Source organism: Zingiber officinale, chromosome 3A, assembly GCF_018446385.1.
Source record: "Zingiber officinale cultivar Zhangliang chromosome 3A, Zo_v1.1, whole genome shotgun sequence".
In the NCBI taxonomy this organism is placed as follows: Eukaryota; Viridiplantae; Streptophyta; class Magnoliopsida; order Zingiberales; family Zingiberaceae; genus Zingiber; species Zingiber officinale.
In genome coordinates, this window is record NC_055990.1 from 124377404 (window position 1) to 124521582 (window position 144179).

At 37.3% G+C, this 144179-nt stretch overlaps 3 protein-coding genes, 1 long non-coding RNA gene and 1 other non-coding gene across 5 annotated transcripts; 3 read left to right on the top strand and 2 right to left on the bottom strand.

The window, feature by feature from the left end:
* Positions 1–3853: 3853 nt before the first annotated feature.
* LOC122052387 (cytochrome b-c1 complex subunit Rieske-4, mitochondrial-like) lies at positions 3854–17810 on the top strand. The gene is made up of 2 exons (XM_042613884.1): positions 3854–4115; positions 16907–17810. Exons 1-2 carry the CDS (start codon positions 3947–3949, stop codon positions 17548–17550), a joined length of 813 nt encoding a protein of 270 aa, XP_042469818.1. The 5' UTR covers positions 3854–3946; the 3' UTR covers positions 17551–17810.
* A 2170-nt stretch (positions 17811–19980) lies between these two features.
* On the bottom strand, positions 19981–22195 carry LOC122050630. Its single transcript, XM_042611521.1, has 7 exons — positions 21976–22195; positions 21562–21837; positions 20807–21207; positions 20562–20721; positions 20285–20403; positions 20115–20201; positions 19981–20037 (listed from the first exon to the last, which is right to left on the bottom strand). The coding sequence occupies exons 1-7, from the start codon at positions 22193–22195 to the stop codon at positions 19981–19983; spliced, it is 1320 nt and encodes a 439-aa protein (XP_042467455.1).
* Positions 22196–55253: 33058 nt separating this feature from the next.
* On the top strand, positions 55254–64650 carry LOC122054001 (nudix hydrolase 16, mitochondrial-like). The gene is made up of 4 exons (XM_042615872.1): positions 55254–55723; positions 57643–57754; positions 63782–63865; positions 64238–64650. The coding sequence occupies exons 1-4, from the start codon at positions 55653–55655 to the stop codon at positions 64559–64561; spliced, it is 591 nt and encodes a 196-aa protein (XP_042471806.1). The 5' UTR covers positions 55254–55652; the 3' UTR covers positions 64562–64650.
* A 15516-nt stretch (positions 64651–80166) lies between these two features.
* On the top strand, positions 80167–81281 carry LOC122054002. The gene is made up of 4 exons (XR_006132501.1): positions 80167–80233; positions 80328–80464; positions 80561–80672; positions 81219–81281. It is a non-coding gene; the product is annotated as an uncharacterized LOC122054002 (long non-coding RNA).
* A 47015-nt stretch (positions 81282–128296) lies between these two features.
* On the bottom strand, positions 128297–128402 carry LOC122054385. Its single transcript, XR_006132705.1, has one exon. It is a non-coding gene; the product is annotated as a small nucleolar RNA R71 (small nucleolar RNA).
* Between the last annotated feature and the right edge of the window lie 15777 nt (positions 128403–144179).

Consider the following 144179-nt stretch of genomic DNA (forward strand, 5'->3'; position numbering starts at 1 on the left):
GTAAGAAACCATCTACCTCACAAAACATGCATTCGAAGAAATCATGCTTTCAAAGGATGCTTTTTGAAATACATGCTGATGATCATACTGAACATGCTAAAACATGGCATATTGACATACAAGTCATGACAATCAAAGACTGAACATAAAGCTATTTGTTATATCAATAAGAAAACTAAACTAAAGCTAAGCTGTATTCACATATCTGGTTTGTGATGTTTGAAAACTATTTTCATAAATAGATAAACATAATAATCATGCTGCTGATGGGCCCGGCAACTGTACTTGCTATGCACACATCCCTAACTAGACCCGAGGTAGCTAGTCCCGAATCAAATAGGGTTTACTAGGTTATCTAAACCTAGGGACGACTATGGGAGCCCAACCCAAGGATAACTACGAGTCTAGTATAGTGTCACTGATAAAGTAAAATACTGATTCATAAGCTAATTTATCTTATCTTGTCCTGTCTAGGTTATCTGAACCTAGAGCTAGGTTATCTAAACCTAGAGGCGACTATGGGAGCCCACCCATTGGATTGTAGTCCCATATAACTGAAACAAGGTTAAGCATGCTATTTAAAATGCTTCTATGGCATTTAACTGAGCTGTAAAAATGCCTACTGTATCGTATATTTGCACGAGTCATTTTATCGGGCACTTGGTGTGCTCTAACTCTCCTCAACTTAATAACCATGCATGTGGCTGAACTAAAAGCATAAAAACGCATGACTAACTACTTATGCTGCAGGTGAGGGGTTACTTACTTCCTACGCTAAGTTTTCTTACAATCCGATCGCTAGGTTTCTGGAGAAGAAGATCTCTTCGACGATCTTCTTACGTCTACGCGTTCTTCTCGTGGAGAGGAGCGTCCTCGTATCAGAGACGTCGCCGGAAGGTGCTCCTACGACCCTAGGGTGGAACCCTAGGTTTTCCTTAGGCTTGGTGTGCTGAGAAGGTGCGGGAGAAGAGAGAGGCGGCGTCTGAGGGTGAGGGTGAGGGTGAGGGAAGTTGTCAATCAAAATAGTAAATCCCCATTTAATTTTCCTATTTATATTAAGTAGTTAATGCGGCCCAACTAAATCTTAAATATAATTGCTCTCCTCTTCTTTCAGCACACCCCTGCTGGGGCTCCTTGGTTACTAAAGTCACCTTATAAGTCATAGGGTTCATAGTTCGCGGGTTCAATTCCCGCTTAGGGGGTTTTACGTTTTTATTTAATTTTGCTACTTCTGCTACTCCAAAAATTCTATAAAAATATTCTAAAATTCCAGAAAAATAATAGAATATTTCTAAAATTTTATTTGAGAATTTTCGGGCATTACAGTACTAAATTTATTAAAGTATTTGTTAATCTAAGTATTTTCAAAACTAAAATTTAGCTAAGTTTTCTTTGGAAAGGTTATAACAGTTTCAAAACTTACGTTTATCTAATTTTTCTTTTGAAAAAGCTAAGTATTTTTAAAAAATCTCTACTTTAGCTAAGTTTTTTTTAACTAAGTAATTTTTAAAGCTAAAATTTAGCTAAATTATTTTTGAAAAATTAACTAAGTGTTTTTCAAAGCAATTATTTTCAAAGCAATTATTTTCAAAGCAATTATTTTCAAATCTAAGCTTAGCTAAGTTTTTTTAAGTGCTACCCTTCAGGGGGAGCTTAAAGTTAAACGGAGTATATTTTTACATATTAAACAAATTTTTTCTCTACTTAGTATTATTTTTGATATATGTCAAAGGGGGCGAAAAAAGTCAAAGCTAAGAATTCAAAACTAATCTTTGTGAAAGGGGGAGCATAAGGGATTTTTTTTTCAAATTATAGTGTTTATGCTCATTTTTAAATTCTTTTATTTATTGTTATGTTTTACTTAATTTTGAACTGTATTATCATAATAAAAAAGGGGGAGATTGTTGGTGCGGGAAGCATCCGACGATCGAACCTGTGTTTTGATTATGTCAAAGGGTTCAAAGTTAGGTTGTCTTGTTATCTAACAAGGTTGAATGAGTTTGCAGGAAAGTCCTAAGTGTACTTAGGTAAAAATCCTAGCTACGGTTAGGCAGGTGGAAAACCCTAGGGGGTGCTAACCCTAGGCGGAAAGTCTTGGCGGATCGAGGGCTTCAGGAAAAAGTTCTAGAGTCGAGGACTCTAGGTGGAAAGTCCTGGTGTCGCAAACAAGGTGAAAGACTGGGCGAGTCATGGAGCGGACGTCCAGCAGAAAGTCCTGGAGCATCGGGCGATGAGCACAAGTTCAGTTGGTTTGGAGGATCAACTGACAACAAGTAAACTCTCCTGAGTGGAATAGGTGAGGACGCGCTCCCCGATGAGGGAATAGTAGGCGTCGGTTCGACCTAGGATTTCCGGTCCGGAATCTGAAGTCAGAACCAGACAGTCCAAAAACTGTCAAATATGTTATTTATCATGTCTAACTTTGTTTTGTAGGGTATGTTAGTTTCTTGGACTAACGTATTTTGCAGGAAGTGAATTGGACGTGTTTGCCTCGGGTGACCTAGAGAAGCAACCTCGCAACAAGGCGCGAGGACGCCCTCATGGAGATTGAGGGTGCTCTAGATACTTGTGCGAGGGCGCCCTGGACACTGGCGCGAGGGCCTTGGAGTAGGAGTCACCCTAGACTTTGAACCAAGTAAATCTTGGTGTCTGTGTTTTCAATTGTTTTTAATTTTCCACTGCGTATTTCTCTTAATCTTCCGAAACAAAAGTGAAAGCCACGAACGCTATTCACCCCCTCCCCACTTTCGATCCAACACTTATCTTTTTATACTAATTATGGACGAACTCATTATATACATTTAAAATACAGTACTATGGTGCATGTTATTTTGATAGATGAAACACGTGAAGGAGTAATTGCTAAACTAGAATATTGACGAGAAACACTAGAAAGGAAAAGTTTTATGCTTAGTAGAATAAAGACAGAATATATGAAATTTAAGTTTAGTAATATTAGACATAATGAGACAATTATTAAGATAGGAGATGACGAGTTGGCCGGAACTGAAAGCTTTAGATATTTAGGATCTTTTTACAAAATGATAGAGATATTGAGAGAGATGTCTTACATATAATACAAGCAGAATGATTGAGATGGAAAAGAGCATTGAACGTTTTATGTGACCGTAAAGTACCTCTAAAACATAAAAGAAAATTTTACAAAATCATAGTTAAATCTGCTATATTATATGGAACTGAATGTTGGGCTATGACTCGAGCACATGAGCAGAAGATGAGAGTTGCAGAAATGAGAATGTTAAGCTAGATGTGTGGACATACGAGAATGAACGGAATAAGAAATGAGAGCATTAAAGGAAAAGTCGGAGTTGCATCTATTGAGGAAAAACTCTAAGAGACACATTTAAGATGATACGAGAATATACTTAGACGAGAAATAAATGCTCTAGTTATATAATATGAAACATGACAAATATACATATCAAATGTGGAAGACGAAAATAAAAAAAAAACTTCATTAACAATAATAAAATATGATAAAATTTATTTAAGTATATATAAGGATATAATAGGAAATATAGTTCAATGACATAAAATGATTTATATAGCCGACCTCACTTAGTATGATAAGATTTAATTATTGTTGAGTTAGATAATTTTTAAAATCTAAAATATTAAAAAAAATTCTAAAGTTTTTGATAGTTATTCTTTAATCTCAATTATTATTTTTATGAAAAAAATTTCAATTTATTTATATCAAAATAAAAAATAAAAAAAAAATTAAAGATTCTTTTATCTATATTTTGGAACTTATATTTGCCAAATTATGCGGGGCATTGAGTTTAAATCGTGGCTTATTATAGGAGGTATAGAGTTAGATCGTTGCACCTGAGGCGCACTATATTACAGAAAGCATTAGTATATACTACTTCGTCGTCCCTTTTCTTCTCTGATCGAAGCCCTAGAAATCGCCATTTCTCGGACGATGTTGAGGCTCGCAGGAAGAAGGCTCTCTGAGCTCTTATGCCGGCCGACGTCGGCCGCCTCCGCCTTCTTCTCGCGCAATCCTATACATGGAGCTGTGGATCCATCCCCAGCCGACGATTGCCTCTCTCGTTTCGCCTATCAATCGCCTATTGTTGGGGCCATCAGAGGTGAAGGCTTCCTCCCCTGTCATCATTTTAAAATCAATTTTAGCGAAAAGAGACATCTTGAATCTGCTCACTGGTGATTTGTAGATTGCTGGGTTCAGGTTCGGTGAAATTAGATTCCCTTGGTATTCCTCTCATGGTTGTCTGTTTTAATTTGTTTCCTTCATTCTTTAGTAAGTAGGATTGCAAATTCGTTGATGCTGGCCCCCATCCCCTATTTTTTTCCTCCGGCGTTCATACTTGCGACTACATCAGTAGACAGGAATTCCTTCATGTGATATAAACTGATGAAAAAAATTGGATTTTTTATTATAGGTTTCTGTCTTGATCGCAACCAACCTCAGGATGCCGTCTTTACTGCCCTAGATTGACAGATCGTGTAGTCTTGTTCTAGTAATTCATATAATTTTTGTCATTTCTTTTTTTGATATTTAAAAAACCTTGAATAGTTTAATCCCCCAATGAGAAAGTTACCTGTTTGAGTGTTTGATTTTGAATATTTCACCAATTACTAGTATTTTCTCTCCTTGACCTCTTTTAATTTTTAATATTTGTTGTTGCAATCAATTTGTGAAGTCAGCCGTTGCAGTTTTGGAACATTTCAATGTTTTGCTCATCTGTATAAATTTAAAGTAAAAAGCTGTATCAGTGATCTTGGTCTATTTTCTTCAGCATTAATGCATTATGACATCCCTTTCAAGATAATCTTTGGATTTGAAAGTTGAAGGAGGAAAAGGGAAAGATTGTTTGGTGCTGTTTCATTGGTTTTTTTTTTTTGCACTTTGGATGTCATATTATAGTACATTTTGTTACTGAATATATGATGTCATTAAGTTGCTACTGAAGCAAGTAAACTATCTGATAAGTAACTATGTGAAATAAATTGGTTCAAACAAATGCTTCTTTGCATCACATTTTGTCTGATTGTTGAACTGATGAAATAATCTGCTTTTCTAGTTTGAATAGTATGCATTCATTTAAACCATCTTCATGCTTTTAGATCTGATCTAGCTGTTGACTTGGTGGAACAGACCATTTTGGTTGCATAGTGAATACAATATTTCAATTGATATATCTATGCCTGATATTGCAACTGAATGCATAATCATTTTGTTGAATATAACATGTGACTTGCATAATTATATTTGGTTCATCCATCAAGTTATCTGTCCATTAACTATCCACTGATTTAATTGCAATATATGGCATTGTTGATATATGTGATTTTGTAAGTTAATTTGGTATTCATACAATAACTATGACCTTCATAACACTTAGATGTATAAATCGTTTTTTAGTCGGCTAGATTCAGCAGTTGTCAATTGATTTGGTAGATTGACCCAGTTCATTTATTTGATTGTGTACTAAAGATTTGTATATCCAATTGCATCATAGAGCACACCTGCATTTATCCTTTTGTGCATAAGACTAGTATGCTATGTTAAAAAAATAATCTAAAAAACTGGGTTCAGTATGACGACTAGAGAAACTTCATTCAGTTTACTCAAATTGGTAAACAGATTATTAGATGACATTTATACTCTCAAACATGGAGAACATTTCTGGAATAGGTTGTTTTGAGTTTAGTCTGAGAAATTCAATCAATTTTGATTACTTGAAATATTTGTATGTGATTTTGCTAAGTAAAATATTAATAATCTGTAAGAGTCTTTGTAGGAAAATTCTAATTGGGAAAAGTTTTATATGATTAATCGATTCCTTTGGAAGTTCATTGTTTCAGTAATTGATAATGAAAATTTTTTCACCAAAGGGAACCATTAAATTAATTTTTTTTTTTCTAAAATCCTTTCAATATCGTGTCTCAAATTTTGCTTGATAGTTAGTGCTCACTCATATGCACAACAACCTATTTAGCCAATTAGGAAGTACACAAAAATTACAAGCTAATTATTTTTGCTCCTTTGGTGTTCCTGTTGTTTTCATATTCCACTTGGATATAACTTTGTTATTTCTTTTGGAAAAAACTAATTACTCTAATCCAACACTTGAATTTATCTGCAATCACACAAAAGTATGTAGTTTAGTGCAGTGTTTGAGGTGCTGCTTGTATCCACAATCCAAAAGATATGGCAAATTTATATGCAACCACAAGCAATGAAATTTGTCAACACGAGGTAATTAATCTTGTGCTGCCCGTATCACATGGGTATTCTTGTGGTTGGTCATGTGTGGTCTTGCGTGTTCATGACCAGAACAGAATGAGACAAAAGGAGTCTGAGTTTGATTCCTTTTATCAATCACGAGGAACGAATCAAAGAAAATGAGTTATAAAATGAGGAGGGTTAAGGATCAACACCAAGCAATGTCGGTGAATGTCGAACAGAGAGTGGAGGGCTACAATGAGCAGTGGCTGGAGGTGTTAGGATTTGGAGCAGCAGTGATGGGAGGGTGTGTGCAGACGAATCAGGTAGGAAGGTATGGTTGGTGTGTTCACTGACAGTTCCTGGGTAAAATCACGATTATCATTTAAAGTGGATTTAAGGATAGTTGGTTTCTAGTTTTAAAAAACAAAAAGAAATGGAGTTAAGGAGATGTGATGGTAAATGTAATAACTGCTTTTTCCTATACATGTAGGTTTTGGATTTGGTGAAAGAACTTAAGAGGGTAGTATAATTTTGAAGTTTGCTATATCTTTTGATTGTTAATACTCAACATGATTGTTAATGCTCATGTTATGAAGACAGAAATAATCAGTTGATTTTTTTCTCTAAGAGTGGGAATAATAAAAGTCAAAATAGTTTTTTTCTTACTAGGAATGTAGATTATGTGTAAAATTTAGGAGATAATACTTGAGAAATGCTTAACTAGTTAACTTGATTGATGGTATTTGATATAGATCTAAGAAAAGGTATGGGAAAAATTTATTAATTTTTGAAGAACTAGATGGGGTTTCAAGGACAACAATACGATAATATTGTTTTTCAAAAATGATAAGGTTTGGAATAAAGAGTTTGATGATATGAATGTTATGTGAACTTATAAGCATGATAAAGTCTAAACTGTATGGGGTGAACAGATTCCAAAGGTTAGAGATAGTAAATGTTGATTTTAGAAATGTTAAATTCATGCAAGATAAAATTGAAAGGTTCTTGCTGACCTAGTGCAATTAGAGAAAGATGATTTTTTGTAAACATTTTAATGAGCATTCTGTAGATAATTTTTTTTAGAGATTGCAAATTATGGTAGATTTAGGGATCGCAAATTATTTATAACATTAGGTTAACTAGGTTAAAGAAACTTTAGGAGAATAAAGCTATGTAAAAGTGCAGTTTTGTATAATGCTCCTATTGAAGTTTGGAAGAGTCTAGGAGATACCGAGATAGAGGTATTAACTAAGTTTTTAATAAAATTTTGAGAATAAAGCATAGTTGTCAAATTGTCAGTCTAACCAATTCGATGTGAGTCGGTCAAGTTTAACTAGGATTAGCAGAAACTGATCCTATCTTGGCTGGTACCATATATTTCTTTGGGAAATTAAATCATGTAGAAAGGATTCTGTTCAACTAGAAGGAATCAAAGGGAAGAATCTGATCTGTTTCCGCAAGCAAATAGATGAGCAGCATTAAAAGCTTATAGTACCTGTTCACATTGCAGTTGGGCGTGAGAAAAATGGGGTGTTGGAAGTTTGTACTGGCGGTTACAGGTATGGTGGTACTGGAGGGACATGTTGCAGGGATGCAAACGAGAAGCAGTGCAGACATGAGTTTGTTGGATTATGAGAAGGGTTCTTGCATAGAAGAAGGCACACCAAGAAAAAGCAGGTGCTGCTCGTGAAGAAGAAGCTGGATCTTTAGGGCATAGCCTTGGTTGTTAAACAGGGAAAGAGTTTTTTGTTTATTGAAGTTTTCTGTTAATAAGTTAAACAATTATTATTATTTTTTTTAAATTTTAAAGCTAAATTAATAAAATTGGTTGTGTGGATAAGTCATAGGTGGCCGAGACATTAAATAAGGTGAGCTTTTTTAATAACTAAGTGTTAGGGTTAGTAATTATAAGTTAAAAGTGGATGGTAAGGACAATAAACTTTTAGATCACTAGTTATAAGTTAAAAATAATGTTAATTATAAATTATTGGGATGAGGAAGTAAAATATAAATTAAAATATTAAATAAATTTATATTTTTAACTTTTATTAATTGTATAATTGTGTTAGATTAATAGGAGTTTATTTTTTATTAACAATTCTATAAAAGTGATCTAGGAAGAAGTGGAAGGGGACTTTTGGGCCTAGTGATTAAGTGCCCCCCTTTAAGCACTTGCTCTAAATGTGGTGTGTGGGGCTATCTTAGCAGAAATAGCGGGAAACCACTTTACCTAATGATTTATGGATTCATGTAGGTGTTATGAAAAGAGTCTGCTTTGGTGTGGTTCATTGAGAAAAAAATTGAGTTAGTTTTCTAATTGGTCCCTTAAAGAAAACCTTAATTTTCTAACCCTATCACTTCCCTCCTGTGTTATATATTCATGGAGAATTTTGAGCGCCTACCATAGAAATTATTCTTAGCACTTCTTTACGAGAGAATAAATGTATGCAATATTGGTTTAATTATAGAACTATCAAGTAGGAGCCACAAAATTTTGAAAGTTTTTGAGAGGTGAATAAGAGATAACTATTCTATAAATCAAATTGGCTTTAGGTCTTGAATATCTAGTATAGATATCTTTTATTAAGTAAAATAATTAATGGAAAAAATACAAAAAAGAGTAGTATTAATCTCATTTAATAGATAATATACCACAAAAGATTCATAAATGTTTCTTTATGATCAAACACATTGGTTTTGTTCTTCTTTATAGCTTGCCTAGCTTGTCTAATCATCCCAATCACCTAAAGAAACCATGCATTTCATATACAATGTTGTTCGTTGTCTTAAACACCTACATGGCTACCTAGGTTGCTAATGAGAACACTATATAATATTAGAAGCTTTTCTATTGTTGATGATTTTAGATTGCATTTACTTATATTTATTAGTTATTTTTAAGGGGAAATGATTCCTCATTAGAAACCCTAGGTACTCCACCTTATACTCCTTACACTATACTTCCTCATAGGTTAGTTTGAACGTATCTTTAGGAATCCAGTTTGTTACAAATAGATTCAATAGTAGGTCTTCCAATGATTTGGTTAGCAAATTTACTAATTAATTATTAGAACCAATAAAAGCAACGTGATGATGTCTTTATATTTACCTTTTTCTCTGATGAAATGACAATCATCTTCTATATGCTTTGTCCTCTTACAAAACACAAAATTTGGGTCACAGGAAAGCTTCATTGGCTACATAGGGGCAAACCTTAGCTCTGCTATCAGATGCTTAACCCAAATGAGCTTACATGTTGCTAAGGCCATGATTCTATATTTCGCCTCTGCACTCGATCTTTGTCACCTTCGTGTGCTTGTTACTTTACTAGGAAACAAGGTTATCATAAGAGAAGACAATAGTCAAATGTAGATCGTCTCTCTGTTGGAAAACCTACCCAATTTGCATTACTAATCCACAACTTGAAAATGACCTTATCACAAAATAAAATACTTTTTCTTGCACCTTCCAGGCAAAGTGCAATTCTCATAGTTGCTATCCAATGGTTTTGACAGGAACTCTTTAGAAAATCATGCTAATCAAAGGATGGTGACTCTGAGATTGTTCATTTCATCTATCAACTTTCTATACTTTCCCATGAGTTAGTGGCTCTTCTTGTCTCTTATTAATATGACACTAGAATTTATATGATTCTCTATAACATTTAATCCCTAGTATGTTTGCCTTATCATGTATATCCAATATATACTTGTGCTATGGGATATATTTATAGATAACAACATCTATATCAAGAAAATGCTAAAGGTTACCCAAGTAGTTTGAAATTGTCAGTGTTCCACCTAGGCATTGCCTAAGCGGGAGGCGGGCATAAGCCGTACCGCCTCAAGCAAAGGCAGTGCTTTCCTTCCGCCACGCTGCACTTGGAACCGCCACCGTCGTTATCGCTGCAGTCGTTTCACCATTGCGACTTGTTCGAATGCATCGCCTGTGCCCGGCGATGCATTGCCTGAGCCCGACGACGGGCTCGGACGTGTTGCCCTCCCAACGATGTGTCTTGACATGTCGCACGATCCGGGTGACACGTTGGACTTGTCGCTGAGCTGAAACAAGGTATGCAGTTTAATTAATTTTTATGTTAATAATTTTAATCAACGCTTCGTTATAATTGAGATAATTTAAATAGACTTAATTAAAGTCTAATAAAATTATTCCATTAATTTAATTATATATATATATTTAATTTTTTAAAAAATATTTAGATTAAATTTTTTATTTTTAATTAATATATTTTATTAAAAGTAAATATAGGAATAACGACTATTTATAATATTATATATAAAAAATAGTAAAAAAAATTCAATCGATGCCTAGGCAGCCGAGGCAGTAGGCGGTCCCCGCCACTGCTTATCGCCATTTATAACACTGAAATTGTTCATGAAAGCAATATTTCAATTTTACAATTTTGCTGGAGTCTTACATAATAAGAAGAATGCATCTTATAGATTTAAAATGAGTATGTATTTCACTCGTTCATGCTTGAATTCCCAAAGTAAGCTCTCTAAGATTGCTTTAGGTCATACAAAGACTTCTTTAGATTATGCACCAAACTAGCCTCTTTGAATGACAAACACCGGAAGTTGCTCTATATCTTACTATTTTATTAAAAATCTCTCCCTTTTACTAACTAATTTTGGTGAAGCCTAAAATGAATTTACGTTAATATCCTTTTTTCTATTCACACTAAAAATAATTCCAAGCTTTATTAGTAATTCCACAAGCGAAACAATCAGTGATCTAGAGTTCGAGACTTAGCTGCGGCAAATTATTATGAATTTTTCTCATCATTAATTTTCTTTGATTGTTTTATATAAAAAAAATATAGTTCTTTTTAGTCCCACATCTTAGAATTGATAATACCATGATCAAAGAAGCTTTTATAAATATTTTAGGCCAACAATATTAAAAAAGTATATTTTTCTTAGTTTTTTTACTAAGATAAGTATAATATCAAATTAAATTAATTTTTTTCATAGGGAAGCCATAAGGATGACACTCGAAAATCCAAACAATTCGGATTTTCAAAGACCCAAATAATTCAGATTTTCAAAAGTCAGGTACTTTACCCTAATGACTACTAATGACTCTACTTTAGTATTTTAATGCTAAAATGCTTTAATTAATATAATTTCATTATAAAGGGTCAATGTGATTTCAATGTATTATATTACACACGCGACGCGTGTGCACGATCACTAGTAGACTTTAAAAGATCTGATATGGAGTAGCAGAGCCTAGAGTTTTGTGACCATTTTGATTGGCGACCATGATAAACTTTGAGAGACCATAATTTTTGACTCGGGTTGGGACCATTTTGATCGGCGGTCATGATGAACTTTGAGAGACCATAACTTTTGACTCGGGTTGAATCACAGGACACAGTATATCAAATCGAAGCTCGTTCAGAGATCTAGAATTGGTTAATGCATGTAACCCGTAACAGCCATTCCAAGGCCCAAAAAAGCCTTTTCGGGGACTCCAAAGAATTTTAGTTTTTTAAAGGTTATTTGTCTTTTATATTGTTAGGTTTTTGAGACTATTTAAACTATTTGTTTAGCTGATGTTAGGGTAGTTGTTTTGATCAATAAACTTTTTTGAAGTTTCTTTTTTTCGAAATGGTGAGTTTTTGGATGCCTATTTTATTGGTATTATGCTGAATCAACATGTCTCTAGAAGATTATTTTCGACGTTCGTGTTCGAATCAATGATTCAATAGTTTCTGCTGCATCAAGATCACTACGAAGATAAACATTCTTTATATGAAGTTGATGAAGAAGCTAGTGAAGGATGACAATTTAAGAGAGGAAAAGGCAAACTGAAGTAACCATGGCTATTTGAGAGATTGTATCTAGGTTGTCAACACCATAAATTTGAATGTGTCTCTTTAACACTAGGCGACCTTTAAGTAGTTAATAGTACCATTGAGAGAATACTTAATGGAGAAAATTCATCTGCAATCTATGGCAGACTTCCTTGGACGAAGAGAACTACCTCTTAATTACCATTGTAGAGAATTCATCTTATCAATTATAGCATGTGGTCACCGTAGATTTGAAAGTGCCTTTGAAACATTCTTGAGAACTGGCTGGTGATAAAGAAGGCACAAAGCTAGAATAGTTGAGTAATAGCAAGTAATAGCTATGAGACATAAAATGAGAAAGTTGGTGAGAAGTGGAACATTGATGAGTTCCTTTGCAAAAAACATTGGAAATGTTCAAATCAAAAGGGGATCTAAAATGACAACACAATTTTAAAGTGAGAGTCTCAAGGAGTTGCTGGAGTGTCTTTAAGGTGCAGACATTGATTGTACTCCTCTATCGGGGTGTTGTCTCAAGTGGTCAACAATAGTAGAGGGTGGAGGGAGGTTCATAAATGGAGGTGGAAAAAATAATTCAGTAGGAACACAAAAGTAAGAACGAGAAGAATATTGTGCACTACCTCCAATAAAGATGAGGTAGAGCAAAAGAAAACAGTGGACTTTAAAAAAGTAACATCTTGATAGATTCAACACTGTGTTCCAAGAGAGTAACAACGGTAATCTTTTTATAACCTACCATAACCAAGAAAGGTGCACGTGACTTGGAGACAACTTATGCTAACTAAGGGAATCTAACTGAATAGAGCAAGCGCATCCCTAGACTTGTAAGATCTTACATTGTGGTGGAAGAAAATATATAATATATTGTGGAAGGAGAATAATAAAGAAAATATATTCATAAAGAGTAGAACATGATATATGAGTGATAAGATAATAGACAATGAGAATAACATCACCCCAAAAAGAAAAAGGGTATCACATGAGGAGTAAAGTTTATTAATCTCAATACCAATTTGTTGTGTTATAAGGAGATGAGGATGAATGAAAAATATTAACTCAATGATAAAATATATTAAAAAGAGAGACAAATATTTCTTGGCATTGCTATTTTTTTTTTAAGTTGGCATCAGGTATCCAGTTTACGTCGACTAATCCTGGGATGACCGACCTTGTCCCATGGAAGTTCCCATAGGCCATCAAGATAAATCAGGGAGCGCTCGTAGCGGGCGGCCCATTAGCCCAAAGTTCTTAGATCAACCGCTCATTAAGGTAAATTCATCCGTTAATTCACCGAAGCTGGGACAAGCTGGGACTCGATCCTTAGATGTTTGGAAATTGAGAAGGCGCTGCACCATTGCCCCGGGGGCAAAAAGTAAACTTCTTGGCATTGTCATTAAGTAGACACTTGATGACAATGCTAAATTGATTTTTAATTTAAGTATAACAGGAAGGTAGATAGAAACAAGTTTCGTATGGTCTTTCATAAGAAAACACTCATTTGAGAGTAATCATCAATAATAAAATATCTAAAACTAAAAGTAAAGTTGATTCAACTTGAACTCAAACATCCTAATTAACTAAAGCAAATGGGGCAAAAACCTACTTATGAATACTACTACTAGGAAAAGGTGACCTAGTAGTTGAAGATTGGAAAGATTGGGAAGTATCTAGTCCAAGTTTCAAAAAGAAGGATGACTAAGATTATTATGAATTTGGAGAGGTGAAGACATAGGAATAAGTTCCATTGATGAAGACTACTAGGAAAAGGTGACCTAGTAGTTGAAGATTGGAAAGATTGAGAGCTATCTAGCTCAAGTTTCAAAATGAGGGATGACGAAGATTATTATGAATTTGGAGAGGTGAAGACGTAGGAATAAGTTCAACTATGCTGTCCGATATGGTATGAGATTTCAAGCCATGGATATAGCAATTCAATTGTTTAGTATTTATATTGATAGATAATAAATTCAAAGGAAGCTTAGGAATATATTATATTGAGGATAAATGTATCTTTCGTGACAAGAGAGCATCTCCAACGCCCTTAATGGATGAGTGAAATCCTTGGCTATCATGACTTTGCCAACTCATAAGGGTGGTGTGAGGTTAGAGGAGTATATGGTACCAATGATATGTTTAAAAAAGTCTCCATGGATAGATGAGGTGACCAGCTGGGATATAACATTGACATCAACATGGAGCCTAAGAAGCCTCGAATACTCCTATATGGAACAACAATAATTAAGTTAGATTAAGTAGAGGTAGAGTTAACCTTTTTCCTTCACCTTTTTCCGAAGTTGAGAACATCTTGTTCCACTTTGGATAAATACATACAATGTAGTGCAAAGGGTATTTGCTTTTGCCTCTTTGCTTAAAATTCTAAAGAATTGTATTCTAGAACATTTTACATGAGATGGATAACTATTTTTGCAACTGCAAGTGAGGTGCCCTTGGGGGGCCTCGATGTCAACTGTTGGAGGACAAAGATGGAAGAGCAAGAGATGACAGTGAAAGTAGAGCCTAACACAAGCTTGTGAACTAGGGAAAAAGGAGGTTGGACACTTTGTTGCTTGATGCTGGACCGACTTGAGAGATGCAGGGCCAAGAGACAACAGTTTAAGCAGGCTGGATGCTGTTCGTTTTCTCTTGGAGATGGGACATGGAAGCAGTTGCAAAGAAGGCAATGAAGGCGGGCAGGCTTGGTTGCTGCAGTGGAGATGGTTGTGATGGCTAGGGCATCCTTAAAGCAACATGAACAGGTGGATTGACATGTGGAGGAAGACACCCAATGAAAATAAATGCATGAGGCACATGTGATTGAGATGCTATGGCACATGGAAAAAGGGACAAGGGCCTGTGAAAGTGCAGTGGCGAAGTAAGGAAAAGGAAAGAGGGATGTTATGGAAGGTCACTTGAGGTGAGCAACAGAGTTGCAACAATGAGAAAGGCGTAGAATGACTCTCATGACCTTATTGCCAGACCGAGAATGAATTTAGCTTAGGAAGAAGCTGGTGGCTCTTATACCATTTTAAGGTGAAAATGGTTCCTTGTTAGGCAGCCCCTCCACCTTTTATGTGTTATAATGAATAAGGAAATATTACAAATGAGCCCTTTACATATTTACCCCTTACATATTTACATATTTACATATTTGCTCTTTTCACATAATAACTATATGTTTTTGACTTTATATATGAGGTACATTTATGTAGTACATGTAAATGACTTGTTAACATTTACGCGTGTGTTAAATTTCTCCTAGGCATGCACAATGCCTATGCCATGACCTCTTAGCGGCTTTCATGAGCCAGCTGCTTTTATAAACATTGTGACTGCTTTGATTACATGGAGTGGTCTATAGAACTGAGCCAATATGAAGGCAACTTCTGCTTCCATTTGCACCTTTTTGCACTGTCAGGTGGTCAAGTAAGAGCAAACTTGGTCAAATCTAATGCTAATCCAGATTCAAAACGAAAGAAGTGTCTGTTGTCTTATAAATATGGTACAATGAAGTTTTACCATATTTGTGCTGAGATGAGGCATTGGTCAATATTCGTTTGTAGAAATGAGCCAATATAAAGGGAACTTCTCCTTTCATTTGCACCTTTTTGTACTTCTTCGGATGGACTAAAATAAGACCAAACCTAGTCAAATTTAGAGCTAATCCAGATTCATACCTACAGAATGGTTTGTTTTATCTTGTAATCATGGTGGCAAAAGGCGAATACGCTCGCCCCCGCCAACCCGTCCCAGGCCAACACAGAGGAGGTAAATCACGGGCGGCTACTAGCCTTTGGAATAGTGACTAGCACATAAGGGAGGCATTTACCTCGGGTTGTTTTATCTTGTAATCATGGTGCAATGTGTTGTGGTGAGATTGAGCAACTAAGTGATCAGCATCCTTGGGAAGTTGGTCAATAATTCACATATTAGAAGCATCAAAACGTGTAAAAATATGGCAAACTTGGTCAAGCCTAAACTTAATCAACCTTTATATCCAAAGAGGCTTGTGTTTTGTCTGGTCAACTTGATTCAATAATGTTTAATGCTGAGTTTGAGTAACTTAATATTTAGCATACTTGGCACTTTTAGTTGATTATATGATTCATATATTATGAGTATCTGTAACATGATAAGGATTTTTGTGTTCATTATCATTAGATGTATGTTGGACTGAACATTGATGGGAGCCAATTGTTTGCTTTTGTTTTGTTCTTATCAGGTTTTGTTCAGTGATTTAGTATAATTTAGAAGGAATTTTACACTTGATGCCAGGATCAGATTAAACAATGCATTCAAGAATTTACTGGAATATGAAAATGGTATTGCAGTCTGCAACTTAAGTTTAATGTGGCTACTGAGGAAATTACAAGAGCTACACCAAAGTTGTATTGGTTGGGCAGGGAATGGAAACTTTTATATAGCAGTCATATCTGTCTACTAGACTGAGTCTCTTGGAACTTCACCATCCTCATATGATGGGTCCTAACTCCTTCCTGCATTGCCATTCTGTGCAATGGGCAATACTGTTTGAGTATATTGCCATAACTTTTCTTAAGAAAGTATATTCTTAAAATATTCATCATCATTTGCCTCAACTATTTGGGCTATGCTGCATGGATATTCTTCCATTGAGCTATATGCAAGTCTGTATGATTAAAAATTTTCATATTTTAGAAATTAAACCTAAGTTATTCGTTTTTAAAAGAGTTGATCTTTATTCTCTGATATAACTTATGCCCTATGAATCAATTGAGGCATTTATGTTTCTCTATTTGTCAGAACCTAGTTAGCAAAACTGTCATTAACTTACTGCTTTCTGTAGCCTAATTTATTTAATGCTAACAAATCTGTAGGATTTGCTTCCGAGCCACTTATCCCTAGGCATCAAGATTTGGGTTTAGTGGATCTTCCTGCTACTGTGGCTGCTCTGAAGAATCCAAGCTCAAAGATTGTTTACGATGAATACAACCATGAGCGTTATGCACCAGGTGATCCAAGCAAACGAGCATTTGCATACTTTGTATTGACCGGTGGGAGATTTGTCTATGCTTCATTGCTTCGTCTCTTGATTCTCAAGCTTGTGTTGAGCATGTCTCCTAGCAAAGACGTGCTTGCTTTGGCTTCCTTGGAAGTTGATCTCTCCAACATAGAACCAGGGTCTACAGTGACTGTGAAGTGGCGTGGGAAGCCGGTTTTCATTAGACGTCGTACAGAGAAAGATATCAAACTGGCCAACACCGTTGATGTGTCATCTCTTCGCGATCCTCAGGAGGATGCAGATAGAGTTAAGAACCCTGAGTGGCTAATTGTGGTTGGTGTCTGCACTCATCTTGGTTGCATCCCACTGCCTAATGCTGGGGATTTTGGCGGCTGGTTCTGTCCTTGCCACGGTTCCCATTATGATATCTCAGGTAGGATTCGGAAGGGTCCAGCACCATTCAACCTAGAAGTACCTCAGTATACCTTCTTGGAGGAAAACAAGTTGCTTATCGGTTGACCCTGAGTTTTTATCTACACTCTTCCCCAAAATATTTTGGTTGATGAATGTTTACTGCTTGAACTCCTGGCAGTTGGATTCAAATAATTCTATTTCCCATGGAAATTTGGTGTGTATTGAAACAACCTTAAGTAGTATTTCACCATCTTGTTTCAGTCAGCAAAATCTGGATGAATGCTGTTGAATTGACTATTGTTTTTTATCTACCTGGTTAACATGCTACCCTGTTGATATCATCAAAAAGATTGATCATTACTATACTGTTTATGCTTTTTAATGTTCACTGATGGTTTTTGAGTCATTTTAACCACATTTACCAGCACTGTGAGTATGAAGAACTCTATTCTGTAATATTGGATTAAATTTATGCTCTAAGCTCATGAGCTATCATTACTATACAAGACATGGTCAGTTAGGTGATCATATTTTACTAATACTTGTTTAGCTGATCAAATTCTAAATTTTGAAAATTAAGAATAAGATTTTGTTTAAAATCCTGCAAAATTTGTAAGCATCAGATCACAAGGTTTTCTAAAGATTCTTTAATATTGAGATTGTAAGTGTGTCCTAAAATGGCTGCCAATGGATTTTAATGGCTTATCTTTGAATCAATTCCCCCTTTTTTACTTTAAAAAAACACAAACAAAACAATATTAAAATGCCCTACATCTCTACTCTCAATATTAATAGGCCATCAACTAGTTTTGCTTCGACACAACTTGGCAGTCTTAGCCAAATTGAAAACTAAGACAAGTATTCATTCTTGTAGGAATACATATCATATTTTTAATGACCAATGCAAACCAAGTAGGACAATCGTATACTTTTGAATAAGACTATTTGATGGTTAAATAATTCTTCTCAAAACTACTGAATGATCCTTCACAGTTTGAAAATGCAAAGGCCAAATATGGTCTTCCAATAGACCTAATTACAAATTAATTTCAGTTAAAATTACTTGGCCATCCCAAACAACACATTTTATTTAAGATTTAACCAAAATAAGTTTTTTTAATGAGTTTTTATATGAAAAAAATGGATAATTGATTTGGAGCGAAATTTGATATAACTGATTCCTAGAAGCTAAGTTAAAACCTGAATACTAGATTGTTCAAGGTGACTCAAAGAAGTATATGTATTTGGCAGAGCTAGATTTTTTTTTTTTGCACATCTTTACTCTCTATGGCGTTTAAGTTATGAACGTATCTGTTCCTACTCATTTTTCACTCTTTCTCACCCCCACATACATAATCCAAGCCATCTAGTCGAACAATTTCTCTCATCCACTCTCATTGATCTCCCCTTGACAATTTAGAATATGCCACAAATATAATTTTTCAAAAAATTCAAAATTTATAAGTACTAATGAACTACTCATGTAAATTTATAAAACGCTTTCATGAAACTATTTGAATGATTTATTTGATGAATGCTTATCCTTGTGCTAATATCATTGTGTATTCTAGTTCCTTAACAATTTGCAAAACTTCAAACACGATTCTCTAATCGACCCGGACCCTACACAATTTTATATTAACACAAATTCGATGATATAGCTATTCATGAATTCAAATATGGAGGATAGCGTGTTCGATTGCCTTAAATGAGTTATATTGGAAGTCGATATCTAATGTGATATAGTATAAAGTTTAAATTAGAGAAAATACTGAAATTAGTTTGATGATGAAAATTCAACTGACAAGATGATGTAGATGGTTGTTAGTCTAAAATCATCAAATACTTATGCATGGGTAATGCTCGCAACAAGCAGGGGTGGAACCAGAAAAAAAATTTCAGGGGAGCTGAATTGTATAGATATTTTTTTTACGACTAAATAAAAATATTTAATAATTAAAGTTTTACATCAACTCTTGCATAATATACGATACTACAGTCTACAGAAACTATACACATAAAGTCTGAAATTTAACGAACAAAGGAGTTAAGCTCTAGACTCTAGTCTATTCATTTTTACTGTGTTGATCCCTCCAAGGCTCCAACTCTTGTATAATATAGGTTGCTGCAGAAATTGCAGCCAAATAAACATGAACGTCACTCATATAAATCATAATATGCATGGAATTCTTATGAGATATAGTGTAGAACAGAGCAAAAAAAAGAAGTTCAGAATTTTGAGGAATCAATGATGAACAAAGAACACTTTAATAGCAAATGTTTCTGTCAATACAGAAGCAATAAGAAATAGGTCTACATCTCATTTTGCAACCCACTTGATGACTAACAACAGGAAACACTCTCTATGAAAAAGCTATTAGCCATTTAGCCTATTAAGTTAATCACAACCAAATAACCAATTGATCTTATTGAACACTTAGGATTCTCATTTAAATCATATAACAAGCTGCAATACTAATACTTGCAATATCTGATTGAAATGATATTGTTAGAGTTTACCAAGAGTCCAAGAGACTAGAACTCGAGAGCCTTTCCCTTGTCCCACTTAATACTAGACTGATTCTCCATAACCTGATAAATTAACATTGAGAACATTTAATCTAACTTGCAAGAGAAAAAAACTAGAAGTTTAGGAAAGATTAGTCTACCTTTCTTCCATAGGTGAGCTTCATTTCCGGGTTGGCACAGAAGTCTGCGACGACTGACGAGTCGGTACAAGAGGAGGCAATTGGATTCTACGAGACTGCATTTGTTGAAAATGTTGTAATATTTGCTCATTTTCAATTGTAGAAAAAATATCCTTTTCAATTTATACAACTAGACTGTCATTCATCCATTCATCTCCCATTCTATTGTGTAAATCAGTCTTCACAATTTTCATTGCAGAAAACACTTGTTCAACCGAAGCAGTTGCAACTGGTAAAACTAATGCCAACTCTATCATACATAAACCAATGGGAACACCAAATGTTTTTCAGTCTCAACCAATTTCTGAGCAAGAATTCCCAAGTCATCAATTGAAGAAAAGTAAGGATCATCCCGCAGATTATAAAAGTAACTCATAAGTTGTTGTTCCAAAAATAAATAATCAGTACCACAGAAGTCCTCGGGATAAAAATCAGCAAGATGGATGAGTTTGTGAACATCAAATTGAGAGAAAGAATTTCTTGGATGAAGACATGATATGCAACCAAGCAATTCTGTACTAACTTCTGAAAAATGATTATTCATCTCTTGTATAATTAAATCAACAACCTATCATTCAAATTTGCAATCATGATAACATTAATAATCAATGAAATATCTTTAACAAAAAAAAATAGATTTTTAGAAATAATACCTGACAAAAAATCTCCACACGATAATGATGAAAATTGGTGATGAGCTGCCCTCTACGCCTACCATGACCACGAGTTAGCATGTTGTCCTCCATATCAAGTATTGGAATCATATTCAATTCACAAAATGTGTTAACTTGTTCCAAAATTATCTGCCATCCATCTTCCCTGAAGTCTTGTAGTCGACATTTCACACTTCTAACCAAGGACATGGCTTGAACAATATTTTGATCCCCTTGTTGTAAGGAAAGTGATAACTCATTTGTAATTCCCAATATATACTTCATCAAATGTAACACAAAAACAAATTGATAACTCTCCATCTTCTCAATTAAACCTGCGGCAACACCTTTATTTGCAGAATAAGAGGCATCATCATATACATTTCCTAACACTTCTATCACTGAGGACCACATAGAGCATAAACGAAGTAATGTTAAGTAGTGTGATCCCCAACGAGTATCTCCAGGTCTTGCTAAACTAGTTTCTTGATTTTTTCCTTTTCCACTAGTAATTTCTCCACTTTCCAATTCAGCAATTATTTTATCATATTGAATCTTTCTAAGTTGATCTCTCCTCTTACAAGATGCTCCAGATATATTCACAATCATAGTGATATACCCAAAAAATTCACTCACAGTAAAATTATCATGGGTAACATCAACAAGAACTAATTGGAGCTAGTGAGAGAAACAGTGAACATACATTGCAAATGGATTTTCTTGTAGTATCAGAGATTTCAATCCATTGAACTCACCACGCATATTTGAAGCTCCATCATATCCTTGGCCTCTCAATCTAGATAATGATAAACCATGTTGCACAAATAAAGCATCAATAGCCATTTTCAAAGAATGAGAACTGGTGTCAGGCACATGCACAACTGCAAGAAATCGTTCAATCACACATCCTTTTTTATTCGCATACCTCAAAACAACTCCCATATGCTCCTTCACTGAACTGTCCCTAGCCTCATCAACCATCAAAGAAAAGAATTTATCTCCAATATCATTGATTATAGCAAGTGTAATCTCTGAAGCACAAGCACGTGTTAAATCCTTTTGAATTTTTGGGGAAGTCAATTGATTGTTTGCAGGAGCATTTTGTTTTATAACTTTAGAAACCTCTTCATTTCGTTGACTATACCATTCAAGCAACTCAAGAAAATTACCTCTATTTGAAGAACTAGTTGACTCATCGTGTCCACGAAAGGGCAACCCTTGCTTCAATAGAAAGTGTGTCACATCCAACATTGCTGTTAAACGAGTCCGATAATCAATTTCCATATCATGACTATGTACTCGTAAAATATTCCCCACACTATGCCTTTGATCTTGAAAAGCCTCAAATTGTATTCTAGCTTCATTGTGACAACTATTCACAGTCCCCATATGACGATTGAATCTTTCTAATGCACTTTTCCAATTGTTGTATCCATCTTTTATAAAGGCATTATCTACATTTTCTTTATTTAAAGGTTTGAAGAGATAACACCAAAAACAAAATGCAGCATCTTTTGATATGCTATACTCTAGCCATGTATATTTTTTATACCAAGTTCCTTGAAAACTTCTTTCTTGATTACCAAAAGTTGTTTTCGGATACACAAGACCATTTGGTTGACAAGGCCCTCGGAGCACATACTCTCTTCGAGCTTGATCTCGAATAGTAATATCAAATTCTTCAATTGGTTTTCGTAATCCCGGATCACTAACAATATCATCCAAATTCAATTCTACACGGGATTGATTTTCTACTTGTTCAATAACATTCGGCTCATTAGAGGAGCTAGAGCCGGAACTACGAGTTCGTTTAAAAAATCTCTCCATATCCTACACAAATAAATAACTAAAAATAAATTATGTAATGAACAACTACAAATATAATGGAAAAATATATGTTGAACTAAAACTTTAATAAACTACCATAGACCACAGTACTATTGCCAATTTAATAGAAATATAGAATACTCATGGAAAACTAAATAGTCTAAACTATAAATGTAATTCTGCATATTTTACAAAAAAATAAAATAAATAATAATGAAAAACTACCAATCTAATAGAAAACTAAACTATGGTAAATTCACTAAATTGTAATATGGACTGTACATTTTCAAAAAAAATCAAATAATAAAAAAATTTAAAACATAGCAAATCTAAGTTCTAACCTTGTGAAGAAATGGTGTTGAAGCTTGGATTTGGAGGCTTAGAGTTAGAGTTGAGAGAGACTGCGAGTTGGAGTTGGAGGCTGGAGACCTTGGTCCTTGGGTTTGGACTCTAGTCTCTAGAACCTTGGTTGGAGGCTTGGAGAGTTAGAGTTAGAACTTGGAGGAGAGTTGAGTAACTTGAGTGGGAGTGGGAGAAGAGCTGAGGACTGAGGAGGAAGAAGTGGAGTTAGGGACTTAGGGTTTGAACCGCCGTCTGCGAAATGCGAAGCAGCAGGCAGCAGCTGCAAAGCAATTTGGGGCTTTTACATTTTACAAACCCTGTTTAATGTTTTTTATTTTTTTATTATTTAATTTATTTAACAATGGGCCCCACCTATTATTGTTTAATTAAAATTGGTAAAAAAAAAAAAACAGAACAAAACTTCGTCTTCTTCGGCACAGCCGCACAGACGCACACTGCACACACGCTTCACACTTCACAGACCGGCGCACGCACTACGCACAACGGCACAGCCGTCGCGGCACGCCGGCACCAGCGCATGACGCTCCGCCACAGGGGAGGGCTATCGGCGTCCGGCAATGGCATTGGCAGTGGCCAGTGGGCGGCGCGCCAGCGTCCAGCGGTCCAGGTGGAGGTGGGGGGGCTGAAGCCTCCTCATTCCGGTGATGTATAGTGGACGGCAGCAAGCTGGGGGGGGCTGAAGCCCCCCCCCCCCCCCCCCCTCGCGTCGGTCCGCCACTGGGAACAAGTAGCTTCGGTTGATCTTAGTTATATTTTAAATTATCATGTACAAATCGGCAAGCTTTTAGCTGACCCAAAGGCTTTATTCAACAATAACAACTTGAAACCTTTATCCTTGAAACCTTTATCCCAATAAGTGAAGATGAACTACATATATCCTTCTACACCAACCGAAAGGCTTTATTAAGGAATAAAAATATTGCAAATCATAATTGATGGGGAGTGTATTTGTTCGACAACAAAGCACAAAAAGGATTTAGATATGAAGAAAGATGAGCATTTGGTTGCTTTCAAAATGATACAGGTGGTTATCCAATCCAATTTGAAGTTTTTAAATAAAATATCAAATTAGTTCAGTCAGGGACAATATCAATTGATACTGACCCATGTCTAGTCTACCCAAGACACAATTGTCGTTGAGCAACAAGTGTAGATCATCGTCTTCATTTGTTTGGATCATACCAAAAAACCAAGCCAACCAAATTTATATCTTTATTTAGTTTGGTTTGTTGACCAAAGCACAAACAAAATTCAATTTGAATTTTGGTTTGATCATTTGCACAACAAATAAAACCAAAAACCTGAAAATTGTAACTTTAAATAGTAAAATATTCATGAGATTCATGAATCATTTAGTATTTATTATATGACAATTCTACAATATGAAAACATAATTTGACATTTATATTTTATAAGATAAACCACACAATAGTCCAAAAGTCCTACCTCTCTAAATTTGTAGCACGTGCAAGGAAATTTTTTATGTTTCAGAAGATATTTATATATTTTTTTGTGAAGGGAGAGAGTAACAGAGAAGGCCATGGGCCTAGAGAAAATATAAGAACCAATCTTGATCTCCTTTAGCTCGGAGAGCCAATAATATAGAACATTATCTTGATCCCTCGATGTGAAAGACCGACAAAACTAGAGAGAGTGTAATATGAAGACTACCTCGATCCCTTAGTTTGAAAGACTAGTGAAGCCGAGGAGAGGATAATATAAAAAATTATCTTGATCTCTCAGCTTGGAAGACCAAAAAATTCAAGGAGAATACAATATAGAAGGTTAGGACATGTAGAGACGAAGATTCACCAATGTTAACATTTGAATTATACTTAGTATTCACTTCCTTTAGGCCACTAAATCAAAGATTCACTTTTCACATTCAGAACTCCATTATGAATGTTTCCTTCTTGGAAACTTTTCGGAAATAGAGAAACTTCGTATAAACTTGAAACAAGAATACAACAAGAACAAAGAAATAAATACACAATACGATGAAAACCTTGCTTGCTTGATCTTGTTACTCAAAAATACCTCTTGTTGACTTGGAAATGTAACAACACTTCGTCTCAGAATCCCCAAAAATTGATATGAACAACTGTTGCTTCAAATCTTCGCTAAACCTCCTTTTCTAGGGTTACTTCGACACATCCTAATCGATTGGCTTACCCCCAATCAATTGCCACATCAGCTTGACCATTCAAAACATTCATGACAGCTTTTTTTCACCCATCTAATCAATTGGTGAACCATACCAATCGATTCAGTAGCTTTTCATCAATTGCCCAATTGATTCAGAAACTTTTTATTCTCGTAAAAATCTCTTAATCAATTTCAATACTTACTGTGTTCTCGTGAACATGATTCCTAATTGATTGGTGAACTATAAATCGATTGCCCCAATTGATTCCAAAGCCTCCTGTTCACACATGAAAACACTCTTGATTGTCCCAATTGATTAACATAAGGCTTAATTAATTAGACAATCGATTTAGAGCCTTAATGTGCTTCGTAAAAACCTCCCAATTCATTAGGCAATCAGCCTAATCGATTGGAGCAGGCCCCAATCGATTAACCTAATCAATTGACACTGTCTTAATTAATTGAGCTAATTGATCGAGTAACTTTTTGTGTTGTCGCAAAAACATGGACAATCGATTCCCCTAATTGATTGGTGAAAGCTTGAATCGATTCCCCAATCGATTCCAATTCCTTCTACTCTCACAAAAACCTCTCTCAATTGATTACCTTAATCAATTGCTTGGGCCAATCGATTTCCCAATCCTAACTCCCTTAATCCGAGTTTATGGTTTTGTTGACCAACTTTCGGTCAACCTTGACCTGTATGAGCTTCTTCACCAAATGTCTAGTTAATCCTTGACTCACTTGGACTTTCCATCTCATGCCAACTTCTCATTGGACTTTCAATTACTAAGTGTCCGATCAACCTTTGACCAATTTGGACTTTTCCCTTTCCTAGTCTCACTAAGACTTTTACTGTATAGTTCTCAACTAAGTCTTTACTACCTAGCCCTACTAGGACTTCCACTGCTTAGCTTTACTCACTAGAACTTTCACTACCTAGCCTCGTTAGGACTTCTACTGCTTATCTTCACTCACTATGACTTCACAACCTAGCCTCACTGAAATTTCTACTACCTAGCTTCATTCATTATGACTTTTTTGTTACTTAGTTTCTAACTAGATATTCACTGCCTAGCCTCGCTAGGACTTCCAATGTCTAACTTCACTTACTAGGACTTTTCCATTGTCTAACCTCCAGTTAGGACTTCTCTAAACAAGCATCCATTCTTCCCTTGACCTAATTGACTTCTCTCTCACATATTGTAAAATATCAAAACTTAAACTCAAGCCAACTCGAACTTAGTCAAACTAGTCAACCTTGACCTGATGACGATTGCACCAACTAAAGTTAACTCAAGCTTAGAGTGAAATATTAAAGTTTTCAATGATTTTTAGTTTTGTATCATTCTTTTAAAATAAGATATATTTTTCATAGAAAATTATTTTTTTCTGATAATATATGATATAAATAATGTCTATGTGAAATTTCATGATTATTCAAATATGGTAGAATTATTAATGAGTTTCTGAAATTGGATTTCAAATTAAATTCATAAATCAAAAACTTCAATCGATTAGACACTATTGTCAATCGATTGAGATGTGTTATAATTGATTGACAGTGGCCACCAATTGATTTGGATGAACTGTGATCAATTAATAACTAAAACCAATCGATTAGTAGGACTATTTTTGATTGAAATGATCTGATTTTAGTCTATTAATTCACGTTTAGTCAATTTAACTATCTCTAACCTTTGAAGTGCCTAGGTAAATATTTAAGGATAATTTTCTGGATGAAAATGAGAAATGAATGGTTAAAGAGGACTAATATGAAGTTAAGGAAGAGGTTTAGATTCAAAGGTGAATTCTTAACCTCATGACTTTAAATTTTGGAACTTCTTAAATGTTTAGAAACTCCAAATTATTATTGGTGCAATAATAAAAGTTGGAGTATATTTTGAGAAGCAGATTCTCCTTAAAGGCATGATGATAGATGAATACTTGATAAGTATTAAGCAACTGTCATTCACTCACATCAAATTAATTCATTTTAATTTACCGAACCCCTTAACCTACACTAGATAGTATAGTAGAGGACCAGATCGTCTTTCACATGGAATCAATGATAGGACTTTTATTTTCAGACAGAATCAAACAATGGGAGTTTATTTTGAGATTTACTAAACCTAATGCAATAAATGAAATCTTAACTACTAGCAAAGATGAACTTATAGCACAATGTCACTCTACGTTATAAGGATCCAATCTACAGAAGAAACATACATAAAGAAATTAACACAAACATAAAATAAGCACAATTAACTCAAACATACATAAATGTAAGTATAATTAAACTAAACACAACCAAGAACAAAACCTAATTATACATAAAAACTAAACCTGTACCACATTATCATACAAGATCAACAATCATATATAAATGAAACTAAATAAAGTACGAAGCTAAACAATCAAATGTACATTAAACACAAATAGATCAAACACGAAATTATGCTAACTATTAAACATGAACAATTAAACAATAAAGTAAACTACACTATCCAAACCATTCTTCTCCGATCTAACACCAATCAACTACCCACCAATCAACTACCCTCGTTGTCACACGGAGACCCAAATATGGATCGTCATAACCGGTGCACAGCAACTCAACCGACTGATCGTTGATCTACAGCTTCCAATGCACAAACTTGATAGCTTAGATGAAATAAGAAACCACAAAAATAGCAGCATCAACAGCAACCAAAACAGAATTCCCTCTGCCGAAATTGAGGACTGAAGTTGCTGGGATCATGTTAGCCTTCGCAACACCATCCGCAGAAGTCCACAGCAGCCTCAGCCTTGGGATTCAGATGAAATGCTCGCCGGAGAAGAGATGAAATGGCCGGATTCCTTCCTCTGCTGAGATGATCTGCATTCGCAACGCCGTCCGCGAGAAGAATCTCCTCTGAGGAAGGGATGGAGAGGGGTGCTTGCCGGAGAAGAACGCTCCGCCGTCAAGAAGCCCTAGTTATGCGCTGCCGCCCTTTTGTCGAGAATCGGAGTGAAGGGACTCACCACCGCTGGAGCAAAACCACTCCGCCGTTGAAGAACCCTAAGATGAGGTCATTTCCTTCGCAAGAGCCGCTGGAGATGCCGCCGTCCATCGCCGCTTGGACAAAATCGCGAGAAGAAGAAGGATTGGAGGCGTGGGGCGTCGGGCGTCGGGCGTCGGGGCGAAGAGAAAGCATCTGACGCGCATATGATGAGGAGAGAAATCGAGCCCTAGCCGAGTGGCACTGTGCTCGCGTGCGAGAATATAAAGTGAAGGTTTTCCCATCGAATCTGAGCCATCCATTTGTGATGAGTAGAGTGAAGAAAATCTGATAATCAATACCATCAGATATTGAGATAAGCGGTCCAGATTACTTTAGATTAAATTGAGATTGATTTAATCTTTAGATCTGGCGGACGGTTCACATAGAGTTAAATCTGGATAGAGGGCTGGATGACTTAACTCTGATTGAAGGAATAAAATCTCTCTAGATCAGGATCAACGGTTCATATTGATTTGGCTTGATCTCCTTCGTTTGATCACCAAATAAAGCCAGATTCAATATGATCAAACCCTAATTCATGATTTTTTTGATTTCCTACAAAATCATAATAAAAATATGAGATTAAATTCTATAATTTGTAGGAAATTTATAATTAAGTTTAAAATGAATTCCTACTCATAACACATACTATAAACACAAAATTAAGCATGCGAAAAGGTAAAGATATCAAGAATAAGAGCAAAAAAAAATGCTAGTTATCAATGCTCAAGGTTGAGCATTGGAGACAATGAAAGTGTATGCAACCTTTATTATGAAGTTTGAATGATAAAATGATAAATCTTAGGGAGAAGATTTTTAATATGTGTCAAAGGAGGAGAAAATATAGGGTTCAAGTTAGCAAATCCTCATTTATATTTTGGCATGGGATGAAGAAGGGAGTTGGGATAATATGGGTTAGTCTAATTTAAATATATTATCAAATATCAAAAAGAGAAATATTGTTAGTGCAATCATTCTCGGGTTAAGGTTGACCAGTATAACTAAGCTCTAATGGGCTTGAGTTTGAGTTTTAATGTTTGACAATATATGAGAGAGAAGTCAAGTAGGCTAAGGGAGAATTGGATACTTGTCTAGGGAAGTCCTAATTGGAGGTTAGGCAATGGAAAGTCATAACTGGAGGTTAGACGACGAGAAGTTCTAACTGGAGATTAGGCAATGAGAAGTCCTAACTAGAGGTTAGGTAATGAGAAGTTCTAACTGGAGGTTAGACAAAAAAAACTTTAGTGAGTGAAGTTAGGTAGTGGAAGTACTACCAGGGCTAGAAGGTGAAGATCTAGTTGGGAACTAGACAATAGAAAAACTCTAATGAGCGGAGCTAGACAGTGGAAGTTTTAGCGGGGCTAAGTAGTAAAGGTCTAGTGAGTAAAGTTAGACAGTGTATGTCCTAGCATAACTAGGTAGTGAAAGCCTTAGTGAGTGAAACTAAGCAGTGGAAGTTCTAGCAGAGCTAGGCAGTGAAGACCTAGTTAAGAACTAGGCAGTGGAAGTCCTAACCAGACTAGGCAAGGGAAAAATCTAAGTGGCAAAGATTGGTCAGACACTTGGTGATTGAAAGTTTAATGAGAAGTTGGCAGGAGATGAAAAGTTCAAATGGGTCAAGAGTTGACTAGACATTTGATAAAGAGGCCCTTGCATGTCAAGATTGAGCAGAGGTTGGATAAAGAAACCCTAAACTTGGATTAAGGGAGTTAGGGTTGGATAATTGATTAACGTAATCGATTGACTCAAGCAATCAATTAAGATAATCGATTGATAGAGGTTTTTGTGAGAGCAAAAGGGTTTGGAATCGATTAGGGGAATCAATACAAGCTTTCACCAATCAATTAGGGGAATCGATTGGACGTGTTTTTGTGACAACACAAAATGTTGCTTGATCGATTAGCTCAATCAATTAAGGTAGTGTCAATCGATTAGGCTAATCGATTGACACCTGCTCCAATTGATTAGGCTGAATTGGGAGGTTTTCACTAAGCACAGTAAGGCTCTAGATCAATTGGCTAATCAATTCGGCCTTATGTTAATTGATTAGGACAATCAATTAAGGGTATTTTCACATAAGAAGATTTTGGAATCGATTGAGGCAATCGATTTAGGCTCACGAATCGATTAGGGCAATCGATTGAATTTTGTTCATGCGAGCACAGTAGGTGTTAGAATTAATTGGGAAATAGATTGAAAAATTTTTACGAGAATAGAAAGCTTCTGAATTGTTTAGGCAATTGATTAGAAGTTGTCAAATCAATTGGTATGACTCACCAATCTATTAGATGGGTAAAAAGAGTCATTTTACAAGTTTTGAACTGTTAAACTGACGTAACAATCGATTGGGGGTAAACTAATCGATTAGGAGGCGTTGAAATAACCCTAGAAAAGAGATTTCACAAAGATTTGAAGCAACAGTTGTTCATGTCAGTTTTAGGGATTCCAATGCGAAGTGCTGCTGTATTTTCAAGTCAACAAGAGGTATTTTCAAGCAATAAGAGATCAAGCAAGTAAGGTTTTCATTGTATTGTATATTTACTTTCTTGTTCTTGTTGTATTCTTATTTTGAGTTTGTTCAAGACTTCTCCACCTTTGAAATATTTTCAAGAATGAGGCATTCACAGCAAAGTTGTGAGTGTGAGGAGTGAACCCTTAGATTAGTGATCTAGCATTGGTGAGTCTTTGACTTTAAGTTTTCACAACAAATCAAGTTCGAAGAAGCAAACGAAGCTATCCCCGTTCCTAATCTCTACATGTCCTAACATAGAAGACAATCTCAATCCCAAGTTTGGAAGACCAATGAAGCTAGTAAATGATAATATAGAAGACTATCTCGATCCCTTGGTTTGGAAGACTAGTAAAGCTAGGGAAAGTATAATATGGAAGATTGCTTTAATCCCTCAGCTCAGAAGACCAATGAAGAAAGAGAGAGGATAGTCTATAATTATGCTAGGTGAAGATCTATTTTTTATAAAACAAAAAAAAGGAGGTAGGAGAGGAGGGTGTGGAGGGGCAAACCATCAACAAATGGAAAAATGGGAGTGCCTAAACAATGTTATTGTAATCACCATTATCTAGCAATGATTAGTTAATTTATATTATAAAAATGTTAAAATTTTACTCATTCTCAATTTTAAATTTCGTTTATATTCACAACCTTTGGATGAGCAAAATTTTTCACCTATTATGCATGTGATATAGGATTTTGACCCATTGCATAGCGCCTATTGGGTATGCAAACACATTAGTGGCCCATATTTAAAAAAAATACATTGAAAAAATAATTGATGTATGTATAGGAAAGTATACCAATCAACGTGCCTAACAAAGTACCACATAACCTCCTCACATATGGTCGTTGGATTAATTGTATGGGACAGTTGGGATGATGAATTCCATCTTTTACTACCATGTAAATAAATAAATGAAATTGATGTGGGTGCGACCTTTCCTTGCATGCATGAATCTACATCAATATAGTCTCCACCTCTAATCACCCAATATACTCCAAAGCCTGTTAGTCAACCCATGTCAGTGGGCGCAAGCGTGACTGATATGACCCAGCAGCACTAGGTTGAGAAAAAATGATACTGAAAGAAGAAGAATAAAGCTAGCCCCTTTATCATAATCTTTGCTATCCTATTTATAGAGAATGCTTCTAAGTTCTCATGGGCTATCAAATCTCGAGTCTGTTCCATGTGGGCTAGATCCATATGGGCTAGATCTGCTAGGTTAGAAGGAAAAAAGCCCCTTGGATCAATAGTCCCCCTTCGAGTCGGACTGAGGAGTAGAGTTGACTGAAGTTGGATTTAGGAAGTGTGGAACGTTTGAGTTGTTGAGTTATAAAAGTGATTCAAGAGGTCCCGTTGAGGAGCCAAGTAGCTGGACTGGATGAAGGTTAGAGCTGCTAAACACTCAGGAGAGACTTGGAAATCCAAGTACTTGCACCGACTTAGGATAGAAGCTTAATTACGCCGAGATCATGGAGAGTGAGAAATATAATCCTACGTTGACCAAGAAAAGAAACTTGGTCCCGCTAAGGTCCTGGGGAGAATAAGAATAGAGGGGCTGAGGGATGTTCCCATAGTGAATAAGTAGAGTGTGATATTTTAATGGATGTTCTCGTACTAATGCCAACTTCCAGACAGACAAGGATGACTCCAAGTCCTAGTCTAGATATAGTAATAAGTTGCAAAGTTCCAAATAGGGAACCGTTGTTGATTCTACCATTGAGGTGGAATACATTTCAACTTCTGAAGTGATGAGTGTTATTCATGCATGCTCTTTAGTACCATTTTGCATATGTTTTGTGTTATTTCATGAGCATCTTTTGCATTCATACATCTTCTTGTTGTTCCTTTCTATACTTTTAGTTCGGAAAATTGCTCCTTGTACTTTTGATTGACAGAACATAATCGTGGAGCAAAAATGGAGTAAAAAGTCTTAGAACGGGAAACTATAGAAAGGAATACACTTTGGTCATGATCTATGATATGGGTGTGTTCCTTCAAATGAATTTAGAGGAAAAAAAGAGAAGAAAAGGGTTCTGTAGTGCTTATTATGGTCATGCCCCTTGGCACGGTCGCGCCATTCTCCATAGAAACTAGCATTTCTAGAAAATTCAGTTGACATGGTCATGCCTCCCTGGCACGACCGTGTCAATCTGACTTGAGCAGCAGACCAAACTTTGAATGGGTATAACTTTTAGCTTGATTTGAGTCATGAATCATGCCACATATCAAAACGTAGACCATATGCTTGCTTATTATCTACTTCTCCACTACTGTAAACATAAGTACACATAAATCAAGAGGACTTATCATGTCCAACGAATCATGCCACATTTCCAAAGCACTCATGACATTGCACTACCATATTGTTGCTTATTTTCTACTTCTCCACTACTGTAAATATAAGTACACATAAATCAAGAGGACTTATCATGAATAATAATGAAATCTCACATGTAAACAATAGAACAAGGATAGACAATAAAGGAATTCAAAGAGAATATGAGAGCATTGGGGTATTCAACATGAAGAATATAATCAAACAATATACTCAAAAACTCATTCAAACATCCAACACTCAACTCTCTTTGCACATTCTCAATGTGATATACATCAACCACTATAACATCTCCAAAATACACGTATATAATAACAATTTAACTCATGAGTATTTCTCAATAACAATATTAAATGGATATACATCAATCTTTCCATGGAGATATTTCTTCTTGTTTATCACTAACAAAATAACAAATGCTTGAGAATTTTTTTCCTCTCTTTTTATTCCTTTTCAACTTTTTTTGATGTTCTTTTTCCTTCTTTGTTTTTTAGTACATAGAGAGATTTTTTTTTCCGACAAGCATTCGTCCATACAAATTTGCCTCCCCCCACACTTAAACTTGCCTGTCTCGGATAATATGACAAATCATTTAAAACTCATAACAATAGGGGTGTAAACGCCCGTCCTTCTTACCCAACCAAAGGCGGCGCTACGTTCTTATACTACTTACGTACATGTTTTACTATAACAGCGGAAGAATAAAAACTTTAAAGAATTTAATTTATTAAGCATGATATCACAGATGAAATATGCATATATTGATTCTATAACTAATCATATTAATCTGTCCGAATCGTTCTTTGCCGAGCCACCACCACACACATCCTTATCCGCTCCTCCTGTTGCTCCTCTAGTTCATCCAGTTCTTTGATCTGCGGTACAAGGAAAGTAAGCTGTGAGCACTCATGGCTCAGTAAGTTCCTTTCCTACTCACTAAAACCGAATCATCGTATATTAATATCATGCGTAATATCATAAGCATATAACATACAAAGGTATCATATTCATATCATCATGAAATTAATATCATCATGGCATCATATCAAATCATTAGCTAATTCAAGCACATATGCAGGCAATGCATCATGAATTTGAAAACTTATACTTGTAAGTACTTGAAATTAATATCATCATCATCATTGGGGATCCCGGTTTGTACCACATACATCATACGTAGGTCCAAGGTAGCAAGTCTTGAACCCTACCATACATACATACTAGGCCCGAGTCTTACTCCATCGACCTAGGGCATCAGAAGCCCATTACTGACGAGGCCCGAGTCTTATTCCATCGACCCCGGGGCGTTTACGGAGCCCACCCTTGGTACAAACCATACAAAGTAATTTATCATGCATAACTATCATATCATATCCTTAACAATCTTTCATGCATTTCATTTTTCATTCTTCTCATTATGTATAGCATTTCATATGTTATTACATATCATGGCATTCACATAATTTCATTCTTCTCATTATGTATAGCATTTCATATGCTATCACATATCATGGCATTTACATATATTTCATTCTTCTCATTATGTATAGCATTTCATATGCTATCACATATCATGGCATTTACATAAATCTCATTCTTCTTATTATGTATAGCATTTCATATGCTATCACATATCATGACATTTACATAAATTTCATTCTTCTCATTATGTATAGCCTTTCATATGCTATCACATATCATGGCCGAAACCTACCATTCTTTAGCTAGGTTTTTAAGTAGTCTAAAGCATGAAAACCTAAGTGAGTTTCATGGTAAAATTTACTAAGAAACAAACATATAAATTTAGTTCATGAACAACTTGGCCGAAACATACAAGTCTTTTAACATCTTTGTATCCTACCTCATGAGCATGTTTATTTAAATTTAAGGGTATTTCTAACCCTAAACCCCTTCTTGGCCGAAACATATGGGTGGGTTTCCTTTTAGTTCAAACATCTTCTAAGCAAGAAAACTAATTACATGGTCCCTAACATTTCATAGGAAGAACCTTGTACTAGTTGAGTAAAATAATGAATTTCTCTAGCCTCTTAAAAAATATTTTTGGCTGAAATTATAGGGTTAAGTGCTCCTCTTATCAAGCATCATATAGGTATAAAAACATGAAGAAGAATCCTTTTCCATGGCATAGAAAATCTATCATTTAGTGAAGACTAGTTAAACATCACTAGATTTCGAAAGCTCTTCTTAACCGAATTTTCTCATTCTTGTTTCTAGGTTTTAAAATTCTCATAAAATCATAAAAACATATAAAAAGCCTTGTACCACAGGTGAGGGGAAGCTTACCTTCTTCGCTTAAGTTTTCTAGAATTGAGAACTTGCTTGGACCTTTCTTCTTGCTTGCTAGGTTCGGCACCAATGGAGGGAAAGGAGTGGTTAGGTCTTTTGGTGGAGAGGGGAGGAAGAAGAAGCTTCTCCCTCTTGTGTTGCTCGGCAACAACAAGGAAGAAAGAAGAGGGAGGGAGTGAGGAGGAAGAGGAGCTTCCTTCCTCTTGTGTTGCTTGGCAACAAGAAGAAGAAGATAGGGGTCTCGGCACAAGAGGGAGGAGGAGAGGGAGAGGAGTGGAGGATGAATTTGAAGTCACCCCTCCATGCCTATTTATACTAAAATGAGGGGAGGAAATTTGACTTGATTCATCCTCCCCATTTATTCCTCTTCTTTATGATAGGAATATTCTAGAGATATGCCTTGTGAGTTCTCTCTTAATCTCTCTCTTTTCTCTCCTTTAATAAAATTTTCTATCTCTCCTCTTACAATATCCTCTCTTATCCCAATTGGTTAACACATGCATGCATCCACAAGAGAACCAAGGTTCAAAACTTGGTTATGCATATTTTTACTTCTTTTTCTTTTTAAGTAGAAAGAATCCTTTCTTATTCTTAACTACTTAATCCTTCCTCTCTTTACTAATAATTCTCCTATCCCTTTTGGTATCCTATACATGTTCCCTACAAGAGATCCAAGGTTCAATCTCTCTTCTAACATTTTATTTTCTTTTACACATAATAATTCATATATATTATGCATTATGCATAAATATTTCATACATGTACATATTATCTCTTATTTCTTTCTTTTGTCCACATTAATTCCATACATTTTAAATCATGTATAGATGATTATATTCTCAACTTTATTTTTCTTTCATAAAGTTTTAATCATCTAAATCCATCTTAATATTTAACATAGAGTATTTACATCCTCTTTTCATTCGTACTCCCATTACCCTTCTAGGCTTTCTAGGGGTGTTACAATCTCCCCTACTTATTGAAAGTTCGTCCCCGAACTTAGAATGACAATTTCTGCTCAGATTCCCTTAGATGTTGGTGGAGCTTCTAATCTCCCTTGACTTATTGAGGGTCCCTCAATGGAAGTCTGCAGTTGGTGTAACCTTGCGGGACCGCCTTGATTCGAAACATACTGTGGTGCTTTAGTAGGGCAGTCTCTAGATAGATGTCCTTCTAGTCCACAGTCGTAGCATTTAATTTTGCCCTTACGACAGTCTTTTGCTTTATGACCCTCTATCCCACAGTTGTAGCACCTATTAGTGCCCGTACGACATGTCCCTGGATGTTTCTTCCCACATGTATTGCACAGAGAAAACTTGAGCTGCTTGTTGGACGGACCAATCTCAGTGTCATTCCGTCGTTTTCCCTTTCCGCCGTGGTTCCCTTTCCAGTTGGCTTTAACATTTTCCAGTTCTTCCTTCTGAGCTTGCTTCTTGTCCTTGTCTAGTGCCTTCAGGTAGTGTTCAGTATTCAGGGCACTGCTAACTAACTCTTCTGTGGTCCGTGGTCTGTTAACTCCGCCGGCCACATTAAGTGCTATCTCGGGTCTGAGCATCTTTAGCATAAGCCTGACCCTTTCTCCCTCCGTCCTAACTAATTCCGGGCATAGTCGTGCCAGGCGGTTGAATCTTTTCATCGCTTCTTCTACCGTTAGGTCACCTTGCCGAAATTCGATGAATTCATCATAGTGCCTACTTGTCACCCGAGTGTGGAAGAATTCTTGAAAGAATTCCGTCTCAAAATCTGTCCAACTCATTTGGTTCACTGGTCTTTTCACTTTCACTCTGTCCCACCACATTCGGGCGTCTCCTGTGAGACAGAAGGATACGCATTTGACCTTTTCATGCTCAGGCCAGTCCAATAGTTCTACCATGCTCTCCATCGTCTTAAACCAAGCTTGTGCGTCCCATGCTTCACAATTTCCAGAGAATTTCTCCGGCCTCAGTCTTTGCCACTGGATTATATACGCTTCCGGACGAACTACCGGTGCCAGATTCACTGGTGGTACTGGTGCTGCCACTGGCTCCGGTTCCACTACTGGTATGTTTGGCGTATTATTCTGATTTGGGGTAGCGGGATTCCCTTGTTGATTTATCATGGCAGCAATCATTTGTTGCTGTTCCGTAAGCTGTCGTTGTAGCTCAGTAACTACTTGTGCCCAATCAGGTGGAGGTACTGTCTCCTCCGTTCTAGCATTTCGTCTTCTAGCCATACCTGATTTCCTAAATGATGACAAGATTAGCCTAAGTTATCATTCATGCATGAATATCTTAACACATCATGTCTAGGTTTCATGCCATTTTTGGGTCATCATTGAGGTATTCTTTCTTAGGTTGTCATATCACCTTTAGATTACCTTATCTTTCTTACACGTCAAGATCTAGCCGATGGTATTATCATCCTTATACTTAAATTGATACCATTTCTACTCTTTGTATTCATCAAAAAGCTTTTATTACATAACTTCTTCTCTTAAACAGCCAGGTAGGTTGCGACTACTCCTGCCATAAAGGACATGAGAGCAGTAGTCATTATCAACCCAACCTGTATCGACTTGCCCAGACCATCCTGGGGTGGATCAGGCATTATCGGAGGTTGAATCTCCGGTGCCTCTTCCGGGTCGATTATTGTCTCTTCATCCATTCCCTCGTCTTCTTCAACAGGTTCGTCCAGTTCCATCGGGTCTTCGTCTAGTTCCTCCTCGAGGTTGTTCAGTCCCCACTCGAAGTCTATTATATCGTTGGGGTTGAAACCCATTTCCATGTATTCAGCAAGGTTAAATTCATCCTCGACCATCTCAGGAAGCTCGTTCTCTTCTTCATAGTATTCCATAATTTCTTCATTTTCATCTTCATAATCGTTCAAATTTCCTTCCTCGATTTCCTCGAGATCTTCTTCTCCGAACTCGCCGTGTTCCGGAGATCCCGCGGCGAAGTATTCCAGCATCTCAGGTTCATCCGCGAACTCGAGGTATTCGCCAGAATATTCCACATCCTCGGAATCGTATTCGAACGGGATATAGTCCATTTCTTCAAGATTTTAAAGATTCATTATTCCTCATATGTTATAGCCTAAGGTTCTTGTATCTAGGCTACCATTCATGCATCTTAGCATATCACCTACTTATCATTATGCACCATTCTCTAGGGTATAGTTTAAGGTATCCTTCCTAGGCTACCATTCATGCATCCTAGAGTATCATACAAATATTTGCATATAAATAAATTAAGCAACTGTAATTACTTGGAGCGGCAGGAAGGAGCTTGATGTGTGTGTAGTGAGCTGGCAAAACCTCGCTCTGATACCAACTGTAAACGCCCGTCCTTCTTACCCAACCAAAGGCGGCGCTACGTTCTTATACTACTTACGTACATGTTTTACTATAACAGCGGAAGAATAAAAACTTTAAAGAATTTAATTTATTAAGCATGATATCACAGATGAAATATGCATATATTGATTCTATAACTAATCATATTAATCTGTCCGAATCGTTCTTTGCCGAGCCACCACCACACACATCCTTATCCGCTCCTCCTGTTGCTCCTCTAGTTCATCCAGTTCTTTGATCTGCGGTACAAGGAAAGTAAGCTGTGAGCACTCATGGCTCAGTAAGTTCCTTTCCTACTCACTAAAACCGAATCATCGTATATTAATATCATGCGTAATATCATAAGCATATAACATACAAAGGTATCATATTCATATCATCATGAAATTAATATCATCATGGCATCATATCAAATCATTAGCTAATTCAAGCACATATGCAGGCAATGCATCATGAATTTGAAAACTTATACTTGTAAGTACTTGAAATTAATATCATCATCATCATTGGGGATCCCGGTTTGTACCACATACATCATACGTAGGTCCAAGGTAGCAAGTCTTGAACCCTACCATACATACATACTAGGCCCGAGTCTTACTCCATCGACCTAGGGCATCAGAAGCCCATTACTGACGAGGCCCGAGTCTTATTCCATCGACCCCGGGGCGTTTACGGAGCCCACCCTTGGTACAAACCATACAAAGTAATTTATCATGCATAACTATCATATCATATCCTTAACAATCTTTCATGCATTTCATTTTTCATTCTTCTCATTATGTATAGCATTTCATATGTTATTACATATCATGGCATTCACATAATTTCATTCTTCTCATTATGTATAGCATTTCATATGCTATCACATATCATGGCATTTACATATATTTCATTCTTCTCATTATGTATAGCATTTCATATGCTATCACATATCATGGCATTTACATAAATCTCATTCTTCTTATTATGTATAGCATTTCATATGCTATCACATATCATGGCATTTACATAAATTTCATTCTTCTCATTATGTATAGCCTTTCATATGCTATCACATATCATGGCCGAAACCTACCATTCTTTAGCTAGGTTTTTAAGTAGTCTAAAGCATGAAAACCTAAGTGAGTTTCATGGTAAAATTTACTAAGAAACAAACATATAAATTTAGTTCATGAACAACTTGGCCGAAACATACAAGTCTTTTAACATCTTTGTATCCTACCTCATGAGCATGTTTATTTAAATTTAAGGGTATTTCTAACCCTAAACCCCTTCTTGGCCGAAACATATGGGTGGGTTTCCTTTTAGTTCAAACATCTTCTAAGCAAGAAAACTAATTACATGGTCCCTAACATTTCATAGGAAGAACCTTGTACTAGTTGAGTAAAATAATGAATTTCTCTAGCCTCTTAAAAAATATTTTTGGCTGAAATTCTAGGGTTAAGTGCTCCTCTTATCAAGCATCATATAGGTATAAAAACATGAAGAAGAATCTTTTTCCATGGCATAGAAAATCTATCATTTAGTGAAGACTAGTTAAACATCACTAGATTTCGAAAGCTCTTCTTAACCGAATTTTCTCATACTTGTTTCTAGGTTTTAAAATTCTCATAAAATCATAAAAACATATAAAAAGCCTTGTACCACAGGTGAGGGGAAGCTTACCTTCTTCGCTTAAGTTTTCTAGAATTGAGAACTTGCTTGGACCTTTCTTCTTGCTTGCTAGGTTCGGCACCAATGGAGGGAAAGGAGTGGTTAGGTCTTTTGGTGGAGAGGGGAGGAAGAAGAAGCTTCTCCCTCTTGTGTTGCTCGGCAACAACAAGGAAGAAAGAAGAGGGAGGGAGTGAGGAGGAAGAGGAGCTTCCTTCCTCTTGTGTTGCTTGGCAACAAGAAGAAGAAGAGAGGGGTCTCGGCACAAGAGGGAGGAGGAGAGGGAGAGGAGTGGAGGATGAATTTGAAGTCACCCTCCATGCCTATTTATACTAAAATGAGGGGAGGAAATTTGACTTGATTCATCCTCCCCATTTATTCCTCTTCTTTATGATAGGAATATTCTAGAGATATGCCTTGTGAGTTCTCTCTTAATCTCTCTCTTTTCTCTCCTTTAATAAAATTTTCTATCTCTCCTCTTACAATATCCTCTCTTATCCCAATTGGTTAACACATGCATGCATCCACAAGAGAACCAAGGTTCAAAACTTGGTTATGCATATTTTTACTTCTTTTTCTTTTTAAGTAGAAAGAATCCTTTCTTATTCTTAACTACTTAATCCTTCCTCTCTTTACTAATAATTCTCCTATCCCCTTTGGTATCCTATACATGTTCCCTACAAGAGATCCAAGGTTCAATCTCTCTTCTAACATTTTATTTTCTTTTACACATAATAATTCATATATATTATGCATTATGCATAAATATTTCATACATGTACATATTATCTCTTATTTCTTTCTTTTGTCCACATTAATTCCATACATTTTAAATCATGTATAGATGATTATATTCTCAACTTTATTTTTCTTTCATAAAGTTTTAATCATCTAAATCCATCTTAATATTTAACATAGAGTATTTACATCCTCTTTTCATTCGTACTCCCATTACCCTTCTAGGCTTTCTAGGGGTGTTACAAGGGGGCTAAAAATAAACTAATAAAGATGTGATAAAGAAAATGTAACTCATCATGCAATCACCCAATTCTCTCATCACATGACCAAGGAAAGAATGAATCAATAAAGATATGATAGTGAAAATATAATGACAATGAAAATATACGACAAGGGAGTTATAATGAAACTTGGAAACAATAGGCAGAATGTTTATTGGTAATAACAACAAAGTAGAGGAACAATTAAGAGATCAATAAGAAAATTTGCCTCTATTATATTCATGCAAGCTTATGTTACTGTAATTTCAAAAAGAATCAAAGCAAGTTTTGATTGTCAAGTATCACAAGTGCTATCACACACAAGAGGATTAAGGATAAGCATGGCAACAACCTCACTAGGTGAATAACAAAAATATCATGCATAATCTAACAAGATAGAGTCCATTACCACAACAAATGACTAAATACAATTAATGTTCCTAACCATACCAAGGAAACCAAATTTTGATAGTTAAACTTAATTGTCTTTTATGATTCTCAAAGCATTATAAAGGGACATGTAGGCAGATATGACTCAAAATCAAGCAAGGTATAAACAAAACCAAACAAAATGCAAAACAAGAAAGCAAAGTATAGAAGCAAACAAACATGCAAGTATAAAGATAAAGGAAAGCAAGAAAAGGAAGGAAAGGAATAAACTCCCCTTTATTCCTAGTAGTTGAAGATGGTTTAGAAGTAGAAGCCACGCCGGCAATAGGGTAACAACTCGAGGAAAAAATCCATCCTGACGGTTGGAGAAGATTCAATTTGAGCATCCAGCCCGGAAGTGGAGTGATTCAAGCTAAGGAGAGAATTGCTTCTTCCATCATTTTCTCTTTAGTTCCTGGCGGCTGGAGACGGTTCAGTAAAAGTATCCAATCCAAGGGCCTGTAAAAACCTACAAGGCCAAGGATAGAACACACTTTCCACACGCATGTGGGGTAAGGAAGAGATGAAATAATATCAAACTTAGACAAACATGAATCCAAATATGATTCACATCCAATAAAATCAATATTATGAACCTCTATGGAATTCTCTAAAAGATCACAAGAAATACTAACCTTGCTGTATTAAAATATACCTGGAAGTTCTAGAATAATGGATGTAACTTCCTCCTCTGGTTCAGATTCTAGCTCTAGTGGTTCTGCGACCAAAGGGAGTGATTCTTGGGGCTTTGCTTCTACAGCATCAATCCCTACACTCTCATCATCATGTGGTCGTGCAATAAAACTAAGTGATTCTTAGGACATTGCTTCCACCATGCAAGTCCCTACACTTTCCTTATCAATAGATGTGTAATCAAGTTCAGTTAGCTCTTCAACATCACCAACAACACCTGCATCAACAATATCTACAGCAATAATATTATCATCAGAGTTAGGATCAACTACAACTATATCATCACAACACACAAAATCAGAGGAGTCATGTAGAGCTTTAGGATTAGGATCAGAGTTGTCACAAGCTCTATAATTCATCTCTTCACTAGATAGTTTGCTTGTCGCTGGCTGATGGATGCTGCAATTTGATCTAGATACATCTGACAATTTTGTAGTGATGCTTCATTTCTTTGTTGAGACTGGATATATGCCTCTTGTTGTTGTTGCATTTGTTGTATAACCTCCTTTAGATCTTGAAATTATGATTGACTAGGGGCATGAACTTCTTCAGTGAACCCTTGAAATGTTCCCCAAGGTACTAGATCGATCTGCTGGACCGAATGTGACCATGTGGGCATTACTTGACAAATAAAATTAATAGTTGGTATTCCTTTGGTCACACAAATAATAGCAGTGACTCCGATGAGGAGGATACTATTAAATGCGCCTAAGTGTATATCATTACTTGATACTTAGTCCATTAAATAGGACTGTGCCCCTTCAGATGGGGAAGATCACACACTCCTAAATAATTTTCTATAATTATTCATAAAAGAAGTTTGATCTAGTGATCCACAAACAAACTCATCCAATATGGAGGAAGGCACTCAAAGCCAACGCGCAAGTTTGCTTGCATCACTTTCAAACCAGTAATGGAGAACGTGGAATTTATCTAAAAATCTCTCTCCCACTTAGTTATTTGAGTTGAGGATTTTATCATGCACACACACACATCACAGCAAATAAAAGCAATAAATATGAAAAATAATTTTTCAACTATTATGGCTTCTTCCATCACTGTCTTTCGTGTGTCGCTAGCCCTAGCAGTCGTTAAACCTAGCCACCAACCCTGGGGCTCATGTCATCGCGTCCACCGAGCTTCCTTTTCCACTGCGGCTCTGCTCCTTAAATAGCACCACGCCTCGCAAGGATACGATCCGCGATAAAAATAAAATTTTACATATATCGATCCTATATTCCACAAAGGAATGTACATAAAGTCTAGATTGAACAAAATGTAAAATCCTAATAACTAATACAGCTCTTGATATATTTAATATTACAATCATGCACACACATAAAATGCCCTCGACATGTCCGAGCGTCCAATCACACACAAACACAACATGAATATAATAGTTGGATCTAGGATGTCTGCAACCACAGAGTTAATCTATTTGCTCATCCTACTATTATCATGCCTAAATTATGTATGACATATGCATAATTAAACTTAAAACCAAACACACAGAGGATAAAATCTAGCTCTGATACTAATTGTTGGTTGCTACTCGGAATACCGTTCTACTTCCCTTGTATAAAAATTTGTACAAGCATAGAAGTATCCTAGCTACCCATGTGCTCTACTGAAGTTAAATTTGGATTGCAAATGATGCTTAACATTATTAATCCAAATTGTCCTTCAGAAGTTAAACTTGGATTGGAAACGATACTTAACATTTTTACTCCAAGTTTAACCGATGTAATCTTCCTAAGTTAAACCATATTACAGAAGTTCATTAAATATCTATTTCAAAGACTGACTTCCAAGTTAAACATAGCGAGACACTAGGCCTTCTTGGGTATGGGATCATCCACCACTTTCTAGACAAAGCCTTTCAAAAAAAATTGGATATTTAACTTCTTACAGTAAACTAGATTTAACTATAGAGACCTCAATAGAAACACAATATCGAAACATGATATCGAAAAATAAAATCGATAATGAAACGATAAACTAAAATCGATAGCCTCTTGTATTTAGTTTTTCAAGATCTATACAAAGAACATGAACTAGTTATGATGTGGAAACAAATAACTAGTTATACCTTTCTTGTAAGGAATTGGTGGCCGGCTTGAAGGGGGGTTGGATAGATGGCACCCCCAAATACTCGCTTCTTTCTACAATGTTAGTGCGCAAGCGGAAATACAAACAAACAAGTAGAAAGACTAAAACTAAGAAAGGAAATGCAAACCGCTAACATGTTCGTTTACGTGGTTCGGAGATAACTTGCTCCTACTCCACGGCGTGTCTGTAAGATAGACAATCCCTCAATCCGTTGGTGGATTAGTCCCCGGCAAACTCCGACTAGCTCAACCTCCTTGTGGGTGGAGAAACCTCACTACAACTCCAACCAAGACCTCTTGACACACAAAGATCTCTTGAACACAAAGACTACTAATTAGACTTTAACCAAGTCCAATTTCGTCAGGGATAACCAAGCTTCCAAGCCTTGGTTATATAAGTCGCGGGTTGAAAACCCCGCCTACCAGTCGACTGCCAAAATATGCAGTCGACTGTCCTCTGTGAAAATTCGACCATTACATCCCAACGGCTCGATACCAGTCGACTGATAAAACTAGCAGTCGACTGCTCCACACTAACCGAGAGAACAAAAACATTCTGTTCGCTGCTAGTCGACTGCACCAGTCGACTGGTGCAGCCGACTGCTACAGTAACGCTACAGTACTGTTACAGTAAAACTCTAAAACTAGGGTTTTACTCCGAGTACAATCTCTCAGCACTCGGACCCTCACCCTTATGACTCACTTGACACTTCTTTGCAGCCTTGACCTCTTGCTTTCAAGCCTACTTCCTTTGGCTCTCGTCCCTCCGATGCATTCAAGCCCGCGACTCGTCCCCAATGCCATCCTTCGCGTATGCCTCGAAGTCGCTTCCCTCGGCCCTTGTCCTCGCTGCCTTGTCCACGGTCCCTCAGATGCTTCATCCTTCACTGGACCCGAAGCCATCAATCTGAGTCACACGTGTATCCTGCAAACTTGCACAACTCAAATACACATATCAAATACAAGGGTGAACCTAACTTAAACCTTTTGCCAAAACACCAAAACACATTGTCGCACGGACCATTGAGATTGCTCTAACAATCTCCTCCTTTTTGATGTTTGGCAATACATTTAAGTTAGGAAAAACAAATAGCAAATAAACATGCTGAAAACATTGGACTTAAGATGCCAAGGCTACACACTTGGACTTACACTGCCGAATGGACTTACGATGCCAAAGCTATACACTTGGACTTACAACGCCGAATGGACTTACGTTGCCAAGGCTACACACTTGGACTTATATTGCGAATGCATTGGAACCTATCCCAAAGCTCCTCCTACACCTATGCTTCCCAATGAGCTAGGATTTTCCCACTGGGATATTTAAGAACCTATCACAAGGCTTCCTCTACGCAAAGATACTAAGGTTTTTCCAACTAAACCTTACTTCTCCCTCTTTGTCTAACATCCAAAAAGTTTTCGAACAATATCCCAATTGTTGAAAACTTATCATCCAACTGACCCTAAACTCGTGTATTTATCCCCCATGGATCTCATACATCTATACGAGCTGACCCGGTCAAAATCTAGTTCTGAAAACACTTTCAGACTAGTATCAGTTGACTGCAAGAAGTACCAGTCGACTGCCCTTATCGAAATGAGATTACAGAGACATTCTCTGCTCAAAAACACTGTTACCAGTCGACTGCTAACTGTAGCAGTCGACTGGTACGTTATTTTTGAAAAAAATTAACCTTTTCTAATCAACTTCAGAAATACACCAGAAATTCCACAGACCTCTAAAAATTCTCAAATTTTGTGAAGAGGTCTATTATATCAATGTCTACTTGGAAAAAATATATATAAAAATATATCTATCACCAATCCCAAGATTGACATAAAAATTCAAAACTAGCTAAAAAGTTCAATTGAACCTTAACCTAAAGTCCTAGTTTTGGCTTCCTCTTGATGTATTTGCCCATACTAACCCACAATGCATCCCTAGCATTTGTTTATATGACATCTATACATCCAAAATCAATTATCATGCTATATGATCCCAATGTCATATTCCTAAGTATGAAACACAACCCATGTGTGCCAATTCCCTAGGTTTGAGACTCAAGTTCGTCTCCAAACCAATTGGCACATTCCATGACCCAACCTAAACTCCCAAGTAAAATCCACTTGAGATATATTAGCCATGGGCCCCAAATTGACTCTTTGAGCTCCCCCTAGAGCTCTTAACCTTAGACACCTCCTTAGGTGACTCATCCACAATGGCTAGGCCACATCGGTGCACCTCCGGTGACACTTGGCCTACAAACCTAACTTTCTTAACCTTGGACACCTTGTCCTTGGTTAATTTTTCCTTACCATTAAATGACTTTCCCTTTCCATTTATTGGCTTCTCCTTGCTATAGTCATAAGCAACCCTAGCATATGACTTTCTCTTAGCCTTGGAGACATTAGATTGGTATCCCAAACCCGATCTATCATTGTTGGGTCTTTGGCTACCCAACACCATACCTAAACACTTAGATCCAACATTGAATCTTTCTATGGTTTTCTCCAATTTATCAAGCTTTACCTTCAAAGCTTGATTTTTCCTTTCTAGGTTCCTAAACCTAGAGTCAACATGTCCACCATGGACATTCCTAAACCTACCCATTTTTTTAGGCATATGTCTCCCCTTCTTGGGATGAATGCCTTGGGTCTCCTTAGGTCTATCATTTCTAGATTTATCATGAATGAGTCTCCTAGGGTTATAATCTACATTTACCTTACTCTTATCATGATATTTAAATCTAAAGTTATGCATGGGTAAATAATAGCAATTATTCCTAGTATGCATGGAGGAATTTAAATTTGACTTTAAATTTAAATAAGGGTTTACCTTACCCTTTACCTTTGAAGCTTCCCCTTGACATGAGCCTCCATTCTTCCTCCACTTCTTCTCCTCCTTCTTCAAATGCGCTAACTTTTTGATTTCTTTCTTCCTTGGGCATTTGGTGTTGTAGTAACCCCACTCACCACATGTGAAGCACACTATGTGTTTTTTCTCTTTCTTCTTCCTACAACTCAAATTAGATTCAAAATGAATTGAAATGAGTTTAGGAGATGCCTCTTTCTTACCCAATGGACATCTACTCTTGTAGTGCCCCTTTTCATTGCACCCGAAGCATATTATGTGGTCCTTTAACTTGACTTCAGTGGAGGTGCTTGCTAGGTTGACCACTTCCAAGACCTCTTCTTCATCCTCTTCACTTATCTTGGATGATGCCTCATCTTCCTTATCCACACCTGTGGGTGACCTTTCTTCATCCTTTTCCTCAAATGTGACCAAATTCACTTCCTCTTCTACTTTTGATGTTGAATTGGTCTCCACATCCGATTGGTCCTTCTCTACTTGAGCTTCTTCATCCGTTTCTTCGGATTTTTCTTCCTCTTGTGTAGAAAAAGGTTTTTCCCATGGAACCTTCTTTATCTTGCTCTACAAATCATGGGCATTCTCATAGTCACCTACACAACTCATCATATCATTAGGCAAAATATCAATTAAAATCGATATTACCTTTGAATTTTCCTTTGACCGTGAGGTTTGCTCTTCCGTCCAATATCGTGGTCGGAGTTTCTTCCCTTTCTTATCCTTCGAGACTTCGAACGGTTCCTTTACCACCATCATGGTGTCCCAATCCGTGTCGAAGAAGGCCTCCATCTTCATCATCTAATAGGTGATGTCCCATAAGTCTCCGCATTCAAATTTCGGCGGTTCAATCAAGCTGGTCATCTTCTTAGCTTCCTCGGCAGTTAGTCCGATAGAGAGCGGCCTTGCTCTGATACCACTTGTAAGGGATCGGTGGCCGGCTTGAAGGGGGTTGGATAGACAGTACCCACAAATACTCGCTTCTTTCTATAATGTTAGTGTGCAAGCAGAAATACAAACAAACAAGTAGAAAGACTAAAACTAAGAAAGGAAATGCAAACCGCTAACACGTTCGTTTACGTGGTTCGGAGATAACTTGCTCCTACTCCATGGCGTATCCGTAAGGTGGACGATCCCTCAATCCGTCGATGGATTAGTCCCCAGCAAACTCCGGCTAGCTCAACCTCCTTGTTGGTGGAGAAACCTCACCACAACTCCAACCAAGACCTCTTGGCACACAAAGATCTCTTGAGCACAAAAGACTACTAATTAGACTTTAACCAAGTCCAATTTCGTCAGGGATAACTAAGCTTCCAAGCCTTGGTTATATAGGCCGCGGATTGAAAACCCCGCCTACCAATCGACTGCCAAAACATGCAGTTGACTGTCCTCTGTGGAAATTCAACCGTTACATCCCAACGGCTCGATACCAGTCGACTGCTAAAACTAGCAGTCGACTGCTCCACACTAACCGAGCGAACAGAAATATTCTGTTCGCTGCCAGTCGACTGCTAAAACATGCAGTCGACTACTAAAATATGCAGTCGACTGCTACAGTAACGCTACGTACTGCTATAATAACGCTACGTACTGCTACAGTAACGCTACAGTAAAATCCTAAAACTAGGATTTTACTCCGAGTACAATCTCTCAGCACTCGGACCCTCACCCTTATGACTCACTTGACACTTCTTTGCAGCCTTGACCTCTTGCCTTCAAGCCTACTTCCTTTGGCTCTCGTCCCTCGGATGCATTCAAGCCCGCGGCTCATCCCCAATGCCATCCTTCGCGTATGCCTCGAAGTCGCTTCCCTCGGCCCTTGTCCTCGTTGCCTTGTCCAAGGTCCCTCGGATGCTCCATCCTTCATCGGACCCGAAGCCATCAATCTGAGTCACATGTATATTCTGCAAACCTACACAACTCAAATACACATATCAAATACAAGGGCAAACCTAACTTAAACTCTTTGCTCAAACACCAAAACACATGGTCGCACGGACTATTGGGATTGCTCCAACATTTCTTTGTAGCTTATAGAGCTCTTTATCTTCTATTGTGTTCCTCTCCTTCTCTTGGACGTCATGTGAGCGATGATCTACCAAGATGAAATCCACCCAAGCCTTCCTTTGCTTCCTAGACTTTTGGTCACCCCAACTCCAAGGGATGCTAGAATAGGATGCTTCCTTTCTCTTCTTCTTCTTCTCTATATAACCGGCCACCAAGGATGAAGGGCTTCTCCTTAATGCCGCCGACCACAATGAAGAGGAAAGGGAGAAAAGGAGGGCCGACCACAAGGAATAGAAGAGGAGAATAAGAGATATGTTATGTCCCTAAGACACCACTTCCTCTTCTTTTATAATCCTTGATGAATCCAAAAAAGAAAAGTTTTATAACAAAAAATAAAACTTCCTTTTATTCCTTTAACATGGCTGGTCACATCCTATTTATCAAACAAGGAAAGATTTTAAATAAAAATTAAAATCTCTCTTTTAAAATCCCTTTTATGGATAGCTATAAAAGACATGTTTTATAAAATTAAAATATTCTCTTTTAAATCCTTTTATGGATGTCTATAAAAGAAAATATTTAAAATAAAACTCCTTTTATATCAAGGTTAAAAAAAGGAAAGTTTAAAAATAAAATATTTTTTTTAAACATTATAGATAACTACAAATTTAAATCTCTCTTTTAATCCTTTGTAGAAAGCTATAAAAGGAAAGCTTTTAAAATTTAAAACTCTCTTTTAAAACCATGTGGAAAATATCATAAAAGGAAAGTTTTTAATAAAATAAAATTCCCTTTTATTTTCTTTTGTGACCGATCTAAAAAAAGGAAAGTTTTATAATTAAAATCATCCTTTTAAATCCTTTTTATGGATCTCTATAAAGGAAAGATTTTACAAAAAATAAAACTCCTTTTCTATGTGTGTGGACGACCTCTTGCTTGGGCACCAAGCAAGGCTTGGCCGGCCCTAGCTTGGGCTCCAAGCTTAGCTTGGCCGACCCCTTGCTTGGACTCCAAGCAAGGCTTGGCTGGCACTAGCTTAGGCTTTAAGAAGCTAGGCTTTGGGTAGATATAATACTTTATAAATAAGAGGCTACAACAGGGACCGAGAGGAGGAATTGGTTTTGGTCTCTCGATGAGCTTGAGCTTCCCATGTTCACCCCGAACACCTAACTCAAGTTCATCAATAATAACTCATACCACTAAAGAATTATTATTGCACTACCGCACCAATCCCATATTACAATATGAGCTCCTTCTTATCATGAGTACGCTAATCTCCCTGTGTTTAAGATATCGAATGTCCATTATTTAAGATATCGAATGAGTTACTGACAACTCACTTAATTAATATCTAGCTCCAAAAGTAGTACCACTCAAATTTATTGTAATGTCAGACAAAATCCACCTGCATAGTTTACATGTCAATCCTTATGAGTTCCTCTTGGGGACATCATAAACCTAGATTACTATGACATAGTTTCATTCTATAATCAACAACACACCATATAAATAATATCATTTACCAACTTATCGGGCCTACTGATTTAACGAACTAAATCTCACCCTTTGATAAATTAAAGAAATAAATATTAAGTATACGTGTTTGTTATTATATCATGATTAAGAGCACACACTTCCATAATAACAGAGTTCTTATTCTTTTAAAGAGTCAGTATAAAAAGAAACTACCTCAAATGGTCTTGCTCAATACACTCAGAGTGTACTAGTGTAATTTTATAGTCAAGATAAACTAATATCAAATTATACTACGACTATTCCAATGATTTGTTCCTTTCCATCTTAGTCATGAACTACTATTTATAACTTATAAGGACCTGATAATATGATCTTCTGTGTGTGACACCACACACCATGTTATCTATAATATAAATTAATTTGAACAACTACACTTAGCATATAAATGTAGACATTTGACCAATGTGATTCTTTATTTCAAAATAAATATTTATACAAAAACTAGGCTTTTAGTATACATTCCAACAACTTGATGTCGCCAGCCTCCAAGAAAGAAAACAAAAGGAGAAGAGAGAAAGAAGAGGGTCGGCCACCAAAGAAAAAGGAAGAGGAACAAAGGATGTTATTGTTGTACCATAAAGGAGCCTTCTACCTCTCTTTTATAATCCTTGGTAAATGTAAAAAAGTAAAGTTTTAAAAAAAAAAATTAAAACTTCCTTTTATTCCTTTACATGGCTGGCCACATCATGTCCTAACAAGGAAAGATTTTAAACAAAAATTAAAATCTCTCTTTTAAAATCTCTTTTGTGGATAGCTATAAAAGGTATGCTTTATAAAATTAAAATCTTCTCTTTTAAATCCTTTTGTGGATATCTATAAAAGAAAAATTTTAAAATAAAACTACTTTTAAATCATGATTTCAAAAAAGGAAAGTTTTATTAAAAATTAAAATCTTTCTTTTAAACATTATAGATAACTACAAATAAGGAAAGATATCAAATCTCTCTTTTAAACCTGTGTAATAAGCTATAAAAGGAAAGATTTTAAAAATTTAAAACTCTCTTTTAAAAAACTATGTGGATAGCATCAAAATTTTATTTTAAATAAAATTTTCCTTTTCTCTTATATGGTCGGCCCCTTGCTTGGGCACCAAGCAAGGCTTGGTCAGCCCTAGCTTGAGCTCTAAGCTTGGCTTGGCCGGCCCCTTGCTTGGGCTCCAAGCAAGGATGTGGCCGACCCCTAAGCTTGGTTAAGAAGCTGGGATTTAGGTAGATATAAGGATTTTTAAGAGGATACAACAGGGACCGAGAGGAGGAATTGGTTTTGGTCTCCTAATGAGCTTGAGCTTCCCATGTTCGCCCTGAACACCTAACTCAAGTTCATCAATAATAACACATACCACTAAAGAGTTATTATTGCACTACCGCACCAATCCCATATTACAATATGAGCTCCTTCTTATCATGAGTGCGCTAATCTCTCTGTGTTTAAGATATCGAATGCCCATTAATTAAATGAGTTACTGACAACTCACTTAATTAATATCTAGCTCCAAGAGTAGTACTACTCAACTTTATTGTCATGTTGGACTAAGTCCACCTGCAGGGTTTACATGACAATCCTTATGAGCTCCTCAAGGGGACATCATCAACCTAGATCACTAGGACACAATTTCATTCTATAATCAACAACACACCATATAAATAATATCATTTCCCAACTTATTGGGCTTATTGATTCAACTGAATAAATCTCACCCATTGATAAATTAAAGAAATAAATATTAAGTATACGTGTTTTTTATTATATCATGATTAAGAGTACGCACATCTATAATAACTGAGGCCTTGTCCTTTTATGTAGTTAGTATAAAAAGAAACAACCTTAAATGGTCCTGCTCAATACACACATAGTGTACTAGTATAATTTTATAGTTAAGATAAACTAATACCAAATTACACTACAACCATTCTAATGGTTTGTCCCATTCCATCTTGGTTGTGAGCTACTATTTATGATTTATAAGGAATTGATAACATGATGTTCTGTGTGACACCACACACCAATGTTATCTACAATATAAATTAAATGGATAATTGTATTTATTATATAAACACAAACATTTGACCAATGTGATTCTTATTTCATAATAAATGTTTACAAAAAGCTAGGCTTTTAGTATACATCCTAACAGATTCGTCATCATCGAGGGAAGTGTCGGCGTCTGATTCATCCTTCTTGGCTTTTAGGGCAATATTGTTAGATTTTTTCTATTTCTTGATTATCAACACAACGAGACTCGTAAAGTTCAAAAGTTGAAAATAAATTTTCAAGAGTACTTGCCTCGAGATCTTTAGAAATGTAGTAAGCATCTACTAAGGCTGACCACTCTTGAGTTCTTGGAAAGGCGTTAAGTACATACCTTAAAGAGTCACAATTTGTTATCTTTTCTCCGAGGTTGTTGAGCTGAGTGATCAAATCTTTGATCCTTGCATGAAGTTGGGCTACCATTTATCTTTTGTTCATCCGGGGGTTCATTAGTTGGCTTCAGAGGATGCCACCCTTTGCTAGTTTGGCTTCTGAAGTACCTTCATGAAGCTTCAGGAATTTTTTCCAGAGATCTTTAGTTCAGTCATAGCTTCCGATTCGACTGATCTCCTGGGGTGGAAGAACATTAAGCAGATGGAACTCTGCTTTTCTATTTGCCACGAAGTCTACTTATTCCTTCTTCGTCCATGTGTACTCTTCTTTCTCGTCTTCGTGCTGATTCGTAGGTGTTACAAAACTATATTTTATAATTAATAAGATTTCAAAATCAATCTTGAAGAATACCTCCATGCACTTTTTCCACGTTATGAAGTTTCCCTCAAATTTTGGTGAGTAGATGCCAGATTCGACCATTTCTTTTGGTTCGGATGACAATTAGTCCTTTTGAGGCTAACTTGGCTCCGATACCACTTGTTGGTCCTCGGTCGGCAGACAAGAGGGGATGAATTGTAATGAAAAAGTAAACAAACTTTTCTCGAAACTTACAGCTTGATTAGTACAACCACTTTATTAGAATAAACTAAAATGCATAAATTAAAAGAGGCTAACGATTTTTTACTTGGTTACAGCAGGGTAGATTGTTAATCCAAGATGTTGAAAGCACTAATCAAAATTCTTTTTTTGTCGTAGGTGGAGAAGCCTCTTACAATAGTTGGAAGCACATAACTTGAAAACAGAGATGTAGTTCGAAGTACAGAAAGTGTTGTATTGAACTACTAAGAAAAAAACTTTATTTATAGTCTGCTGGTCAAATTTGACCATTTACTGACGTGACGACTTCGGGCTCCTAGAAGGGCTCCGAGTACCTGAGTGTGGATAAAACTTTATCCAATCGCAACGGCTCGCAATGGCTGGTGCTGGTAAAACTTATCTGGTCCAGACGCTTGGAACAACTCCAGGCACTCAGACCACCTTCGACAAAGGCACGTTGAGGAGGTGCCCTGGGCTACCCAGGGGCGGTCTGGGTGCCTAGACCAGTCAACTTCTTGTTGATTGTGTGGTTTTTTCTCCATTCACTTGGGTGATTTTAGCCATCCGGAATAGGGCTCACCTTAACCCATTTTCTGGCCTTCTTCTCGAGCAAGCTTTCGTTTTAGCTTCTCGTCCCTCGGAAATGCCGCGCGCTTCCTTCTTGTCCGCCAACGTACTCTTCAACAGTACCTCGTCTCTCGGATGCACTGAATTCGTCGACTCTCTCCCGTGTCGTTTTTCTCGCTAGTTGCGTCTTTTGCTTGATTACCTCGGGGTCCCTACAAATAACTCACGAGTGGTTTGACTCATTTACATCTCTATAGTTGATCTTAGCCAAAAAACTGAGAAAAGTATGCTTTATAACATTGACGACCCAAGGTATTTATATAGGGTTTTCTGCTTGCAGTGTTGTCAATTTTAAGATGCGAGAGACTAAAGAGAACTTTAGATTTCTAATTGATTAATGAGAAAAATTTTCAATAATACGTCGAACTCTAGATTCCTGATTGATTAATGAGACAAATTCCGATTGATTAATGAGAAATTTTTTTAATAATACACCGTAATTGAGTTTTGAATTCTACATCCTTATTTATAAAATTTTTAATAAATTTTAAAATTTTTTCAGTACTAAAAGAAAAAGAGATATTAATATAAGTTTATTTCATGTTTTATTAAAACTTAGTGAGTAAAGTGGACAGATTTTGATTTTATACTAAGATGTGTATTTTATTCCGTATGCATATTTTTAACATTTTGTAAAAATAATTTCCAAAATCAATTGGCAAGTAAAAGTAAAAAAAAGTGGCTAAGCGCCTTCCTCGAAAGAAAGGCAAGGGGGGAGCGATGGGGTTTGTAATTTGCGTACCGAGAGCACCACGCATCGCCTCCGCACGGCGACTCCTTCGAAGCCACCGACCACAAGCCCGTAAAAATATTTGGGTTTTGTTGTTTCCTTCTTTCTCCTCGCCTCAGCCCTTCACCTGCGCTGCTTTTCAATCCATTTTGGGATCTCCTCCCTCTGGCATCGCTGCCCCTCCCACCGCCTCAGCTTTTGCCGCCGCATCAAGGATAGCTATCTCATTCCGGCAGACAACCAGAGAGGGAAAAAATGCGAGGAAAGAGACACACAAAGTAAGAGAGACGACAGAGATTGGAAGGAAAAAAGAGGGAGGGAGGGCTGAAAAAGGAGAGTTGAATAAGGGGAATACGGAAGGGGAGAGAGCATGTGCGATTTGGTGGCCCGCACCGGTCGACATCAGCAGCGATACGAGGCCGGTTGTCGCCTTGTTGCCGGGTCCCTCCTTCTTCCCTCTCTTTTTACATCTTTTTTGTTTTCTTTTTCTTTTTTGGTGCTTATTGTAGTCGACTCTTCTTTCCGAGTAATTTCAATGCTTTCTAATTCATCAACCGATCGGCTGCTTTCTCTTTCCAAGTTTGAATTTTTATTTTTATTTTCTGGGGTCGCTGTCGCTGTCTTCTAGCTGCAATTTTTATTTGGTGATTGCCCCCTTTATATTCCATTTCCTTGACACTAGTCCATCACTTCTCTACGGATCCCGTACTTGATCTTGAAGAAGTGCAAGACCAGAACGAGTAGGCGTCTTGCACCTTGTTGAGTTGTCTATTATGTAGCTTTCTTGCTGGCCTTATTCGATGTTTATGACTTTATGTGCCTGTCTTTTTCTACTATGTAACTGTGTTAGTACGATGAGCAATGAAATAGTTTCTTGTCGCTCGAAAGTGAGAATTTTAATTACCTTTCTGTCATGATATCTGGAACTGGTGGTTAATAGCTGGGATTTAGGAAATTTCTTCCATCTGAAATATTTGGTTGGACAGTTGCTTAGATAAAAACATTTTACCAATTTAGGTAAAATATTCATTATACTTTTTGTGCATTGATGATAGATTTGTTGCCATATATCTGAAGATCGGATGGGCCCTTTTTATATTTTCAGATCAACTTTTAACTGCAAGATTGGTCTGATTTCCATCATGTACTTACACTTGTTTGATAGGAATTATGAAACTAGCTCAGTGTCTAGAATATCTTAGCACATACAAACAATAAAAGTAGCAGAGATGAGAATGCTCAAATGGCTTTGAACTGTTAATGGAAAAGGAAAAAATAAAATAACATTTACGTGTAGCTCCAATTAATTATACAATGAGAGAAAATATGCTGAGATGATATGAATGTGCAAATGGAGTTCAAACAGATTATATTTTAGAAGAGTTGAAATAATTAGAGTGGAAGGTGTAAAGGATAAATGTGCCAAAGTTATCTTTGCTTAACATAATAAAAGGTTATTTAATTGTTTGAAATGTTACAAGTGATGCAATCTTCTATAAAGTTTGATTGGCCCCTAGGCTATCACCCAGGCATCTGCGGTTCGATTCCTAGCTATGACACATTTGAGGGATTTTCCCTCCAAATGGGGTGCGCAACCGCGGACTTCTAGGCCGCCCGCCGCTAGCGCTTCCCGATTTACCTTGGCAATCGGTTGGAAATTTTTGCGGGGCTAGGCCGGTTGCCCTAGGTTTGGTGTTTCCTGGTTTAACATTTTTTTTCTATAAAGTTTGATGAGGGAAAAATTCTTTGTAACTAATGCTAGATACTTTGGATAAATATGACTTGATGATGGTGATTGGGAGAACGAGCTGTTAAAATGTTAAAATTTGTACTTTAATATTGATGTAAAGAGGAGGAAGCTTGAGCTGTTGAGCCCATATCATTGTTAGTTTGAATATGCTGGGGCTCCTTTGATGTGATCAGTATTAAAGGCCTTAGAATAAGGAATGCTTATTTATCCTTGGAGTCATTAGACATACGCTGCATTTCTCTTCATGTTTTGCTAGCTGGCTTCACTTGCTTCCTCATTTTTTTTTTATCATAAGAACATTTTCCTTAGTGCCTTTATATAATCTGATGCGTTTTATTTTCACATCTTGTGGAACTTAAAGGTTTTCCCCCCCTTCTTGATTGCCTACCCAAAGAGTTATGTGATCCTTCAAGAAAGTTAAAATGCTTTCCAATAATATATTTGTCTTTCTAAAGCTTTCTGTGGAGAAAATAATGATATATTTATTGTTAGTAATGATACAGAATTTTTAGATTGTCTATATGGTGCATTATGGGATGATATATAGTTATTTATATATTACTTGTGTATGGTTTGAGTATCAATCATCTAACATGCCACATATTTGCAGGTGTATCCCATTTAGATATAAAAGCTGTGATATTTCTGATGACAAACATAATATCGAAGTTGAAGTTCTCATGATTAACTCACCTAGTGGACCAGGCCTCTTATTTCCAAAGGTATGATACTTTCATATTTTAATTGCTTTTAAACTTTTATTGAATGTTAAATCTCCTTTATTTCATATGAAAGGTGTATAAAACTATATTTTTACAAGTTATATATTGTTTTCACAAAGCATATATATTAGTGCTTCAGTTTTTATAACAAGATTTTACTAGGTCAGCAGTTACCACATTCTATTTCCTTGTATCTTAGCTTTTATCTTGCACAATGGTGAACATTTATCAAGGAACTCATATTTTGATGCCAAAAATGTTTTTGTTTGTTTAACTGAATTTGATCTTATTTTCTTCGACCTTTTGCTTTAAGAACACTCCAGCAGTTAGTTTTAATGCTTCACTAATTTAAGTTAGTAATTACTTGACATTCTGAGTGCTACAATTTATGTTCTGTCAAAGTTACATAAAAGATGAAGGCATGTGTCAGTAAATTATTTCCTCAAAGATAACTCTTATGATGTCCATTTCTTTTATCATGACAAGATATTTGATGGAGTCATTACCTACTACAGAGAATTTTTTAACACAGTCTTTCTTCACACTTAGCATCTTCTTGTGAGTAACTAAGATATGTAACCATAAAAAGAAACTTAGCATGGGAGAAATATCATAATATCCTACACCATTGCAATTCTTTATCCTTTACCATGTTCTTTTGTATTAAGAACCAATGCCAAAATGGAAGCAATAGTTTCATTAGAGATGGTTGGTTTTGTTATGAACTAGACTTGGTTGTAAATGATAAGAGCTTTCAAGCAAATATATCAAATTTATAGGGGGGGGGGGGCAAATGTAAAGTAACATGAGATTTTGTATATATAAAGATTTAGTAGGACTATCTATCTATAAAAAAGGATAGCTCGGTGCATGAAGTTCCTGCCAATGCGAGGTCTCAGGGAAGGATTGAACTACATTGGATCTATTATATGCAACCTTATCCTACGTTGCAAAAGGCTGTTTCTGCGATGCAGGGAGCTGCCAAATTTTGTGCCCATGTTTACGCAAGCACTTCTTTGGACAAGAATGAACTAGGACATCCCATGTAAACTTCTCTCCAATTTACTATTTAGCTCCTTTCTCTTCAATTATGAGACGTGACTCCGATTAGCAATTCACATTGCTTACATTTCAAAAGAAGAAAACCTGGGTGGCTTTTTCCAATTCTTAATCATGCTCCCCTCTTATGATGGCCTTGTGATTCTTTTTTCTTTGATGAGAAAGTGTTCTAGGAAGAATATTGGTATATGCTGATACAAAGAGGAGCCATGCCCCCATTTGGAGAGGAAGATTCATTCCAAAGAGGGAAGCTTTGGAAGGATACCAACTTATCAGCCCATCCCCATTTGAACAATCAAGGGAAAATAACTTCAAAATTTTAGCTGGAAATTTTCTCTCCCATCGAAGAAAACCTACAAAGTAGTATATTTCCATGTTAGCATCATAGCATGGGATAAAATGTTAAGTTTGTCATAAAATTAATGCTTGCTAGTGTTGCAAAATTACCTTTTCAAAAATCAATCTTGAAATGAAGGATGCGAGTTGGGCTGAGCTTATGTTATCATGTGATTAGTTCACCATAGTTCTAAAAAGCTGTCTAGGTTAAGTGGAAAAGAAAGGGGATTGCTTCATCTTGTGATTAAGCATCCATCTAGATGTTTCAAAAACAATTCTAGGCAGTGACAGATGCACAACCTAAAGGGCAATGGGGGCAAAGTTGATTAGTTTATTTGGTCATGTAATATTAATAATTCTAAAGAGGATACTATTAGTTAGGTAATTTGAAATTCATGATACTTGCACAATAAAGAGAACAATTATGAAGAATAAACTATAAGAAACAACAAAATGAGTAAAGGATTTATTTATCAAAAAGATACAAGGTGGGTAGTGATATCAATTGCTAAATAAAATGGGATCATACCTTCAAATATTGAAGATGGATGTTACAATTGGATAAATTAAAGACTACTCTAACTATGGTGGCAAAAAGGTGAAGTCGCCACCTTAGCGACCCTTCTAAGGTGACCCCCGCACTCTGGAAGAGGATAAATCAGGGGGCTTATTCAGCCTTAGCCGAGCGACCTTCCTAGACAGAGGCACTGGATAACCCGAAAGCAGTATTTGCACCTGTAGATCGGGAATCGAACCATGCCTCTTTGGTGGCAAGCCTTGCCTGAGTACCAACTCGACTACACCCGCGGGGCATTAAAGACTACTCTAACATTATTATTGTGGGTCAACTACTATTTTATGTGATAAAAGACACGTTATCTTTAATAATATCTCTAGGCGGGTGTAATTGCTCCTATTTGACTCTTCCTAGATTTAAGTGGCTTGCCTAGGCAATCAGGACAGCCAGTCCAAGTGGGTTAATTAGTTCACTTATGCATGCAATCACAAATGATGGATATCATCACACTTAAAACAACAAAGTAAAAAAAACACAATTAATTGGTGCTAATCTATAAGTACTGAAAGTGAACCCAGATTACTATTTTATGTGATAAAAGACATGTTATCTCTAATAATATCTCTAGGTCTAGTGGGTGTAATTGCTCCTATTAGATTCTTCCTAGATTTAGGTGGCTTGCCTAGCCAATCAAGACAGCCAGTCCAAGTGGGTTAATTAGTTCACTTATGCATGCAATCACAAATGATGGATATCATCAAACTTAAAACAATAAAGTAAAAAAAAACACAATTAATTGGTACTAAACAATAAGTACTGAAGTGAACCCAAATATACTGATACAGTACAAACAACTCATGAATGATACTCTAATATTGAATACTGCTATATGTCACAATGTGTATGATTGAAGGAGGATATGATAGAACCTAAGGGAACAACAAGGAAGCCAATGAATAGAAGTGATATGTTAAAATCTTTCAAATCAATGGGGAAAAGGGGATTATTGGTACTTTAACCCTCACATCTTTTTGCTTCTCCCCATTTTGAGGATTAACTCCTTTTCACCAGGGTTTCTTTCAAGTCCAAAAGGATGAGTTCAGGCTCAAAAACTCTCACATTTGTTCACATAATCACAAAACCCCATACACCTCTCTTCATCTCCATATGTATCCTTAAGGTCTATTAAACTTGACCTTCGTTGCCTAGTTGACCGATTTCCTAGTTGATTACATCGTGGACTGCAATGCCCATTGATTGGTTTACTAGTTGGTTAGCCACATGGATGACCAAGGTCACCTTCTCTTTCTTCTCAGACTCATTAATTACCCTCTCTATTCTTTTGTTGAACAATAGTCTGACACCAACACCTAAAGGCACACCCCTACTGCTCATGTATAAATATTTTTAGAAATAGTCACACTTAGATATGCACCCATGTTGGATACTTGCATCAGAGTCCGAATAGCATACATTACTCCTCCCATTTATGTTCTTTGATGCTAACCCTTTAGCTATCAGTTAAACACTTTAGGATTCCCAAAACTCATATTAAAGTTTCAAGTTTGGTGACAAATGGAGAAAACAATTTTCTGTATGTAAAATATCTGAAATTCACTATTAAGATTTGGCGAGTCATACCAATTTAACAAATACATGTTGAAATTAAATAGTGTTGTTGCTCGTGTTGCATAGATAATTTTCTATAAAGGGTAAAAAAATTGCATTGATAAATTAAATAGGATCCACTGTCCAATGACATTTGTGCAAAAGTGTACATGTAAAACCAATGTTTGGTTTTTAGAATTGTGATTGATAGAAAGTAGCATTTGGTTTCTCCCAGTATGATGAACAATAGTTCCATAAATGTTATTCTAGATATAGATGTATTACATTTGGTTTCATGATTGGAAAATCAACTATAGAGGCTATTTACTTAGTAAGAGAATTAATAGAAAAATTATTGAGAAAAGGAGGACTTGCATATAATTTTTATTGATTTAAAAGAGTATATAGAAGCTATTGTGGTGGGTTTTGGAAAAATAAATATCTAATAATTATATTGATGTGATAAAAGATACATATGATAATATTGTTAGCAGTGGAGTTATTTGGGAGCATGACAAATGATTTTTCTGCAGTTATAGGTAGACATTAAGGCTAGCCCTAAGTCCCTATGTAATCCTATTAGCAGTAAATGAACTAACCATATTCAAGATAAGCCTCCTTAGCCTATGTTATTCACAGCAATATTATGTTAATTGATGTGAGTGTAATTTGATTAAAATCTAAGCTTAAATTGTAGAGAAAAATCTTTGAAATCAAAAGGGGTTTTATGGTAAGCTGAATTAAGATGAATTTAATTTCGTCAACAAGAATAGGATTATAATGAAGTATCATTAATAGGATAAAAATAAATGGAAAGAAGCTTTAGAGTCTTATGTGATTGAACAAGTACCAATATTTAGGTGGATTGTGGAATTATTAGCAAAGATAAAATAAAATACCAATATTTAAGAGAAATTAGGCATAACTTCAATAGATCAAAAAATGAGGGGAAAAAACATTTGAGATGGTATGGACATGTTCTACAGCAACTAATGAATTTTGTAATTGGAAGAATTGAAACTATTGGATTGGAATGAGTAAGGGAGAAGAAGGATGCCAAAGAAAACACTAATCATTATAATATAATAAGAAGTGATTTAATTAGGTTGAATATTACTAATGATTTAGCTTTGCATAGAACTCATAAGATTCATGTAGCTTACGACAAACATGGTTGATGATGATGAGCTAGAGTTTCTTTGGTTTTCTTTTCTCCTTATAACTTTCACTTTGGACAATTAATTGATAGTTAATTTCTGATTAAATTATAGAATGTTGAAATTACACTAAGCATATTTCTAGTCCAAACATCTGGTGATGGATAAAACATATTCTGGGGATGTTGCAACCGTGCTTCTTTAATCATAGAATCCTTCAACAAAACAAGCAAAGAAATGACAATCCAAAGACAAGAGAAAGTGATCTTCAATTTCAAAGAGGGAACAATTGTGGATGATCTACTTCATCTAACTCATCAAGATTAGCATGCCCAGATATGCAATGGGTGAACATGACTCTCTATGAGGTCTTCTTTCATACCGTCACATGCATGTGACACATTCATAACAAATTGAGAGGGAGCTTCCTAGCAAAGGGAAGAAAGTTTCTATTAAGATCTATCTAGGAAAGTTGGTGAAAAAAGGCGAGGCCGAAAAATTGCATGACTTTGGCAATAAGGGATTCCAATAGAAATACTATGGCAAGGAGATGAGAGAAAAGATACGTAGGAGGAGGAGATGTAGATATGCATGAGGAAGAGGAGATGTCGCGGTCAAAAAGGAAAAGGATTGTGTCCATGGAGAGAATGATGAGGATGATCATGTAATTGATGGAGTAGCTAAAGAGGAACAATTGATTGTGAGCAAAGAGGAGGAACTAAGAGGGAACATGGGCAATGAGGGAGGTAGGTTGCTAAGTTTTTGTGGTTGATTTTAGTTCAATGTAGAAGAAGAAAAGGGAAGTCTACTAATTAGGTTTTATATTTGAACCTGATTTACAAGAACTTGGAGCAAGGAACAAAAAGAAGATGAGGAACAAGCCTTCAAAAAAAAAGGAGCAACAATGATACAAGAAGAATTTGAAGTGATAGAATGATATTTGCTAATATCAATAATATTTCATTGTGGTAGAAAGATGAAAAAAAATGGAGAAAAAAAACATGTCATATGTTTTGTGAAGAGATCAATGAGGTACAATCACTTTCTTTCAGCTGGGTTGCAATCCTATTCTCTTAGTGTACAATTATCTTATTTTTAAGGTATGTAAAATATAAATGGAGAAAAAAATTATGGTTCTCTTCCCAGGTGGTTCCAGCTTTTGTCTTAATGATATATCTATATGTATATCCATGTCATATGTGCATTTACGGAAATTCCCCTATCTGTATATATAATTAGGTCTTGCCAATTTTCGTGTGATGCATGATGCCTGCTTGTTTTATGAGTGAACTATATTGGCAGGCACTATTTATCTGTTTTGTGATTTGCATCTTTTTTACCCCTGCGCAGGGAGGATGGGAAAATGATGAAACTGTTGAAGAGGCAGCTGTGCGAGAAGCCCTTGAAGAAGCAGGAGTTAAAGGGGATATAGTGGTAATTTAATGTATTCTATTTCCTTCTCTCTTGGTCAAAAAAAAAAAAAACTTTGGTGATCCAAAATTTTTCAATTCTATTATTGCTCTAACTACCATGTCATAAAGTTTATTTTCCAGCTAACTCTAGCTGCCTACAGATCTAGTCTCGAATTTAAACACTAAACCTGCCACAAGTTTTTGAGACTCCTAAATCTTACATAGCTCAAGCAGAAAAATTACTTGTCCTTTAAATGTGATGTCGCTTAGTGTGGGTGCATATTTTCATTTGCTGGAGAAACTTTATAGTTACCTTTTTTTTTTTTTTTAAATTCATTGCATGATTCATTGTTTCTTTTTATAATCAATGATTCAGCTTATGTTTCAATTTTAGTCATTCTTGGGGGACTATCTCTTCAAAAGCAAAACCCTGCAAGATGAATTCAGTCCAGAAGGTTTGTGCAAAGCTGCAGTATTTGCTCTACAAGTGAGAGAGGAGCTAGAGTCGTGGCCAGAGCAAAGCACCCGTTACAGGTCTTGGGTTACCTTACCTGAAGCTGTGGAGCAATGTAGACATCCTTGGATGCGAGATGCTCTTATTGAGGGATTCTCAAAATGGCTTGAGGGTATACAAACAAGGCCTGAAGGTGAAGAGAATGGCAAATCGGAAGAGGATGCCAACTTAAACGATAAAAGACAACCTTTTCTGAAAGTTTAAGTAGACTATCGTGTATTTGACGTTGGTCATTTTTGCATTTTGCTAGTATCTCATCTTTGGTCATGCATGCTATTATATGCATTTTGTTAGATGAATATCGTAGTCCTTAAGGCCTTTGTCGATGCTTGATTCTGTTCTCTTTTGTGATACTACTGCGTGCTCTGATCTGAGCATGCTCACAAAATGACAACCACGTTATAATTGAAAGAACAAAAATATCTTTAGCGTACATGGATTTGTAGGAAGCAACGTTGAATGATGGTTTGAGTTGTGCCATGTTACGCATTGTTTGAGCAGCCAATTTGGAACTGAAAAGGTGGCTGACAGATAGTTTAATGTCGCATGATGCTGGTGATGTTAATTTATTTTGCGGTATTTTACCTAACTAAGATTCATTATTATCCATTTCATACGTATCTATTTTTCAAAATTTATAAAAAAGTAGCGTTTTTTTTTTATTATACCTACTCTTTATTTCACGTTCAATTTTTTTCAGACTCAATTTGTTTTCAACTTCTTTGAAAATTCGCCGTACAATTTTAAGCATGAATATATTAAGGAAAGTGTCAGGAGTATATTGATACTAATTTAAAATGATTTAGAGATTTTTAAATTTATTAGTCAATTTTATTTGAAATTAATAGATAAATCTATATTTAAAAATTTAAAAGTTTGATATTTTTTGAACTAAATAGTTCTAGAAATTTTTAGTAGTGTTGAACTGTTGATTAATGAGTATCATTATTTTAGGTCATATAATAAATTTGTGATAAATTTTATCAAATAGTTATAAGTTCAAAAATTTACCATTCTGAGTTTTTGTAGTCAAATTTAAGTCCGAGGATATAGATACATTAAGAAGTTTTGTAAATAGTCAAATTTAAATCTGAGAATATAGATACATTAAAAAGTCGTGTAAAATTATATTGATTTTAATTTGAAGTGATTTAGAATTTTCTAGATTATCAATTAATTTTATTTGAAACTTACTTATTTTGAATCCTTTCAAACCAAAATCAATGTACCCTTATAAGCCTTTTAAAAGTATTTATATGCATTTAGATCTCAATTGAAAGTAGTAAATTTTTGAATAGATAAAATAAAAATTGAAATAGAAAAAGAAGGGAGGGATAAAGTGCTATATATATATATATTAGAATTTTAAAATTTAAATACTTAAAAATGAGTAATACTGAATCTTGCCCAAGTTGTTGAGTAAAATGCATTTATGTAGGATCGAGATACACTAGAGGGAGGTGAATAGCGCTCATGACTTTTTCACACTTTTCGAAGAACAAAGAATAACGCAGTGGAAAGAAAGAAAAGAGAAACAACGCTAACAGACTAAGTTTTACTTGGTTTAAAGCTTATGATGACTCCTACTTCAAGGCTCGCGATCGTTCATCACTTTCGTTAGACAATCACAATAATTTCGGAAAAGCTTTACAAATTGCAAAATTACAAGTGTAGAACTTAATTATAGTAATTTAAAATTATACCGACAACGTGGAATTCTGAAAGTAGAGTTTTCGATCGTCGGAGTAGCGTTACGACTTTGTCGGATCATTTTTAGAGTAGCGCGTAAGAGAGATCACGAAGATGAGTTGTATTGAAGCATCTCCTAGTGGTCTCCTTTTATGGGTTGTTGAAGGCGGCTTCAACCCCATTGAAGGCGCCTCCAACGGTGCAGCTTATCCTCGTAGCATTGGAGACGATAAGCTCCACTTTCTGCGAAGTTTATGTTTGATCGAAAGTGCTAGAGGGGGGGGGGGGGGGAATAGCGCTCGTGGCTATTTCGCGTTTCTGAATCGACTTCGTAAAACTCGACGAGTAATAAGAGTAATAAAGCAGCGGAAAATAAAAGGCACACAACTCGAACACAGGTTGTTTACTTGGTTCGGAGCCTGTGACGACTCCTACTCCAAGGCCTGCGGTCGTTGACCGCTTTCGGTGGGCAACAACTATAGAATCGATAAAGTTTACAAGAATAACAATTACAACTCAAATTAAAATAATGATCTTATACCGACAACTAGAGATGAGGAAACGAAGCTCCAGGTCGTCGGGAGGTTGTCGCAGCACTTCGGGATCGTGTCGTTAGCAGCTTTTCGCAGAAGGGTCACTTGGATGATCATATATTGAGTGCTGCCTCGAACCCCTCTTTTATACTGTGCTGGAGGCGCCTCCAAGCCTGTCCAAGGCGCCTCTAGGCCGCCGAGTCGCACGGGTGGATCAACGCAAACCTGGTCACACCTTATCTGGTTTAAGGTGCCTTCCAGCCTCCTCAAGGCACCTTCAAGCCTTGGTCCAAGGCGCCTCCAGCTTCATCCGAGGCGCCTCCAGCTCCTCTGGACAACTGGCTTAAGCTTGCACCTGAGGCGTCTCCAAGCTCCATGGAGGCGCCTCAGACACTGTTCATTCGAGGCTAAACTCTAGTTTTTGGCCCTGCAAAACATGTTAGTCTACAAACACATCCTGCAAAACCAAGTTAGCACAGATATTAATCACGAGAATATTCTGACAGTCTTCGGACTATCTGGGTTTGACTTCGGATTTTCGACCGGAAATCCTAGGTCCACCCGACGCCTACTGTTCCCTTTGCGGGGAACGCGTCCTCACATACTCCACTCAGGAGTTTTACCTGTTGCTAGTACGATTCTCCAGATCGACTGGACTTTTTCTCGACGCTCGATGCTTCCTGACTTTCTGCTGGACTCCCGCTTCCCGGCTTGTCCAGTCTTCCACCTGGTTCATGACACCAGGACTTTCCACCTAGGGTTACCACCCCCTAGGACTTTTGCCTGAAGTCCTCGACCCGCCAAGACTTTTCGCATAGGGTTACCTCCCCCTATGACCTAGGGTTACCACCCCCTACGGTTTTTCTCCTGCCTAACCGCAGCTAGGACTTTTGCCTAAGTACCACTTAGGATTTTCCTGCAAGCTCCATGAACCTTGTTAGATTACAACATAACCTTAACTTTGAATTCCTTTGCCATTATCAAAACAACGGTTCGATCGTTGGATGCTTCCCGCACCAACAATCTCCCCCTTTTTGATTATGACAACTGAAATTCAAGGTTAAGTAAAACAGATGTATAAATATTTTTCAAAGTTTAAGCAAGTTAAAAAATTTAAATGCAAGCATAGTTAAGCTAAAACTAACTTAAACTTTGTAAGGCTCCCCCTTAATAAAAGCTCTCTTTATAAATTTTACTTTTAAATTTTCCTACTTTGAATTTCCCTACTCTCCCCCTTTGCCATTTATGAAAAATAAGCAAGTTTGAAGAATTCTAACTTTTCAAACAGATTTTATAGTTAGAAAATAGAGAATTAAATAAACATTAGGCTTTAAAGAGGGATAAAGATACTTTGATAATACTTAGCTTTTTGAAATTAATTGTAGAATTCTTAGCTAAGTGAACTAAGGGTCTAAAGAGATATTTTTCTTTCAACTGAGTTTAAAAAACTAATAAAACGTTGACTTTGAAAGATAATGCTAGCCAATTTTTGAAACTTAGTTGAACTCTTTGAAAAATATGTTGTAAAGTTTGAAAAACATATTAAAGCATACTTCAGGTAAGTTGAAATGCTTTGAAAGTCTTAACTAAGTTTTGAAAATCTATTAGAAAAATACTTAGCTAAATTTTCAAAAGCTATTGAAAGACTTAAATAAATTCGAAAGGTTTTGTTGGTAAATATTTTCTTAATTTTGAAAAAGCTTTTTGAACAATAATTTGGAAAGAGAGAAAATTAAGAAAGGCTAAGGCCATTTAAAAAAAATATTTAATCGAATATAGAATTCCAAGATACTTAAAGGCAAAGGAGGATTAAAATCTTAGTGTCCAAGCATGAGCTGAGTTAAAGAGATTGCAAATTAATTAATTTCTTTTAGTAAGGTATCAGAGCCCTAATGCCTAAGCATGAGTAAAAAAATTTAAAATCAAGCACTTAAGTTCTTGGCCACATGTCTAACCATCTAGCTACTAGCTGATTGCCTAGAGGACAACAACTTTCACTTGGTTAGTTAAGTTAAGTCAATAGATCCAGTTAGATTTGACTAGTGCTGGATGACTTAAATTCATTAATGTATATAACATATTTTAACACCCAGACTCACTCTGATGCACAGAAATAAACATTCTAGAGTCCAGGCTGAACCCTATGCATCTCACACCATTCTAAGTTTTGGAAACACAGACAAGTTAAGCCTAGTGTGCTTGTGAGATGCTCTGGCTGAAATTAGGGGAACATGATATCTAGGGGGAAGATCCTAGGCTAAGTCAATATTTTGAAAAACTAAGAAAATTAGGATTTTGAAAACATTATTTTTCCTAGTTTTTAAAATAATTTCTAAAAAAAGTATTTTGAAGATCAACAAGAATTTTAAAGTTGGATTGTAGGAAATTTGAAAATCAAGATCTATTCTACCCAACACATTCCTATTTGTCTTCTAAGTACACTGAACTCAAGTTCAGGTAAGGGTTTTGTGAGAATGTCAGCTAGGTTTGATTTGGACTCAACATAGTTGAGTACAATTTCACCTTTGGCCACATGGTCCCTTACAAAATGGTGTTTTACCTCTATGTGTTTAGTCCTAAAGTGGTAAATTGGATTTTTGGTTAGATTAATTGAGCTCATATTATCAATTAAAATTTTTGTATTTTTGTATTCTAGCTGATAGTCTTTTAGTGTATGTATCATCCACAAAAGTTGGGAAACACATTCTCCTAGTGCTATGTATTCAGCTTCAGTAGTGGATAAAGCAACAAAGTGTTGCTTTTTGCTTGACCAACTTATTAGGCACTGACCTAGAATTTGGCAGCTGCCACTTGTGCTTTTTCTATCTAGCTTACACCCGGCATAATCTGAATCAGAATAGCTAAAAAGATCAAAGGTGCAAGTTCTAGGGTACCAAAGTCCTACATTTAAGGTGCCCTTAATGTACCTAAGTATCCTTTTAACATATGTTAGGTGTGACTCTTTTGCGCAAGATTGGTATCTTGTGCACATACCTACTGCAAATAATATATCGGGTCAACTTGCAGTTAAGTAGAGTAAGCTACCTATTATACTTCTATAGTACTTTGAGTCTATTGGTTTTTCTTCTGGGTCAGAGTCAATGTTGATATTTGTTGCCATTGGAGTATTTATGATTTTTGAATTTTTCATGCCAAATTTTCTAATTAGTTCCTTGGCATATTTAGTTTGATAGATATAAATTCCATCTTTGGTTTGTTTAATTTGTAGACCTAAGAAAAAGTTAAGTTCCCCTACTAAACTCATTTCAAACTCACTTTCCATTAAGTTTGTAAATTCTTTTAAGAATTTTAAGTTTGTTGATCCAAATATTATATCATCTGCATAAATTTGGGCTATGAAAATATCTTTTTCTAAGGTTTTCACAAACAGGGTTGGATCTACTTGTCCTTGGTGGAATCCTTTTTCTAACAGATAATTGGACAACCATTCATACCAGACCCTAGGTGCTTATTTTAGTCCATATAGGACCTTTTTTAATCTAAGGACATGGTTTGGGTGCTTAAAGTCTTTAAATCCAGGGGGTTGGCTAACATACACTTCTTCTTTAATGAACCCGTTTAGGAAGGCAGATTTTACATCCATTTGGTAGAGCTTGAATCCTTTGTGTGCTGCATAGGCCAGCAGCATCCTAATAGATTCAAGTCTAGCTACAGGAGTGTAGGTCTCATCATAGTCTAACCCTTCTACTTGATTAAACCCTTTAACTACTAATCTTTCTTTGTTTCTAACTATTTCACCTTGATTGTTTAGTTTGTTTCTGAAGACCGATTTAGTATCAATTATAGTTTTGTTAGTGAGTTTTGGTACTAAATCCCAGACTTTGTTTCTTTCAAATTGGGCTAATTCTTCCTGTATTGCTAGTGTCGAGTCTGGATCAGGTAAAGCTTCGTCTACAGTTTTAGGTTCAATTTCAGATATCAAGGCTATTTGGCTACTGTTTCTGTAGGATGACCTAGTTCTAACTCTTAGAGATGGGTCACCCAGAATTTGGTCAGGTGGGTGAGAAGTATTTACTCTTGTTGGTCTTATATTTGGGTCAGTAGTTGGTTCTTCTGGTTTATTTATCTTAGGTTGAATTTCATCATCTTCTATAATTCTTGGGTTAATGTTAACATTTTCATTTATCTTAAGTAGATTATTTTCTTCATCAAAGATTACATTAGTTGTTTCTTCAACTTTTAAGGTATTTTGATTATAGACTCTATAGGTTCTACTAGTTGTAGAGTACCCTAAAAATATTCCTTGGACTGATTTGGGTGTAAATTTTCCTAAGTAATATTTAGTGTTTAAAATGTGAACTTTACATCCAAAGACTTTTAGATAGTTTAAATTTGAAATTTTATTATAGTATATTTCATAGGGGGTTTTATTGTATGATTTGTTCATTAAAATTCTATTTTGAATGTAGTTTGCTGTATTTATGGCTTCAGCCCAGAATTGATGATTTAAGTTATACTCATTTAACATGGTTCTAGCGACCTCTTGTAGAGTTCTATTTTTTCGTTCCACTAGACCATTCTGTTGAGGGGTTCTGGGGCATGAAAATTTATGTTTGTATCCATTAATTTTATAAAATTGGGTAAATCTATGATTTTCAAATTCACCCCCATGATCACTTCTTATTCTTTTAATTTTGGTGTCTTTTCCATTTTCTATTAACTTGCAAAAATTATCAAAAACTTCAAAGGTTTCATCTTTTATTTTTAGAAATTTCACCTATGTAAACATAGAGTAATCATCAATTATTACTAAGCAGTACTGGTTCTTGCTTAGTGACTTGGCTCCATGTGAATCAAATAGGTCTAAATGTAGGAGCTCAAGTAAGGAGTTAGTTCTATCTAGGTTGGTTGACTTGTGGGTTGATTTGGTCTGCTTACCTTACTGGCAAGCTTGGCAAACTATATTTTCTAGGTTCCTTAATTTGGGTTGCCCTCTAAGTAAGCCATTTTGACTCATTTTTGAAATGAGTTTGAAATGAGTGTGACCCAGTCTTCTGTGCCACAAGTTGGTTTCCTCTTGTTGTGTTAAAAGACACTTTATTGAGGTTGTGGGCAGGTCAACTGTGTAGATGTTATTTTTTCTAAATCCCTTAAGTATAACTTCGGGGTTATTATTATTTTTAACTAAACACCCAGAGTTATTAAAAACAACTAGGTACCCACTATCACACAACTGACTAATACTTAGTAAGTTAAAGTTTTCAACTAATAAAACGTTTCGAATAATGAAATCGGAACTAAGTTCGATATTACCTTTTCTGATTACCTTAAGCTTACCGTCGTTGCCAAATGCAACTGATCCTAGGTTCTTGAATTTGAGCTTAGTGAACTTCAACCTATCTCCAGTCATATGTCTGGAGCATCCACTATCCAACATCCATTGATCCAATTCCTACATAAGGTATTTGAATTGGATTCTTTTTGATGGATCAAAAGATAGTTTGATTGAAATAAGCTCCCTAATTTTCCATCTCACCCATTCTAGTTCAGCAATCAGTTATTCCTATGGGTGATTGTGAGATGGTTGAATTTGTTTTAAGTAAATTTTTGGAAAATGATTAAGTTTGAAAGTTTGAAAATGTTAAGTTAACTAAATTTCGAAAGTAATTAAGTTAATTAAATTTTATTTAAGTTAATTGTTTAAGTTAATTAAATTTTGAAAGAATATTAAATTAAGTGAATTTTGAAAATATTAAGTTAATTAATTTATAATTTAATTTTAATTTGAATTTAATTAAATTTATTTTATCCTTAGTCATCTCACCCGATCTAAAATTTCAATCAGGGAATCCTATAATATTGTGAGATGAATTAGGTTCAATTTTGGGTTTGGTTTAACTTTGTGTTAGATTCAGGTTTAGCTTTGGGTTCAACAAATAGATATTTTTCGGATAAACTTCTGGGCTATGGTGAGTCACCTGGACATCATTAAAGTAACCATGCCTTCGAGGTTTTCCAAATATTCCTACCCATTGAACTTAGTATAAAACCTTGGTCTAACTGGTTAGGATCCATAAAGGGTAGCTTCGGTCAGTTCCACTTAGCCAAATGCACCAGGTCGAAGCCATATCTTCCTAGACATGCGATGACTCAATTTCCCCAACGTACTATCATCCAATACTTCACCAGTACCATGAGTCAAGTTAAACCTAGCCCTTTTTATTCTAACCTTAATTACCCTGCCGGGTAGTCTACTCTTGGTTACCCTTGTCGGGTAGATTAAGTTTTGAAGGTGCCAACTATTCTGGAGCCTTCCCTTGGATTTTTAAGAATTTAATTTGATTTAAATTTAGAATTAATCTGAAATTTTAATTTGATTTTTAAATTAAATTCTTTTTATTAATATAGTTTTTTACTAGCTATCCCTGGATCATAGCCTCGATATGGTCTATCGAGGTAATGTATTTGATCCTTGGGGATCCAATATTGACCAAGTCCAGTTTGATTGATCAGGTTGGACTTGGGTACCCATGCTTGGACTAATTTACTATTTGGTCTGTTTACTAAGGATAGATAAGATCTATATTTCCTTTTGGTTTTATATCCTAGCCCAGTTTTATTGTAAACGACTCTTTGTGCCCCAAGAATTAGGTCAAGGTTCTTAGAGTCCAAAGAAAACCGTTCTAATGTTTTCTCCAAATCCTTGACCTGAGTTTTCAGACTAGAATTTTCTTCCTCAAGTTTTTGGACTTGAGTTGAACTTCCAGTCTGAGCTGGGTCAGGCAAGGTTTTGAAGTTAGTCACTTCTTTAAGGACTGCTACTTCCTTTAGAAGTGACTTGACCCTAATATTCGATTTTGCTAATTTATGTAATAAATAATTAACTAAATTATTTAGTCGAGGAATACTTACAGCGGAGTCTGGCCCTTCGGAAATGGATACGGATCCGTGGCTTCTTTCTGATTCTGCTTCCGACTCGCTTTCGCTCTCGGACACATCGATATGGTCCCAGGCCATCAGTGCGCGGAGACTCATCTGATCGAGTTCGTCATCGATATCTTCTGAGGACGATTCGTCCCATGTCCCCTTGAGGGTCTACTTCCTTCTCTTATTTGCATCCTTCTGATTAGGGCAGTTGGCCTTGATGTGCCCCTTCTAGTTGCACCCGTAGCAGATCACCTCGAACTTAACTTTTGAATTGGGTTGAATCTCCTTGGATTGTACTGCCTTCTTTAGGTCTCTTTTGTTGAAGCTCTTCTTCTTCTTGTAGAGCTTCTTTACTAGGTTTACGAGCTTGGTTGTCAGTTCATCGTCTTCATCATCGGAGTCGGGTTCTTCTTCCGACTCGGGTTCAGTTCTTCGTCGTGATCTTGGTTCGCGAGTTCTGCTGGTACCTGTAAGTAAAGCAACACCTTTCTCGCTTAGCTGTGCATTAGTCTGCTCATGTAGTTCGAACTCAGAAAATAATTCATATAATTTTATACAAGGTAAATCTTTGGAGACTTTGTAGGAATCTACCATTGATGCCCACAATGTACTCCTTGGAAAAGCATTAAGAGCATACCTGATGATATCCCTATTTTCAACTTTTTGCCCGATTCCGTGGAGGGAGTTGAGGATATCTTGAATACGTGCGTGGAGTAAACTCACCGTTTCACCTTCCTGCATTTTTAGATTATATAGTTTATTAAACAATAAATCACGTTTACTTACTTTGGTGTCTGAGGTGCCCTCGTGCAGTTCTTTCAGTTTATCCCACAGCTCCTTTGCGGTTGTAAATGGACCAACTCTGTTGAGCTCCTCTTTGGTCAGGCCACATTGGAGGGTGCAGGTGGCTCTGGCATCGGCTTCCACTTTCTTGATTAGGGATGGTTCTCAATTTTCGCAGGGTGTAGGCTTGCCATCTCCATCAGTTGGAAGTTGCAATCCAGTCTTGACGATTATCCACGTCTCAAATTGGATTTTAAGAAAAGTTTCTATTCGTCCCTTCCAGTACCCGAAATCTTCTCTGGTGAAGAGCGGGGAATGAACGGTGCTGAAACCCTCTTGTTGGGCCATTGATAGTATGCAAAATAAAAAAAAATAGAAGAGATGTCCCAAAACTAGGTCTTGGATTAGCAGTGTGGGAAATAAAGTTAAGATTACGAGCTCGAGTGGTGTTGCACCAACTTCGAGCAAAAACTGATTCGTAAAAATAATTAGAATGTATCTATTAAGCTAGATTCTAATTGACTCCGTAAAATCGAAAACACCACGAAAAAAATTACGTAATTGGTGGTTGCACTAGATCAACGCGACCCTGCTCTGATACCAATTGTTGGATCGAAAGCGCTAAAGAGGGGGGGGGGCTGAATAGCGCTCGTGGCTATTTCGCATTTCGGAATTGACTTCGTAAAACTCGAAGAGTAATAATAGTAATAAAGCAGCGGAAAATAAAAGGCATACAACTCGAACACCTGTCGTTTACTTGGTTCGGAGCCTGTGACGACTCCTACTCCAAGGCCCGCGGTCGTTGACCGCTTTTGGTGGGCAACAACTATAGAATCGATAAAGTTTACAAGAATAACAATTACAACTCAAATTAAAATAATGATCTTATACCGACAACTAGAGATGAGGAAACGAAGCTCCGAGTCGTCGGGAGGTTGTCGCAACACTTCGGGATCGTGTTGTTAGCAGCTTTTCACAGAAGGGTCACTTGGATGATCATATATTGAGTGCTGCCTCGAACCCCTCTTTTATACTGTGTTGGAGGCGCCTCCAAGCCTGTCCAAGGCGCCTCCAGGCCGTCGAGTCGCATGGGTGGATCAACGTAAACCTGGTCGCACCTTATCTGGTTTAAGGCGCCTTCAAGCCTCCTCAAGGCACCTTCAAGCCTTGGTCCAAGGCGCCTCTAGCTTCATCCGAGGAGCCTCTAGCTTCTCTGGACAGCTAGCTTCGGCTTGCACCCGAGGCGCCTCCAAGTTCCATGGAGGCGCCTCGGACACTGTTCATCCGAGGCTAAACTCTAGTTTTTGGCCATGCAAAGCATGTTAGTCTACAAACACAACCTGCAAAACCAAGTTAGCACAAATATTAATCATGAGAATATTCTGACAGTCTTCGGACTGTCCGGGTCTGACTTCGGATTTTCGACCGGAAATCCTAGGTCCACCCGACGCCTACTGTTCCCTCTGCGGGGAACGCTTCCTCACCTACTCTACTCAGGAATTTTACTTGTTGCCAGTACGATCCTCCAGATCGACTGGACTTTTGCTCGGCGCTCAATGCTTCCGGACTTTCTGCTGGACTCCCGCTTCCCGGCTTGTCCAGTCTTCCACCTGGTTCGCGACACCAGGACTTTCCACCTAGGGTTACCACCCCCTAGGACTTTTGCCTGAAGCCCTCGACCCGCAAAGACTTTCCGCATAGGGTTACCTCCCCCTATGACCTAGGGATACCACCCCCTAGGGTTTTTCTCCTGCCTAACCACTGTTGGAGTGTATACTAAAAGCCTGACTTTTGTAAACATTTATTTTTGAAATAAAAGAATCACATTGGCCAATATGTGCATTTATTTGTTAAATGTAATTGTTCAATTAATTTATATAGTTGATAACATGGAGTGTGGTGTCACACTCAGAAGATCATGTTGTCGGTTCTCTATAAATTATAAATAGTTGCTCACGACTAAGATGGAAAGGAACAAACCATCAGAATAGTCGTAGTATAATTAAGTATTAGTTTATCTTGACTAATAAATTATACTGATATACTTTAAGTGTATTGAGTAGGACCATTTAGGTAAGTTCTTTTTGTACTGACTTAGTAAAAGAACTAGACCTTAGTTATTATGGAAGTGTGTGCTCTTAATCCTAATATAATAACAAACACATATATTTAATGTTTATTTCTTTGACTTATCAAAGGGTGAGGTTTAGCTCGATAAATCAATATGCCCAATAAGTTGGGAAATGATATTACTTATAGTGTGTATTATTGGTTATAGAAGGAATCTGTGTCCTAGTTATCTAGGTTGAGAATGTCCCCAAGAGGAGCTCATAAAGATTGCCATGTTAAACCCTGCAGGTGGACTTAGTCCGATATGACAATGAAGTTGAGTGGTACTACTCTTGGAGCTAGATATTAATTAAGTGAGTTGTCAGTAACTTACTTAATTAGTGGACATTCGTAATCTTAAACACAGGGAGACTAACACACTCATAATAAGAAGGAGCCCATAATGTAATTTGGGATTGGTGCGGTAATAACTCTCTAGTGGAATGAGTTATTATCGATGAACTTGAGTTATGTGTTCGGGACGTGCACGGGATACTCAAGCTCATCGGAAGGCCAAAACTAATTTCTCCTTTAGGTCCTTGTCGTACTGTCGTAGCCTCATTATAGCCTCAAGTCCATTCAAATGTAAGACTCTTTTTGGTGTCCAAGAAGTGGGCCGGTCCAATGCTTGGTGACCAAGCAAGGGCCGGCCACATCCTCTTCTATAGGGGCCGACCCTTTGCTTGGTGACCAAGCATGAAGGGGCCGACCACAATAAATCAAAAAGGGAGGGTTGTTTTGAATTTTTAAAATCTTCTCTTTGTAGAAAACTATAGGTTTTAAAAGAGAGATTTTAATTTTTAAAACTTTCCTTATTTGAATTAGGCCACATGTTTTAATATAAAGTTTTAAAAGTTTTAAAACTTTCCTTTTTTAACCATCCTCATGGTTTTAAAAAAAGGAGATAAGTTTTAAAATTAAAATTTTCTACCATCATGTTAAAAAAAAAAATTTTATAAGAGAAGTTTTAAATTTTAAAACATGGTTTTAATTTTTAGAACTTTCTTTTTTTTTTAACTCCTACTTTAGGAAAGAAAGCTTGTAAATTTTATAAGAGGATTACTTCTTGTAAAATTTTAAAAAAATATATTTCCTTATTCCTCTAGATGAGGTGGCCGACCACCTTGCTTGGTGCCCAAGAAAGTGGCCGGCCATCATAAATTAATTAAAAATCATCACAAAATTAAAATTGGTGATTGATTCAATCAAGAGGAAGGAAAAGGAAAAACTCTTGGATGATTTTATTTTTTGTAAAAAGTTTTTCCTTATTTGTCTTGGGCAAGTAATATAAAAGAAGGGGTGAGGGGGCTTCATGAGACACAATTCTTATTTTCTTGCTTGGAGACCCTCTTGGTGTGGCCGGCCCTCTCCCTTCTCTTTTCCCTTTTGCTCTCTTCTCCTCGGTGGTGGTGGTGACCGAATTTTAGAAGAAGAGGAAGAAGCTTTTGGGTGGTGTTCATCTTGGAGGATCGTCACCCACACAACGTCCAAGGCGAGGCGAGGAATACGGCAGAAGATCTTGAGGTCATTAGCTTACAAAGAGAAGGTATTGTTGGTGCGGTTAGCACTAACGATTTAACCCAGGTTTTGATGAATGACAAATAGGTTAAGTTAGTTTTGTTGTTGTCTGACACTTTGATCGAGTGTGCAGGAGAAGTCCAGACAGGTCGACGGGCTGACCGGACGCTTGGCGAAAAGTCCAGCTAGGTCGACGGGCTGACCGGATAGTTGGCGAGAAGTCCAAGCGGGTCGACGGGCTGACCGGACGCTTGGCGAGAAGTCCAGACGGGTCGACGGGCTGACCGGACGTCTGGCAGGTAAGTGAGGTAAGTCACTGGAGGGGAGTGACTGTGAGGACGCGTTCCCGGAAAGGGGACATTAGGCGTCGATCCGGCTTAGATCCATTTCGGATGTCTAAGTCGAGATCGTGACTAGATTCCGGTCTCGGAGAGACGGAATCTAAGTCATACTCTTTTATCCATCTGTTGAACCTTAACTGTGCTAACAATTTGTTTTACAGGATACATATTTGCCTCGGACTAACTTTGTTTTGCAGGAAAAGGGAGTTTTCTGAAACAAGGTGGTCCGGGCGCTAGGGGATCCGGGCGCCCGGAAGGCGAATTCTATCCAGCCGAGTCGTCGCCACGTGGAGCATCATGGTTTGTGCAGCTACGTCACATTCCAGGCGCCCGGAAGGGATCCAGGCACCTGGAACAGCATATAAAAGAATGAGCGGAGTAGTTCTGATGTAGCATGAGCGGAGTAGTCTCAGAGCGGAGTAGTTCTGTGTATCGTATTTGGGGTTTGGTGTAGTTCTGATGTAGCATGAGCGGAGTAGTCTCGTACCAGTAGTTATAATTCTCGTGTAATGAGAATGAGATTCTTTATTGCCATGGGAGATTATGTGTGTTTCCGAGTCACTTCTTATCCGGGAGGAGTTACTGCAGGAAACACATTGATCGAGATTTGTGCTACATTCGATTGATACCTGATGTATGGAGACTTGGAGCATTCCCTTTGGTGGAACGATATGAAGAAAGACATATCGCAGATTTTGTAGGTTGATGTCTAGTGTGTCAGCAAGTGGAGGCTGAACATCGGATATGAGTAGGATTGTTTCAGTAGACTCGTATTTTGGAGTGGAGTTGGGAGTCTGTTATGACGGATTTTGTTGTGGGATTACCCAAGACTCGGAGAGGATATAATGGTTTGGGTAATCATTGTTGGGCGACGACTTGCTCCCTAGCTATCGATTTGTAGGACAGATTCTTTTGGATTGAATAGCAGGATTATATTCTAGAGGGATTATCGGACTGGATGATGTGTCTTTGAGTATTTTTTTTTTTTTTTTTTGATGGGGATCAGTGGTTTCATATCATGGTTTTGATTATGGTTACAACAGACTTGGGATTATGAGTTTCACTTTAGTATAGATTTTCATCTCAGACTGATGGATAGCTTGAGCGCTCTATACATGTGTTGGAGGATTTATTGATAGTGGATTTTGGATTTTAGAGGTGTTTGATTTATCCACAGTTGGCTAGATTGCAGAGTGAGAGTGATTGCAGAGTGAGAGTAGCGGGAGTAGGGTGAGTTCATAGCTCACAGAGTTGTCGCTAGTCACTTGGAGGAGGATTATCATGTTTAGAGATAGGTTTATGATACTAGGGTTGGAGATTTGTTTATGATACTTGGATGAGTAGCATATGAGTATGTTGATTGGTAGTGACCGTGGAGGAGGGTCCCTGAGTTGACCAGTAAATTTGGGGACCAAATTTTTATTAGTGGGGGAGAATGTAAGATATCGTAAAATTAAATAATAAATATTATTGGACGAAAATTCTTATTGGATTGTTCCAGAATTTTTAGAAATTTTCTGGGAATTTTTCGGAGCTCGTAAGACGGGTTTTGAGGGGATTAATTACGGGTACGGATAAAGCCTGTTTGGGATACCCGTTTAAGTGAGGAATTGTTTATATTATAAATTCCATTTTGTTTTCTTTTTATTTCCCAAACGCCCGAACCCGAGCCTTCCTCCTCTCTTCCCCGATCTCCCCTCTCTGCCTTCTCTCTCTCTCGCGGGCGAATTGGAGGCGACGGGAGCAGAGCTTCTCCTTTGGCGATCATCCTCGTTCGCCGGAGCTTGCTGGAGCACGGCGGAGCCTAGATCTTCTTCGGCCGAGGGGTTCTGTCCGGTGAGTTATGCGGCCGAGTGTCGACAGCGAGGCGGCTAGGGCACGACAGGTGCTCGATCCGTGTCATCTCTAGCCTATCGACCCTTCGTTCTTCCTCCACGAGTTGTTCACAGAGCGTTCCGCGTCTCCCTTCTCGTTGGATTTGGATCGAGCGACGCCACCGAGGAGTGATCTTAGAGGTAAGGCATCGTCGGATCTTTGGTGGATTCAAGGTTTAGCTAGGATAGGTTTCTTCTCTGTATTGACCCTTTCTTTTTCGGACCTGTGCCCTAGGTTTCAACCTTCGACTCCGATCAATTGGGGTTGCACGGAGCTGTGTCTGGTGTTGTGCTTTGGTCCAGCGACTCATCTGGTTGCTAGTGGAAATGATCTTGGCAAAGGATCAACAGAAGGGGGGCTGTGAGGAAGAGGTAAGATTAGGGTGTTGTGATCTTTGATTTCCATTGTTTGAACTCTTCACTTGATCCGATCCAATGAGATGAGGTGGAGTGTTCATTGTGGATTAGGAGGTTGGATTGAAGGGGGCAGCATGTTTACTAGGGTTTCGGTCAGGAGTTTCCAGCAGCCTACAATTCCAGCTCTTCAACTGTGGGTCAACAAAATTTCATCCGGTTTTAGGTGAGTTTTTGAAGATTTATTACATGTCTATGTTTGAGATGATTAGGGTGATGTAGGTTGAGTTGATTATGGGTTTGATAAGTTGGTTTGGACGAATTATTGTGGATTAAGGTTAAAGTTTTACTTCTAGAGGTGATTTCGTTTCTACATTGGTTTGGATTAGTACAGATGGGTTGTAGAAATTTAAATTCAAGTTGTATTGGATTTGGATCATTGGGTAGAGTTAAATATGATTGTTATTGGTATGTGTTGGATTAAATGATGGATTATGTAGGGTGGATGAATATCATGATTTCATGTTTGTCATTGAGATCATTAGATTGATTATTAGGTGTGGGATGTTTAGTTTATGATTGGAAGGATTTATGATGAGTTGGATTAGTGTTTGATTGATGATGAATTATGTGAGTTGGATTTAAGATGTGTTGATTTGGGGGATTGATTAGAGAGCTTATTTGAGTAGGTGATCCTATTGGGTTAGGAATTGTATTTAGCTATTTAATTCATATGAGTTTAGCTAAATAAAATATATATTAATCTATGCAGGATTTTGATTCGAGGCAAGCATCTCGACGTGGGGGCTATATTTGGCACGATCTATATCTAAGGCGGGTATTTCTTCCTTAACCTCTTTATAGTTTCTTTGAAACTTAGTGCATGGTTATTATTGGATGAATTAGGCTACTTTACCTTATATCATGATCGGTTGCTGTTTTTCCTGCATGATACTTATGCTTGACCCTTGTGATGATCTATTTAATTCGTATACAGTCTCTACTCTTGATATCTACTCTGTTGTGATTACACGTGTAGAGTATGTCTTGTAGGGATTGTCGGGTTGTTGGTATTCCCATGCTGATTGGGTATATGATGTGGACTATACATAGATGGGTATGTGTCATAGGAGTTATCTTGTTGACCGTACATTTACGTGTGGTGTGTACATACGTATTTGTCATGTACTTTTGGAGGAGTTGTGTTGATTGTATGTTTAGAGTATATACACATGTCTGTTGTATTGTTATTGGAGGATACATGTTGATTGTACTTATCTTTTGTGTACATGTGTCTGGTGGGATTATTGGAGATTTTTGGTTGATTATACATGTGTAGTGTGTACATATGTTTGGTGGGATACGTGGAGGTATCATGACGATTATACTCATGTTAGAGGTATTTATGAGGTTTGGGGTTGTTGCATGGATGATGATTATATATATATATCATGTTCATCATTCATTGCATCTGATGACCATTGTCTCCCTTGTGGTGAGAGAGTCATCAGTTGGTTTGGTTTAGCGCCGCACACTCGGCCACTCATGGGTAGTGGTAGCTAGAGCAGTTGCCGCTCGTCCTGTCGTGCCACCCGGTCACGAGGTTTAGTGAGATCCGGCGTTGTGAGCAGTCAGGGACCCTGATGCTATGTAGTTAGATAGCTACTAGCGGACTGTCCGCCTCGACCACTATATAGTGGGCTGGAGGGTAGTACAGTCGTCACAGACCCAAGCCTCTCGGCCATACAGGGGTCGTGGTGTTTGAGAGGTGGCGGGGGTGACCATGGAGCATGCATGCACTTTTGCATATGATGCACGGTGCATCTGGGGGTTATATTTGCATACATGCCTACTAGATACTAGTTGCATGTGTTTGTGGTATGTTGCATTTGTTTGCGATATGATTGTTGCATTTGGTTGCCATGCTGCATACATGTCATTTATTTTACATGTATATGCAGTCGTACTTATATTGCACAGGTGTCACGGGTATATCTGTTGCGGATCCGGTGAGTTTACTGATCATTGTACCACGTGTCGATTCCAGATTGGGTATGTATTCGTCATTATGTTAGTTGTGGTTTGTACAGTTTATGTTAGGTTATAATGTCAGGTATGTTCAGATGCATTGATTATGATGGTATGATCTTGTTCTTATTCCCTACTGAGACTGTATACTTGTGATCTCCATGTTTTATGTATAGACCATGCACTATCTTTTCTATTACCCGCTGAGTTACCTATACTCACCACCGCATGTATATATTTATGTTTTCAGGTAGATGGTTGGAGTGTCGCTCGGAGTATCCTGTCTGCCGGGTCCTACGTCACATCCGAAGATCGTGATTGTTTTCTTTTGTATATTCTTTTCTTATTTTTGGCATTGTATTTGTGTATAGCCGTGTGGCTATCTTATGGTTTTGGTGTTGTATTTGTTGTATAAGCCTAGCCGGCTAGCAGTGTGTTGATTGTGTTGTATTGGGCTTTCCGTTTTCGTTTTTCCGCTGTGTTGGTTTTTAGTACAGCCGTGTGGGCTGTTTTATATATAACTGCGTGGTTGTGATTGTTTCATTCCAGCCGTGTGGGCTGTTATTATAACTGCGTGGTTGTGTATATAAATATTCCAGCCGCATGTGGCTGATGTATTTTGCTTGTAGTGATGCTTCAGATTGTCACCGGTACAGGGGAGGTTCTGCCGGATTTTTTTTTTCTGACAGGAACTCCTTTGGGGGCGTGACACAAGGTGGTCCGGGCGCTAGGGGATCCGGGCGCCCGGAAGGCGAATTCTATCCAGCCGAGTCGTCGCCACGTGGAGCATCATGATTTGTGCAGCTACGTCACATTCCAGGCGCCCGGAAGGGATCCAGGCGCTTGGAACAGCATATAAAAGAAGCCCCAGACAGGAGCTTCAGAGGAAGGCAATTAAGCTGAGAACTCTTCTACTGCTAGTCTTGCTGCTCGACGTTCAGTGCGACGCCAACAAAGTTCCGACACAGTGCTACTTCGGTTTTTATTTAATTTCCTTGTCGGTATTGATTTATTTTCACTTGCATTTCCTGTACTCATTCTGTAATCATATTTCGACTTGTTAGTGATTGCCCAACGAAAGTGGTCAAGGACCACGGGCCTTCGAGTAGGAGTCGTCACAGGCTCCGAACGAAGTAAAAACATCTGTGTCTATTTTATTTTTCCGCTGCGTTTATACTCGTCTTTTTCGAATCGATATTCACCCCCCTCTATCGAATCTAACGGTCCTACAAGTGGTATCAGAGCGGGTACCGCTCTGATTTGGTGCAACCACCAATCAGACAGGGGGTGAATTTTCTTTTGTCTTTTTTAATTAATTTTAAAACTGGTGTTTCGTTAACTTAATATTTCTCTAATCAATTTAAATTAGTGCAACACGAATATAGTTTTTTTTTCTTCCCGCACTACTAATCCAAGACCAAGTCTTGGGATATTTTTTGGTTATTTACCTGTGCACAGAATGTCCCAACAAGAAGGATTCAGCACAGTGCGACCTCCACTCTTCAACGGGGACGACTTCCCTTACTAGAAGAAGCGCATGGAGGTCTACCTCAAAACTGACTTTGACCAGTGGATGAGCATTACGAGACCTTACAAAATTCCGGCAGACACCTCCGGGAATATACTGGATCCTGAAGAATGGACAGCTGACTTGAAGAAGAAGGCGTCAACAGAAAACAAAGCGATCAACACTCTACAGTGCGGACTAACAAGAGAAGAGCTAAACAGAGTCGGTCCACACAAAAACGCTAAAGAACTGTGGGACAAACTGATCGAGCTGCACGAAGGAACAAGCGACGCTAAGGTAACAAAACGAGACCTGCTTTTAAATAAAATTTTTAATATAAAAATGCAGGAAGGAGAAACAGCGAATCAACTCCACGCGAGGATCAAGGACATCCTCAACGGGCTCCATGCAATAGGCCACTAGATGGAGAACAGAGACTTGATAAGGTACGCATTAAACGCCTTTCCACGTAATAGTTTGTGGGCATCAATAGTGGATGCCTACAAAATTTCTAAGAATCTTTCTAAATTAAAATTGGATGAGCTTTTCTGTGAATTAGAATTACACGAACAAACTAATGCTGGAGCCAAGAAAGGTGTAGCTTTATTTGCAGGTTCCTCCAAGAAAAGCAAGCCTGAATTTGAAGAAGACGCCGACCAAGACTCCGAAGATGAAGAACACCTGGTGAACTTGGTAAGAAAAATGTTCACCAGGAGAAAGAGGAGCTTCAGCAAAAAGGACCTTCAAAAGATCGGCTCTCCCTCAGAACAAAAGAACGTCACTTGCTACGGCTGCAATAAAAAGGGACACTACAAGAACGAATGCCCAAAACTGAAGTTCGACAAATCAAAGCCAACCAAAAAGAAGGCACTCAAAGCAACGTGGGACGACTCCTCGGACGAATCGGAGGAAGAAGAGCAGAAACATCAGAGCCACCTCGCATTGATGGCCCGTGAAGCTGAAACAGAAAACGAATCGGAAGATGAAGACGGGTCTGAACCCGAAACAAGCCACGAGTCCGTACTCGTTTCCGAAGGCCCGAATGAGGTATACTTTAATTTAAACAAAAAATTTTTTAGAATCATTTCATGCTTAAATAGTAAATTAACTAAATTAGAAAATGAAAACAAATCACTTCTTGAGGAAAATCAAAACCTCAAGGAACAAATCATAAATTCAAATCCAACTCAAGATCTAACACTTGAGGAAGAAAATTTATTACTAAAAAATGAGATTAACAATTTAAAAGAAATGTTAGAAAAATTCACAACAAGATCAAAAAATCTAGACTTAATCCTAAATAATCAAAAAGCATGTTATAATAAAACCTTCAAATCATTAATAACCCAATATAAATCAACCAATCTAGCTTGGGTTCCGAAAGCGTGTCTGACCACGCAAGTAGGACTTAATCAATATTATATACCTAAAGAAAAAATACATTATATAAAATCGAATAAACCAAACCAAAATCCAAAATACAAACCTAAATCAAATTCAAAATCTAAACATTTTAAAAATCAACAAAATTATCACCAAGTTAACCATAACTATAAAAAGAATCGACACAAACCTAAAACCAAAATCTAAATTAATGGCCAATAATTCAGGGGGAGGCTCCAGAATAACTGGCACCTCCAAAACTAACCTACCCGACAGGGTAACCCAAAACAAACTAACCCGGCAGGGTAATTAGGATTAGTTAAAAAGAGACCAAACTCATGGTACTGGTGAAGTTTTTGGATGATAGTACGTTAGGGAAGCTTGGGCATCGCATGTCTAGAAAGATATGGCTTCGATCTGGTGCATTTGGCCAAGTGGAACTGACCGAAGCTACCCTTAAACGAATCCTAACCAGTTAGACCAAGATTTAGTACTAAGTTCCGTGGATAGGACTATTCGGAAAACCTCGAAAGGTTGGTTACTTCTAATGATGTCCATGTGACTCACCAAGCTTAGAAGTTTATCCGAAGAATGCCTATTTGTGGAAACCAAAGCTAAGTCTGAATCTAACACAAGTTAAACCAAAACTCTGTAATCAAACCAATTTCATCTCACAAAATCATAGGATTCCCTGATTGATAATATAGATCGGGTGAGATGAATAAGGCTTAAATTTTAAAGTTAAAATTTTTAATTTTAAATCAAAAATTAATTTCAAAATTTTAATTTTAACTTGAAAATTAATTTCAAAATTTTAAATGTATTTAAAAATTAATTTCAAAATTTTAATTTTAAACTTAAAAATTAATTTCAAAATTTTAATTTTAACTTAAAAATTAATTTCAAAATTTTAATTTTAAACTTAAAAATTAATTTCAAAATTTTAATTTTAAACTTAAAAATTAAATTCAAAATTTTAAATGTATTTAAAAAATTAATTTCAAAATTTTAATTTTAAACTTAAAAATTAAATTCAAAATTTTAAATGTATTTAAAAATTAATTTCAAAATTTTAATTTTAAACTCAAAAAATTAATTTCAAAATTTTAATTTTAACCTTAAAAATTATTTTCAAAATTTTAATTTTAACTTAAAAATTAATTTCAAAATTTTAATTTTTAACTTAAAAATTAATTTCAAAATCTTAATTTTAAACTTAAAAATTAATTTCAAAATTTTAATTTTAACTTAAAAAAAAATTAATTTCAAAATTTTAATTTTAACTTAAAAATTAATTTCAAAATTTTAATTTTAAACTTAAAAATTAATTTCAAAATTTTAATTTTAAACTCAAAAATTAATTTCAAAATTTTAATTTTAACTTAAAAATCAATTTCAAAATTTTAATTTTAAACTTAAAAATTAATTTCAAGATTTTAATTTTAACTTAAACTTAAACCAATTTTAAACTTAAATAATGCATGCTCAAAAGACTAACTTTAATTCTACTTACTGTAGGAAACCAAGTGAATTTTGGACAGTGGTTGCTCCAAACATATGACTGGAGATCACACCAAGTTCACTCAACTCACTTACAAAAGCCTATGAACGGTTACCTTTGGAAACAACGGCAAACTCAAGGTAATTGGTATAGGTAATATTGAGTTAAAATTAGACTTTATAATTACAAATGTCTTACTTGTTGAAAACTTTAAATATAATCTTCTAAGTATAAGTCAATTGTGTGATACTAGGTATAAGGTCAAATTTCTATCTACAGAATGTTCAATCAAACATCTAGATAATCCTACCATAAGCCTAAAAGATTTTAGAAAAGACAACATCTATGTCATCAACTTAACCATTTCTTCCATTAAGTGTTATTTAACACAAAAAGAAGAAACTTGGTTATGGCATAGGAGGATGTCTCACACCAACTTTAGAAATATAAGTAAACTAAATGGACTTGTAAAAGGCTTACCAAAGTTACTTAACTTAGATTCAACCATATGTAATGCTTGTCAACAAGGCAAACAAACTAAATCAACCCACAAACAAACAAATCAACCACAAACTAACTCAATCTTAGAACTTCTACATTTAGACCTTTTTGACTCCCATGGAGTCAAATCCATAAATGGAAACTTATATTGTTTAGTAATTATAGACGATTATTCTAGGTTTACTTGGGTAAAATTCTTAAAACATAAAGATGAAACTTTTGAAATTTTTACAAATTTTTGCAAACAGATTGAAAACGAAAAAGATATTAAAATCAAAAGAATTAGGAGTGACAATGGGGGAGAATTTAAAAATCACAACTTTAACAGTTTTTGTCTAGAAAACGGCTACCATCATGAGTTCTCATGCCCTAAAACCCCCCAACAAAATGGAATTGTAGAAAGAAAAAATAGAACCTTACTTGAAGCTTCTAGAACAATGTTAAATGAGTACAGCCTACCTAAATACTTTTGGGCAGAAGCCGTTAGTACAACCTGCTATGTACAGAACAGAACAACAATAAATAAAAATCATAACAAAATGTTTTTCGAAATATTTTATAATAAACAACCAAACATAAAATATTTTAAGGTATTTGGGTGCCCAGTTTTTATCTTAAATACAAGAGAACACTTAGGAAAATTCACCTCTAAAATTGAAAATGGAATTTTTGTGGGATATTCCCTAAACAGTAGAGGCTACAAAATTTATAATAAGGTTACATTAAAAATTGAAGAAACTACTAATGTAAAATTTAAAGAAACTAAACCAGACATAAAACCTACACAACCACCTGAGTTTGTTCCAGAAACCAACCAAACTCTAAGTCATGAAGAAGAGGAACACCATCAAGAGCATCAACCTCCTAGAACAATAAGGGTAAACCCAAATCATCCAACTGATCAAATAATTGGTGACCCAGACTTAAGAGTTCAAACCAGATCATCTTTTAGAAATCTAAGTCAAATTTCATTAATTTCAAAAATTGAACCCAAAACTATGGAAGAATCCCTACTAGACCCAGATTGGATTATAGCTATGCAAGAAGAACTAGCCCAATTTGAGCGTAATGAGGTCTGGGACCTAGTCCCACCACCCAAGAATAAGAAAATAATAGAAACAAAATGGGTATTCAGAAACAAACTAAGTGAAACTGGGGAAATTACTAGAAATAAGGCTAGGCTGGTTGCCAAAGGATTCAGTCAAGTTGAAGGACTTGACTATGATGAAACATATGCCCCAGTAGCCAGATTAGAATCCATTAGAATGCTACTAAGTTATGCAGCCCATAAGGGATTCAAACTATACCAAATGGATGTTAAGTCTGCCTTTCTTAATGGACTAATCAAAGAAGAAGTTTATGTAGGTCAGCCTCCTGGTTTTGAAAGTCTAGAACACCCTGATTATGTTTTTAAATTAAAGAAAGCCCTATATGGACTTAAACAAGCACTCAGGGCGTGGTATGAGAGGCTAACATCTTACCTAACATCTAAAGGATTCAAACAAGGTCAAATTGACCCAACCTTGTTTGTTAAATCATTAAATACAAACATTTTTATTGCACAAATATACGTAGATGACATAATATTTGGCTCAACAAATTCAGAATTGTTAGAAGAATTTATTAATCTAATGGAAAAAGAATTTGAAATGAGCTTAGTGGGAAAACTAACCTATTTCTTAGGATTACAAATCAAACAGACAAATGAAGGAAACTATATTTCTCAACATAAATACACCAAGGAATTACTAAAAAAATTCGGAATGGAAAATACAAAAGAAATAAAAACACCGATGGCAGTAAACACAATCTTAGATAGTGACCCAAATGGAAAACCAATTGATTTAAAACATTATAGAAGTGCAATAGGTAGTCTACTGTACTTAACTGCAAGCCGACCTGATATTTTATTTGCAGTTAGTATGTGTGCTAGATACCAAACTTGTGCTAAGGAATCCCATTTGACACAAGTTAAAAGAATTTTTAGATATCTTAAAGGAACAACAAATGTAGGAATCTGGTATCCTAGGACAAATAATTTTGAACTAATAGGGTATTCTGACTCAGATTATGCTGGATGCAAATTAGACCGAAAAAGCACAAGTGGTGGATGCCAATTATTAGGTTCATCACTTGTTAGCTGGTTTAGTAGAAAGCAACATTGTGTTGCTCTGTCTACAACTGAGTTAGAATACATAGCTATAGGCGAATGTGTTGCACAATTATTATAGATGATGCATACTCTAAAAGATTTCAACTTAAATATCACAAATGTAAAAATATTAATTGACAATATAAGTTCAATTAACTTAACCAAGAATCCTGTGCATCATTCAAGAACCAAACATATTGAAATTAGGCACCACTTCATCAGGGATCATGTTACTAAAGGTGATATTGAACTCAAGTACATTGAGTCCAAATCAAATTTAGCTGACATTTTTACAAAACCACTCCCTGAAAGTGAATTTAGCAACTTACGACGAAAATTAGGGATGTGCTCAATAGACTAGGTTCTTTCAAAAAAAAAAAAATACTTTCAAAAATGGTTTTATCAAAGTATAAGTCAAATTTATTTGTTTTCAAAACTTGCCATTTTTAGATTTTCAAAAACAGTTTTTGCCTTAGACTAGTTTTGAATCCTTAGAAAGCATGTACCCATAGGACTAGTTTTTGAGCATCTCACCAACACCTTAGGCTTACCTTGCTTGTGTTTGACAAACATAGAAAGGGGTGAGATGCATAGGCCAACTGTCTGGACTTAAGATGCTTATTTTAGTGCATCAGCATAAGTCTAGACGTTAAATACAAATCAGACAGTAATCAGATTAAAGATAATTAGTCAAGTCATACACTGACCTTAATCTGACTAACCAAGTGAAAGCTACTATCTTCTGATAGTTAGTTAGTACCTAATTGGTTAGACAGCTGTTTAATTTTAAGATATCAAGTTCAGGGGGAGAAATTAATAGCAAAACTTGAAAGTTTAAATCCCATCTAATTTTTTTTTAAACCTGAGTTTAAAAGTTGAATATAGCATATTTAAACTTATTCAGTTCTTGTAAAATATGCTTGGAAATCTTTACACACTTGAAAAGTGAAACTTAATTAACTTTATATTTTTCAAAAATTCAACTTGTCTCCCACAAGTCATTTTGACTATTTTTTTGGTGTTAAAAAATTAAACCAAACTTAAATATATTGCAAAATCTAGTTACTTTTTGCAGAAACTCAACACTTTGATTATTTACCCTTGCTTATTTTTTTTGATGAATGCCAAAGGGGGAGGGTTAGGTGGTTAAGTTAGCTAAACCAATTTGAAAATACAAACTAACTTTAAAAACCACATAAATGTATGTTGTTTCTTGCATATGTTAACACTAACTTAACCAGGTTGTCATTACATCAAAAAGGGGGAGATTGTTGGTGCGGTTAGCACTAACGATTTAACCCAGGTTTTGATGAATGACAAATAGGTTAAGTTAGTTTTGTTGTTGTCTGACACTTTGATTGAGTATGTAGGAGAAGTCCAGACAGGTCGACGGGCTGACCGGATGTCTGGCACGAAGTCCAAGTGGGTCGACGGGCTGATCGGACGCTTGGCGAAAAGTCCAGCTAGGTCGACGGGCTGACCGGATAGTTGGCGAGAAGTCCAAGCGGGTCGACGGGCTGACCGGACGCTTGGCGAGAAGTCCAGACGGGTCGACGGGCTGACCGGACGTCTGGCAGGTAAGTGAGGTAAGTCACTGGAGGGGAGTGACTGTGAGGACGCGTTCCCGGAAAGGGGACATTAGGCGTCGATCCGGCTTAGATCCATTTCGGATGTCTAAGTCGAGATCGTGACTAGATTCCGGTCTCGGAGAGACGGAATCTAAGTTATACTCTTTTATCCATCTGTTGAACCTTAACTGTGCTAACAATTTGTTTTACAGGATACATATTTGCCTCGGACTAACTTTGTTTTGCAGGAAAAGGGAGTTTTCTGAAACAAGGTGGTCCGGGCGCCCGGAGGTCCGGGCGCCCGGAAGGGATCCGGGCGCCCGGAAGGCAAATTCTATCCAGCCGAGTCGTCGCCACGTGGAGCATCATGGTTTGTGCAGCTACGTCACATTCCAGGCGCCCGGAAGGGATCCAGGCGCCTGGAACAGCATATAAAAGAAGCCCCAGACAGGAGCTTCAGAGGAAGGCAATTAAGCTGAGAACTCTTCTACTGCTAGTCTTGCTGCTCGACGTTCAGTGCGATGCCAACAAAGTTCCGACACAGTGCTACTTCGGTTTTTATTTAATTTCCTTGTCGGTATTGCTTTATTTTCACTTGCATTTCCTGTACTCATTCTATAATCATATTTCGACTTGTTAGTGATTGCCCAACGAAAGTGGTCAAGGACCACGGGCCTTCGAGTAGGAGTCGTCACAGGCTCCGAACGAAGTAAAAACATCTGTGTCTATTTTATTTTTCCGCTGCGTTTATACTCGTCTTTTTCGAATCGATATTCACCCCCCCTCTATCGAATCTAACGGTCCTACAGGTATAACTAGTAATTTTCTTCCGCATCATACTAGTTATTTTCTTTGTAAGAATTCTAAATACAAGAGGCAATTAGATCTAGTTTATCGAATTTATTTTTCAAGTTTGTGTTTTCTTCTTTTTTGAATTTGTGATTCGATTGTTCTTTTTGGTTAACCTAGAGTTATCTAAGGAAATTAAATATTAGCTTTCCTTAAAAGGCTTTGACTAGGCGATGGTGGTTGCTCCCATATCAAAGAAGGCCATGTGCCTCGCCATGCAGTCTTGGAAGCCAATTTTGAAAATTAATATTTAATGGAATTAATAACATAGGTGGATTTGAATCAATAGTGTTAAGTTCTGCTTGCGATTCAAATCTAAACCATTAAGAACAAATAAGTTAAATTTGGAATCAATGATGTTAAGTTCCATCTGTGATTCCTAATTTAACTTCTAAAGAATACAATAGGTTCTTTAAGGAAAGGTTCGACACTTGTACAAAAAATTTTTGTACAGTGGAACCAGTACGTTTTCCTAGGATTAACCAACAACCGCAGCTAGGACTTTTGCCGAAGTACCACTTAGGACTTTCCTGCAAGCTCCATGAACCTTGTTAGATCACAACATAAACTTAACTTTGAATTCCTTTGCCATTATCAAAACAACGGTTCGATCGTCAGATGCTTCCTGCACCAACAGTTTATCCCTTCGAAGGCGCCTTCAAGCTTATGGAAGACGCCTTCCATTTAGCATCCAAGGCACCTTCAGGCGCATCACGCATGGAAGGCACCTTCATGCCTTTTTACACGAGCCTTCGGCCAGGCCACCCGAGGCACCTCCAATAACCTTGGAGTCATCTTGAACAGTATTCATCCGAGCTTGTCTTGTGCTTTTCAATTCCTGCAAGATATATTAGTCCAAAGTACCAAACATACATTGCAAAACAAAGTTAGCTTAATAAAATATGATTAACAAAAGTACTTGACATTTTCTAGACTGTTCGATTCTGACTTTCAGATTTTTCGAAAATCCTAGGTCAAATTGATACCTATTGTTCCTTCAACAGGAAACACGTCCTCATCTACTTCTCTCAGGAGAGTTTACCTTTTGTCAGACCGGTCCTCTAGATTGACTATACTTTTGTTCAGCGTCCGAAACTTTAGGACTTCATGCTGGAGTCATCTCCACGATCTGTCCAGTCTTCCACCTGGTTGTTGGACCCTTAGCAGCCAGCTAGAAGGGGTGAATAGACCTGCAAAATAAAATGAACCTTCCTCGAACATTATAGCTTAATAAGAGTTAACACTTGTATAAAATAAATAAGAAACTAAAAAGAAGAGGTACAAATGATTTACTTGGTTACAACCGGGGAGATTGTTAATCCAAGAAAGTTGAAGCTCACTAAAGTCTCCTTAAAGCACTAGATAAGAAAGCTAAATCAAAAGAGAAATAATTACAAGTGTTTATCTAACCTTCTGGGACAAGAGCTATATTTATAACCCTAGTCGAGGTACTTGGAAGGGGTCCAGGTGCCTGGAAGGGGTCTAGGCGTTTGGAAGGGGTCCAGGCACCTGGAATGGGATAAACTTTTATCCTCGTCCCAACAGGACGCTCCACGTCGCGCTCCAAATAATTTTTGGTTCCGGGTACTTGAACCAAAAAGTCAACTTCTAGATGGCTTTTTGGTTCGGGACTTCTGCTCTGGTCCCACTCGTATTGGTCCGGATCTTCTGCTTCGACTCCGCTCGCTTGGGTGATCTTGGCCATCCGGAATAATGCTCACCTGAACCCAACTTCTGACCTTCGAGCAATCTTCCGCTCCAGCTTCTCATCCCTCAAAAACGCTGCGCGCCTCCTTCTCGTCTGCCCATGTATTCTTCCGCAGCACCTTATCCCTCAAACTCACTGAGTTTGTCATCTCTCTTCTGTGCCGTCTTTCTCGCTAGCTGCGTCTTTCACTCGACTTCCTATGCTCCTAAGTTCCTGCAGTTAGTTAGAGCCCTAGAGCCAATCATTTGATGATTGTATTATGGACTTGTTGTATTATATTCTTATATAAATAAAGGCATTTGTTTTTGGTTATTATACTTACTTGTATTGGTGCCAAATAAACTAAGTATAATAGCGTTCTTGAGTAGAAGGTTCTCACCTATATCAATCGGTTAGTTGAACCGATAGTGAGATGATATAGGGAACACTACTCTTAATCATTCATAGTCGAGTATTAACATTCAAGGACAATGTTAATGCAATATGACTAGCATGTAGGTCAACTCGATGACTTGATTTCACAAGTCATGGATATAGAGATATCAAGTTGACACATGTGTATGCATTGGAGAATGTATACTGAATGACCTGCCATGAGAAAGTATCATGGATCGTTATATGAGTGTCATATACTTTTTCATGTGGCTATTAGTATGACTACTAGTCCTTGGACCTGAAGTCACCATGGATCCCTACATAAGGAGTTATGCACTTTGGTTTCGTCAAACGTCACCCGTAACTGGGTTGACTATAAAGGCAATTACTGGGAATGTAACAAATTATGCAGAGGGATGTGAGTGATGTAGATGGGATCTATCCCTCCTATATGACGGGAGCAACATCGATATTCTTGATAGAGTGAGACCACGAAGTGCATGACCATGCCCAAATGAGTTAATATGAGATATTGAGCTCATTTAATTTAGTGAGTCTACTTGGAGATCAAAATTTAGATTGGTCAGAGGATGATACGGTCTATGCCTCACATTGATCAATCTAGATGTCTAGGATAGAAGGACACTTGTCATATATTGTGAGGAGTCACAATTAGTAGTCACAAGGTGATGTTGGATCTCAACATTCTTGTAACTTGGGTAGTAATGATGTGTTGCTAGATACCGCTCATTACTTATGCTCCTAAATGGGTTTAGGGGCATTGCCAACGTTACAAGAACCTATAGGGTCACACACTAAGGACAATTAGATGGAGATTAGGTTCATATGATGAACAAAGAGAATTAGATTCATGTGATGAATCAAATTGGATTAAGAGTAATCCTAATTGGGCTAATTGAGTTGGACTCAAGTTGATTCATGTGTTCAATGAGTCTAATTTAGATTATGACTCATTGAATCAATTTAATTAAATGAATTAGATTCATTATATTAAATTAGCTTGAATTAAATGGTTGGATTAGATCAACCATGAGAGAGATTAAGTCAAGTTTGACTTGACTTGAGAGGAAGAGGGAGAGGAAGAGTCAAGTTTGACTTGACTTTATGCCACATCATTTGTCACTTGGCATTAAGTGGCCAATAATGGTGTTACACATCATCATGTTTAGAACATGTGTGTGCCACCTGTAATGCCCCGGCCCGGGCGGGCCCCACCCGGACCGAACCAGGAACGACACCAGAATTACCTATCGGTTTGATGACTAGCTCCACAGACCACCGGAGGTCCTTTCAGCGTGCTTTGTCCTCACTCGCACGCACCCTGGAAAACTTCCCAGGAGGTCACCCATCCTCAGATTTCTCCAAGCCAAGCACGCTTAACTTTGGAGTTCTTAAGTTTGGGCTTCCGAAAAGGAAGGTGCACCTTGGTGATATGGATAGTACCATCTAACCTTTTAAGTCATACTTAACCAGAATCTCAGAACCGGGGTATTACAATCACCCCCACTTAAAGACACAACGTCCTCGTTGTGTAACCACAAATCACACCACAAACCAATCCCAGAATCTCCCTCGCTAGGTGGTGCCCTGGGTGCTCCTACCACAGGCGCACTCACGGACGCAAGGTCGCTCTGATACCATCTGTAAATTGTCACGCCCCAGAGGAGCCCCTGTCCGAAGAAATTTCGGCAGCATCTCCCCTGTACGACGGACAATCTAAAATTTCTACATATCACATATACATCAGCCACAGGCGGCTAGAATAACAACAATAAGTAAAAGCAAACACCACGCAGTATTTATAATTTATTCAGCCTCTGGCTGTCACAACCACGCAGTTAAGATAATTAAACAGTAAAATAATACTCTGACTCGAAATCCACCCTACTCCACTACACTCGTAAAGCTCAAATCCGACGAACTCACCTCTTCTGCCATCCAGGCAGGCATGTAGTAGAATAAAATCCAAATCCAAATCCATCGCAATAATAAAATCCATACAATATCCATAAGCAGAATAAACCAAAACATATCATGTTTAAAACAGTCTAGAACAGAAAAGAAACCAAAGAAAACCAAACATATCCTCGAGGTCTGCAGGGACCAGCACTACGTGCAGTGAGGACTAGCGACTGGAACTCCCTCCGGACAGCATCAACCTGAAAATAACAACAATGGAGGCGGGGTGAGTCCAACACTCAGCAGGTACAATTGATATGCAAAGTAAAGAAACAACACCTAGCACTAATCATGCGTACAGTCTCCTGATAAGAAAGATAAAAATACATCTGAAGTAAATAGGAGAATGCTGTACTAACCAGGTCCTGAGTATAAGGTCAAACAGTCCGAGGGATAAGGAAATCCTGTATGCATGTCAAACATAGGTATCCAAACAATATGCAGCATATAAATGCAGCAAACACAAACACAAGCAATAAATGCATCATGCATATGATGCCAATGATGCGTCCTGGTCACCCCTGATGCCAGTCGATCATCTCACACACAATAGTGAGGCCGAGTGGTTAGGGCTGTGACAACCGTGCACTCTGTCGTCACTACTCCTGATGAGTGACCGAGTGGACGGGATGCTGTCGGAGTACACCTATCCTCCTACCCCAAATCATAGATGGGGGAGCGCAATGCTCTCAACTCTCGGTACACGATGACGGGGAGGAATCCTTGTCGGATAACACGTTGTGTCACACTACCCATGAGCGGACCAACGGTGCCTAACAGAGTCCCTGCTGCAACACACTCTGCCTGAATCGACCACTAACCCATGAGTGGTGGTGTGTGCAGATCCATGTAACTGGCGATGTGCTCAACAATAATGGAGCGGACTATCGCACAGCATGCAATCATGCAAATGGTGCATGACACTAACCATAAAACATCCTGACCTAATCCACATATATATAAAAATGCATCATAGGTCAACGAATCCAAAACAATCCAAAGGTATACAGAAGGTATAAAACCTAGGTCCTGAACATGGTCAAGCATGGCATATCACTACCCCTATATGCATGTATAGACAGGTAAAGTATACATGGGATGCAAAACAAATCAATCAATCAACCATGTACCAAGATTTGGGTAGTGATTAACCGGAATAGATAAGAAACATAATTAATGAAACATGTTAATTCCATTACTAAGCATATCAAAGACAATAAGTCAAAAGTACCCGCCTCCGATAAAATACAAAGGTCTAGTCCGACTCCGAGATACTCGTCTCGCGTCACAGTCCTGTGCCAAACAATAAATCTTTTTATTTAGCTACACTTCTCATAAATAGCTAAATACAATCTCTAATCCTAAAATTAGAGTAAAACCCTAATCAAATATAACTCAAGTTAACTAGAGTTAGTTTCCTTAACCTTAACCATTCTACTATTCGGGTTCAATTGAAACCTACACACGATTCCAAATTAACATATAATGCCAACACAACTAGCAAACATCTACAACAAAGTCCAAAACCCTAAATCTTACCTCAAACTCACAGCCAGATAGTTCCTACCGGAGAAGGGTTGTTTTGCCGTTGTAAACAAAAACAAGCAAACCTCACAATTGTTACGCAAAGCTTACAACCATATAAAAACTTCCACTGACAGCAACCTAGAATCACCAAATCCTTACCTTGTTGCTGCTGGATCAAGACTTGTGGCCGAATTGGGCTGTCCGCCACTAGAAGGTGATTGCCTGTTGCTTCCTCATTCCCTCTCTATCGGTGGTTGATGGAAGAAGAAGCCGACAGTGAAGAAACGAACCAGGGAACAGCGTCAACAATCAACCGATGGGGAAGAAGGCTTGGCAGAACCTGGTGGCCGGAATGCAGAGGTGCGGCGGCGGCTGGGATGCACACACTGTGCCGGCGATAGTGCTAGGGCACAAGGGAAGATCGGCAGCACTTGGGCAGTGAGGCTGTCAACTTGGTCGTCACTGCTCGGGGCTGTGACCGGAGGTAAGAGGAGAGGAGATGTGTCGGCGGCGGTGCTAGGGCACGGCGACGGCGGCACCTAGGGCTCGGGTCGACGCTGCTTGGCGCGAGGAAGAAGTGTCTGCGCTACTCCTTGCGGTGGACTCCAGGGTTAGGGTAGAGCTCGGGAAGAAGAATGAAGAGGAGGAGAAGAAATTGCCGAGAGATTTAAAGCGTCGGCGAGGAAACCGCCGCCGGCGGTTAGGGCACCGAAGGAGAAGGCGCGCGGCGGCGTCGGGGAGAAGAAGGAAGGGGTGTGGGGACGGCTCGGGTTCGGCGACAAAAGCAAAGGAAAAGAAATAAAAAAATAAAAAGGAAAAGGATATATAAATATAATCTTTTCCTCGCTTAAATCGGGTAGCCTAAACAGGCTTTTTCGGACCCCGTTCTTGTTCCCGTTAACTCGTCCATACGAGCTCCGAAAAATTCCCGAAAAATTTCCAAAAATTCCGAAAAATTCCTTTATTAATATTTGCCTATTTTCGGTATTTTACACCACCTCATGGAGGTTACAAATCTCCTCCTCATTTTAATGGCCACATTAAATGAGAGGAGTTACAATATTGTGGCCGACCACTTTTGTGATGAATGGGATTCATTTTTCATTCAAGGCATTATTCCATCATCTTCTTCCTTGCTCTCCCTCTCCTCCTCTTGCCGTGACTGATCAAGGGTGCTAGCACACCTTTGTTTAGTTTTTCTCCACCCATTTGTTCGTGTGGATACTTCTAGAGGATCGTACGCTTGACGATCTCGAGATCCGACACTTCCTTGGACGAGCGGGATTCGTAAAGGGCACGCATCAAGGGTAAAAGGTTTTCTCCTTGTAAATCTAGTTTAGAACTAAGTCTAAGAAACTCGTACACATAAACTTTTTTTTTATTTTACTTCGCACGGATCCGGTGGCTGGGGGTTTCTGGGTTTCCGCGACGCGAAAAAGCGGTTTTCGCGGCCCAAAAAATCCAACAGTGGTATCAGAGCCACGTGCGAAGCGCGTACGAGTTTAGTTTGTATTTTTTATGAAAAATTACAGTACTGTACTTTTCTGTGAATTTCCGATTTTTATAGATTTTTATGGTATTTTTCTCGTAGAAGCGAAGCACAAGTGTTTCGACACTTGTAGGCTTCGACTACCAAGAAGATTTTTCCGAAACGGCAATGTTTCACCCCAAATATTTTTGGGACAGCGGAATAAGGCACTGTAGGATCGCTTAGGGACACTCACGATGGTTATATCGCGGGTAGGGGTACTGCCCCTGGCCCCGCAAGGGGATACGTTCTGCGATTGCGCTCGAAAACCGCTAAACGGGACCGCCGGAAAAATTTTACTCATAAAAATTGTAAAAATTGTAGTAAAAATTACAGAAAATTATAGAAAGTACATAATTTAGAATTATGTATAATTTTTGATAGTCATGACCTAAAAAGACCCAATTGGATTAGTATATATGTGTTGTAATTCATATTACGACCTGCGCGTTGTCATTTGTATTGTGTGTGCTGTATATTTGATACGCGACCTACGCATCGTGCCTTTCTCCATTTATTCTTGTTGTAAATTAGTTTAGACTCAAATGAAACTCAAGTTTCAAAATTGTAATGTACAAAATTGGAGCGGTGGAAGGTCCACTCAAGACGGAGTTACGAGGAGGGCGCGAGCAACACAAGGTGATCAAAGGGAGGAGCTTGAGAAGCTGTTGACCTTAGGTTGACCATCCGATCTTCTCATTGGCTTGAGAAGATCGTAGTAGGGCCATGACTAATCACAAATAATTTAATTAGTTGCTTGTGTGTATGTGATGCATAATTAGTAATTAATTAGTGCCTAACGATTAGATTAGATCTAAATCGTGTACAAGATGCACCCTCTCGATTAGATTAGATCTCAATTGCGCCAACTCAAATGCCTACCGTGCTGTGATACCTATCACTACCTCGATCACATGTGTTGTTGAATCTGCCAAAGCAGAGCAACACATATTATCTTGGTAGGGTACGGAGGGACAATCTTGGTCCCGCTTATCAACGCATGGGCGAGTACAAACTCAATTAGATTGAGTATTCCTAGTTAACTCGGTTGGATCGAGTACAACTATAGGCATTCTTCCAACGGTTGGAAAGATAGGACATAAATCACATTTATATTAATTCTTGGGCGTATTAGCCAAAGCTAACTCAAATTTTAATATAACTGCGGATAATGATCCTATAAACAAGAGTTGCATAGAGATGTAATTGGTAAATCGCTACCTACCGATCATACTAAATCTTGGGCGTATTAGCCAAAGCTAACTCAAGGGTTAGTATGATGTGGATCTTGTCCCACATGAATTATAGAATTCAGTGGGAGCATCATTTAGTTAAAGGCCTAATTAAATGATTTAAAAAATATGATATTTATTTTCTACATTTTTCTGTTGTAGATAACCATGACGTCGAATACGAACTCTTTCTCTCTGCGTTCTGTCCTTGAGAAGGACAAACTCAACGGAGCAAATTTCCTGGACTGGTACAGGAACTTGAGAATAGTTCTCACCCAGGAACGTAAACGGTACGTTCTGGAGCAGCCCATTCCAGAGGCTCCTCCTGCCAATGCCACGCGAGCAGACAAAGATGCTTACAAGAAGAATCAAGATGATGCATTAGATGTGTCCTGTCTAATGCTCGTGACCATGAACTCTGAGCTTCAGAAGCAACACGAGTTGATGGGTGCTTACGATATGGTTGAACATCTTCATCAACTGTATCAAGGACAAGCGCGACATGAGAGATTTGAGATCTCAAGGGCACTATTTCAGTGCAAGATGTCAGATGGGGCTCCCGTAGGTCTATATGTACTTAAAATGATTGGGTACATAGAAAACCTACAGAGGTTGAGATTCCCGCTTGGCCAAGAGCTGGCCACTGACTTGATCTTGCAATCCTTGCCGGATAGCTATAGTCAATTCGTTCTAAACTACAATATGAACGAAATTGACAAGCCACTGCCCAAGCTGCTTAGCATGTTAAGAACTGCTGAGCTGAACCTTAAGAAGGCTAAGCCCCACTCTGTTCTGATGGTTCAGAAACACAAGGGCAAGGGCAAACCTAAAGGCAAAGGAAAGTCCCAAGCCAAGGGTAAAGGCAAGGCACTGAAGCCTAAAGGAGGGGTCACCAAGGATGCTACCTGCTTCCACTGCGGTCAGACCGGGCACTGGAAGAGGAACTGCAAGGTGTACCTGGAAGATCTTAAGAAGAAGCGAAGTGAGACTTCGACTTCAGGTATATATGTTATAGAAGTCAATCTATCTATTTCTTCATCATGGGTATTAGATACCGGATGTGCTTCTCACATTTATACTAATGTGCAGGCGCTGAGAAATAGCAGGGCATTGATGAATGGCGAGGTGGACCTACGAGTAGGCAATGGAGCACGGGTTGCTGCTGTTGCTGTAGGAACTTATCATCTATCTCTGTCCTTTGGGCTTGTATTAGAATTAGATGAATGTTGTTATGTGCCTGCTTTAACTAAGAACATAATTTCAGTTTCATGTTTGGACAAGAAAGGTTTCTCTTTTATAATAAAGGACAAATGTTGTTCTGTTTATTTAAAAGATATGTTCTATTGTAGTGCACCTTTAATGAACGGACTCTACATTCTAGACCTTGAAAGCCCTATCTATAACATAAATACCAAGAGCTTCAAGTCAAATGACATGAACCAAACCTATCTCTGACACTGTCGCTTAGGCCATATAAATGACAAGCGCTTATCCTTGCTCCATAAGGATGGTTTGCTGGACTCATTTGATTTTGAATCTTATGAGATGTGCGAGTCATGCCTACTAGGCAAGATGACCAAGACTCCCTTTAGTGGGCACAACAAAAGAGCGACTGATTTGTTAGGTCTTATACATAGTGATGTATGTGGCCCTTTCAATGTCGTTGCTAGAGGCGGTTATAGGTACTTCATCACATTTACTGATGACTTCAGTAGATATGGTTATGTGTACTTGATGACACATAAGTCTAAATCCTTTGAAAAGTTTAAAGAATTCAAGAATGAAGTACAAAACCAGCTTGGCAAGAGTATTAAGATACTTCGATCAGATCGAGGTGGAGAATACCTTAGCCATGAGTTTCGTGAATATCTAGCTGAGTGTGGGATTCTATCCCAACTCACTCCTCCTGGAACACCACAGTGGAATGGTGTATCCGAAAGGAGGAATCGTACCCTATTAGATATGGTATGGTCTATGATAAGTCACACAGATCTTCCTACATTTCTTTGGGGCTATGCTCTAGACACGGCAGCTTTCATACTCAACCGAGTTCCATCCAAGGCCGTGATAAAGACACCATATAGGATATGGACTGGGAGAGATGCCCAGGTGTCTTTTATGAGGATTTGGAGTTGTGAGGCTTACGTTCGACGTCAAGTCTCAGACAAATTAGGACCCAAATCCGACAAGTGCTACTTTATTGGATATCCCAAGGAAACTAAGGGATATTACTTCTACATTCCCAGTCAGCACAAGGTAGTTCTGGCAAAGACTGGAGTCTTTCTAGAAAGGGACTTTGTTTCTAGAAAGACTAGTGGGAGTACGTTCGATCTTGAAGAAGTTCAAGATGCGGACCATAGCACTGAAGCCTTGATGGAAGTTGAACTGGAACCACAAAGTGTTGTGGATGATGTTGTTCCACAAAGAGTTGAGGAACAACAACTAGTTCAAGTAGACATACCTCTTCTCATGTCTGATAGGGTACGTCGTCAGCCTGAGAGATACTCATTTCTCTTGTCTGACCATGATGACATTGTGCTCAAAGAGGATGAGCCTACCACCTATCAGGAAGCTGTGATGAGACCAGATTCCGAGAAATGGCTAGAGGCCATGAGATCCGAGATGGAATCCATGTACACCAACCAAGTATGAACTTTGGTTGATCCACCTGAAGGGGTAAAACCTATTGGGTGTAAGTGGGTCTTTAAGAGAAAGACTGACATGGATGGACTTATCTATAAGGGTCGCTTGTTAGCTAAAGATTTCAAGCATATTCATGGTATTGATTGTGATGAAACCTTTTCTCCAGTAGCGATGTTTAAGTCCATTCGGATCATGCTTGCTATTGCAGCACACCATGACTATGAGATATGGCAGATGGATGTCAAAATCGCATTTATGAATGGAAACCTGCTCGAGGATGTGTACATGACACAACCTGAGGGTTTTATAGATCCACAACATACTAGCAGAGTATGCAAGCTGCATAGGTCCATTTATGGACTAAAGCAAGCTTCTTGGAGCTGGAATCTTCGATTCGATGATGCGATCAAACAGTTTGGGTTCATCAAGAATGAAGATGAACCTTGTGTCTACAAGAAGGTTGTAGGGGACATGGTTGTCTTTCTCATATTGTATGTGGATGACATACTACTCATTGGGAAAGACATCCCTTTGCTACAGTCTGTCAAGACTTGGCTAGGGACATGTTTCTCAATGAAGGACTTAGGTGAGACATCCCGCATTCTAGGGATACATATCTATAGAGATAGATCTAAGAGATTGCTTGGCCTAAGTCAGAGTACATATATTGACAAGGTACTCCTTCGGTTTGCCATGCAGAACTCCAAGAAGGGATTTCTGCCGATGTCACATGGCGTGAGTCTTTCGAAGACTTAAGGTCCCTCTTCTAGAGAGGAGAGAGACCACATGGATCAGGTCCCTTATGCCTTAGCCATAGGATCTATCATGTACGCCATGCTATGTACTCGACTTGATGTCTTGTATGCTTTGAGCATGACGAGCAGATACCAGTCAGATCCAGGTGAAAGTCACTGGATAGTGGTCAAGAATATTCTTAAGTACTTAAGAAAAACTAAAGAATATTTCTTGATATATGGAGGCGATGATGAGCTAGCTGTAAAGGGTTATAGTGATGCCAACTTCCAGACCGATCATGATGATTATCGATCGCAGTCAGGGTTCGTGTTTTGCATTAATGGTGGTGCTGTGAGCTTGAAGAGTTCGAAGCAGGACACAGTCGCTGATTCTACGACAGAGGCCGAGTACATTGCTGCATCAGAGGCAGCAAAGGAGACAGTTTGGATCCACAAGTTCATCACTGAACTTGGGGTGGTTCCTAGTATCGCTGAGCCTATTGAGAACTATTGTGACAACAATGGAGATATAGCACAGGCTAAGGAACCTCGCTCGCACCAGCGGACCAAACACATACTACGACACTTCCATCTCATTCGAGAGATTATCGAGAGAGGAGATGTGAAGATTTGTAGAGTACCTACAGAGGCTAACATCACAGATCCCTTGACCAAGGCTTTGGCACAGAGGAAGCATGATGGTCACACTAGGTCATTGGGGCTTAGAGCCTACACTGATTGGCACTAGTGCTAGTGGGAGATTGTTAGTTAGAGCCCTAGAGCCAATCATTTGATGATTGTATTATGGACTTGTTGTATCATATTCTTATATAAATAAAGTCATTTGTTTTTGGTTATTATACTTACTTGTATCGGTGCCAAATAAACTAAGTATAATAGCGTCCTTGAGTAGAAGGTTCTCACCTAATCAATCGGTTAGTTGAACCGATAGTGAGATGATATAGGGAACATTACTCTTAATCATTCCTAGTCGAGTATTAACATTCAGGGACAATGTTAATGCAATAAGACTAGCATGTAGTTCAACTCGATGACTTGATCTCACAAGTCATGGATATAGAGATATCAAGTTGACACATGGGTATGCATTGGAGAATGTATACTGAATGACCCGGCATGAGAAAGTATCATGGATCGTTATATGAGTGTCATATACTTTTTCATGTGGCTATTAGTATGACTACTAGTCCTTGGACCTGAAGTCAACATGGATCCCTACATAAGGAGTTATGTACTTTAGTTTCGTCAAACGTCACCCGTAACTGGGTGGACTATAAAGGCGATTACTGGGTATGTAACGAATTATGTAGAGGGATGTGAGTGATGTAGATGGGATCTATCCCTCCTATATGACGAGAGCGACATCGATATTCTTGATAGAGTGAGACCACGAAGTGCATGGCCATGCCCAAATGAGTCAATATGAGATATTGAGCTCATTTAATTTAGTGAGTCTACTTGGAGATCAAGATTTAGATTGGTCAGAGGATGACACGGTCTATTCCTCACATTGATCAATCTAGATGTCTAGGATAGAAGGACACTTGTCATATATTGTGAGGAGTCACAATTAGTAGTCACAAGGTGATGTTGGATCTCAACATTCTTGTAACTTGGATAGTAATGATGTGTTGCTAGATATCGCTCATTACTTATGCTCCTAAATGGGTTTAGGGGCATTGCCAACGTTACAAGAACCTATAGGGTCACACACTAAGGACAATTAGATGGAGATTAGGTTCATATGATGAACCAAGAGGATTAGATTCATGTGATGAATCAAATTGGATTAAGAGGAATCCTAATTGGGCTAATTGAGTTGGACTTAAGTTGATTCATGTGTTCAATGAGTCTAATTTAGATTATGACTCATTGAATCAATTTAATTAAATGAATTAGATTCATTATATTATATTGGCTTGAATTAAATGGTTGGATTAGATCAACCATGAGAGAGATTAAGTCAAGTTTGATTTGACTTGAGAGGAAGAGGAAGAGTCAAGTTTGACTTGACTTTATGCCACATCATTTGTGACTTGGCATTAAGTGGCCAATAATGGTGTTACACATCATCATGTTTAGAACATGTGTGTGCCACCTCATGGAGGTTACAAATCTCCTCCTCATTTTAATGGCCACATTAAATGAGAGGAGTTACAATATTGTGGCCGACCACTTTTGTGATGAATGGGATTCATTTTTCATTCAAGGCATTATTCCATCATCTTCTTCCTTGCTCTCTCTTCTTGCTCTCCCTCTCCTCCTCTTGCCATGACTGATCAAGGGTGTTAGCACACCTTTGTTTAGTTTTTCTCCACCCATTTGTTTGTGTGGATACTTCTAGAGGATCGTACGCTTGACGATCTCGAGATCCGGCACTTCCTTGGACGAGCGGGATTCGTAAAGGGCACACATCAAGGGTAAAATATTTTCTCCTTGTAAATCTAGTTTAGAACTAAGTCTAAGTAACTCGTACACGTAAACTTTTATTTTATTTTACTTCGTACGGATCTGGTGGCTGGGGGTTTCGGGGTTTCCGTGACGCGAAAAAGCGGTTTTCGCGGCCCAAAAAACCCAACACCTACACACTTAGACACAGGGGTTAAATACCAATAGGACCTAAGTTGACTTGGTTGATCACATCAAAACTACCTTGGGGGTACTTACACTGGTGTCCTCGACCTCCAGGATTTTCGCTTAGAGTCCTCAACTATAAGATTTCGCCCAAAATCCTTGATCTGCCAAGACTTTGCCAAGTCCCCTGGACCAGGACTTTATTGTCTAACTGCAGCTAGGACTTTCCTTTGCCTAAGATCACTTAAGATTTTCCTACATACTTAGTTCAACATGTTAGATCACAAGACAACTTAACTTTGAACCCTTTACTATAATCAAAACTTAGGTTCGATGGTTTGATGCTTTCTGCACCAACAATCTCTTCCTTTTTGATTATGACAAGACAATTTAAAGTTAAGTTAAAATAAATAAAACTAGATAGATGACAACTAAAGCTAAGTAAGTATTCTTTCAAGTAGATAGAAACTTTTTCAAAACACTAAGTTTCTAAGTTTTTAAAATGGAACTAAGAATTTTTTTAAAGAGTTCAAAAAACTCCCCCTGAAACATAGCATTTTCTTAGTTTTTTCCTTTAAAAAAAAACTTAGCTTCATACTTAGATTTGAAGAACCTTTATTAAGTATTGAGCTTTTGAAAAAGATTTCTTATTCAAACTTGCTAAGTACTTAGCTTTAAAATGATTTTAATAAAACTTAAGTACTTAGCTTGAAAAAGATACTCAAAGCACCCGAGCCAGCTGGAAAGGAAACCATAGTGGCAAGAGAAAGTAATGAAATGACTCTAAGGGTGGTCCAACGAGCAAACAACCCATGTTCCCTTAGTGTACCACGTGTGGGAAGAAGCATCCAGGGATATGTCGTATAGGCACAAATAGGTGCCACAACTGTGGATTGGAAGGACATATGGCCAGGAACTACCCTACTCAGGTTCAGACACCTCCTCAGCATTATGTCCAGAACCGAGGTACTCCCCCACAACTACATCAGATGCAGACTGCTATAGAAGGGACTTCGATAAGCCAAGGGAGATTGGAAGCCCCGCCAGTTACAACGAATGCTAGGATTTTCTCCCTCACCAAGGAAGACGTGGCGAATGATTCTACGATTGTCACAGGTTAGATATTTATTTTCAGTCAGCATGCTACTGTATTATTTGATACTGGGGCAACACACTCGTTCATCTCTACACCTTTCACAAGGAAGATAGACATGCCACCACAAGCCTTAGATTGCAAGTTCTTAACGACCCTGCCTTCGGGAGAAGTAATGCCATCTACTCATATGCTGCGAGCCGCACCCATCAGAATCGCAGACAGAGAACTCTATTGTGACCTGATAGTGCTCGACATGCAGGATTATAATATTATATTGGGCATGGATTTCCTGAGAAAGTACGGTGCTTTGATCGAGTGTCAAAAAAGAAAAGTGGTTTTTCGGCCGGAAGCAGAATAGACGTTTGAATTTATCGGAGAGCCAAAGAAGGAAACTAAGAAATTCTTATCAGCCTTAAGGGCACAAAAGATGTTAAACAACGGATGCATTGGGTTTCTAGCACATGTGATCGGTACAAGTCAAGCAGAGGAACCGAAGTTGGAAGATGTCAGAGTTGTATGCAACTACCCAGAGGTATTTCCTGATGAACTACCAGGGTTAGCCCTAGATAGAGAAATCAAATTTGAGATCGAATTGATTCCGGGTACTAAATCGATCTCTAAAGCACCTTACCGTATAGCGCCGGCTGAATTGAAAGAACTTCGGGAACAGCTACGAGAGTTACTCGACAAGGGACTTATCCGCCCTAGTCACTCTCCATGGGGAGCTCCAATACTATTTGTGAAGAAGAAAGATGGGTCGATGCGAATGTGCATAGACTATCGAGCACTAAATAAAGTGACGATCAAGAATCGATACCCTCTACCACGGATTGACGACCTGTTTCACCAGTTAAAGGGTGCCACCGTCTTCTCTAAGATTGACCTTAGGTCTGGCTATCATCAAGTAAAAGTGAAACAGGATGATATACCGAAGACGACTTCCCGAACAAGATACAGACATTATGAGTTCGTAGTTATGCCCTTCGGAGTGACGAATGCTCCTGCCTTGTTTATGGACCTGATGAATCGGGTATTCTCAACATTTCTCGACAAATTTGTGATCGTCTTCATTGATGATATCCTCATCTATTCGAGAACCCAAGCGGAGCATGCCGAACACCTGGACATAGTTTTGCGAATTCTTCAGGAGAAGCAGCTGTATGCGAAATTTTCCAAATGCGAGTTCTGGCTCGATCGAGTATCATTTTTGGGTCATGTTATCTCCAAAGACGGAGTGATGGTAGACCTAATCAAGATTGAAGCTGTGAGTAACTGGAACAGGCCAAAGAATGCCAGCGAGATCAGAAGTTTTCTCGGGCTAGCAGGCTATTACCGGAAGTTTGTAGAGGGTTTCTCCAGAATTGCAACCCCTATGACAGCTCTCACTAGGAAGAACAAGAAGTACGAATGGACAGACGATTGCGAGAAGAGTTTCACAGAATTGTAAAGGAGACTGACCAGTGCTCCAATTCTCACTCTTCCGGAAGGTAACGAAGGGTTCGATATGTACAGTGATGCTTCCAGATTAGGATTCAGAGCTGTACTCATGCAGAACGACAAGGTCATTACCTATGAATCTAGGCAACTCAAAGAACATGAAAGAAATTACCCCACTCATGATTTAGAGCTAGCAGCCGTGGTCTTTGCTCTCAAGATATGGAGGCATTATCTATATGGAGCACAATGTAAGATTTATACAGATCACCAGAGTCTAAAATATTTCTTCACACAGAAGGACCTAAACATGAGACAATGTAGATGACTCGAACTCTTTAAGGACTATGACTGCGAGATCTTCTACCATCTGGGAAAGGCGAACAAAGTGACCAATGCACTCAGCAGGAAGTCCTAAGCCACCCTAGTTACCCAGAGTTATTTTAAGTTCGAGGATGAACTTTTATGAGGTATGGGGGACTGTAACACCCATAGGATCCCTAATGATTTCATATGAATTGTTGCATGAATTAGAATAGGCCTTATATGGATTTTTTTTTTCAAAATAAAAGAAAAATAGAACCAAAAAGAGGCATGACCAAGGTTTGAACCTTGGACCTCTTGTTAGATGCATGTATGTGTTAACAGTAGCCCCAGCAGGGGTGTGCTGTTAGGAAGGGAAGGAACATTGTAGTTAAAGGTAAGGAAAGGCTCCCTTCACTTAGAAGGAAAAGTTGGAGTTGCCTTCTTCCCTCCTAATGAAAAGATGAATTTGCCTTCTTCCTTCATTTAGCATAAATAAGAGAAAGGGAAAGAGAACTTCATTTTTTCTTCTCTCTTCTTCCTCCCTCCTTCTCTCCACCGAAAACCAAAGCCCTCACCTTCACCATTGCCGAAACCAAGCCAAAGGATTTCTCCTAGGGAAACTTCACAAAAGCAAGGGTACTTTTCATTAGTAAACCAAGCGAAAGGATGTAAGTATTCCCCTCACCTGCAGTACATGTTATGATTCCTATGATATGCTATATGTTGTGTGCACTTCATGCCATCATGTTATGATTCCTATGATATGCTATATGTTATGTGCACTTCATGCCATCATGTTATGATTCCTATGATATGCTATATGTCATGTGCACTTCATGCCATCATGTTATGACTCTACATGCTATGCTATATGCTATGTGCACCTTATGACATCATGTTATGGTTATGCAAGGCTTATGTAAGATGAAAGGCCTAAGAGATGATTCCCTTAAGTTGGGATTAAGAGCACTCTTCATGATAGCCTAAGAGATGCTTCCCTTAAGTTGGGACTAAGAGAACTCTTCATGATATGACAAGAAACATGATATGCTATGATATGACAAGAAACATGATATGCTATGCTATGACAAGAAACATGTATGCTATTTTACTTTGTATGGCTTGTACCAGGGATGAGCTCCTAAGTTGCCCTAGGTCGATGGTCTATGAAACGGGCCTAGTAAAAGGGATGGGCTCCTAAGTTGCCCCTAGGTCGATGGTCAATGAAATGGGCCTAGTTCCTAGTAGGTTCAAGATTAGCTACCTTGGATCTACTTAGGATGCGTGCATTCATGTATATATGTGGTACAAAGCCGGGCCCTCATATTGAGATTATGTTTAAGTACTTATATGATATATGTTTTCAAAAGAACATCTTGCATATATTCATTTCATGCTACATGATACATGTTTTCAAAAGAACATCTTGCATCTACATATCTCATGCTATATGATTTCTTATGCTTTAGGTAGATGCTCTCTTGAGATGTTTCATGCTATATATGCTTATGCTTCCATATACTAAGATTTATGCTCTTTTGAGATAGGTTTATGATGCCTAGAGGAACATGCTATTACCTTATGCTTATGCTCTCACATGTTATGTTATGATTGGATTAAGTGAGTATGCCACTACTTTATGCTAGCATGTAAATGTTCAAGTTATAGGTTGAATAAATGAATATGTCACTACTATATGTTTAATTCCTGATTCATGGTTTTGTAAGTAGAAAAGGATCTTACTAAGCCTATGTACTTATAGTTTAATTTCCCTTGTACTGCAGAGAAGGGAAAAGAATGGATAAACTAAAGGGAGCAGCAGGAAGGCCAAAGATGTGTGTGGAAGTGGCATGGTGGAAAGAAGATCTATTTTATATTTCAAGACTTATTCATTCTCTAAGTTTTGCTTATGAACTATTTTTTCTACTAGATACTTTTGATGGTTTATACTTGATGTGAACTTATGTTTCATGTTTTATGCTTTAGTAAGATGATCATGTTGCAAGTAGTGTCAAAAATTATATATGTTTTAAAATATGCATGTGAACTACTCTATGTTTTCTACCTTAGGTTTTGATGGTTGCTACAATATAATAACTTGAACATGTTTAACCTGTTTGGATACTTATGTTTCCACTTGTTCACATGCTATTTTCTAAGTCAAGTTATATGCATGAATGCTAGCATGCTCACATGATATGTTGAAAGGATTAGCAAGTTAGCATGTTTAATAGGTTGCATGACTATCCTGTTCACATGTTTAGTTAAAAATGCTACCATGATAGTATGATCATGTAGTTCTCCATGCCATGTCATGTTAACATGTTTATATGAGTATGATGATATGATGATATTATAAAAAAATTAAATTACTTCCGCCGCCATGATTTCATATTTATGCATATATGAATGTTTTAAGTAACCCCGTCCTTCCTAAGGTAGTAGTGGAGGGGCGGGCGTTACAGAACTCTTAAGCTTGGGTCACCCAAAATTTGGTCAGGTGGGTGATTGATTCTTACCCTAGGTGGTCTTATTTCAGGGTTAACACTTGGTCCTCATGATTCACTTGATTTAGGTCTAATTTTATTATCTTCATCATCTTCTATGTTTCTTGTATTTTGATTAATATTTTCATTGATTGAGTTAGGTAAATTATTTTCTTCATAAAAAATTACATTGGTTGTTTCTTCAACTTTTAGGGTATTTTTGTTATATACTCTATAAGCCCTACTGGTTGTGGAGTACCCTAAAACGATCCCTATTGTTGATTTTAATGTAAATTTACCTAAATAGTCTTTAGTGTTTAGTATATGAACTTTACACCAAAATACCTTTAAATAATTTAAGTTAAGAATTTTATTATAAGATATTTCATAGGGGGTTTTATTATAAGATTTATTAATTAATATTTTATTTTGAATATAATATGATGTGTTTATTACTTCTGTCTAAAATTGGTTACTTAGATTATATTCATTTAGTATGGTTCTAATAGCTTCTTGTAATGCTCTATTTTTTCGTTCTACTAGACCATTTTGTTGGGGAGTTCTAGAACATGAAAATTCATGATTATATCTATTAGTTTGACAAAATGTGGTAAACCTATAATTTTTGAATTCCCCCTATACTCACTTCTTATTCTTTTAATTTTTGTATCTTTTTCATTTTCTATTAATTTATAAAAATTATTAAAGATTTCAAAGGTTTCATCCTTAGTTTTTAGAAATTTTACTCAAGTAAATCTTGAGTAATCATCAATTATAACTAAGTAGTATTAGTTTCTGCTTAGTGACTTGGCTTTGTGTGAATCAAATAGGTCTAAGTGTAGGAGCTCAAGTATTGAATTGGTTCAATTTAGATTTGTTGGTTTATGGATTGCTTAGTTTGTTTACCTTGTTGACAAGCATTACAAATTATATTTTCTAAATGTTTAGTTTAGGTAGACCTCTGACTAAGCCATTTTAACTTATTTTTGAAATGAGTCTAATGTTAGTGTGATATAGTTTTCTGTGTCACAATTTAGTTTTCTCTTGTTGTGTCAAGAGACACTTGAGTGAGGAAGTTGATAGGTCAATTGTGTAAATATTATTTTTATAATTTCCTTAAGTATAATTTTAGGATTTTTGATATTTTTAATTATATATTTAGAGTCAGAAAATATTACTAAGTAGCCAGAGTCACACAGTTGACTTATACTAAGTAAGTTAAACTTAAATTTCTCAACTAATAGGACTTTTATAATAATGAAATCAGAACTTAGTTTGGTATTACCTATTTTGATTACCTTAAATTTTCCATTGTCGCCAAACGCAACTAACCTTAAGTTCTTGAGTTTTAGCTTGGTGAACTTCAATTAGTCTCTAGCCATATGTCTGGAGCATCCACTATCCAACATCTATTGGTCCAAATCATTATATTCCTACACATAAAATATTTGATTTGGATCCAATTAAAATGGATTATAAGATAGATTGATTGAATTCTACTCCTTATTTTCTATCTCACCCCGTCTATGTTTCAATCATGTTATACCTATGAGTGCTTGTGAGATGGTTTATTGAGTTTAGCTTATGTTTAATTTGATTTGATTTAATTTTAATGTAAGTTAGATTTAAGTTTATATTGATTTGATTTAAGTTAATTTAAGTTTAATTTTAATTTAAGTTAGGTTTACTTTTACTTTTAATTTTAATTTTAAGTTTGGTTTAATTTAATTTAGGTTTGGTTTATTTTAAGTTAGGTTTAATTTAATTTAAGTTTAATTTGGTTTATGTTTAATTTGATTTAGGTTTAATTTTAATTTTAAGTTTGGTTTAATTTAATTTATGTTTAATTTTAATTTAGGTTTAATTTGGTTTAGGTCTAATTTTAATTTAAGTTTAATTTGATTTAAGTTTAATTTTAATTTAAGTTTAATTTGATTTAGGTTTAATTTGATTTAGGTTTAATTTTAATTTTATTATTTTAACTTAAATCCATCTCACTCTTTTCGAGATTATCAAACAGGAAACCTTATGAGTTTTGTGAGATGATTATTTTAATCTTCAATTTAGATTAAAAATCTAAGGATTGATTTACATTTGAGTTAGACTAAGATTTAACAGTTAGTTAATTAAATATTCATTTCAATAATTGGCTTTCAAGCTGTGGCGAGATACTAGACCTTCTTGGATACTGGAATAACAACCACTTCTAGACAAAGCCTTTTAAAGAAATTAAATATTTAATTTTATTTCTGAGAATCCTTGGTCTAACTAAACAAGTATTGATCAAGCCTAAGTCCTTATCTGTCATAATCTAGGCAAGTATAAGGAAAGCAGTAAATCAAATATCAAACAAATTTATTTAATAATAAGTTAAGTTAAACCAAACCAAGTTAAACCAAACTCGATTATGGATGGGTGGATGTGAGGCTTTATATATAGAGGCTACAACAGGGACCTAGAGGAGGAATTGGTTGTGACCTCCTGATGGACTTGAGCTTCCTGTGTTCGACCCGAACATCCAACTCAAGTTCATCAATAATAACCCATACCACTAAAAGGTCATTATTGATCTACCACACCAATCCCATATTACAATATGTGCTCCTACTTATTATGAGTGCGTTAATCTCCCTGTGTTTAAGATATCGTATGTTCGTTAATTAAATGAGTTATTGACAACTCACTTAATTAACATCTGACTCCAAGAGTAGTACCACTCTTTATTATCATGTTGGACTAAGTCCACCTGCAGGGGTTACATGATAATTCTTATGAGCTACTCAAGGGGACATCATCAACCTAAATAAATAGGACACAGTTTCCCTTTATAATCAACAACACATCATATAAATGGTACTATCTCCCAACTTATCAGGCCTATTGATTTAACGAATAAATTTCACCCATTGATAATTTAAAGAAATAAATACTAAGTATATGTGTTTATTATTATATCGGGATTAAGAGTATGCACATCCATAATAATAGAGGTTCTGTTCTTTTATATAGTCAGTATAAATCGAATAACCTCAAATGGTCATGCTCAATACACACATAGTGTACTAGTGTAATTATATAGTCAAGACAAACTAATACCAAATTACACTACAACCGTTCCAATGATTTTCCCCTATCCATCTTGGTTGTGAGCTATTATTTATAATTTATAAGGAACCAATAACATGATCTTTTGTGTAGCACCACACACCATGTTATCTACAATATAAATTAAATGGACAACTGCATCGACATATATATAAATATAAAATGCAGACATTTAACCAAAGTGATTCTCATTTCAAAATATGTTAAAAATAGATATTTATACAAAAGCTAGGCTTATAGTATACATCCCAACACTTCTTGGGGTGACTTGACTCGGAGGTTGAATTTAGCTAGTTTTCTAGACAAGTACGAGATCAAGTTATGAGATCTAATTAAGCAATTCTTACAATGGATTGGGAACCTTCTGAACCGGATACAGATCTGTGGCTTCACTCAGACTTAGCTTCCAATTCTATCTCGGACTCGGATTCGACGACTTGCTCTTGGGCCAGAAGTGCGAGGAAGCTTGTCTGTTCGAGATCTTCATCGGAGTCTTCCGATGATTATTCATCCCACGTTGCTTGTATCACCTTTTTCTTTTGTTGCATCTTCATTTCTTTTTAGTTTGGACAATTTGCCTTGATATGTCCCTTCTTGTTGTAGCCGTAGCAGGTGACTTCAGACTTCATTTTTAAGTTGGGGCTTGGTTGTATCATCTTTGACTGGATCACCTTCTTGATCTCACATTTTGTGAAGCCATTATTTTTTTCTTGTACAATTTTCATACAAGGTTAATGAGCTCGACAGTGATCTAGTTGTCGTCTTCTGAGTTTGATTCGTCTTCGGGCTTGGGTTTGGTTCAACACTTGATTTTTGATTCTTACGTTCTACTTGTACCTACAACCAAAGCAATACCTTTCTCAACTGGTAGTGCATTAGTTTATTCATGAAGTTCAAATTTCAAAAATATCTCATCTAATTTAATTAATGAAAGATCCTTAGATACTTTGTAAAATCTACCATGGATGCCCATAAAGTATTCTTTAGAAAGGAATTAAGTGTGTACCTGATAATGCCACGATTCTCTATCTTTTGGCTGATTGCGTGTAGTTCATTAAGCAAGTCTTGGATTCGAGCGTGGAGTTGACTTGCCGACTGGTGTGCATGGATTATATATATTATTTTGTAGGGTTTAACATACATCTTCTTACATTCATTGTCTATGATCTATGCTTTTGCACTCTGTATCATATTAAATTTAGCATAATTACTATCTGTAGGTTCAAAAAGCGCAAGAGGGGAGGAGGGTGAATAGCGCTCGTGACTAATTCGTTCGTTTAATAAAACTTTAAGTAAATATGCAACAGAAAAGTAAATGACACGGAAGCAATGCTAACACTTTTGGTTACTTGGTTCGGAGCCTGTGTCGACTCCTACTCCAAGGCCCGCGATCATTGATCGCTTTCGGTGGGAAATCACTATAAGCTCAAGAATCTTTACAAGATTAATTACAAGTATATAATTTAAGTGTAGAAAAATATACCAACAACTAAGAATGAGAAAATCCGAGCTTCAGGTTGTCGGAGTAGTGCTACGGCTTCTTCGGATCATCTTTGGAGCAGTGCACAAAAGATGGATCATGATTTCGTGTTGTACCTATGCATCTGCTCAAACCAGGCTTAAATAGCCTGCTGAAGGCGGCTTCAGCCTCCATAGGAGGCGCCTTCAATCCCGAGTTAGCCGTGTTGATAAGCTCTGCGGCGTTTGCTACTTATCCACCCGAAGGCGCCTTCAAGCTCCATGGAAGGTGCCTTCCATCCAGCGTCCAAGATGCCTTCAAGCCCCTTCCAAGGCACCTTTAGCCTTGCTTCCTATGCATCCACAGCCAAAGCGCCCGAGGTGTTGGGGTTGCAAGGTTGCAAACATAGTCCCATATTGAAAACACATGGAAAAGATCATGGGTTTATAAGAGAAAGATATCTCCATTGGCATGAGGCCTTTTGGGGAGAGCCCAAGAGCAAAGCCATGAGGGTCTAGGCCCAAAGTGGACAATATCATGCTATTGTGGAGATATCTAAATTCTTTTCGATCCTACAATTGGTATCAGAGCCCGGACTGCCAGAAGGTTTAACCGCCGACTGTGCACAAGAGCTATGGTCTGATTGAACCATGTGAGTACAATATTGACCTCGAACAAAGAAAGTGGGGGCTCCTATGTTCGGATCAAGAGGACCAGACACCAGGCAGGAAGTCCTAGTAGGTCGGGTAGACCGAGGGGCAGGAAGTCCTAGTTGCGGCTAGGCAAGGAAGTCCTAGTAGGTCGGGTAGACCGAGGGGCAGGAAGTCCTAGTAGGTCGAGTAGACCGAGGGGCAAGAAGACCTGGTGGGTCGAGGATCGGACGTGGGAAGCCCATGGTCCTTTGTTTGAGGGGGGGGGGGGGGAATTGTTGGGGTTGCAAGGTTGCAAACATAGTCCCATATTGAAAACACATGGAAAAGATCATGGGTTTATAAGAGAAAGATATCTCCATTGGCACGAGGCCTTTTGGGTAGAGCCCAAGAGCAAAACCATGAGGGCTTAGGCCCAAAGTGGACAATATCATGTCATTGTGGAGATATCTAAATTCTTTTCGAACCTACAATTGGTATCAGAGCTAGGGTTTTGCCTCTGTGTATTTAGTATTAGTTTAATTATGCACATGTCATACATAATTTAGGCAGGATAATAGTAGGATGTGCTAACTTTGTGGATGCAGGATCCAACTATTATGGCTTATAGTTATTATGTGTGTGATTGGACCCTTGGACATGTCAAGGGCATTTTTATTGTGTGTGCATGATTGTATTATAAAATACAGCAGGAGCTGTATTTAGTTTTATTAGGATTTTATTTTTGATCTAGTTACATGTACATTCCTTTTATGGAATATAGGATCGATGGATGTAAATTTTATTTTATGTTCGATCTAGTTTACATGTACATTCCTTCGAGGAATATAGGATCAAAATGTAAAATTCTATTTATGTCGCGGATCGAATCTTGCAAAGCGTGGAACCTTCTAAGGACCAGAGGCGCAGCGGAACTAGGAGCAAGATGGATGCGACAGCTAGACCCGGTGGCAGTGGCCAAATATGGCAGCAGCTTGGGATGACAACACACGGAGGACAACAAGAAATAAAAACCATAATAGTTGAAAATTAGATTTTCTATTTATTGTTTTTATATTGTGCTGTGTATGCATGTTAGTTTACATATTTAGTAGGCTAGCATAGTTAAAATTCCTCATTTATAAATAACTAAGTGGGAGAGGGATTTTTAAGTAAATCCCATGGTCTCCATTACTGGTTTGTAAGTGATGCAAACAAGCTTGCGTTGGCTCGAGTGCCTTCCTCCATAAAGGATGAGCTTGTTTGTGGATCACTAGAATGACTTCCATTTTGGATGACTATAGGAAGTTAATTAAGGCGTGTGATCTTCCCCAGCGGAAGGGGCATAATCTTATTAATGGACATAGTGTCAAGTAATGGTATACACTTAGACACATCTAATAGTATCCTCCCCATCGGAGTCACTGCTATTATTTGTGTGACCAAATGATACCAACTATTAATTTTATTTGTCAAAAAGTTAGGTTGACAAGATAATAAAATTAATGGGTTAAAACCCTCCTTTTACAAATGTTGAATTTGTATACGTCCACACTAACGTGGCATGCAAAATTCACGGTGTTTTGAGGTGTTGGTGAATTTAAATAATATTGTTTGAGGAATCAATATTTTTTTAATTCAAAAGTTTTTGACCAAATATTTGATCAAAGACAGATCAACTATTAATTTTATTCATCATAAAGTAAAGATGACGAGATAATAAAATTAATGAATAAAATCTCCTCTTCAATTTTGTATACGTCCACACTATCGTAGCATACAAAATTCATGGGGATTTTTAAGGAGTTGATCTTGCCCAAATATTTTTGTGATTCTTAGGATTTAAATATTTGTCAATCCCTTAGTAGTCATACTATAGAAAAGGCTTAGTAGTCCCAATTGTAATGATTGGACTAGGACTTGGACATTAAGGTAGACTGTCTTCTTAGAGCTAAGAACAACATAGGTGTATTTAATTCATTAGTTGAAACATGTTTAGTGGTGTTATCTACCAGAACCTGGAGTGTAGATACAGATGCCATTAATCATGTCCACAATTCATTGCAAGGTTCCAGGAAACCCGGCAACTAAATGAAAATTAAAACACCGTCCACATGGGCACTATTATAAAAATGGTAGCTGTTGCAGTGGGAGATGTTTATCTTTTGATAAGAATAAAATATGGATTTTTGAGTAATTGTCTTTACGCACCAAGTTTAGAAAGAACTAGTTTTCAGTTTCTAAACTATTCAAAGAACTTGATATTCTGCCTCTTTTAATAACAAAGTTGTTATTAAGAAAAAGAGGGAAGTTATCTGTTCTGGTACGTTGGTTGGCAATTTATAAATCCAATAACTCTCACGATGCAACAAATGGAAATTAGTAACACATCTTCTAACTTTAAGAGAAAGTAACCTTCGGAAATAAACCAATTATATCTTTGGCATCTAAGGCTAGGTTATATTAACTTGAGTAGGATTCATTGGTAGCTGATGAACTTTTGAGTTTATTAGTAGTGGAAATCTTTCCAACCTGCGAGTCTTACTTGGAAGGAAAAATAACCAAGAAGCTTTTAAGTCTAAGGGGTATGGAGTCAAAGATATGTTGAAATTGGTTCATTCTGATTTGTGTGATCCTATCCAGACAAGAGGTAGTATTGAATATTTCGTCTATTTTATAGACAACTATTCAAGATACAAATAAATTTACTTAATGTACCGCAAGACTAAGTACTTTGATTAGTTCAAAGAGTAGTAGGCTGATGTGGAGAAACGACAAAGTAAAAAGACACTATGGTGAAATCATAGTGGCAAGTACCTCTTGGGAGAATTTAGGAGTCACTTATCAGAAGTAGGGATTCAATCCAAACTAACTACACCTGGTACACCTCTACAGAATGGTGTAGTAGAAAGAAGGTATAGGACTCTTATGGAAATAAGTAGATTGATGATGAGTTATTTTACCAAATTCATTTTAAGGATATACTCTGGAAACGGAAGTGAACATAGTACCTTCCAAAGTCAGAACTCTCTACTCATATAGAATTGCTGAATAGGCGTAAGCCTATTTTGAAGCATATTCGGATTCGGGTAGTCCAGCACATATGCAGAAGAGAGACAATGATAAGTTGGACAGGAATTCACTTGTTTGTGGGTTATCCTAGAGAAATGAAAGTAGGTTTATAGTCTTAAAAATCAGAAGGTCATTGTTAGCATCAATGACCGATTTTTAGAAAATGACTATGTAATAAACCATGTGCCCATAAGAAAATTTGTTCTTAAGGAAATAATAAAAGACATGTTTAATCTAGTACCAACTGTACAAGATGAGATACCACAAGGAAACTGCAACACGTATCACAAATGATACACAATTGCAGAAAGTGCCTTGTCGTAGTGGGAGGGTTGTTAGGCAACCTAAAAGGATTCATGTTTTGGGAGAGTTTTTGGACTCGATCCTTGGAGGACATGAACCTGATCTCCGGACATATGACGAAGCACTCCAAGATAAAGATGCAACATCTTGGCAAAGAGTAATGAATAATAGAATATATGTATTCTAATAAAATCTGGAAGCTTGTAGAAACACCAAATGGTGTAAAAGCCTTTGGGTGTAAAAAGGTCTATAATAGGAAAAGAGGGATAGACAGGAAGGTAGAAACTTTCAAAAGCAAGGCTAGATGAAAAAGGAAACTTTTTCACTGGTAGCCATGCTTAAGTCTATCCGGATTCTTTTATCTATTTGGCAAGTGGATGTCAAGACAGCATTCCTTAATGGAAGTCTTGAAGAAAGTATCCATATAAAGCAACCAGAAGGGTTCATTGTAAAGGGCTAAGAGCATCTTGTGTGCAAGCTCAATCAGTATATAGACTGAGGCAAAGCTTCAAGGTCTTGGAACATCCAGTTTATCAAAGTAATCCAGACCTTTGGATTCATTTAGTAACTGGATAAGTCTTGTGTATACAAAAGGTGTGATGGAAGCGTGGTGGTATTTCTTGTACTATACGTAGATAACATTTTTGGTAGTTGGAAACAATATCAAAATGTTGTCAGAAGTAAGGGTATGGTTGTCCAAATAATTCGATATAAAGGACTTGGGAGAATGTATATATTCTTGAGATCAAAGTAATAAGGGATCGCAAGAAAAGAATATTTTACTTATTCCAAGCTTCATACATCGGAAAAATCCTTGCTCGTTTTAAGCATGCAAAACTCCAAGAAAGGTTTCTTACCATTTTAGGATGGAGTAACTTTATCTAAAGATATGTCTCTGTAGACATCAAAGGAGATAAAGGAAATAAAGACAGTTCTTTATGCTTCGGCTATCGGAAGCCTAATATATGCTATGCACGAGATCAGAAATCTGTTTTGCCAAGGGCATAGTTAGCAGATATCAAAGTAACCCTGGACAAGGACAGTGGACTGCAGTAAAGCATATATTGAAGTACCTTAGAGGCACTAGAGATTATATGCTAGCTTACAAGGCAGTTAATTTGGTCCTAGTGGGTTGCATGGATTTTGGCTTCCAATCGGATAGGGATAATAATAAGTCAACCTCGGGGTTTTGTGTTTACTTTAGGAGGTAAAGTCATAACTATGGAAGAGTGATAAGCATAGGTGTTTTTCTGGACTCCACCATAGAAGCTTAGTATATGGCAAGCCTCTGAGGTAGCCATAAAAGCTGAATGACTCAATAACCTCAAGATAGACTTAGATATGATTTCTGGTTTGTCCAAAGATTGTTACAATTTATTATAATAATGTTGGTGCAGTAGCAAACTCGAAGAAACCATAAGTCTATAAGGCAAGTAAACACAATAGAGCGCAAGTACCACCCAATACGAGAAATCGTATAAACGAGGAGAAGTTGTTGCCGCCTAGATTGCATCAGATGATGACCTATAGATCCTTTTACTGAGGTCCTTAAGGCAAGAGCTTTTGATGGGCATATTGAAGGGTTAGGAATCAGATGTATGGAAGTAGATATAGCAGCTTAGTCTTTTAGTATAAGTGGGAGATTGTTAGGATGTATACTAAAAGCCTAGCTTTTGGTATAAACATTTATCTAGAAATAAGAATCACATTGGTCAAATGTCTACATTTATGATAAATGTAGTTGTTCAATTAATTTATATTGTAGATAACATGGTGTGTGGTGTCATACACAGAAGATCATGTTATCGGTTCCTTATAAATTATAAACAGTAGCTCATGACCAAGATGGAAAGGAACAAACCATTGGAAGGTCGTAGTGTAATTAGGTATTAGTTTATCTTAACTATATAATTACACTAGTACACTTAGAGTGTATTGAGTAGGACCATTTGAGGTCGTTCCTTTTATACTGACTTTATGAAGGAACAAAGACCTCAGTTATTATGGAAGTGTGTGCTCTTAATCCTAATATAATAACAAGCACATATATTTGATATTTATTTCTTTAATTTATCAATGGGTGAGATTTAGTTCGATGAATCAATAAGCCCGATAAGTTGGGAAATGATATCACTTATAGTGTGTGTTGTTGATTATAGAAGGAAACTGTGTCCTAGTGATCTAGGTTGAGAATGTCCCCAAGAGGAGCTCATAAGGATTGTCATGTTAAACCCTGCAGGTGGACTTAGTCCGACATGACGATGAAGTTGAGTGGTACTACTCTTGGAGCTAGATATTAATTAAGTAAGTTGTCAGTAACTTACTTAATTAGTGGACATTTGTTATCTTAAACACAGGGAGACTAACACACTCATGATAAGAAGGAGCCCAAAATGTAATTTGGGATTGGTGCGGTAGTTCAATAATAGTTCTCTAGTGGAATGAATTATTATTGATGAAATTAAGTTGTGTGTTCGGGGCGAGCATGGGATGCTTAATTTTATCGGGAGACCAAAACCAATTCCTCCTCTCGGTCCCTATCGTAGCCTCTTAATTATAGAGTACTATACCCACCTATACCCACCTTCTTACCCATCCTATAGGGGCCGGCCAAGCTAGCTTGGAGACCAAGCTAGGGCCGGCCATGGGTATGTTCATGGGTGAATTCATGTGGCCGGCCCTATTAAAATAAAAAGGAATTTTAATTTTAAAATTTTTCTTATGTGGATAATATAATTTAAAAGAGAGTTTAAAAATTTAAATCCTTCCTTTTATAAGATTCTACAAAAGATTAAGAGAAGAGTTAAAATCTCTTTCCTTATTTGTAGATTAAAAGGTTGATTTTAATTTTGGTAAAAACTTTCCTTTTAATTATATTCATGATTTAAAAGAAAGTTTAAAAATTAAAAATTCTCTTTTATTAGTTTCTACAAAAGATTAAGAAAAGATTTAATATCTTTCCTTATTTGTAGATTGAAAGGAGATTTTAATTTTTAGAGATAACTTTCCTTTTTCGAAATTATCCACATGTTTAAAAGAAAGATTTTAATTTATAAAATTTTTTTTATTAACCAATCATGAAGGGATTAAAATTAGTGGAGAAATTTTTATAAATTTCTAGAAACAAATTAGGAAGTTTTAATTAAAACTCTCCTTGTTTTGGGGAGAAGAGTGGCCGGCCATTATAATTTGAAAAGAGAAAATTATTTTAATTAAATAAATTTTCCTTTTCAATGGCAAAAGAATTAAGGAAGTTTTTATTAAATTTTCCTTATTTGCCAAGATCAAGGATTATAAAAGAGGGGGTAGAGGAGGCTTCAATGCTAACGACTCTATTCTATTTTTCCTCTCTTTTCTCCTTGGGTGTGGCCGGCCCTTTCTTTCCTCTCCTCTCCTTTGTGTGGCCGAAACCTTCTCATGGTGGAGATAGCTTTGGTAGCTGGATCTAAGAAGGAGAAGAAGGAGAGAAAAGAAGCCTCTTTTCTAACATCCCTTGGAGCATGGTGGTGGTGGCCGAATGTCTTCATCCTAGGAGAAGTTTTGATGGCCGAAACTTGTAAGGAAGAAGAAAGTGCTTGGTGGTTCTCATCTAGGAAGATCGTTGCCCACACAACGTCCGAGGTTAGAAGAGGAATACGGTAGAAGATCAAGAGGTCTTTCTAAAAGGTATAACTAGTAATTTTTGTTTCCACATCATACTAGTTATTTTTGGAAATAATACTAAATACAAGAGGCATACGATTCTAGAGTTTCGAATTTGTTTTCGATATAGTGTTCTTTTGTTTTTTTCCCCTTTGTGATTTGATTGTTCTTTTCTGTTAACCTAAAGTTATTTTAGGAAATTAAATTTTAGCTTTCCAAAAAAGGTTTTGTCTAGTCGGTGGTGGTTGCTCCCATATCCAAGAAGGCCATGTGCCTCGCCACGTCAGTACTGGGAACTAATTATGGAAATTAATATTTAATGGAATTAATAACTTAAGGTGATTTGGGTTGAACGTGTTAAGTTCCGCAGGAGACCCAAGTCAAAACCTAAAAGAACGAATAGATTAAGTTTTGGATCAAACGTGTTAAGTTCCACAGGCGATCCAAAATTTAATTTAAAAGAACACATGGTAGCTAGGAAAAGGTTCAGACCTTTGTACAAAATTTTTGTACAGTGGAACCTCTTGGTTTTCTGAGTAGCAACCAACACGAGGCACCTCCAACAGCCTAAAGGTGCCTCAAACACTGTTCATCCGAGAATTCTCTTGTGTAACTTCATTCCTACAAGGCATATTAGTCCACAAACAAAGTATACCCTGTAAAACCAAGTTAGCACAATAATATAAGACAAATATAAGTACTCGACAGTCATCGGATTGTTCAATTCTGAGTTTGAATTTCCTAGAAACCCTAGGTCGAATTGACGCCTACTGTTCCCTTGCTGGGGAACATATCCTTATCTACTCCTCTCAGGAGAGTTTACGTATTGCCAGATCGATCCTCTAGACTGACTGGACTTTCTTCCTAGGGTTACCATCCCCTATGACCTAGGGTTACCATCCCCTATAACCTAGGGTTACCACCCCCTAGGATTTTCCATAGCATAGGGTTACCACTCCTAGGACCTAGGGTTACCACCCCTAGGACCTAAGGTTACCACCCCCTAGGGTTTTCCACCTGCCTAACTATAGCTAGTACTTTCCATCACCTAGGGTTATCACCCCCTAGGACCTAGTGTTACCACCTCCTAGGGGTTTCCACCTGCCTAGAATCCACTAGGACTTTTGCCTAAGAACACTTAGGACTTTCCTACAAGCTCATTCAAACATGTTAGATCACAAATAATCTTAACTTTGAACCTTTTGCCATTATCAAAACCCAGGTTCGATCATCTGATCCTTCGCACACTAACACAATCTTGCATCCAAAGATCTGCTCATTGCTTGTTTTAACTTTCAGGAGACGTTTGGAGCAAAAAAGAACGCTTAAGACCCAAATGAAGATCAAATAAAGTAAGGATTGGATTCTCAAATCATTTTTAGAACCAAACTAGGCCTGACCATGCCTTGAGGCACGACCAGATGAAGATTTAGATGGTGGCCATGTGCAATAACACGACCAAGGAAGCAAAGATGGTCATTGCCATGCCTTGAGGCACGACCATGCTTCTAGAATTGTAATTTTGAGGAACTAGTTGTGCCATTTGGCATGGCCCAGAAGAACAAAGCAGAGCAAGGCCTGCTTTGGCCATGCCAAATGGCACAGCCAGATGTCCATAGCCAGAGCCAACTTGGCTCTGGCCGTGCCTCTAAGCACGACCAGGTAGTCAAGAGACGGTTTGGGCATGCCTAGAGGCACGACCACCCCTTCCTCACCCTTATAAAATGGGCACTTCATCTCCTTCCTTGGGGGGAGGAAGTTTGGTGGATGGGAGGAGACCATCTAGGTCGAATCATTGCATCCGAAGTCATCATCTAGATGATCTGAGGCCATTCTGTTGCTCCATCCTCATCGGCATTCCAAGATCTATATCCAAGCACTTCACTCGACGTTAAAGGATAAGTTTCTACTCTCTTTCCTTAGGATTTTGGAAATTTCTAGGTTTTTGAGTGTTTAGATTGTATTTCTTTCTATTATGGAGTAGATTTATACTATTCTAGGACGCAAAAGATAATTGTAATGTGTGGATGATGTAAACTCTATAAATTTCCAATTTCCTAGTTGATGAAGCTTGTATGCACTTGTTCTATTTGATGAAATGCTTGCATAGAGGCTTTCCCTTATGATAATGAATTTGTCTATCTAGATTGTATTTTTGTATGCATAGATCTTATCCTGAGTAGATACATTACTATGTGTCTAAATTGGGAATGTGCGTGAACCTGAATTTTCGTTGATCAGATGCATAAATCATCATCTCTTTTGAGTGTGCATTCCGATATAGCTCGGCATGACCTTAGGATACTTGTTTGAAGTTAAGTATCTAAGGTAACTATCCTTCTATATGGAATGTAACCTCCTAAGGGAGGACGATTCTGTAGGTGATCGGTGGGCGGCTTGAAGGGGGGTTGGATAGCTAGGTCACCCCTAAATCGATTGCTTCTCCTACAAAGTTAGTGCGCAAGCAGAAATACAACTAACTAATGAAAACAATAAAGAAAGAATACCAAATCACTAACAAGCTCAATGTAGTATGGTTCGGAGATTGCTTGCTCCTACTCCACGACGTGTCCTTAAGGTGGATGAACCCTTGATCCTTCGGTGGATCAATCCTCGGCAATCTTCGGCTAGAGCTTTTCTCCTTCTCAATGGAGAAAACCTCTCACAAAGGATCTCTTCCTCTTTACAATGATGAAGTCTAGGTTTGGGAGGAAGAGAGTAGACTTGGAAGTTTTGGGCAAAGACTAGGAGTTATTCAATAAGCATGAGTGACCTCCTTCAAGCCCCAAAGCTTCCTATAAATAAGAGAAGAGAGTTGATCATCATATCAACTCATCTCGTCACCAGCCGCCTGACAAAACCATCAGTCGACTGGTGCTATCGTTGGAGGTAGCCAAAGGCTACTTCACAGTACCAACGATTTGCCAATAGTTATTTACCAGTCGACTGGTAAAACTACCAGTCGACTGGTAGCTGCAGGCTAAGCAAACAGAATGCTTCTGTTCGCTCCCAGTCGACTGCACTAGTCAACTGGTCCCGGTTACACACTCACACTCATCCTCTCCGGAGTCGCCCCTGAAGCCCTCTTCCCTCAGATGCACCCGAGCCCATGGCTCCTCTCTGTGCCATCCTTCACGTTGCCTTGAAGTCCGCTTCCCTCGGCTCCACTCCATTGCTCCTCGTCTGACAGCCCCTCGGATGTCTTCCACATCATCCTTCACCGACTCTAGGATCCGAGCCCTAGGATGAGCTTCCCAAGCTTGACCACACTAAGTTCCTCATGTGTTTCCCCAAGTCCTGCAAGACTCAAACACATATCAAACAGATATGAAAGCCTAACTTAAAATCTTTGACACACACATCAAAACCATGATCTTACCGATCAAACCTAGGTCGATTGCACCAAAAGATTCTATGTATGGATAAGTTTATCACTTGACCTAATGGGCTTCCCCTAATCATATGCTATGTGAGTGACCTACGTAATCTAGAGACGTATACCCTAGGAAGACCTTATGATAGGAGGTACTCTACTGAAAACCCGGACTCTCAAAGTTACTTCTTCACTTGATGACATACATAGTTACTGGCAAGGGAAGTACTCTGATACACCGTTGTGGGGTGAAATTCGGCAAATGTTTAGATTGTCCTGCAAACATACAAGCAAAGAACTAGGAATGGGCTAATTCGTAGCACAACATCCACCATTACAATGAAACCTTCGACCTAGAACATCTTCTGAATTAAGGACTTCCTCAATTTTGTTTCTTTTACTTTTGCATTTGATCAAAAATCTCAAAACAACCTATTATCAATTTTGTCTAGTTAGATTCGAAGTGTAGGACCAACTAGCATTTAAGCTTCAATCCTCGTGGGATCAACTTTTATAAATTTTATTACTTGACGACAACTGTGCACTTATGATCATCCACATCAAGTTTTTGGCGCCGTTGCCGAGGATTGAGTGCTTTAAATCTAGTTAGTTTACATGAGAGTTTATCTAGACAATTCTTTTAATCTTTAATTCCTTAATTCTTTATTCTTTATCTTTCATTACTACATTTTCCTTTTGGTTTTTAATTCTACATGTCTATGTTTTCTCATAATTTTTTTTCAGACACTATGAGCAATAACATGTCAAAGTAGGCCCTTAAGAGAATTCGCTGCACCCATCTCTACAAGATTTTTATCTCTGATTGTGCAACCTTATATTAAAGCAAAGAGTGTCCAACTAGATCCACAAATAATTACTATGATACAAGGTCATAAATTTGGAGGGGAAGCATCAGAAAGCCCATATCTGCACCTTGAGACGTTCTTGGAGTTTTATGATACGATGAACTATGAGGGTGTCTCAGCGGATGCCATTCAGTTGATGACATTTCCTTTTAGTATCAAGGATAGGGGAAGACTTGGTTTTATTCTCTTCCTCCTCAAAACATCACAAATTGGGAACAATTGGAGCAACGATTTCTAAATCAAATTTTCCCTCCAAGCAGAACAATGTATATGAGGAAGCGCATTACAAGTTTTGCTCAGGAAGATGGAGAATCACTATTTGAAGCATGAGACAAATTCAAGAGTTTATTAAGACAGTGCCCCAACCATGATTTGGAAAGATGGCTAACATAGCACATATTCTGCATGGGGATTTCTTTCTCAAATAAATCTTTATTGAATTCATCAGTTGTAGGCTTTTTTATGAACAAAAGTGTGAATGAAGCATATACATTAATTGATCAAGTGACATTGAACCTCTAAGAATGGTTAGATAAAAGTTGGATGGATTCTCCCTCGATAATTCCAAAAGTATAAGCCATGAAGGTAAAAGAGTCTGCCAAACAAAATGTAGTTCAACTATCCAAGAGTTTTGAAAATCACAAGTCACAGAATGAGGAGTTCGAACAGTTGGAGGCTTGTGAACATGACCCTCCCTTCTTCTGGCCAGACAAGGCGTAGTGAACATTGTAATGATATTAAGTTGAGAAGTGACAATCATGAAGAACATCTGGAGAAGGGCTTGTATAAAATTGAGGAGAAGAACAATAGAATACTACAAAAACTCAGTTTCATTATCCCAGAATGTGTCCAAAGGCCACAAGTACCTTTTCCTTAACGATTGATCACACCATCACTAGACAAGCAAGTTGAACCTCAGCCATAAGCTCAATCATTCCCAAGACCTCCACTTAGGATTCCTTTTCCACAAAGGCAAGTGGGGGCCAACAAAGATGAAGATTGTGGCAAATTCTGTGATATTAGTATGGTTGAGTGCAAATTTCTTGATGTGTATAAAGATGGGAACACTTCAGATGATGAATGTACTGAGGTAGATCAACTTAAAGCTGCAAGTGAAGTTATTGACTCTCCTGTAGTTGATTCTCCTACTAAAGATATTGATGTGGGAATATTTTTCACTACATGTGTTGATGTTAATGATATAGAAGGAAGTGTAGGGAGCTGTGTTATGGAAGCAATATCTCAAGAATCACCTCCTTTGTCCATACAACCCTCAGAGACTATGATAATAGCAAGGATTGAACATGTGATAGATCAATGTGAAGGGACCTATGCAGAGTTAACAGAGTCTTAAGAATCACCACCTTTAGTTGCACCAATACCTGACCTAGAGCTAGAACCATCATTTGATTCAGAAGAAGTCACAACCACATGTTTAGAAGTTTCATGTATCTATCAGCAAAGCAAGGTTAGTATTTTTTGTGATCTTTTAGAAAACTATATTAAGGTACCTATAATTGACTTTCTTGGATGTGATTCAATTTTTATTACTTATTCAGCTTATCTTGATATGGTTTTGGTTCTATCTTATATAACATTCTTGTGGGAGATTTGTTTTTCTTTTGGATGTGCAATTTTCACTTGGGCTACAAATTAGAGCTCAATCTGAACCGTCTTCGTTCACTTGAAAGAACTCTTAAGAAGACGATGATGGAGGGAGATTTACTTCACACTATAGCTCTTATGTTGAATGCTCTCTCGATAATAAGAGCCCTTGGCAAAAGGGTGTTGAAATATCTTACCCTTCTAAGAGCGAGATTTCAATGAGTCTAATGATGTAACACCCACGTAATGATAAGCTATACCTATGAGTATTTTTCTTTTAGAATAAAAAAAAAGAGAAATGGAAATAGAAACCAAAATGAAATAAAAGGAAGAGAGGTTAAGGTTTGAACCTTGAACCTCCCACAAATGATAGAGTTAAATTGGTGTATGGTAACCACTAGAGTAATGAATGATATATGAATAGAAAAGAATGGAGATTGTAGTTAAAAGTAAGAATATAATTAAGTAAAGGAACAAGAGAAAAACAAGTAGCTTTCCTCCTCTTCCTCTTGGTTAAGAAAAAGAAGCAAGCAAAAGACAAGTTGCCTTTCTTCCTTCTTTTTCTCTATTTTTGTGGGAATTAAGAGAGTGAGGAGATAGAGGAGTTAAGGGGATGAATGGGGACATGTTTCATTCTCATTAGGAATAAATAGGAATGAGAGAAGAAAAGGGAAAGAAAGTTGGTTAATTCTTCCTCCTTCTTCCTCCTCCTTCTTTCTCCTTCTTCCTTCTCCACTGAGACCTAAACCTCTCCCTCTCTCATTTCCGAAAATCCAAGCTAAGGTTTTTAATGCTAAGAAAAACTAATTCACAAGAAGGAGTCCTCAAGATCTACTCCTTACAAGCAAGAGAAGAAAAGAGAGAACTAAGAAGAGAAGTTTCTTCTTCCTCTTCACAAGGGTACCATCTTCCTTAGGAAAAACAAGCAACAAGAGTAAGTATCCCCTCACCTGTGGTACAAGTTGTTTACGTGTTTTCCATGAGGATAGAGTGCTTAAAAACCTAGGATCACTTCTTGAAATTTCGGCTAAAAACTTGAACAAAGGATCTAGAGAAGTTTAAGACCTAACTAAGCATGCTCACTATGTTCTTATGATATGTGTCCTAGTATAAGAGTTAGTTAATGTCTTCTTATGCTTGTATGCTTACCTAAACTTGGATCCATGCTCTTGAACTTTCGGCCAAAGTATTAATAAAGGATTAGGAAGGCTTGAGACCTAAACTAAACATGCTCACTATGCCCTTATGATATATACCCTATGATAAGAGATTAGTTTGGTGATTTTATGCTTGTATGTTGCTTTAAACCTAAATACATGCTCATGAAGTGTTCGGCCATGATAGAGAAATTTACTAAGAGAGGTTAAAAATTTAGTCTACCATGATCATGACTTGCTTATTAATATGTTATGAGGAGTACTTAGTGTTTTCACACTTGTATGTTAATTGGAACCTAAATGCATGCCACCTTAGGGAATTAGGGTTTCAGCCATGATAGAAATGAAGACCTAGAAGTGTTTAAAATTTTAAGCTATCATGCTCATGACTTTTCTTATGAAAAAGAGTAGGAAGATTTCTTAGGGTTTCATGCTTGTAGGTTGTTTGGAACCTTGATATGTTGCACCTTAGGGCTTCGGCCATAATGAGAATTAAGACCTAGGAGAGCTTAAGACTTACTCCAACATGCTCATGACTCTTCTTATGACATGATATAAAACTAACTTAGGGTTATCATGTTTGAATGTTGCTTGAAACCTAGATGCATGCCTCCTTATGTTTCGGCCATGATCAATTTTAGGGTCCAAGAAAGCTTAAAATTAAATCTAGCATGCTCACAAATTCCCTTATGATATGATATGAAGTTAGCTTGATATTCATGCTTGTATGTTGTTTAGAGCTTAATTTCCTTCTTCATGAACTTTCGGCCATGATAGAATTAAAGACCTAGGGAAGCTTAAAAATTGATTTAACATGCTTATGACTTTCCTTATAATATGATATGAAGTTAACTTGAGATTCTTATGCTTGTATGTTGTTTAGAGCTTAATTTCCTTCTTCATGAACTTTCGGCCATGATGAGAATTAAGACCTAGGAAAGCTTAAAAAAATTAGTTTAACATGCTTATGACTTTCCTTATGATATGATATGAAGTTAACATGAGATTTTTATGCTTATATATTGTTTAAAGTTTAAGTTCATACTCTTTGAACTTTCTGCCATGATAGGATTAGGAGCCTAGGAAAGTTTAAAAGTTGATTTAACATGCTCATGACTTTCCTTATGATATGATATGAAGTTAACATGATATTCTCATGCTTGTATGTTGTTTAGAACTTAGTTTCATGCTCCTTAATATTCGGCCAGAACAAGATTTAAATACCTAGGAAGCTTGGAACCTAAACAAAACATACTCATGATGTTCTTCATGATAAATGCTATGAAATTGATTTAAGGTTCATATGCTTTTATGTCGCTTGTACCTTAGGGCAATACCTTGAATGTTTCGGCCTCCCTATAGAATTTGGTGATTGAGATCCAATTATAAATCATTATGTGCCTCACATGCTACGTTATGAATTAAGAGATGTTATTTAATGATCCTATGCATGATTATGTTTTTCTATGATAGGTGATGTGTTCATTTATGTATGCTTATGATCCATGCATGATAATGTCTCTTATGATGTGCTATACGCTCAAGTATGCATGCTTTATGACATGACAAGTAATATGCTCATTTATGTATACTTATGATCCATGCATGATAATGTCTCTTATGATGTGCTATGTGCTCAAGTATGCATGCTTTATGATATGACAAGCAAAGACCTAAGAGTTGCTTCCTTTTTATTTTTGGGATTAAGAGCACTCTTTATGATATGACAAGTGAAGGCCTAAGAGTTGTTTCCCCTTGGGGACTAAGAGCACTCTTCATGATATGACAAGATATGATATGCTATGCTATGACATGAACCATGATATGCTATTTTACTTTGTATGGCTTGTACCAAGGGTGGGCTCCATAAGCACCCCTAGGCCGACAGACTATGAACGGGTCTACTAAAAAGGGATGGACTCCTTAGTACGCCCCAAGGTCAACGGTCGTAGTACGGACCTAGTTCCCTAGTAGGTTTGGGGCTAGCTACCCTGTCCTAGGGATTGCGCGCATTTATGTATGTATGTGGTACAAGCCGGGCGCTCATGATGATATTATGTTTAAGTACTATATGATATGTTTTAAGACATCTTGCACATGACATGACACATGTTTTAAAAGACATCTTGCATGATATTTCTTTATAATGTGATATGCTCTTATGATTTATATGACATGATGCTCTTTTATTTATGATATGATACATCATGATATTTCTTTATGATATGATATGCTCTTATGATTTATATGACATGATGCTCTTTTATTTATGATATGATACATCATGATATTTCTTTATGATATGATATGCTCTTATGATTTATATGACATGATGCTCTTTTATTTATGATATGATACATCATGATATTTCTTTATGATATGATATGCTCTTATGATTTATATGACATGATGCTCTTATGAATTATGATATGATATAGTATGATGTTATTTATGAGATGATATGCTATGATGCTATATTTACACGATATGATGTTAGATGATTATGGTTCCATTGTTATATGCTTATATGATTATGATATGAAATACGCTTTTGTGAGTAGGAAAGGATCTTACTAAGCCTGTGTGCTTATAGCTTACTTTCTTTGTACCACAGATAAAGGCAAAGAATGGATGAATTAGGGGAGCCGCAGGAGAGGCAAGAGATGTGTGTGGTGGTGGCTCAGCTAAGACAAATAAAAGACCTGCTTATGTTTATTTATGTTAATGTTTCACATGATTTCATGATACTTATTCATGTTTATGATAGAATATGACATCGTGACCTCGTTCATTAAAAAGAATATAAAAAAAATAAATAAATTCTTCCGCTGTGTTACTTTAGAAAAAGAAATATTAATATGCATGTATGTTCCCCTGGACTTGTAAAGTAACCCCGCCCTACTAGCAGGAGGGGCGGGCGTTATAGGTTGGTATCAGAGCTAGGTTTAGCCTTCCCGCCACACACACATCAAGCCTCCATCCTGCCGCTCCAAGTAAGACTTTCTGTACTTACTCTATTCTATTTATGCATGATAAGAAATGTTTTAGTATCCTTGAACCTAAGTATGACTGATATGGATTTCCTTTATGTATGATAAGCGATGTTTAATGTGCACGAATATAAGTAGGGATGACTCTAGACTTATGCTTGCCTTATTGATATTTATGAAAATAGATATGGCTAGAAGACGCGGTAACAGGACCGAGGAGACAATGACTCCACCAGATCTGACCCAAGTGGTTACAGACCTCCAGTGTCAGATCACTGAACAACAACAAGTGATCACTGCTTTGATGGGTCAGCAAGGAAATCCTGTCACCCCACCAGTAAATCAGAATGCAGTGCCCGTCATACCAATAGCTACACCAGTACCACGGGTAGCCCCTGCCCCAGTGGTCCGACAGGAGACCTACTTGATATAGTGGCTAAGGCTGAAGCCGGAGAACTTCTCGGGTACTTGTGAGCCATGGGACACCCAGGCCTGGTTCAAGATAGTGGAAAGTATAGTGGAACTGCTAGACTGACCTGTACCAGAAAAGATCAAGTGCGTATAATTTTTCTTCTCTAGAGACGCAAGAATGTGGTGGGAAAGAGTTAAAGTCAAGAGACAGGTTAACCAGATGAATTGGATGGACTTCGAAGCAGAGTTCTTCGAGGAATTCTTCCATATGCGAGTAATAAATCGGCATTACTACGAGTTCACCGAGTTCCAGCAAGGTGACTTATTAGTTAACAAAGCAGTGAAGTGCTTCAACCGTCTCGCACGCCTCTGCCCAGAGTTGGTCAGCACGGAAAGAGAAAGGGTTAGAATGATGTTAAAAATGCTCTGACCGGAGATAGCTTTGAATGTGGCCGGTGGAATTAATAGGTCGCAGACTATAGAAGAGCTGGTCAGCAGTGCTTTGATCACCGAACACTATCAGAAGGCGGTGAACGAGAATAAGAATCAGGCACAGACAGAAAGACAGAAACCTCAAGGTACCAAAACAAGCTGGAAAGGAAACCCAAATGGAAAAAGAAAGCAATGGAACAACACTAAAGGAGGACCAGCGAATAAGCAACCTAAGTACCCTCAGTGTACCACTTGTGGGAAACAACATTTCGGGGTATGCCACAAGGGTACGAGAAAGTGTTACAGTTGCGGGCGGGAAGGACATATGGCCAGGGACAGCCCTATCCAGTCCCAGACACCATCCCAGCAGAATAACCAGAATAGGAGTGCCCCCTCACAGCTACACCAGATGCAAGCTGCCATTGAAGGAACTCCGATTAGCCAAGGGAGATTGGAAGCCCCGCCAGCTACGACGAATGCCAGGGTTTTCTCTCTTACCAAAGATGATGTGGCGAGTGCCTCTATAGTTGTCACAGGTCAGCTGCCTATTTTCATCAGTATGCTAATGTGTTAGATACTGGGGCGACACACTCGTTTGTCTCTACACCCTTCATGGAGAAGTTAGAGATACCACCACAAGCTTTAAATGGCAAATTCTTAACAACCCTGCATTCGGGAGAAGTAATAGCATCTACTCATATGCTGCGAGCCGCACCCATCAGAATCGCAAACAGAGAACTCTACTGTGATCTGATAGTGCTTGACATGCAAGATTATGACAATATATTGGGCATGGATTTCTTGAGCAAGTACGGCGCTTCAATCGAGTACCGTCAAAGGAAAGTGGTCTTCCGACCTGAAGCAGAACCAATGTTCGAATTTGTTGGAGAATCAAGGAAAGAAACTAGGAGATTCTTATCAGCCATAAAGGCACAAAAGATGTTAAATAAGGGATGTACTGGGTTTCTAGCACAAGTGGTCGATACAAGTCAAGCTGAGGACTAGAAACTAGAAAATGTCAGAGTGGTGTGCAACTATCCAGAAGTGTTTCCCGATGAACTACCAGCGTTAGCCCCTAATAGAGAAATAGAATTTGAGATTGAACTGATTCCTGGTACTAAACCAATCTCTAAAGCACCTTATCGTATGGCGCCGGCTGAGTTGAAGGAACTTCAGGGACAACTACTAGAGTTACTTGACAAGGGACTTATTCGCCCGAGTCACTCTCCATGGGGAGCTCCAGTACTGTTTGTGAAAAAGAAGGATGGGTCTATGCGAATGTGTATAGACTACCGAGCGCTGAACAATGTGACAATCAAGAATCGGTACCCTCTTCCATGGATCAATGACCTGTTCGACCAACTAAAGGGTGCAACCATTTTCTCAAAGATTGACCTAAGGTCCGACTATCATCAAGTGAAAGTGAAGCAGGATGATATACCAAAGACGGCATTTTGAACGAGATACAGATACTATGAGTTCATAGTTATGCCTTTCGGAGTGACAAATGCTCCGCCTATATTTATGGATCCGATGAATCGGGTGTTTACGGCATATCTTGACAAATTTGTCATCGTCTTCATTGACGATATTCTTATCTATTCGAGAACCCAAGAAGAGCATGCTGAACACTTGAATACCGTACTACAGATTCTTCGAGAGAAACAACTATATGCAAAGTTCTCCAAATGCGAGTTTTGGCTAGATCGAATATCATTCTTGGGTCATGTCATCTCCAAGGACGGAGTAATGGTAGATCCAAATAAGATCGAAGCTGTAAGTAACTGGAACAGGCCAAAGAATGTCAGTGAAATCAGAAGTTTTCTCGGGCTAGCAGGCTACTACCGGAAGTTTGTAGAGGACTTCTATAAAATTGCAGCCCCTATGACAGTTCTCACCAAGAAGAACAAAAAGTATGAATGGACGGATGAATGCGAGAAGAGTTTCACGGAATTAAAAAGGAGACTGACCAGTGCTCCAATCCTTACTCTTCCAGAAAGTAATAAAGGCTTCGATATGTACAGCGACGCTTACAAATTAGAACTTGGAGCTGTACTCATGCAAGACGGCAAGGTCATTGCCTACACCTCTAGACAACTCAAAGAGCATGAAAAGAACTACCCTACTCATGACCTAGAATTAGCAGTCGTGGTCTTTGCTCTCAAAACATGGAGACATTATTTATATGGAGTCCGGTGTAAGATTTATACCGACCACCAGAGTCTAAAATATTTCTTCACCCAGAAAGATCTGAATATGAGACAATGTAGATGACTTGAGTTAGTTAAGGACTATGACTGCAAGATCTTTTATCATCCCGAAAAAGCGAACAAAGTGGCCGATGCACTCAGCAGGAAGACCTGTGCCACCTGATGTCGCTATTTTAAGTTCGAGGACGAACTTCCTATGAGGTATGGGGTACTGTAACACCCACGTAATGATAAGCTATACCTATGGGTATTTTTATTTTAAAATAAAAGAAAAAGAGAAATAGAAATAGAAACAAAAATGAAATAAAAGGAAGAGAGAGGTTAAGGTTTGAACCTTGAACCTCCCACAAATATTAGAGTTAAGTTGGTGTATGGTAACTACTAGAGTAATGAATGATATATAAATAGAAAAGAATGGAGATTGTAATTAAAGGTAAGAATATAATTAAGTAACGGAACAAGAGAAAAACAAGTAGCTTTCCTCCTCTTCCTCTTGGTTAAGAAAAAGAAGCAAGCAAAAGACAAGTTGCCTTTCTTCCTTCTTTTTCTCTATTTTCGTGGGAATTAAGAGAGTGAGGAGATAGAGGAGTTAAGGGGATGAATGGGGACATGTTTCATTCTCATTAGGAATAAATAGGAATGAGAGAAGAAAAGGGAAAGAAAGTTGGTTAATTCTTCCTCCTTCTTCTTCTTCCTCCTTCCTTCTCCCTCTTCCTTCTCCATCGAGACCTAAACCTCTCCCTCTCTCATTTCCGAAAATCCAAGCTAAGGTTTTTCTTGCTAAGAAAAACTAATTCACAAGAAGGAGTCCTCAAGATCTACTCCTTACAAGCAAGAGAAGAAAAGAGAGAACTAAGAAGAGAAGTTTCTTCTTCCTCTTCACAAGGGTACCATCTTCCTTAGGAAAAACAAGCAACAAGAGTAAGTATCCCCTCACCTGTGGTACAAGTTGTTTACGTGTTTTCCATGAGGTTAGAGTGCTTAAAAACCTAGGATCACTTCTTGAAATTTCGGCTAAAAACTTGAACAAAGGATCTAGAGAAGTTTAAGACCTAACTAAGCATGCTCACTATGTTCTTATGATATGTGTCCTAGTATAAGAGTTAGTTAATGTTTCTTTTGCTTGTATGCTTACCTAAACTTGGATCCATGCTCTTGAACTTTCGGCCAAAGTATGAATAAAGGATTAGGAAGGCTTGAGACCTAAACTAAACATGCTCACTATGCCCTTATGATATGTACCCTATGATAAGAGATTAGTTTGGTGATTTTATGCTTGTATGTTGCTTTAAACCTAAATACGTGCTCATGAAGTGTTCGGCCATGATAGAGAAATTTACTAAGAGAGGTTAAAAATTTAGTCTACCATGATCATGACTTGCTTATTAATATGTTATGAGGAGTACTTAGTGTTTTCACACTTGTATGTTAATTGGAACCTAAATGCATGCCACCTTAGGGAATTAGGGTTTCGGCCATGATAGAAATGAAGACCTAGAAGTGTTTAAAATTTTAAGCTATCATGCTCATGACTTTTCTTATGAAAAAGAGTAGGAAGATTTCTTAGGGTTTCATGCTTGTAGGTTGGTTGGAACCTTGATATGTTGCACCTTAGGGCTTCGGCCATAATGAGAATTAAGACCTAGGAGAGCTTAAGACTTACTCCAACATGCTCATGACTCTTCTTATGACATGATATAAAGCTAACTTAGGGTTATCATGTTTGAATGTTGCTTGAAACCTAGATGCATGCCTCCTTATGTTTCGGCCATGATCAATTTTAGGGTCCAAGGAAGCTTAAAATTAAATCTAGCATGCTCATGAATTCCCTTATGATATGATATGAAGTTACCTTGATATTTATGCTTGTATGTTGTTTAGAGCTTAACTTCCTTCTTCATGAACTTTCGGCCATGATAGAATTAAAGACCTAGGGAAGCTTAAAAATTGATTTAACATGCTTATGACTTTCCTTATAATATGATATGAAGTTAACATGAGATTCTTATGCTTGTATGTTGTTTAGAGCTTAATTTCCTTCTTCATGAACTTTCGGCCATGATGAGAATTAAGACCTAGGAAAGCTTAAAAAAATTAGTTTAACATGCTTATGACTTTCCTTATGATATGATATGAAGTTAACATGAGATTCTTATGCTTGTATGTTGTTTAAAGTTTAAGTTCAAACTCTTTGAACTTTCGGCCATGATAGGATTAGGAGCCTAGGAAAGTTTAAAAGTTGATTTAATATGCTCATGACTTTCCTTATGATATGATATGAAGTTAACATGATATTCTCATGCTTGTATGTTATTTAGAACTTAGTTTCATGCTCCTTAATATTCATCCAGAACAAGATTTAAATACCTAGGAAGCTTGGAACCTAAATAAAACATACTCATGATGTTCTTTATGATAAATGCTATGAAATTGATTTAAGGTTCATATGCTTTTATTTTGCTTATACCTTAGGGCAATACCTTGAATGTTTTGGCCTCCCTATAGAATTTGGTGATTTAGATCCAATTATAAATCATTATATGCCTCACATGCTACGTTATGAATTAAGAGATGTTATTTAATGATCCTATGCATGATTATGTTTTTCTATGATAGGTGATGTGTTCATTTATGTATGCTTATGATCCATGCATGATAATGTCTCTTAGATGTGCTATATGCTCAAGTATGCATGCTTTATGACATGACAAGTAATATGCTCATTTATGTATGCTTATGATCCATGCATGATAATGTCTCTTATGATGTGCTATATGCTCAAGTATGCATGCTTTATGATATGACAAGCAAAGGCCTAAGAGTTGCTTCTTTTTTTTTTTTGGGATTAAGAGCACTCTTTATGATATGACAAGTGAATGACTAAGAGTTGCTTCCCCTTGGGGACTAAGATCACTCTTCATGATATGACAAGATATGATATGTTATGCTATGACATGAACCATGATATGTTATTTTACTTTGTATGGCTTGTACCAAGGGTGGGCTCCATAAGCGCCCCTTGGCCGACAGACTATGAACGAGTCTAGTAAAAAGGGATGGGCTCCTTAGTACGCCCCTAGGTCGACGGTCGTAGTACGGATCTAGTTCCCTAGTAGGTTCGGGGCTAACTACCCTGTCCTAGGGATTGCGCGCATTTATGTATGTATGTGGTACAAGCCGGGCGCTCATGATGATATTATGTTTAAGTACTATATGATATGTTTTAAGACATCTTGCACATGACATGACACATGTTTTAAAAGACATCTTGCATGATATTTCTTTATGATATGATATGCTCTTATGATTTATATGACATGATGCTCTTTTATTTATGATATGATACATCATGATATTTCTTTATGATATGATATGCTCTTATGATTTATATGACATGATGCTCTTTTATTTATGATATGATACATCATGATATTTCTTTATGATATGATATGCTCTTATGATTTATATGACATGATGCTCTTATGAATTATGATATGATATAGCATGATGTTATTTATGAGATGATATGCTATGATGCTATGTTTACACGATATGATGTTAGATGATTATGGTTCCATTGTTATATGCTTATATGATTATGATATGAAATACGTTTTTGTGAGTAGGAAAGGATCTTACTAAGCCTGTGTGCTTATAGCTTACTTTCCTTGTACCGCAGATAAAGGCAAAGAATGGATGAATTAGGGGAGCCGCAGGAGAGGCAAGAGATGTGTGTGGTGGTGGCTTGGCTAAGACAAATAAAAGACCTTCTTATGTTTATTTATGTTAATGTTTCGCATGATTTCATGATACTTATTAATATTTATGATAGAATATGACATCGTGACCTCGTTCATTAAAAAGAATATAAAAAAAATAAATAAATTCTTCCGTTGTGTTACTTTAGAAAAAGAAATATTAATATGCATGTATGTTCCCCTGGACTTGTAAAGTAACCCCGCCCTACTAGCAGGAGGGGCGGGCGTTACAAATGAGGTGGTCAAGCTTAGGACTTAAAACAAGTACTTCTTGGGAGACAACCCAAGTTTCTTTCTTGTTTTTATTTCAATTTATTTTCTTTTCTCTTTTCTTGACCCAATCCCTTTTCTTAGTTTTTCTTGTTCATACTTCTTTTTCAGGATACATTATTTAGGAGGCTTGAGGATACTGGAGTAATTTCAGTACTTGATTGATCCATTAACTTGGCACATCTCACTTGGTATCTCCTTTAACCTTAATTCCCTTTTATATTTGATTTTATTTTTATTAGGACAATGAAAAGTTTAAGTCTGGGGGATGGATACTTAGATGCATATATGTTGGGTTATAGTTTAGATTTTGATAATAAAACTTTACATTTTGCTTACTTAGTGTAGTTGCACTTTGTTTTCCCTCATGTTTTAAGGCATTTGAGTTACACTATCCACAGTATTACTGCTGACTTATCCAAGAGTAAACTTCTAGCACATTTATTATCTGGATTTCATGAGTTACATTTTTTTTTCAATGCTAGTATATGTAGTGATTATTTTTTTTCTATCTTTAGTGAATCAGAATGAGCATAACATTTGTTTGATAACAAACTTTTTTGCACGTTTATTGTTTAGATCCGTATGATTAGTAATTAGTGCTAGTATGTTTGGTGATCTATTTTTCTCTATCTTCAATACTAGGACATGAGCATTGGATTTCATTGAAAAGATTTGATTCTAGTCTAGCTTAAGGAGCTCTTTACACTTTGTCTTATTTTGATAGTTAACAGTTCCGAAAAAAGTCATGATTCATTAGACTTGATGAGTACTTAAATTTCCATGGTGATTTCTTAACTCCATCTTGATCATTAGATTGATGCTTGAATCATTACAACTCATTTGGAAAAATGTAAATCCCACCAATTGTGTCTTTACAAATGTGCAGTTGAAGAAAAGAAAAAGAAAAAAAAAGAGAAGCAAAAGATGACATAAGGGATTGAAAAATTTGTTGTCGTGAGTGGAATCTAGTTGTTTGCCCCTTTGAGACCGAGTTAGGTTACTGGAAAAATAAACACTAGATTTCTCTTGATATCGAGCACATTCTTTAGACCTTGGGTAGATTTAGGATAGATGAACCAAGCAGTGTTTCTATTGAGAATGAAAGGAAAAGATAGTTTAATGACAACTTGACTAGGATTAGGAGTGGATATTTGAGGAATTTAGGCCACGATCTACACTGATCACGGAGAACTTATTCATAGACTAAGATTAAATCTATTTATGGTCATGCTCATTATTGATATTGTTTGACAGAGTTAAGTTGATTCACCAAGGATTATGATACACTTATTCCTACATATGTTTCCAGACTACAGAATTTTATTTGATAACAATTGAGTGCTTTATTTTAGACCATTCTTGATTATGCTCATTGATTTTGCTAGTTTGATAGAAATGGATAAAATTATTAGGTATACACATTTTAACTCATGAATTTAGATTATAGAGTTTCCTTGAGGACAAGCAAAGGTTTAAGTCTGGGGTGTGATGTGCATAGATTATATATATTTTTTGTATGGTTTAACGCACATCTTCTTGTATTCATTGTCTATGATCTATGCTTTTGCACCCTATATTATATTAATTTCAACATAATTACTATCTTGAGTCCAGAGATCTGCTCGTTGCTTGTTTTAACTTTCAGGAGCAGTTTGGAGCAGAAAAGAATGCTTAAGACGCAAATGAAAATCAAATGATGCAAGGATTGGAGTCTCAAATCATTTTTAGAACCAAATTGGGCCTAGCCATGCCTTGAGGCACAGCCAGATGAAGATTCAGATGGTGGCCGTGTGCAATGGCATGGCCAAGGAAGCAAAGATGGTCATGGATGTGCTTGGCACGGCTCGAGAGAAGAAACAGTGTAAGAAAAGGGGAGGTCGTGCCTGGAGGCATGACCATGAACTTGCCCGTGTAGATTTTCAGAGCCAGAATGGGTTTGGTTGTGCCTTAAGGCACGGGCATGCTTCCAGAATTACAATTTTGAGGAGCTGCCCGTGCCATTTGGCACGACCCAGAAGGACAAAGCAAAGCAAGCCCTGCTTTTGACATGCCAAATGGCACGACCAGATGCCCATAGCCAGAGCCAACTTGGCTTTGGTTATGCCTCTAGGCAGGGCCAGGTAGCTAATAGATGGTTTGGTCATGCCTAGAGGCATAGCCACCTCGTGCCTAGAGGCATGGCCACCCTGTGCCTAGAGGCACAACCACCCCGTGCCTCACCCTTATAAAAGGGGCACTTCATCTCCTTCCTTGGGGGAGGAAGCTTGGTGGACGGGAGGAGACCATCTAGGTCAAATCCTTGCATCCGGAGTCGTCATCTGGATGATCTGAGGTCATTCTGCTGCTCCATCCTCATCGACATTCCAAGATCTACATCTAAGTACTTCACTTGACGTTAAAGTATAAGTTTCTACTCCCTTTCCTTAGGATTTTAGAAATATCTAGGTTTTTGAGTGTTTGGATTGTATTTCTTCCTATTATGGAGTAGATTTATACTATTCTAGGACGTAGGATGTAATTGTAATGTGTGGATGATGTAAACTCTATGAATTGCCAATTTCCTAGTTTGATGAAGCTTGTATGCACTTGTTCTGTTTGATGAAAAGCTTACATAGAGGTTTTCCATTATGATAATAAATTTATCTATCTAGATTGCATTTTTGTATGCATAGATCTTATACTGAGTATATACATTACTGTGTGTCTAAATTAGGACTATACGTGAATTTGAATTTTTATTGATTAGATGCATAAATCATCGTCTCTTTTGAGTGTGCGTTCCAATATAGCTCGGCATAATCTTAGGATACTTGTTTGAAGTTGAGTATCTAAAGTAACTATCCTTCTATATGGAATGTAACTTCCTAAGGGAGGATAATTCTATGAATGGATAAGTCTATCACTTGACCTAATGGGCTTCTTCTAATGAGATGCTACGCAAGTAACCTACGTAATCTAGAGACGTATACCTGGGGGAGACTTTGTGACAGGAGGTACTTTACTAAAAATTCAAACTCTCAAAGTTACTTCTTCATTTGATGGCATACTTGGTTACTGGTAGGGGAAGTACTCTGATATACTGTCGCGGGGTGAAATTCAGTAAATGTTTAGACTGTATTGCAATCATACAAGCAAATAACTAGGAATGAGCTAATTCGTAGCACAACATCCACCATTACAATGAAACCTCCGACCTAGAACATCTTATGAATTAAGGACTTCCTCAATTTTCTTTCTTTTACTTCTATATTTGATCAAAAATCTCAAAACAACCTATTATCGATTTTGTCTAGTTAAATTCGAAGTATAGGACCA

What these genes read in the sequence shown, in the direction of transcription:
- LOC122052387 (XM_042613884.1), top strand. Translation starts at nt 3,947, where the DNA reads ATGTTGAGGCTCGCAGGAAGAAGGCTCTCTGAGCTCTTATGCCGGCCG. An exon ending in TATTGTTGGGGCCATCAGAG is followed by an intron (nt 4,116 to 16,906) that starts GTGAAGGCTTCC and finishes ACAAATCTGTAG; the next exon opens with GATTTGCTTCCGAGCCACTT.
- LOC122050630 (XM_042611521.1), bottom strand. Translation starts at nt 22,195, where the DNA reads ATGGGGACTGTGAATAGTTGTCACAATGAAGCTAGAATACAATTTGAG. An exon ending in TTATCCCGAGGACTTCTGTG is followed by an intron (nt 20,404 to 20,561) that starts GTACTGATTATT and finishes TATGTATGATAG; the next exon opens with AGTTGGCATTAGTTTTACCA. An exon ending in AATGGATGAATGACAGTCTA is followed by an intron (nt 20,202 to 20,284) that starts GTTGTATAAATT and finishes GCAGTCTCGTAG; the next exon opens with AATCCAATTGCCTCCTCTTG.
- LOC122054001 (XM_042615872.1), top strand. Translation starts at nt 55,653, where the DNA reads ATGTGCGATTTGGTGGCCCGCACCGGTCGACATCAGCAGCGATACGAG. An exon ending in GGTTGTCGCCTTGTTGCCGG is followed by an intron (nt 55,724 to 57,642) that starts GTCCCTCCTTCT and finishes ACATATTTGCAG; the next exon opens with GTGTATCCCATTTAGATATA. An exon ending in CAGGCCTCTTATTTCCAAAG is followed by an intron (nt 57,755 to 63,781) that starts GTATGATACTTT and finishes ACCCCTGCGCAG; the next exon opens with GGAGGATGGGAAAATGATGA.